We start from the raw sequence: 121,896 nt of genomic DNA on the forward strand, positions 1-121,896 counted from the left end.
CTGGGTGCCTCCGTGATCTACTTCCTGTGGAACCTGCTGCTGCTGTGGCCCCGAGTCCTGGTCGTGGCCCTGTTCTCAGCCCTCTTCCCCCGCTATGTGGCCCTGCACTTCTTGGGCCTGTGGCTGGTGCTGCTCTTCTGGGTCTGGCTTCAGGGCACGGACTTTATGCCAGATCCCTGCTCCGAGTGGCTGTACCGGGCAACGGTGGCCACCATCCTTTATTTCTCCTGGTTCAACGTGGCTGAGGGCCGCACCCGAGGCCGTGCTACCATCCACCTGGCGTTCCTCCTGAATGATAGCCTTCTGCTGGCGGTCGCCTGGGTGGCTCAGAGCACCTGGCTGCCCAGCGGGTGCCTGCTGCAGAGGCTGCTGCCCGCGGCCGGCGCCTGCTTCCTCCTGGGGCTGGCTCTGCGGCTGGCCTACTACCGCTGGCTGCACCCCAGCTGCCGCTGGGAGCCTGACCAGTTGGACGGGACCTGGGGTCTGCGCTCCCTCGAGGGGCGTCAGCTGCCTCAGAACAGGCGCATGGCCCATTTGGCTAAGAACTTTTTCCCCAAAGGTAGGGATGAGGCTGCTTTGCCGTGGAAGGGAGAGGTGAATGGTGTCCTTTGAGGCAGGCTCAGACCCCGCCAGGGGACCGAAGGCCAGATGGAATCAGTTGGTAGAATATAGAAGATAAGCTCCTGATGCTGCTATGGGCCTTGATTCGCTCAGCGAGCATTTGATGCCTGATCTGTGCCAGGCGCTGGAGACCAGAGTTGAGGAAGACAGAGGCCTGCCCTCAAGGATGAGAACAAGATGAGAAGGGCTGGGCCCTGGAGGGTCAAGGGCCCCAATTATGTATGAAACACTTCGGGAGGAAAGAAGAGACCCCTCCCCTTCCCTTCCCCCCAAACAAGTATAACCCCAAAGCATCCCAGTGTTGGTATTTTTACCTCCCTGGCTACCTCTAAAATAATTGGTGGAGCTGCTATCCCACCCTTGGTTCCCCTCTCCTGGGCTGGAAGGCCCCAGGACCTCCAGGATGTGTTCTCTGGAATTCTTCCTCCCCTGCCCCACCCCAGTCATTCAATTCATTCAGCAAATGTTTACCGAGGGCCTTTTATGTGTCAGAAGCATCATTCTAGCCTTGGCAGATCAGCTGCCATTCCAGCTTCATCCCTTACCCTCTCCAGCTACTCCAGAACAGGTTCTCAGGCTAGAAGCCAGGGATGCCTGCCTGCCTGTGAGCCCTGTCAGCCCCTCCAAGGCCTTAGTGCAGCTGGCCCGGCCTCTGGCCCCTGCTCTCAAGGGGAGACCTTTGAACCAAGTGCCTTGTGAACCCATGGTCTGGGCCATGGCTCAACCCGTTGAGTATGGTTTTGTGCTTCAGGCAGTGTTACTTTCTACCTCAGTCTGTGTGGGTGGAAGAGGTGTGTGTATCTGCGTCTCTGTAAGCGAGAGACATGTGTGTTGTCTTTGTTGAACAGTATTGTTAGATTATTATTAAAACCTCATGAAATCCTCTAGCCTAGTTGTGTCATTAAATCCACCGCCAAGTTCAAAGCTGCCTGGAAAAAAGGGGTCAGGGACTCAAAGTCCTCCTCTCAAAGTCGGTAAAGGTCCTGGGACCAGAGAAGAGGGCTGGCTTAGGCAAGACTTCTTTTTTTTTTTTTTTTTAATTAATTAATTAATTTATTTATTTTTGGCTGTGTTGAGTCTTCGTTTCTGTGCGAGGGCTTTCTCTAGTTGTGGCGAGTGGGGGCCACTCTTCATCGCGGTGCGCAGGCCTCTCACTATCGCGGCCTCTCTTGTTGTGGAGCACAGGCTCCAGACGCGCAGGCTCAGTAGTTGTGGCTCACGGGCCTAGTCGCTCCGCGGCATGTGAGATCTTCCCAGACCAGGGCTCGAACCCGTGTCCCCTGCATTGGCAGGCAGATTCTCAACCACTGCGCCACCAGGGAAGCCCCAAGGCGAGACTTCTTAACCTTGTTTTCTAAGCGTCAGGAGCTGGTGAGCCAGTGTGGTGTTGACCACTCAGGTGGGCATCAGAACCCAGATCTGGGCTAACTCTAGTGTGTGCTCTTAGCCGGCTCTGCTGCTGGGCCTGGCGGGAGTAGGTACACCTTTGGTATCAGGAAGTGAATACGCGAGCGCAGGTGAAGAAAGGTCTTTTTGCTGGGAGGTCGCTGGGAGGTCACTGGGAGCGATGCAGTGATGACAGGGGATGTGGATGTGGGCAGTGGTGTTGGGGAGGTCTGTGGTTTGGAGAAACAAGGAGCAGGGAAAGGGCACTGGAGACAGAAGGAAAGGTTCATCACCACTGGGACGGGATCCAGGAGAGTCTGTTATTCATTCATTCATCTAGTGGAGACACAGTAAACAGAATAAGTGAAAGAATATATCAGATAGTGTTAAGTGCTAAAAGAAAAATAAGGTAGGGAGCGTGCACGTGTGTTGTAGGTGGGAGTTACAATTTTATATAGAATGGCCGGGAAGGCCTCCCTGAGAAACTGATGTACGCCCTAAAGGAGGTGAGGATGGCAGCCACGCAGATGTGCTTTATTCCAGACACCAAGTCAGCAGTGACTGGATGAAGGAGGGCTTGTAGCAGTTATACTGGCCTGGAGCCAAGGCTGACACAGAGATGAAGGTTGGGAGCAGGGAGGAACTCTGGGAAGATGACGCTGGTGCTTTTTACATACACAGAATGGTAGAGGTAGAAAGGATCTCCAGGATCACTTAGTCCAATGATTTTCAGACTCTTGCATTTCATGAACCAGTATAATGGCCAACATGGTTGCCAAGTTAATTTTAATGAAAAAGGTCAGTAAAAACTACCACCATCTATTATCTTGTCTTATGAAAGGACATATAACCTCAGAAAAAGGATCATTTTTTTAATTGACTATAAACACACATTTGCACACACACAAAAGTGGAATCATTATTTTTCTCAACTCATAGGGAATATCGAGGGTTGAGACCTCAGAGAGCAGGCTTGGCCTTTATAAATCCCTGGGCTTAGTGTCCAACCTAGCCTCAAACATAGCTTCTAAGGGGTTCACTAAAACAAATACTTGCTCTCAACTATACTTCAATTAAAAAAAAAACAAAACAGGGCTTCCCTGGTGGCGCAGTGGTTGAGAACCTGCCTGCCAATGCAGGGGACGCGGGTTCGAGCCCTGGTCTGGGAAGATCCCACATGCCACGGAGCAGCTGGGCCCATGAGCCACAACTACTGAGCCTGCGCGTCTGGAGCCTGTGCTCCGCGACAAGAGGCCGTGATAGTGAGAGGCCCGCGCACCGCGACGAAGAGTGGCCCCCACTCGCCGCAACTAGAGAAAGCCCTCGCACAGAAACGAAGACCCAACACAGCCAAGAATAAATAAATAAATAAGTTAAAAAAAAAAACAAAAGAACAAAACTTGCTACATCTACTTTTCTCTACTTCTTCCTGTCATATGTGGAGAAGACTAGGCTCTGGGGAGATGCCATACATGCCCAAACAGATGACGCAGTGTAGTGTCTTAGGCTATTTCCCCTGAGAAAAATCCAAAAAGATGCTTAATTTTTTGGCCAAGCTCTCATCTGTATTCTCTAGATGAAATTGTCAAACGAGGGTAACACGTATGTAATTTAAAAAGCTGTGGAATTTAGTGGTCGTTTCATTTGTAAATAAAGTTTACAGAATCAAGAATTTTAAGAAGATGACAGTGATGTTACTTGTAAGTATAAATTTGCTTTGAAGATTTCCATTTTTTTTTTTTTAGTCAAGAAACTTGTTTTTGAAGAATAAAAAAGCTCTTGGGCTTCCCTGGTGGCGCAGTGGTTGAGAGTCTGCCTGCTGATGCAGGGGACACGGGTTCGAGCCCTGGTCTGGGAAGATCCCACATGCCGCGGAGCGACTGGGCCCGTGAGCCACAACTACTGAGCCTGCGCGTCTGGAGCCTGTGCTCCGCAACAAGAGAGGCCGCGATAGTGAGAGGCCCGCGCACCGCGATGAGGAGTGGCCCCCGCTTGCCGCAACTAGAGAAAGCCCTCGCACAGAAATGAAGATCCAGGGCTTCCCTGGTGGCGCAGTGGTTGAGAATCTGCCTGCCAATGCAGGGGACACGGGTTCGAGCCCTGGTCTGGGAAGATCCCACATGCCACGGAGCAACTGGGCCCGTGAGCCACAATTACTGAGCCTGCGCGTCTGGAGCCTGTGCTCCGCAACAAGAGAGGCCGCGATGGTGACAGGCCCGCGCACCGCGATGAAGAGTGGTCCCCACTTGCCACAACTAGAGAAAGCCCTTGCACAGAAACGAAGACTCAACACAGTCATAAATAAATAAATAAATAAATAAATAAATAAAAAAAAAAAAAAAAAGAAATGAAGATCCAACACAGCCAAAAATTAATTAATTAATTAATTAAAAAAAAAAAAAAAAGCTCTTGATTTGCTCATTTTAACCTGCCACCGGAAAGGTTCTTGAGAAACGTGCAGATGTTATACCTATTGGAGGGGGGAGATGGAGACGTTTACTCTTTGGGCTTAAAAACTAGTAACACTCTGATACCTGTACTTCTGACCGATTAACAAGTTTGCTTCAACTATATTGTGGCTCAAAATGTGCATCTTCTGATGAAAAGATTTAATGCCTCAGAATACAAGGCAACCCCCCTCTTTTCTGGGGGGAATTAATTTGGGGAAAAATACATCTTATAGTCTGACATGTATGGTACTTGGAAGCTAGAACCCAATTCTAATCTCTACTGGAATAAAAGGCAAAAGGATTCCTGACTGTTTTCCAGACCAATGAACAGTCAGACTCACATCTAAAGAAATGAAAAAAGTAGTTGATGTAACATGAAAACAAGCCAAATCAAACAGTTTGATATCAATTTGTCAGTTTTATTGCTTTTGCATTTTAAGCTCACCACAGCAAGGTGTTGATTTTTTTAATAATTAAATTTCAGCACATTTGACAGCAAATGAAATCTCTTGGTGTTCCAGTCCTAAACTTTGAAAAGTGATGTATTTTAGAAACAATTAAGAAATAAACTTTCCCTTGCAAATTATTTTAAAATATTTAGTTTATTTTCTCATTTATTTATACCAAATGGTTTGTTTGTTTGTTTCTTTTCGTGAAATTAATGACTCAGTTACTGAAAGGGTGCCATCTTTCTAATGAGCTCTTCTGATTTTTTATGAAGCCCTAGTTAGAAGCCTACTCAGCTGGGCAACTGGGCTGATCCTACTCAGAAAAGACACAGGAGCAAACCATATAGAAAATAAAAACTTTATTTTTTCAAGTTTATAAGATAGTTCCCATTACATATAACATTATGGTCAAGGACTCTACAGCCACAAATGCCCGCAGTCACATAAATATATCTAATCAGTGCCTTTTCCTGCTAAATGAGGCATCTGAAGTCCAGAGGGTCATGTTTTGAGTAGAAGTCGTCCTTAATGGGATGGCTCCCATCAGTGCATTAGGAACTAGCCAAGTAACCTTGCTTGCTAGAGCTGTCTGACTCAGAGGAGAGGAAAGGACAGAGGGCCTGCTGCTCAGAGGTGGGACAGAACTAGACTTTCTCTCGTGGTTTAAGATATTTCAAAATCTCAGAATTCAGATTTGGCCTCTACAGGGTATTTGGGGAATTCCAACTTCTGGATGAAAAAGGAAGCCAAGTTAGTGGTAAGAAACAGAAGCCTGCTTAAGAGGGGTCCTAACTGCCCCCTTCCTGCAGCAGCGAGGAGAGGAAGGCCCCAAGCTCACCAGCCCTTGGCTTAGACCACTGCTGTCCCAGGAAGAGGGAGAGCGTGGCTCTGCCGCTCGACTCCTCTCCCCCATGGTTCAGTGGCACTGACACCCATTCAAGGTAGTGAACATCTAGAAGCTCCATATACTGCAGCTGGAGTTTGCCAATCAGATTCTGCTTGGAGCCTTAACGCGAACAAGTTTGTGTAAACTGCGAACAAGCTGTGGCACAAGTCTCCTGGGACACTAGCTTTGCTCCCCCAACTTGCAGAGCAGAAGACAGGGATACCCCAAACCAAATAAAAGCCCAAGTAGGCATCTAAATCTGGAGCAGGCATCCATTCTCCTGGACACCACCAGCTGCCCCAGGGGCACCGGACAGGGTGACGCTAAGGCACAGTCAGTTTTACATTCGAAAGTAAAGCCACCTCTTAAACCCAGGACACAGCTGACAACTCCAGATTCCCTACTAGAGACGGCCTAGCTCTCACCACGAAATGTGCAGACCCATCTTACAGAACCCACGGTGCCCAGCTGGGAAAAGGACTCATCATGTGGCTTATTCCATGGGGACTCTTTCTAGTAAAGAGGGCTTCCCCCTTGACGAAAGGACCCACAGTATCCTTTCGACCTCAGCCTCCAAGAGCTTGTGGTGCTGCCTACTTATTTTCCTCTCCAGACCTCTGTGCTGGGGAAGAGGAAAACACAGGGTCCAAGAAGAGCACTGGGTTCCCTGAACAATTCATTTTGGCAAAGAGGAGCCAGGAAGCTCCATTTCCTGTCTACCCTCTAAACAACCAGAAAAGAGCAAAGGCGGCACTGCTCAGAGAGCTTCCTCACCTCTCTTAGCCAATTTCAAGTTCCTTTTGCAAAGACCTAAGCCGTGCAGTCAGAGCAGGAGGGAAAAGGCCATCGAAAAAGGAGTCCAAGTCATATTCTAGGAATAAAGAGCTTCTCCCAGTGGGCAGGGAGAGGGAAGTGTGTGTGTGCGGACCTGTGTGCACGACGTGGGTACCGCTCTGCAGCCTCATCAGCCTGAAGCACAGCACCAACAGGGTGGCCTATGTCCAGGGCAAGAAACCAACAGCTCTACTGCCAGTACGGGGAGGGCTTGGGGCCTGGAAGTACAGACCCACCCTAGAGCACTCTAAGATAAATTACCAAGCAAGGCAGAGCAGCATCTGGGCAACTATGCTGAACTCAGACCGAGAAGGTCTGCCTCAGACTTTGTATTTCCCGTCCAAAGGAAACAGGCCAAAGAGGCAGCTAAGTAATGAGCACTGACTTGAGCTCCTCTCCAAACACATCTTCTCTAAAACTGAGTCATGAAGCACTTTCTCCATCAGTTCTGAGGGAATGTGTGTATACCAGCCTTTCTCTGGGTGATCTGGCTTTGGAAGGAATCTGACCCCTTTGTGCTGCAACATCTCTGAAAATGGATATGCAGAATCTCTGAGTACAAGCATTTATAGCTGCGGTTGGTCAAGGATGCCTCCTACTAAGGACCCAGACTGCACCTCTCTGAGGTGCTTATAAAATCACCTCTCTCTGTGCAACCTGGAGGAGGCCGAACTTCTTCAGCTCTACGGAAGTTTATTCTGCCTGAGCAGATGCCCAGGCCAGTCTCGGAGGGATGGGGCATCCACACACACAGCTGGACTGAAGGCTGCGACCAGTGCCTGGGCACCCGCCGATCCTCCCAGAAGTCAGGTTGAGAGATGTTCCTGCATTTGGCCCAAGATTTGAGTTTTCAGGCATGGAGTAGGGGGTCTACCACCTCATCTAAATCAGGAAAGTGTTTCTGGCCTTCTGGTTTCCCATTTTAGAATGGGATTTGAGAAGCGGGAAGGGTATTCCATGGGAAAACTGGGTTGTGATCATGGCAATCTGTTCTTCAGTTTCAGGCTGAGATCTGGGTAAATATGTGTCCAGAACACCTTTCACAGGGCTTAAAGGATTCAAAGAAAGTCAAATCCCTTCGTAGTTTTGGCCAAAATGTGATTATGAACCTTTTCTCAGACTTGATTTGACTACTTGGGTCCAAAGCCTGGGGACTGGCCAGAGCTGCATGGGGGTGGACATGAGGTACAGAGGGCAGGAAAGGGCCAAGAGCCCAGCACGGATGACTAAAAAGGGCGAGGGCGCTGTAGAGGTGAGCATGTGTTGGGGAAGGGTGCTTCTCTGCAGGAGGAAAAGGTGGAATCTTCTTGTTTCAAGAGCCAAAGAAGTGGAAATTCCTAAGAAGCCTTAGTTCTTCTCTCCAGTTTGGAGGTAAGCCCCTTGGGACATACTCTTTGACTAAGAGTCAAGCTGAAGGCTTACAATTTACTGTCTAAGAGAAGGAGTTTCTAGGGTTGTGCCATTTGGTGAAAGGGGAGAGGGACTGGAAAGGGGACTAAGGCTTCTAGGATGGGAAACAGCAAAGTCTAAAGTTAATCAGTGTCCCAGGCCTCACAGTTCAGCCAACCAGGAGATGGAGGAGCAGGAAGGCGCCCACCCTTGAGAGCAGACCACTGGAGCAGCTGAGGAGGCGCTACTGCCACAGAGAGGTATCTCAGATATTTCAGGTGCGATTTCCCAAGGAAACTTTACACGCCCCGCTCTTGCTAGAAAGAGGGGGGGAACCTGCTTCAGAGACCAGACCCTTACCTATAAAAATAACATATACATTCACTGGGAATATGTTCTACAGCTAAGGAGATTACAAAGACTGCAAGAGATGTTATTATAAAAGTCTGCTGCATTTATCCTATCACCACAAGTTAATGGCAGTTCTCAATCTGGTCATGGACGCAGAGTGCAAGTCTGCCCCAAGAATTTCCTTTTCTTTTTCTTCATTTATTTTGAAACAAAATAAAACAAAACAAAACCCAGAAGAATTAAAAGCACTGTAGCTGCGGTGAGTCTATCGTTCTCTCAATCCAACTGTCTTCCGCTCCTACGCGAGGATGAACACGGGGCTGCAGCTCGCTCTTAGCAAAAATAAGCTTCATCTCTTGCAGCTGTTGGTTTTGATTGTGTTCTCGCCAGCATTCCATGGAGAAAGAGTTCCCAGTTGGTTCCGGTCTCTAGCTCCTTTCAGGAGTGAAAAGGAGCTCGCGGGGAAGGCTCTTCATTCCAGTTCTTAGAGAAAATCAAGCTCCAAAGCCTGGTGGAGGGACACCAGGTCTCCGTGGTTTGTGATCCTCCAGAAGGGCATGTTGTGCTGGAAGGGGGAGGAGGGAGGGGAACTGGTTAACCCAACTTCTTTTGGGAGCTTATATTTACCCACACCCCTTCCCCCACAGACCTCTCCCCAAAGTGCTTGGTAACCCTCCTTACTCCTGCCCACCTCATAAGACTGTCATACGGATCAAGTAAGTCATGTGTATAGGGACATATGTATACTACAAGACACTTACAGACGTGAGAGATTTTTATTAGGTTTCAGTGGTAACTCTGTTCTAGCTACTGTGTACGATCCTCAGGATCAAATAAAATGACCCACGTAAGAAATCAGTATTAATATAGTATTACATTTTTTTATGGATAGTCTATTTTCTATAAGGTTCAGAGCTGCAAAGCCCAAGTCTTGTCCATGACCAAGATGAAGAACATAGAGACCTAGAAAATAATAATCCCACTATATTATGTGATCAGAGTTATATCCAGAATACTGTGTGCCGTTCTGGAAGCCATATTTTAAAGAAGGGCTTTGAAAAACATGAGTGTTGGAAACCATGTTCTATAAAGCTGACGGAAATTAGCTTTACTAATCATTTTGTTCAGACTGGTTGCAAGTTACCTGGAATACTGAAAGTCCTAGAACACAGTTCTTTTGGCATGTAGCTCAGTGCTTTTTCAAGCCTGCTGCTCACACATAATATTTAAAAGGCCTTGAATATACTGAAGAGGAAGCAGACTTGTTATGTTGTGCTCAGAAGTGCCAGATTAGGACCAGGATACAAAACAGAAATTTTAGTTCAATGGAAGGAGGAACATCCTAAGAGCCTGGATGACCCCACAGTGGAACAGGATACCTGGGAAGCAGTCTCCTCACCCTTAGGTGTATTCAAGCAAGGACTAGAAAGTCTTCTGTCACAGAGGGTGCAGAAAAGATCCCTCAGAGGGAGGAGACTGAGATCTAAGGCATTTTCCAATGGGTGCACTCTGTGGCAGATGACTAGAAGCATCTGCTTAGAGACACAAAGTCTGATCATGACTTGAGTTGTTCTTCTATCTCCCCCACTCCTTTCTTCTTCAGACCAAGAAGCACTGATGCCTACATCCACTAGTGTCTTCCCCAGAGGGCAACAAGCACTTTAGAATTAAAGCTTTGGAGATAACACATTAAAAAAAAAAAAAATCCTTGAATTGCTACATAAAGTGGCAAATGAAAACATAATGAGGTAATAATGCCACTGATTACCGATCTAACAGTTCATTAACAGCTGCTGAAGGTTTGTGTTTTAACTAGATGGAGAAAATCAGGACAGATGGTTCTAGTTGGCAACCCACTGCCTTCAAGTCTAAGAAACAGAGTTGCTGGAAGAAAACTGGGGTAGAGAGGGAAGGAACTTCTGTAGGTCCATTTAGCAGATGAAGATTCTCAAAGAGGATAAGTAAATTGTCCAAAGGCACACAGCTAGTAAATGGATGAGATGTGAACTGTCTGATTTTAGACTCCATAGCCAAGACTTTTTAAATCTACTGTTTCCTGTATTAAAAAGGGATGACCTGGGGTTGGGACCTGCACAGCAAGGAGGTTAACATCAGAATAATCTTTCCAGGGCTCAGGAGCAGGAAGGACTTTCTCTAAACAACTCCCAATTCATCGCACTGGTTTTTTGAGACTCTGAAGCCTGGAAAAGTCTGAATGATTGGCCTTTAGTGGTAAAGTCTCACGCTCTTGAGAAAGCATTGACCTCTAAGACGAAGATGGAAGATGGGGCCCACGTCAGGTTTAATGATGGGCGTCCTTGTAGCAGGGCTCAAAGATTTTAAGATTTTAGAGCGGCAGGGAGGAGAGAGAAGGGGAGGATCTAACAACTTACAGGGAAAACTCTGCATGGGGAAAAAAATGACCCTCTTTCTTTCTTTTAAAAGAAAAATAACCAAAAAAAAAAAAAAAAAAGAAAAATGGGAGAGGAAGAGGAGGAAGGGAAAACACTGTAAATGCACAACAGATGACTATGATTTCTGAGTTTTACCATTTTTCTAATTGCTCAATGTATTCCCATATAGACTATTTACTTTGCCATGGTTACCTGTTTGGCTGCGATTTCTTCATCTCGTCCATCTCCAATCACTACATATGTGACTTTCTTTCCAAACCTCGACACAATTCTCTCGAAGCAGCTCTCCTTACCTGATGAGAAAAAGAAATTTCCTATTAGGACATTCCTCCCTTTCTTTTTTTCAATACCAAAGAAAAGGGCTGCTGCTAGGTTCACCTGCCTGTGCTTAGACAGAATCAGGGCAGCCCATGTGGTTTGCTTGGTGGGGAGCAGGGGTGGTAGCTAGAGATCCAACAGGCCCTCTGCCCAAAGAATGTGTGAAATTGTGCCATTCACACAACAGACTTCTAGGCACTGTGCTCTCTAGGTTCTTATTTTAACTTTCACACTGAGGGTGAAGTACCTAAGATCTTAGTGTGGGATGTTTCTATAAACACAGTATGAGAGCTGTGCACACTCCCTCCCTCTTCCACAGCTCCTGTACTTTACAGCATACAAAGCAGTTTCAAAGTGTTCCTTCACTTAATTCTCAAAATAATCAGGTGAGATGGGTCCCATCCCCTACTCTGATAGATGGAAATGAACCCAAAGGATTAGTGACTTGCCCCAGATCACAAACAAGCTAGTAGCTAGACTCTGAGCCTCTGACTCCAGAGTCTAGGCTCTGGTCATTGTGCCATGACAAAAGGACGATTTTTGAGGGGAAACCGTTAGCGTAAGAAAAAAGTGGAAGTCCCCGATTTCCGGTTAGTAATTAGGAAAAAACAGCCATTTCCTTCCAACTCTACATTTCCCAGAAACAGTCCTAGTCCTGGGCCTTATGTCTTTCAGGAGGGGAGGAGTCTCAGAGTACCAATGAATATGGCAGCAGTATCTGTCACATCTGGAATCTCCTATTATACTGTGTAACTGCAACTGAGATCCTGTATCAATGACATTAACCTTGGGAAATGGGTGATTTAAATCCACTGCAGACAGCTCTTAGAAACACGGCAATGTATCAAAATTCAAATCCTACCTGGAACCAACACCTAAACATGCACACATAATACTGCTATGGCAAAGACACTGTACTTGCATAAGTAAATAAAAAGAAAATTATTTCTCTTGCTCTTCCTTCACCATCTCTTACGCTTTATTTCCCTGCTTCTGCCACCTTCTTCAGTTAAGCAAGGCGCTAACTCTGCTTCCTTTTTATATCCTGCTCCATTAACTTTCTCATCCTATCTTCTTGCCAGATTCAGTGACTGAGCACCAGCGTTCCTGTGTGAATAAGAAAAAGGTGCCTCTTCTTCAAGGCACTTGAATGCCATCTGCTGGAAAACTGTTGTAATAAATATACAAATATAGAAATACACAAATCTAAGATGACTACATCATAACTGACAAGAATCTTTACACCCATACTCAGAAGTCCTGACTGGTACATCTAAGCAACTGCAAGTCTATGACATGCCTAGCCCAGGTGGCACCTCAAACCTGGACCAGACACTAGTCCACTTGGGGCTTCAGTCTCCCACTCTTAATACAAGGCTTGGCTTAGGTGCACTTAGGTCCCTTTCAGTGCTACCATTTTATAATAGCATTGTCACACCTTACGTTCATATCAAGCATTCAATCCATGTTTGCTAAGTAAATACATTTTAATTTCACAAATGATTAAGGGGATGGAGCGCTCTACTCTATGCCTTGAGCCCCAATTTAAACATTAAATAATTCAACTAATAATGAGTTCTTAACATGTTCTTATTAAGTGTTAAAGAGTTGTCTGTCTAATTCCATTCCAACCATTAGGTCCTTACCTAAGCCAACCTCTGCTAGACCCACAGTCTAATTTATGATTTATAGAAAAAAGTTTTAAGTCAGTAGGATTTTAGAAATTTCCCCTAAGACCCAACAAAGGGAATGTCTCATATTTAGAAGACAGGGACATAAAGATGTTTTCATTGTCCTGGCCTGCAATGATCAAGGAAGAAATACAATTAGGAATGTTTCCTCTAAAAGGATTAAGAGTGAGTTATTAACAGCTCAGGGTAAAGAAGTAGCCATATGAAAAAATAATTCCAATACAGCTGGTAAATACACTGCTTCCATTTTATACTTTCAAAACAATCCTAGAGATGAGCTTTCCTGTTCAGGAGGATAAAACCAAAGACTACGCAGCTTACCAAATGTCAAGCGATAGAAGCTGTAACTGCGAGACCAACCAAGCCTTTGGAGAAGATTAGGTTCTTGGGTTTCCTCTATCAGAAAGACTTCTGGGCTTCCCTGGTGGCACAGTGGTTAAGAATACGCCTGCCAATGCAGGGGACACGGGTTCGAGCCCTGGTCTGGGAAGATCCCACATGCCGCAGAGCAACTAAGCCCGTGCACCACAACTACTGAGCCTGTGTTCTAGAGCCCGCGTGCCACAACTACTGAGCCCACGAGCCACAACTACTGAAGCCCGCGCGCCCAGAGCCCATGCTCTGCAACAAAGAGTAGCCCTCACTCGTTGCAACTAGAGAAAGCCTGCGCGCAGCAACGAAGACCCAACGCAGCCAAAAATAAATAAATAAATAAATAAATTTTAAAAAAGACTTCGGACATTTTCAGAAATGATTTTGAGAATTCTCTTTAATTCCAGATCACAGAGTGTCCATTAAGAGAACTGCAATTCTGAAACCATTTCAGAGGAACGGAACAAACATTTCCTTTCCCTGCTCTCATCTCATAGTTCTGTAAAGGAAAGCCTCAAGCCTCTCACTGTGGTTACCATGGCGCCAGGTACCACTGTAGCTCTGCTAATTAGCTCTGGAGGAAATGAGAAAATCACCAAATAAGCACACTTACTGTCAGAAGGAATAAAATCATGTCCATTAGTTTGATGAGCCTCTGAGTGCCAGGATGCAGTATCAAGCACCACAGAAATCTACCTTTCAGGTGTGGGAAGGTTAGCGAGTGCTCTGAGTTCTTAGAAAATGCATAGTAAAGCAGGGGCAGCAGTAGCAAAATCTGAAGGGGGGTTACAGATGTATCTCCCCCATCAAAGCCCTTGTAAATGAAATAATTCAACCATACAAAAAAGAACAATAAAAAATAAATGCCTATATAGCTACCACCAACCCAGCTTTATCAAATCTTAACACTTTAGAGTTGCTTTAGATAAAAAAAATATAAAAATCAGATCGTACAGATTTATTTGAAGTTTTCTATTTACCCCTACTTGATGACATTCTTCCTCCTCCTTTCTCTTCCTGAGCGTGTATCCATAAACAATGTATGGCTATTATTGTGAACATTTTTTACCTTTATATAAATTATATACTGTACATACTATTTGTAATGTGTTTTTTGTGTTCAGCATTGTTTTTAATACTAATCCTTAGGGATATATGTAGTTTTAGTTCATTCACCTTTTTTTTTGAAAATTAATTAATTTATTTTTAGCTGCGCTGGGTCTTCGTTGCTGCACACGGGCTTTCTCTAGTTGCGGTGAGCAGGGGCTACTCTTCGGTGCGGTGCGTGGGCTTCTCACTGCGGTGGCTTCTCTTGTTGTGGAGCATGGGCTCTAGATGCGTGGGCCTCAGTAGTTGTGGTGCACGGGCTTAGCTGCTCCGTGGCATGTGGGATCTTCCCAGACCAGGGCTCGATCCCATGTCCCCTGCATTGGCAGGTGGATTCTTAACCACTGCGCCACCAGGGAAGCCCCAGTTCATTCACTTTTGCTGCTATACAGTATTCCATTGTTTGACTATTCTATTTTCTGTTCATAGACAGGTTCACGTGCTGTTTCTAATTATTTTCTACTATGAACAAGGCTGCATCAAAAAAAAAAAAATCCTTGCACATATCTCCTTGTGCAAATGAGAATAACTCAAGGGAAGGAGCTGGCATATTTCAAGCTTTGCAGGTCATATGATCTCTGTTGCAATTATTCAACTGTGCTACTGTAGTGTGAAGGCAGCTATGGAAATGATTAGGCATGGCTCTGTTTCAATAAAACTTTCTAAAAACAGGCAGTGGGCAGAATTTGGTACGTGGGTTATAGTCTGAGACCCCTGCTCTCGAGTATAAATATCTAAAAGTAGATTTGCTTGGTCATAGGGTTATGCACATCTCAAACTTTACTAAACATTGACAAACTGTTTTCCAAAAAGTTATATCCATTTTCAATCCCACTAGCAGAGTAAGTTCTCATTTCCTTGACAAAGTTTGGCACTGTCAGACTTAAATTTTTGTCAATCTAATAGACGAGAAAGGCATCACATTTTAATTTGCATTTCCTTAATTTGCAGATCCTTAATTGGTGAGGTTAAAAAACTTTTCATATATGTTTACTAACAATTTGGGTTACCTTTTCTGCAAATTGGCTGCTCCAAGGTTTGTGCCTACTTTTAAAAATTATGTTGTCTGTTGCTTATTGATCTGCAGGAGTTCTTTATAGATTCTGTACACTAATCAACAAGTAAATGTATTGCAAGTATCTTCTCCCAGTCTGTGACTTGTCTTGTCACTTTATGTCATCTTTCACTGTATATAAAATTAAAAGCGTCACGCAATCAAAATGATCATTTTTTTGTTTTTTTTTTTTAAGTACTATTTTTGGGGTCTCTTAAATGAGATCCCTCCCTACCTTAAGGTCATACAGATACTTTTCTATTTTCTCTTCTAAAAATTAATGTTTTGCTTTTCATGGTAAATTTTTTATCCACCTGGAGTTTATTTTTGCAAATAGCATAAAGAAGGAATACAGAATCTGCTTTTTTCCCCCCGTATGGATCACCCAATTATCCGAGCACCACTGACTGAAGGTAAGTTCCATGAGGACAGAGGATTTTGTCACTGCTATATTCTGAGTGCTTTGGCAATGCCTGACATTTTTTAATCTAGTAGATAACTACAGCTTATCTTCAAATGAGGACTGTCTCCTTGGCTGCAGTAGGGAAGTAGGAACTGTAGGCACAGACTAAAGGGTCTGGAGGGGTAAGGAGATAGCGGTCATAGTCCTCTTTTCCCGGACCATGTACAGCACATAAGATTAGAGTGACACATTCTGCTGCCTTCTCAGCCGAGCAAGTTGGTTTTATATAAATCTGGTGCCAATTCATTAATCAATTCAGCAAATATTTATCGAGTACTTACTATTTCATGTACTTAGAACTGAATACATTTTTAGGGGATAAAAAATATCTTCACATACACAGTCTCATTTGATTTTCAAAACCTCTCTGGTAGTTTTTCATCTTATATGAGAAAACTGAGGCTCAGGAGATACAGTAATTTCCCTAAGAGCGAATAAGTGGGGGAGTTAGGACTCTATCCTAGTCCTTAGTTGTTTGTTTTTGTTTTTCCTTTTCAAAAAAGTATGGTAAAAAAACACATAACATGAAATTTACCATCCTAACCATTTAAAAATATACGTTTCAATAATATTAAGTATACTCACACTGTTGTGCAATAGTTCTCCAGAACTTTTCATCTTACAAAACTGAAATTCTATACCCATTAAGCAATAACTCCCTATTTCCCCTCTCCCCAAGCTCCTATTAACCACCATTCTATTTTCTGTTTCTATGAATCTGACTACTCTAGGTACCTTATACATGAGTGGAAACATACAGTATTTGTCTTTTCTGTGATTGGCTTACTTCACTTAGCATAATGTCTTCAAGGTTCATACATATAGTAAGCATATGACAGGATTTCCTTCCTTTTTAAGGTTGACTAATATCCCACTGTATGTATTACCACATTTTGTTTATCTATTCATTTGATGGACAGTTGGGTTGCTTCCACCTCTTGGCTACTATGAATAATGCTGCTATGAACATAGGTGTGCAAATATTTCTTTGAGATCTGCTTTGGATTCTTTTGGATATATACCCAGAAGTGGGATTGCTGGATCATGTGATAGTTCTATTTTTAATTTTTGAGGAACCGCTATACCGTTTTTCACAGTGGCTGCACCATTTTACAATCCCACCAGAAGTGCACAAGGGTTCCAAATTCTCCACATCCGTGCCAACTCTTGTTATTTTGTTATTTTTTTTTTTTTTGATAGCAGCTATCCTAACGAGTGTGAGGGATTTAACCATTTTAAAGTATATATCTTAGTCCTTGATTTTTAATCTAGTGCTTTTTTGATTATACTACATTACAGTACACTCTCTGTGAAAGAGGAATTTGAAATGAGGCATAGTGGATTTCTAAACTAGGTATTATGTTCTTTCAAATATTATAAAAGAAAAGAGCATGATAAATTTTAAGTCCGACAGACCTGGATTCGAATCCTGTTTATGTAACTTACTAGCTGTGAAGTCTTGAGCAAACTACATAACTGATAAGCCTGAACTGCCCCATCAGTAATGTCAGGAGAAGAATGCTGTGAGGATTATAGATATATGTATATATAAAGTGTCTAACTGAGGAACTGGTAAATAATAAGCACATCCTAAGTAGCAAGTATTATTGTAAGGCTAGTTGACAAGAAACAGAATTGAAACTGTACCAATTTTGGTAGCACTGTAGATGTTTTCAATAGGAAATATTTCTCCTAGCCCATAAAGGAGAACCTTGGCCAGAGCTGGAACCAGTTGGGTTGTAGTGATCAAAACATTCACACAATTCTTTCTGGAAGGGAGAAAGAGGGAAAAGAAAAGAAAAAGGTGAAATCAAACCAATCTGCGAACAAGAATTCAAATGGCTCTTCTCTGTAGGACCTACTTGTGAAAAATTAACCTCAAAGTGCCTGGCATGGTATCTGTTCAGTGCCAGTGTTCACTTTTTGCTCTAATTATCTCAGGTTTATTTATTTTCCCAATTAAAGGACAGAGATTTTTGTGGTGGACACAGAGCAGCAACTTGATTCTTGCCTCACTTCCTTCTGACCATTCTAGCTCACTGCATTGTTAGCAAACCCCACCGACCCACGGCATTGATAACACACTCCAGAAAACACAATGAGGCTTTCAGTTACAGTGCCATTTCATCTGATTGAGACATGACTGAAGTCCTCTCTGCTCATCACACAATGGCAACATAAATTTCAGAATACATATTATTTTCACAAGTCCTTTACCTTCACAGATATCCACCCCTTGGTGTCAGTTTTACTGTTTAGTAGGCTGTGAATCTGGAATTCTTGCTTTGAGGGAGGGACAAATAAGGGTATGTATTTATTTCCCATTCTAAGCTTCAAGCTCAAATCTCCTTAATCTGCTTAATGTACCCTTTTTCTTTTCTTTTTTCAAGTTATTTATTTTTGGTTGTGTTGGGTCTTCGTTGCCATGCGCGGGCTTTCTCTAGTTGCAGCGAGTGGGGGCCACTCTTCCTTGCGTGCGCGGGCTTCTCATTGTGGTGGCTTCTCTTGTTGCGGAGCACAGGCTCTAGGCGCACAGGCTTCAGCAGTTGTGGCTCGCGGGCTCCAGAGCGCAGGCTCAGTAGTTGTGGTGCAAGGGCTTAGTTGCTCTGCGGCATGTGGGATCTTCCCGGACCAGGGTTGGAACCCGTGTCCCCTGCACTGGCAGGCGGATTCTTAACCACTGTGCCACCAGGGAAGACCCTGTACTCTTTTTCTTTTGAATCCCAACTTCCTGAGTAGGTTTTGCTACATTTCTCTGGCGCTTCCTACACTTAGAATATTTGTGATATAGCTCCTACATGTATTCTTTGATGTCACCAGGCCCACCCACGTCCTGGGCTGGAGATTCTGGGTTACTGAGTATAATTTAGTGAGCAAAAAGTAAGAGAAAAGAAAAAAGCTTTCAAAACTCTTCGGTGTGCTTTTAGAGTAAAATGACCTTGCCTCCCACCTAACCGAATACTTCTCTGCACCATGTGAACTCTTCTCAGCCCTGTCCCACAGTCTGTTTTAGGGAATGGACTAGGGTGGGAGAAAGCGTCTCTCTGAGAGGATGAAAACGAAAGAGTTATTTCCATACCTGGACTGGATGAGAAGCAAGGACTTCAGTGCAGTTCCCAACCAGGAATCTGTTAGAACTTCAATTTCTGCTCTTAGTCTCTGCAGCGCTTCCTTTCTCTGGGGACTGAGGAGCCCTTTGGGAATAAAAGTAGACACATTCATCATTTGACAACATCCTTGCTGGCATAGAGAAAGCGACTTCTAAATTCAATTTGGAAACAGTGTGAGTTACTGAAATATTCTTCTGAGCTAACACATCTCTCTCCTTGATAAAACCCTAGCCTACTCAAAATGCCTTTTTTACTTTCTTCACCAGAATATTTTGCTGGGGGAGGTGGGAGGTGCATAATTACAACAACAAAATCAGCTGATAGAAACACTGTGATCAGGTTCTGGCAGAGGCTCTTTCTTTCATCACCAACTGGTAACATAATTTGCAGACCAGTGGACCATACTTTGAGTAGCACTGCTTTAGATGTGACATCAAGAACCAAAGGGGGAAAAATTACAGATGGAGAGTCCACAGCATTTCCAATCTCTTTCTAAAGAAACTGAGGCCCACGGAGGAAAGGCGGCTGCCTGAGAATACACAGCAAGTTAGTGGCTTTTGGTCTCAGAAATCTTCCCACTATCATACACTGCTCCCACAGTGACTGCTCTCACCCCCTTCAGAACACATCAACCTGAGATCCCAGGCTGAATCACCAGCTTTCTGAATGTCATTTATTTGTACTGTACTTCTGAAACAACTCCAGCTGATAAGAGACTAAAACATTTCTTTAAGATCAGATGATTAAGCACAAAACAAAAAACAATTCATCTGATGGGAGCACGTTACCTGACACTTGAGTTACAATATTCAAATAATAAACCTGGCTCTGAATTTTCTGTAGTGAAGGTAAAAAGAGAAATTCTGCATTCTATTACCAACACTCCATAAAAACAGAAGTCATCTCTATGAGTAGAACTGTGTATAATTTGTCTTCAGTCTGATGGTTTTTCACAATGCAAGCCTAGAATTAGATGACTCTCAAAATTTCTGATAAAACAAAACAAAAACCAAACAAGTATCTGTACGTCATGTATGACATATACATAAGCACGCATATGTCATATATTTAACTAATATCATGTGGCACTTTTGTTAATTCATATTTTACAAAATACAGGTGGATATTACTTTTACTATGTTCCCCAGGGTGGGCTCAGGGGATTCTCACAGAGGGTTATATATCACTTTCTTCAGGAAACCAGATCCAGACACTCACTGGGCAGAGAAAGGACCAGAGACTTAGGTTGTATATGAAAACGAACAAAAGAAAGGCTAATGTCTGCGAGAGAGAAAGAGCAAAAAGACTTGGTTACCAGAATAAAAAGTACTGGCTCTGAATCATGAAGAAAAAAAAGCAGTAAAGAAAGGAATCTGAAAAAAGTAAATAAATTAGATTCCCAAAAGCCCAGATGCCTATGATTTTTTCTGGTATGGGAGCACTGTAACAGGAATGCACCAAACTGATCTCTGAAGCCCTGTTCTCACTTTCTGCCCCACGCGGCAGTAGCGGTACGGCAGGGGGGGGCTCCCTTGACCTGACGTAATATACTTCTGGGCAGTCTATGGAATCCCTGAAACTTCAGACGGAGGTGTTTGAGGGCGATGGTTCACAGTTTTCAATATTTTCTCACAAGGGTATATCACTAAAAAAGGAATTGCATGAATGTAAAGTGCAGTGGACCAAGAGTTCGGGATTCCAGTTGTGGTATGGTCACTAATTTGTTATGTGACCCGACCTTGTTACCCTCATGATGGACCATCAATTTTCTCAAGTGCAAAATGAAGGATTTAGATTAGTTCCCTAATGTCTCTTCTAATTTGAACAATCTATGGCTAATTAATTAATTCCAAATAATAGAATTTTAGGCATAATGGCACCTGACATTTGAGATCTATCTGGGCAGAAAGAATTTCCAAGGTCCTTCAAATCACAATGCACGGATACTGCCAACCTATCATCCTGGACCTAGTTTTCCATCCACTATAAACCTGGTTGCTAGTTCTACCTGACTTGTCCCGATGGCTATGTAAATCTGTTCAAAAATATGGCAACCTATTAAATATTACTGATAGTAGTTGTGACCCCAGAAAAAAACACATGCCATCAAACATAATCTATGGAACACATTTCCTTTAAAAAAGGCATCTATCTAAAAAGAACAAGAGAACTTTGCGAAGTTATACCAAGAGAAGTCCATGAGAAATGCTGAGCTTCCTCCCCAGAGGGTTTCCATCAAACCTGTTTTTTTTAAATACAGAGTTAAAATGTTACTGTGGCACAAATTCATAAGTCAGGGAGCCCTAAGCAAACCCTGGAAAAAAAAACAGGAAGTCAGAACAAAACAGAAAATTAGCTGGTTGTATGCCACACTTACCAGCCACATTGCTTTTATGCTTATCATAGATTTCTCTCACTTTTCGGTATCGGAAAGCCAGTTTCCTCATCCAGTCCACACCTCCCTGGACGCCCACAGAGGAACCATGGCTGCCACTACCTCCTGAGCCACTGAAACCATCTGTTGAGAAACTGTAGTTGCTGTAGAGAGAGAGGATGATGAAAATTAAAATCTATACTGCATGGAGTTTTTGGTTGAATGCCACCTGGGATTGATTTTCTGTCCTATTCCTGGCATCTGACAGCCAGGCTTTGAGAATCTTCTTTCTTAATCTCTGTATGTCAGAGTCTATCTTTTCATCAGTCCTCCATCTCACCCCTATTACTTCTATCAAAGAAAGGATGGAAAGGGAGAGCAAGAGAGGCAAGACTAATTCAATCACCAGCATCCCCTAGAGGCTGGCTTCAGACAGACCATTTTTCATTAATGACAGAAAATACCTTACAGTGAAAAAAACCCAGAATACAAAACTTTTGTGTACACACACACACACACACAATGATTGCAACTATGTAAAAAGGAGAAACGTGAAAAAATAATGGAAGGAACTAACCCCAAGTTCTAATAATAGTTAGAAAATGGGAATGTTTTCCTTCAGTGATTTGTTGGCTAGTTTAGTAAGTTCATGGGTCACTGTATTGGCTATAAAATATGTCCACAAATTCTTTAATACTCCTCTCTTCTAACTTTGCTCCCTGTAGGTATGGACAGTATTTGAACATAAACAGAACGTGGTGGAAGTGATGGTGTTGGACTTTAGAGACCAGGCTTCTCTTACAGCACCTGCTCTAAAAGAAGTCAGCTGTCACAGGAGAACACTCAAGCTGCCCCATGAAGAGGCCCATAGTGAGGACTGAGGCCTCCTCCTATCAGCCACACATGGAAGCAGGTCCTCCAGCTCCAGCCAAGCCTTCAGATGATTTTAGCTTCAGCTATCTTGACTTCAATCTCAGAGACCCTGATTCAGAACTACCCAGCTAAGTCACTTTCAAGTTCCTGACCTGAAGAAACTATGAGATGATAAATGGTTAACTGTTTTAAGCTACTAAATTTTGAGGTAATTTGTTACACAGCAATAGACAACTATTATATAGTTAAACAGGTTGGGAGGGATTAATACTTCCTAAGTCAAGATTTCCAAATGACTGACAGAATTAGAGACAACTTGGTTCAATCAGAAGTCAAAATAGAGTTCAGCGTGAGATTCTATATTTAAGAAAATAAAGCTGCCAAGACATAAGATAGGTAATTACTAGTTAGCCATATGTATAAGAGAAAAAAAAAAAAATACTAGGGTTGAGTGGATTGTAAACTGCTTCAGACCAGGCTTTTTCCTGAGGTGAGTAAAATCTCTTAAGACTGGTGCCGGGCTTCCCTGGTGGCGCAATGGTTGAGAGTCCGCCTGCCAATGCAGGGGACACGGGTTCGAGCCCTGGTCTGGGAAGATCCCACATGCCTCGGAGCAACTGGGCCCGTGAGCCACAACTACTGAGCCTGCGCGTCTGGAGCCTGTGCTCCACAGCGGGGGGGGCCGCGATGGTGAGAGGCCCGCGCACTGCGATGAAGAGTGGCCCCCGCTCGCCGCAACTGGAGAAAGCCCTCGCACAGAAACGAAGACCCAACAAAGCCATAAATAAATAAATAAAATTTAAAAAAAAAAAAAAAAAAAAAAAGACTGGTGCCCTCCAAGGCTGTGCAAGACACAGCATACACGACTGGATCTGCTCCAGAAGTGAAACCTTTCTATCCTTCTCGGCACCACAGGGTTACATCCTTACTAAGTGATGTGTCCAGTTCTGCTCTAGATTTGAGAATTCACAGAGGAAACAATTTTAGGGTAGACACATGGAAAAACTTTTGCCTATGAAAAGGGATAAACATTAAAACAAATTAACATGAAAAGATGTGACAACTTTTTTTCTAAAGGTCTTTAAATGTAAGGTAGATAAATTTTTGGATTATTCTTAGCTAAGACTACTGAGCTAGAAGACAGTAGCCAAGAGAGAAAGGAGGAGACCGAGCAAGCATTTTGCCACTGAGACCTCCTTGGTTTAGTGTTCACTGTGATATTAATGTTTAAGATTGTCTTCCATAGGGTCACTCCTGACACCATCAGACCCCCCACAATTAATTTCCTTGGTGAAATCCCTGATGTTTATTTGTATCTAAAACCAATCAATCTGGAAGCACACTTTTCCCGACTGAAAATCTGGCCAAAGAGAAACTAGTATATCCTTTACTTTGGAATGCTTTTTTCTCATTCCATCATGCTACCCATTCATCAAGGTCATACTTAAATTCTACTGTGCTGAGAAGGCCACTCCAATGTTGGCACCACCTGCTCCCCACCCCCATCAGAATTACTTTCTATTCTGTGTTCCATCACATTTTCTATTGTCACCTTCTCACACTACATGCCATCGTTAACTATGTTTGTTTCTATCTCCTCTAATAGATTGTGAGCTCTTTTAGGGCTGTGTCTTATTCATCTTTGTTTTCCTCTGAACCTAGACAGTGTCTTGTGCATAACAGGTGTACTGATGTTTAAGACATCATTGTTTTTATCACCTCAAGTCTTGGCCATTGTCATCAGAAGCCACATCTTCCACATGCACCTGGTCACACTCCTGTTAAAAGACAAAACCACACATTATTTCAGCCCAGGGAGTAGAAGTGCTATTACCACCACAATATATTGTAAAAATACCACAAACAATGGCAAGGTGATGAAATACCTTATGGTCTCTTATGTGTGGAGGATCACTCTCACCCCCCTTGCTGTTCAACTTCTTTTAAGGCCTAATTTACATTCCTCAGTCTTCATGAAATCTTCCTTAACCATCCCAACCCTCAGTTATGCTCTTATCTCAACAGTTCATTTTTCCAACAGTCCATGGGTATAAACACAAGCTCCCTTACACTGTCAGGTGTGCCTATGTCCTACACTAGACTGTAAGTCCTATTACCTTGTAGGCCTCTTATGGCACGACCATGCCTTACATCTCCTTTGTACCCCTCTAGTCTAGCCCAGTGCCCTTATATAGCATGTACTCAATACATTTTTGCAGATGAAACAGATGCTGGTAGAGTGCGTGTGGTATCAAAACTGAGAATGACTGAAACAGAAATTTGTAAATTCAAACTTAGGAATTAGAAGAGGTCATCTAAGTCAACCTCCTCATATTCTAAAAGTGAGGTAAAACAATTTGCCCAAGGTCATAAACCTAGTGAGTGGTAGAAAGAAACCAGAAGGAGCCTGGGTCTTCTAATCTGAATCCAAGGTTCTTTCCTCTAAGCCCACACTACTACTGACATAAAACGCCACCCACTGCCTAACTGACAGATTCAGTCCTCTGACACCACCTAGGGTGGTGCCGTGATGTCCACCTGCATCAGAATCCTCTGGGGAAGATTTTTAAAAATGCATATTTTTGAACAGAATTTCTGTGAGTGAAGTCCTAGAATCTTCATTTTTAACAAGCTCCCCAGGTGATTCTTATGCCCCCTAAAGTTGAGAACCACTGACCTGGGGGGCAGGAACACATTCAGGTCAAATTCTTCACAGAACTTTCAGTCCTGAGTGAGGACTATGTCTAGAAAATCATTACAAATACAATTTGGCAACAATTACTGGCACATAGTAGGTTTTCAATAAATGTTTGCTGAATAAAACTATAATGTCCCAACTTATCAACATGTGAAGTTGAGGGAAGATTAAAGCACTGTGGAGCTTACACAAAAGTGTTGGAGTTTAGAGCCCTATTAATTTAATTTGTTGGAGAATTGTCTGTTGAGTAGAACTAGATTGTATTTTAAAAGAAAGAGGATTACTTCATGTTCATTTTACTTTAAAATTTTATTTACCTTAAAATTTTCACTATTTAAAAAACTAGGTAATATATGTAGTACACAGTTCAAAATTCAAAAGGATATTAAGTGACAAGTCTGCTCCTTCCCACCTCTGTGTCCCAGCAATACATTCCCATCCTGAGATAGAACAACTGTTACTAGTTTGTTGTGTATGGTAACTGCTTAACTGAGGCCCAGAATGGGGAGATAACTTTCCTAACTTGGTACTCGCAGTCTGGTCTCCTGATTCCCAGTCCTGTGCTCTTTCCACTACACGATGTTCACCTCAAAGATGAACTCAAATGTCAAAACCAAAAAAATTAACCAAGAAGCTCTCGGTGTTTCCTGGTTTCCCTCCACCTAACTATAAAATGATCTGACATCAAGGCTAACCTATACATGGACAAGCACGTATAAAATACAACGAGTTAGAGTAGCCATCTACAGATCTGACAAATCAAGAGGCTATCTTTTAAGAAGGTAAAACTGAAAAACATTCAAGAGTACAAATAATCAAAGCCACCTTCTATATGTTATTTAATATAGCTGAATAAATTGGAATGTTGGTTTATATATCAGTGTTTTGCCTGATGGGGTGGCACTGCCCCTAGAGCTAGATCACTTCCAAATAAGCTAACAAAAATCAAGTTTTTGAGCCAATAAAACTGAAGCCCAGAACTAAGACTGTGGTGACCCAGCCAAGGCACTATTCCTTCAAGACTATGTACACCCAAGTTCCGAGCTGCCCTCTCCATACCTACCCTGTCTAACCACATTTCCTCTAAATACAAAAAGCACAGGCTCAATAAATAGTTATTGAACAAAGTGTTTCACTGAAGTGCAGAAACAATTTAAAATGCTTACCTCTAAGTCATTGAAAAATAGATGCGTGTCAGCCACTTCAAAAATCATTTCTTCCATTGTTAAACCTGAGCCAATCACTACTGTTGGGTCCTGAAAGACAATAAGAGAATAATTTGCTTGACTTGGCACTCACAGCATTGGTTCTTATCTTTAAAGGGTTCAAAATAGTTTGGGTCAAGGCCAAAACAACACTGGCCCACAACAGTGCTTCTCACTATTACTGATGCAATTTCATTCACAGTTATAAGAATCTGGGATTGTGCAAAGTTAAACATTTCAGGACTTTAGGACTTTAGTTTCTAGAAAACTTAACCCATTTAAAAAAAAAAAAACAACACTTAATTTTTGGAGAAATTCCATTTCAGAAGAAATTCTAACTATCGCTGAAATATTGCTCTTATAACACCCATTATCGTACCCCCCCCACCTCACACACACAGTACAACACCAGAAGTCAGTAATCTGACAATCTCAACAACCAGGAAATCAGTAAAGAAATATTTGCAGGAAAACCAATGCACGTAGCTTTAAAATGAACTATCAGACCTTCCCTTAAAGGCAGTATGCTCTTATTTTATATACTCTCATTACCAGTCTTGTTATATAGTATATGAGCTTATGTCAGCTTGCCAGTCTAGATACTAAAAGCCTATGGGAAAGTACTTCTAACAGAAACACTGGTGACAATAAGAAATAATTAGGAGCAGTAAAAGTAGGAAAGCAAAGGAGGCTGATATTTTTATAAAATTAATTCACAGAAACGAAAAAATAGGAGCCTGGAGGTAATTTAGTACAGAAATATACAGCCACTACCTCAAAACAGCTCAGCCCTCTATCAAAACTGATGTTAATACTGATGACTGAAGTTAAATCCTGCTTGGTATGTTTCATTTAAGAAGGTATATAATCTATTTTATTTTATTTTAAGGTTTTTTTAAAAGATTAATTAATTAATTTAGACTGTGCCGGGTCTTAGTTGTGGCATGAGGGCTTCTTAGTTGCGGCATGCGGACTCTTCAGTTGCGGCAGGCGTGCAGGATCTAGTTCCCCAACCAGGGATTGAACCCGGGCCCCCTGCATTGGGAGTGTGGAGTCTTACCCACTGGACCACCAGGGAAGTTCCTAAGAGGGTATATAATCTATTTTAGAAAGATATTTTATATTTTAAATGTACAGATCTGGTATATTCTCAGCTAAATGGTATGCTCAGTTTGGGCTGTTATATGTGACATAGGGATAACAGACTAGTCTTTGGAGTAGATAATCCTGAGACTCCACTCTGTTTTGAGCCTCAGTCCCATACTTAGTCTTTGCAAAATACCGCTCTCCAACAACTTCAGCTTTTAGCACTGGTCCCAGGTCTAGTCTCTACCTTTATCATCAGCTCTGCCTGACCATGTAGTCTGCCTGGTATAAGCCATTGGGTGAAGTTTTATGTGAAAGGTGAAAGGTCAACAGGGTAAGATGGAGATAACAGAGACAGTGATTTTGGTTACCTGCACACATAGTCAGGAGAGGGACAGTTACAACAAAGGAAGAAAGACTCAAATTACCTTTCCATACTTCTGGGCATAGGATCCAGTAAGAAGGGAGTGGAAGATGATGATGGTTTCATCTAAGTCCCACAGAAATACCCGCTGAGTGAGGAAAATATTTTAAAAAATGAGTGAGCATCTTTTTTAATCGTAATGGAATGAGACAAGAAATCAATAACAGAAGGAAAACTGGAAAATTCACACATCTGTGAAAATTAAACAATACTATCTTAAGCAATCAATGGATAAAAAAGAAATAAGTGAAATTAGAAAATACCTTGAGATGAATGAAAACCAAAAACAACATACCAAAATTTATGGGATGCTGTGAAAACAATGCTAAGAAGGAAATTTATAGCTCCAAATGTGTACCTTAAAAAAGATCTCAATCAAAAACCAAACTGCACAATTTAAGTTGCCAGAAAAAGCCAGCAGAAGGAAGGAAATAATAAAGGTTAGAAGAGATAGATAAAGCAGAGGGTAGGAAAAAAATAGAGAAAATCAACAAAACCAAAAGTCGGTTCTTTGAAGAGATCTACAAAATTGACAACTTTTAGCTAGACTGGCTAAGAAAAAAGAGAGAAGACATAAATTACTAAAATCAGAAATAAAAGTGGGACATTATTACCAATTTTACAGAAATAAAAAGGATTATAAGAAAATACTATGAAGAGTTATACACCAACAAATAATCTAGATGAAATGAACAAATTCCTAGAAATTCACAATGTGCCAAAACTGACTCAAAAAGAAATAGAAAATCTGAACAGATCTTTAACTGGAGGAGGTTGAATCAATAATAAAAAACATCCCAAGAAAGAAAAGCCCAGGACCAGATGGCTTCACTGCTGAATTCTACCAAACACTTAAAGAAGAATTAACACCAATCCTTAAGATCTTCCAAAAAAATTGAAGAGGAGGGAACACTTCCTAACTCACTCTATGAAGCCAGCATTACCCTGATACTGAAGACAAAGACACTGCAGGAAAACTGCAGACCAATTCTCATATGAACAGTGATGCAAAAACCTCAATAAAATAGTGGCAAACAATATTCAGCAGCATATTTAAAGAATTATAAATCATGACCAAGTGGGATTTGTTCCCAGAATGCAAGAATGGTTCAACATAGAAAAATCAATGTAATATACTGCATTAACAGAATAGAGGAAAAAACCCACATGGTCATCTCAATTGATGCAGAAAAAGCATTTGACAAAATTCAACACGCTTTCATGATAAAAACACTCAATAAACTAGCAACTTCCTCACCATGATAAAGGACGTATATGAAAAACCTACAGCTAATATCATACTCAATGGTGGAAAATTGAAAGCATTATCCCTGAGATTAGGAATAAGAGAAGTATGCCTGTTTTCACCACTTCTATTCAACATGGTACTGGAAATTCTAGCCAGAATAAACTGGCAAGGAAAGGGGAAAAAAGGTACCCAAACTGGAAAGGAAGAAGTAAAATTACCTCTGTTCGCAGATGACATGATCTTATACATAGAAAACCCTTAAGCCACAAAAAATTGTTGAGAGCTAATAAATGAATTCAGAAATCAGCTGTATTTCTATAAGCTTGCAATGAATAATTCTAAGAGGATTTTAAAACACAACAGCATCAAAAATAATAAAATATTTAGGAATGAATTTAACACTTCAGGACTTGTACACTAAAAACTATAAAACATCACTGAAGGAAATCAAAGAGGACACACCTAAATAAATGTAAAGACATTCCATGTTCATGAATAGAAGACTTAATATTGTTAAGATGACAATACTACCCAATGGGAATCTACAAATACAATGCAATCCCTATTAAAATCCCAACAGTGTTTTTTAAAGAAACAGAAAAACTCATCCTAAAATTTGTATGAAATCTCAAGGGACCCTGAAGAGCCAAAATAATCTTGAAAAAGAACAAAGTTGGAAGACTCACACTTCCTGATTTCAAAACTTACTACAAAGCCACAGTAATCAAAACAGTGTGGTACTAGCATAAGGATAGATATACAGACCAATGGAATAGATGAGAGAGCCCAGAAATAAATGCTTATATATATATGTGTGGTCAATTGATTTTTTTTTTTTTTTGCCAAGGATACCAAGACCATTCAATGGGGAAAGGAAACTGTTTCCAAAACAAGGTCCTGGGAAAACTGAATATCCATGTGCAAAAGAATGAAATTAGATCCCTACCTCACACTATGTACAAAAATTAACTCAATATGGATCAAAGACCTAAATTTAAGAGCTGAAACAATAAAATGCTTAGAAGAAAACACAGGTGAATATCTTCATAATCTTGTTTCCTTAAATATAACACCAAAAGCACAAGCAATAAAAGAAAAATAGAACTTTATCCGAATTTAAAACTTTTAAGCATCAAAGGATACTATCAAGAGTGAAAAGACAACCCATAGAAAATATCTGCACATCATATATCTGATAAGAGATTAATATCTAGAATATATAAAGAATTCCTAACATTCTACAACAAAAAAACAACCCAATTTAAAAATGGGCAAAGGATTTGGACATTACTTCAAACAAAACAGACAAATGGCCAATACACACATGAAAAGATATTCAACATTATTAATCATTAAGGAAATGCAAATCAAAACCACAATGAGACACCACTTCACACCCATTAGGATGGATTATGCAAAAAATGGGAAATAACTGGAACCCTGGTACATTGCTGGTAGGAATGTAAAATGGTGTAGTCATTTGGAAAACATTTTGGTGGCGCCTCAAAAAGCTGAACACAGAACTACCATATGATCCCACAATTCTACTCCTAGGTTTATACTTTTTCAAATAATTGAAAAGAGGGACTCAAAGAGATACCTGTACAGCAGTGTTATAGCAGCATTATTCACAATAGCTCAAAGGTGAAAAAACCCCAAGCGTTCATCACAGATGAAAACAGATAAACAAAATGTGGTATATATACACAATGGAATTATTCAGCCATAAAAAGGAATGAAGTTCTGATATATGCTACAGCATGGATGAACCTTGAAAACATTATGCTAAGTGAAGTAAGCCTGACACAAAAGGATAGATTTTGTATGATTCTACTTCTATGAACTATCTAGAATAGGCAAATTTATAGTGACAGAAAGTAGAACAGAGGTTACCAGGGACTAATAGGAGGGGAGAATAGGGAATTATTGCTTAATGGGTGCAGAGTTTTTGTTTGCGATCATGAAGAACTTCTGGAAACAGATAGCAGTAACGAACAACACTGTGAATGTACTTAAAATTGCACAATTAAAAAATGGTAAATTTTATATTATATATACCTTACCACAATTTAAAAAATGAGTGAGTACTCCATTTTTTCCAAGAAATATATCAGGTCTTTAGATTTTCTTTCTTTCTCCTCCTGCCCTCCCCACCGCCCCCAGTAACAAAAGGGAAGAGAGGTTTCAAACATAGCCTCAATTTACCTATGTCTTCTGAACACCTGTCAATGGACTCATTTTTAAATATGGCTTTTCCCTCTTATTAAATGATCACATTATAGAAAAATTGAAGAAAGAAAACAAAAGGATTAATATCAAAACTCCATTATTATTAGAATTTTGTACAAATTTCTAGTCTTTTAATAATGAAGCCAAATGTATGCCCATAATAAATTCCTATAGTGTTTAAACTACAGAATAAGTGAGAGCCAATTTCATTAATAAGTTACCAGATCTGGCTGCATGTTTCACAGAAACTTGGCCTAAAGCACTTTAGTTCTCTCATTTTACTTTGAGATTTTTAAATGGAGAACAGTATATTACTTGTGACACCCTCTGCTTTTTGAATATGATGCATTATTCTTTCTGTTCTCCTCTGGAATACAGAAAACAGTTTGTTCTTTCCCTTAAAAAGTGACCTGGCTATCTAAATTCAAAAAAGCTTTTTCAATGCTCTTGGTGAAAAGGATCTGAAAGTGATATGGTAAGATATGGGCATAGAGTAATGTGTTTTTACATTTCTCTTTTCACTTGGCCAATTCATTTTCTCTTGCTCAGGAATTATAGGGTATACAACACAGAACCACATAATCTCATGAGTTTCAGATATATATTTGATAAATTTAAGAAATGAGAAAAAAAAAAAGGTTGCAGCTCAAATGAGTTTCTTCCCATACTTCTAATTCACTGTCCTGGGAAGAGCTGGCATCAGCTTTCCTCTTGCCTCGGTTCTTGCCAGTCATGTTTTTCCTGGACTGGTCATCAGCATCTTTACTTGGTGTAGTCTGGGTCAAAGATGGGCTTGTAGAAGGGTCTCCTAGAAAGGAAAAGTGAGACACCGGTATTGCCAGTGTAGTCACAGGCTATAAGAACCAGAGAAGAATGGTCAGCAGGTTCTCTGCCCTTAAGAATCATGTTGCAGGGATAAAGGCTGGAAAACCAAACTTTACTTAAGCAATTTGGAAATGTAGACCAAACATCATGAAGAGAGTTATAACTAGAATTTATATGCCTCCCAATGGAAGAACACATCTATAAAGTCATTTTGCCAAAAAAAAAAAAAATTAAACCTGAACCTGATTAAGCTTCTAGATCAGGGTTTCTCAACTTGGCACAATTGACCTTTTTGGACCAGATAATTTTTGTTGTGAAGGGACGTCCTGTGCATTGTAGGATGTTTGGTTAAGCAGCATTCTTGGCCTCTACCCACTAGATGCCAGTAGCACCCCCTTCCCAGTGTGACAACCAAAAATGTGTCCATACATTGCCAAATATCCCTGGGTGTGGGGGCATGGGAGTGGAGGCAGCGGGCACAGAACCACCTCTAGCTGAGAAACCACTGCTCTAGATCCATTTACCGCTTTAAATAAAATACAGAAGGCAGTGGGCTGTGGTAAACTACCCTCTAACGTTATAATTGGCGAAATTTAGACTGAGAAATGGTATGGGACAAACAGTCTATTGACTGTCTCTTCAACAAATAAATTACAATCGGAAATAAAAAGAGATGGGGGAATTTATAGGTTAAAACAAAATATCCACCAATCACAATGTATGGACCTTACTTGGATCTTATTTTAAACAAACTGTAAAAAGAAAAACAAAACTCCTAACATTTATGAGAAAACTAGAAATATGAATACCCTTTGGTATTTTATTTTATTAAGGAATTATTGTTGAATATTTTAGATGGGATAATGGCACTGTGGTTATGTTATCAAGCATTATAAATAAATATGATACCTGGAATTTGAGGAGGGAATTGGATGAAGTATAGTTGAAACAAGATTGCCTATGAGTTGTTAATTGTTGAAGTTGGATGACAGATATATAAGGGTTCATTATACCATTCTGACAACTTCTGCCACTGTTTGAAACTCTCCATTATTAAAAAGTTAAAATTGTTATGAAGAACAAAGATATTTAGAGAAATGAATTCAAAACTAAGGCATCAACACATGTAATGATTTCAAAGTTATGTAGGTTTGAAGCAGCAACCATTTGTATGTCCATTTATTTAGAAGACCAGTAGAGGCAAGATGCACAGAAAACTGCATTAGTTGATGTAGACCACTGTTTTTAAAAATGCATCAGTGTTAACGATAAACAGTCCTTCCCCAAGTTACATGACATGACAGCGAACCACCAAATTTTCATTAAAAATAGGGATAAAAAGTATGTGCATATGTTTACTGAATGTGTGCATAAAGTCTTTATGTCAGGATTTTTTAATCTGGACATCATAATTCATTGATCCATTTCAAAGCTAGAGGTTTACATTTGTAGGTTAAATTTTATGTATTTCATGGGGAAAAAGAACCATACCTTTCTTCAGAATCTTAAAGGGATCCATGACACAGAAAAAGTTAAGAACTACTGTTGTGAGGCCTAACCAGAAGTCAATTATGCACAGACTAAAACTGCAGTCCTCCAGCTTTTATAAAATGTGCTAAGATTCTGAAGTTCTCTGTGACAAGCATATTATAGCTACAGGGAGGGTGGAGTGGGAGTCATAAATAAAGTCTTTTCATTCTTGGTACTTTTCTGTTCACAACATCAGGTATTATATTCAGTCTGCCAACGACTCATCGTTGTCTGGCTACAGTGTTTAAATACTCCTCACCTGAGAAGGAAGGCCAATAGCATGGTAACAGTGACTTAGACCAGAACAAAATAATCTTCACCATCACCTGTTGGATGAAATGCCCTTAAGCCAAATGCAGAGCTTACCAGAGGAAAGTCTCTGTGCTGCAGGAGCAGGTACCATGACGCTAGGCTTCTCTGTCTGGTATGTGGCTGCTGCTAAGGTGGTACTCTCAGCATCACTGTTAGTCTGGCCTGTGACTCCAAAGCTGGAGCTGGGGTAGCAAGCCTGGTACTGACTTTGACCAAGGATAGTATAGGTGGGATAGTCCTGTAGGTCAAAGGGAATAAGGGAGGAAAATAAGCCTCTTAGCAAGAGCATAACACTAATTTCAACACAAGAGACTTTCATGTCCCTCTTTTTCATAATTATTTCCCTAAAACATTAACCCGACTTCTTATTTACCTAACCTATATAGTCTTCCACCTAAACCAATGATTTTCGAAATGCATTCTGTGGAAACCTAAGAGTCAAGAGGACACGCCTCAGGGACTGTCTTTGGGATGAGGTTAAGGCTGAGAGCAAAGTGTCCCATGCACTGTACACACAATGTCCCTTTTCTACTAAACCAGCCTTTTTTTTTCTACTTTATGTACAGAATTTCTGCAAAAATTTCTGCACAGAATATTTGAAGGAAAGAGACTACTCTTTAAGAAGTTTATAAAACACTGCATTAGATGATAGTGCTTTTAAGGACAGATGAGCTTAAACAAAAAAGCGAATATCCTACATTAAAGTTTCCCAGTTTAAAAACTGAGTATCTCTCTCTCTTTAAAATTATTTATTTATTTATTTATTTGGCTGTACAGGGTCTTAGTTGTGGCATGTGGGATCTAGTTCCCTGACCAGGAATCGAACCTGGGCCCCCTGCATTGGGAGCATGGAGTCTTAACCACTGGATCACCAGGGCAGTCCCCTCTCTTTTTTTAAATAATCAAGTTTTCTTTAAAAATAAAGTTTCTTTAAAATATTTGAAGGGAACTTTTGGTAGTTTCACAGGCACATACATGACAAAACTTATCAAATCATAAAATTTAAATCTGTGCAATTTACTGTATGTCAATTACACCTTAAAAAAGCTGTAAAAAATGGGTATGATGCACAGCTCAAATACACACCTTAAAAAAATTCCACTGATAATTGATATTGGTGACAAGTAGGAAGAAGCTAACTGATCAGACCAATTATTCATAAAGAACACTGAGCATCTACCATAAGCTAAATACAATTCACGGTGTGAGCGTGTGTGTGTGTGTATGTGTTGGTACATGGGAGCTAAAAACCTAGCAGGATAGGGCTTCCCTGGTGGTGCAGTGGTTGAGAATCTGCCTGCCAATGCAGGGGACACGGGTTCGAGCCCTGGTCTGGGAAGATCCCACACGCCGCGGAGCAACTAGGCCCGTGAGCCACAATTGCTGAGCCTGCACGTCTGGAGCCTGTGCTCCGCAACTAGAGAGGCCGCGATAGTGAGAGGCCCGCGCACCGTGATGAAGAGTGGCCCCCGCTTGCCGCAACTAGAGAAAGCCCTCGCACAGAAACGAAGACCCAACACAGCCATAAATAAATAAATAAATAAATACATTAATTAATTAATTTAAAAAAAAACAGTCTAGCAGGATAGAAGACCAAAAAACATTTCCAACAAATTAGCAATAAATTGTATGTCAAATGAGTAAAATACAGAGGAAGACAACTATCACTGCAGACTGTGACAGAGAGCTTTCTGAGACAAAGAAGCAGAGGGGATAGGAAAATGAACAGGCCCTGGAAAGGTTTTATTAAGGGGCCAGAGATGTTGAGTCTGGATGAAACAAAGGATCTCTGTAGGCCTGAATGACTGGTTAAGGATAGGATTGGATTCTTTAGGCAGTGGTGTATAGTTTGTGTGGGAGCAGGAAATGGGGATCATCAAATTCAAATAAACAAAAATATGAAAAGATTCTGAGCAGGTGAGTGACAGGATAAAATGTAGCATTTAAAGAAAATTAATCAGACAGTGTTTTAGAAAATGTACAGGCATGGTGAAAAATTAAAGATGAGATGAATAGTTAACTCAAGATTAAAGAGGAAAAAACTAAACCATGGGAAATGACAGCAAAAATGAAAAAGCAGGCACTTCCCTGGCAGTCCAGTGGTTAAGACTCCATGCTTCCACTGTAGGGGGCACAGGTTAGATCCCTGGTCAGGGAACTAAGATTCTATATGCCATGTGGCTCAGCCAAAAAATAAAAAAGAAAAAGAAAAAGCAGGAAAGAATTCCAGAAATGGCTGGATTAGGGCTGGGTAAGGAAAAAAAAAATCGAAGATGACTGGTCTGGTTTTAGGCCTAGGTATATTAAAAAATAGTGTAACTGACAAGAATTGAGAGGCCATAGGAAAAAGTGGTATTACTTTTTGGAGGACAAGGAAACGGAAGAAAGGGTGGAATGAAAGGCTGGTTTTAGATATGGTCAACTTAGGGAAATAATAGGATATTAAAAAAAAAAAAGCTCATCAATCAGCAGGAAGCCTGTAGATATCATGAGGTCAGGACTAGAATCTTCATTTTGGAAGAAGTAAATGGACATTGTGAATGTGGTTAAACATTCCTGGGGATGAAATAATAAACATGTGGAAAATTAAACAGAGACTGTCCATGACAGAAGACAGGATATGCAAAGGGAGAGAGAAGTTACCCTGAAGAATTCCAGGTACACAGCAGGAACTCAATAAATACTTGTGGACTAAAAGAATGAACAAATGCAAAAACAGTCAAAACATAAAAAGTGAACCAGAATAGCAATGTTAACTGTGCCTTTAATGTGAGTACTAGGCATTTTTCTGAACTCTCAGAACAAATAACTGAACAAAATAGAAAAATAAATCCCTACCCTCAGGGAGCTTACATTCTTGTGGCACCAGGGTAAGAGACAGACACACACACAGTAGATAAAGGAGCAGATATAATCATATCATTCATAGTCTTAGCAATGGAATGAGCGAAACTGGGTAGTAGCCTGAGAAACCATCCAGGGTCTCAGTCCTGAGGGCATCCAGAAAAAGGTCTCTTCACAGTCCATACTGGCTGTTTCTTAGATTGGCAAACTGATAATGGAAAGAAGAGAGGAAGAGCTAGCTAGATGAACCATATCAACAGGAGGAACCAAAGCAGCACCGTACCTGGTTTGAGATGCTGGAAACTGCTGCTGCTGGAATATTGGCAATAGTAGATGAAGTGGATATCAGGCTGGCATTTGTGCTTGAAGCTATAAGATGGAAAGTGTTTAAAGATATTATGTAAAAGCCTAAATGAAACTGAAAATATATTCTGTCCTAAGGAAACAGATTACAAGGAGATAAAAAACATTGGCAAAGGAAATAAATACTATATACTGGTTTTGCTCTTTTGCATGCCATACCTTAATTTAGACTTGATTAGAAATAAAACAGTTCACACATTTTTGTTTCAACTTGAGTCTTCAACTATTCCTACTAAAGTCCTAGAAGGATGTAACACAATGCACTGGTTCATACTAATGATACCAGTGAAATCAGAACCTAAACCAAATCACTCCAGTCCATCTTCTCTGGCAGCTGAAAAATAACTCACCTGCAGTGTGACCTACTGACACCAGTAGAAACAACAAGAACTCTGGTAAATCCACGTGTTAAGTCCTACACTGTGATATTTACTGTCACTTGCCCCAAATTATGCCTTTCCTGGTGCAACACAATTACTCTGAGAAATTGATGTAGTTCTCCAAATTCTAAAGTGCTTGGAGTTGCTTCAACAAACACCATGTTCTGGCATTTAACGATCTCACCCATGAGCCTGGAAAAATTCGGAAAATATTCAATATTATTCTGGCCAGGGAAAAATTTATTTCATAAGCTACTTAGGCTGCCTGTCTCAGGACAAGAAATTTGGGTTTTTTCACACCCTTCTATCACAGATTCCACCAGGGTTTTAATAAAATCCTCAGTGACTGGTATTTGTCACAGTGACATTTTTCAGGTGGACAATGTAGGTGAAACTGTGAGGTACTGCTCTTGAACTCCTCTCTTTTGCTCATCATAAGCATACTTATACATGGTTTCTACCGCAGTCACACACACCATAAAGGCTCACCATCAGGTAGACCACACTATCTGACTACCTATCCCATTGGCGACAAAGTCCTCTAGAGGGAAAGTTATTAGGAAAACCTCCATTAAGAATAGTGCAAATGGGCTTCCCTGGTGCCACAGTGGTTAAGGAATCCACCTGCCAATGTGGGGGACACGGGTTCGAGCCCTGGTCCAGGAAGATCCCACGTGCCGCAGAGCACCTAAGCCCACGTGCCACAACTACTGAGCATGTGCTCTAGAGCCTGCGAGCCACAACTACTGAAGCCTGTGCACCTAGAGCCCGTGCTCTGCAACAAGAGAAGCCACCGCAATGAGAAGCCTGTGCACCACAACGAAGAGTAGCCCCCGCTCACAACTAGAGAAAAGCCCGCGCACAGCAACGAAGACCCAACGCAGCCAAAAATAAATAAATTAATTAATAAATTAAAAAAAAAAAAGAATAGTGCAGGTGAACAAATGCAGCAGAAACTTGAGAGGACTGGTCAAAATCAGGGAATTTTTATCCCTTTCCCCAAGGGTACTCTGCTTAGAAGAAAGTCTAGAAGAGATTGAGGTAAATTAGATATAAGGAACAGCTACTGCTAGCTTTCAGAAGAACTTGGGACAAAGAAGAGTTAGAGTAATTTGTCCACAGTCATGGGGTTAAAGGTAGATAGTCAAAATGACAACTGTGATCTCCCAATTCTTCATCCAGTGCCCTTTCTTTCCTCAGAGTCAGTGGCTGAGCTAGGGATCAGATTTCATCACTATCCAGGGAGATTTTCTTTTCTACAGTACTCCTTCCCCCAGGTAAACTAAAGGATTCTTGTCTACTTTCTTAAACCCAACACCTAAATGAAACAGATTTTATAATTTATAGATGATATTTTCTTCCCATCAATATTTTTTCCCCTAAGGGGGAAGTCCTAAGAAATCATTGTATATAAGCTAAATGACTCTACAAGTAGTTTTTAATTATTCTTGTGGGAAAAGAATTTTGAGTACATTCCAGATTCTATTACCAGTACATTATGCTAGGCAGGCCTGCTGGCTAAACACAGGTGATTTAATGTGGGAAAGAAAATGAAGTATTTAATCTCTTAAGTTTATCTCTCCCAGCAAACTCCCATTTCTAGATCAAATTTTCTATAGCCCTAATCCTAGCGTATATTCCTCTTTTCCTCCCATTTACCTTTAATTCTGTTCTACCTTCTTAATGATTTATAAACGGTTAGAGGTACAACTCATTCACATCTGATATCTGCACACATGGGGAAAAAGGTGCTCTGACTGACAAGGTAGTTTTATAAATTTAACAATTTTCAGGTCACTTACAGAATTGGGCTGCAGGTAAAAAGGTAGACCTTACAAACAACTGGCCACATATTCTTAATTATCCCTGACAGGAAGTTTAATGACTTGATTAGCTAGTTGTTGATACCAAGTTTTTAACAAGTACAGTACTAAAAATCACAAATTCCTCTCAGCAATAGTGGCTTCTATTACAGGAAATGTTGGTCTGCTAACCTAGAAAGTTTATAGGGCTCAATAACAGTTCTTTCTCCAACTCAATCAAATAATTTCTAATATGTGTTATTCATTCATTCATTTGTTCATCAAACCAGGGTCTACTATGTGCCCAGAAACGGTTCCAGCCACTGAGGAGTAGAGTAGTGAACAAGACAAAGTCCCTGCTCTCATGGCGTTTAAATTCTAGTGATAAAAGTTAGATGATAATTAAATAAATAGTATTTATTTAGGCTCTTGTAACCAGCATTGAACCCAAGCTAAACTCACTTTAAAATATACACAATCACTACATGCCGTACCCCCTGCACAACGATGACTAAATAGCCAGGCACCTCAAAAAAAAAAGCACTGATCATCCTACATAAATATACACCTAGGTCTCAACAACAACAAATTAAACTGAAGATTTAAAAAACAAAAGCAGCAGCAATAAAATATGCAACAAAAATAAATTTAGAGGATAAAATAAAACTCAAGTGGTAACTCCTATTGATACATATATTTAAAGACTATTAGCTCTCCAAATGCCAACGGCATGGCCAATTGTTTTTGGATAGTTCCCACTCCTGTTTTGCAACAGAGCTGTGAAATCATAGAAAGACAAAGCTTCTGAGAACCATGCCCCATTAGAGATCCACCTGAAACAGTCAGGATACAGAGATAGCTTTAATCAGAAGACTGTGGTTATAGAACTGTGAGAGGCACAGTTGAATTAAGTGACATTGCCCCAAAGCTGGAGGGTAAACCCAAGGGTTAACGGCACATAGAAGTTGGTGCAAGATTTAGTTTCTACCCACCTCTCTAATTTTATGAATGTTTCTCTACCACCCATGCTCACCCAGCTTTCGAGTTACTCAAAACAAGAGAGACTCTTTCTCACTCAAGGACCTTTGCAATGTTGCTCTCCCTGCCTGAACTGTTCTCCCTGGTCTGTCCCTCTTGCCCTCCAGCATGATCATTCCTTCTCAGCATGTCTACTTCCAGAGAGACTCTCTCTGGACTCCTCTATTAGAACTAATTCCTGGGCTTCCCTGGTGGCGCAGTGGTTGAGAATCTGCCTGCCAATGCAGGGGACACGGGTTCGAGCCCTGGTCTGGGAAGATCCCACATGCTGCGGAGCAACTAAGCCCGTGAGCCACAATTACTGAGCCTGCGCGTCTGGAGCCTGTGCTCCGCAACAAGAGAGGCCGCGATAGTGAGAGGCCCGCGCACCGCGATGAAGAGTAGCCCCCGCTTGCCACAACTGGAGAAAGCCCTCGCACAGAAACGAAGACCCAACACAGCTATAAATTTAAAAAATAAATAAATAAATAAATTACTTTAAAAAAAAAAAAAAAAAAAAAAAGAACTAATTCCTTTCTTGTTTTCCCAGTCACAACAACCAATTCTTTTTTCCTCTCAGAGCACTTTTCAAAACCTATTTATTTATTTACTTGTTTGTTTTCTGCCTCCCCTCCTAGTCTGTAAGCTCCGTGAAGGCAGAATCTTACTACCTTATTCATCACCTCCAACATCCAGCAAAGCACCCGGCCTACAATAGGTAAAGCTCAATAAATACTCGTGGGATTCATGAATAGTATGTCAAGGTTATCAAAAACAAGCAAAATGTGAAAAACTGCAGTCAAGAGAATCCTAAGGAGCCATGACAATCAAATGAAATGTGGTATCCTGGATGGGATCCTGGAACAGAAAAAGGACATCAGGTAAAAACTAAGGAAATCTAAATAAACCTAGGATTTAATTAATAATAATGTACCAATATTGGTTCATTAATCATAACAAATGTTCCATTCTAATGTGAGATGTTAATAATAGGGGAAACTGTGTGCAGGGTAGGGGGATATATAACTCTCTGTATCATCTGCTCAATTTTTCTACAAATCTACAAAACTACAATAAAAAATAAAGTCTATTAAAATACAAAACAAATCTCCTAGTCAACGAAAGACTCTTGTGTGTTACCAACACTATCAGAGCCCAAAGACATTCACTGAAATTCAAGGTTGGGTTAAAATTAATTCTGAAATTTCTGAAATTAATTTTGCTACTTGAATTTTAATTATTTAAATCATCTCAATTGAAGAAAATAACCAGAGATTGGGCCACACAGTCACAGACACTCTAGGAAAAGGTTGATATAAAGAAGTCAGATCTATTTATTCAAAGGGTTTTCATGAGCATTGAAGTATAAACTAAAGAAAAGGTTTTGATCAGAGCTGATCAAGCCAGAAGTGGAATTTGCTGTAATTTCCCTAACTTCCCCTGGGAAGATGGGCTATTGTCAATTGTTGAAAGCTTCTGGAGGGGATGAGGGGACATTGCTGTTTTGACCACTTTAAAAAAAAAAATCAATACAATGCTCCTTGTTTTTATTCCGTGGAATGACTGGGTAGTTACACAGGGGGGAAGATGAAGCCCTGGAGAGCTGACATTAATTATCTGTGCTAAAGGAAATGAAAAGTGGGGGTGAGGAGAGTGATACTGATAGAGGAGAATCCAGGTGATTCAAATGTGCCAGTAATACCCATATTTCCTTTTAGCCAATTGTTACCACTTGCTTTCTACCAACTTTTTCTCAGAATAAATGGCAAAAATTGATAACTTGATGGTTAATTTCTGCCTTAATTTCTACCCTTTGCCAAAGTTCTAATGGCAATATAATGGGCCAATAGGTTAACCAGAAAAGGGAAGGGAAATGAATTTAAGTACTTGCAAGTATAGGTTCTCAATTATGGGAGGTGATATTGATACCATGACTTCTACATTGAAAATCATAAACATTACACCCATGTGCTGGGGTCAGGCTGCCCAGCTTACATCCTTGACTTATTTACTGTGTGTCTTATGTGCCAAATCTGTAAAATGAGATTAATGACAGTACTTCCCTCATAGGTGTGTTGTGATTACATGAGTAACACCTATCTCTGCTAAAATAATGCTAAGCACATAATATGCACTTAACAAATACCAACAGTGATCATTATTAGCACAATGGAGGAAATTGGGTTAATTGATCTAAAGGGAAAAAATGTACTAAAAGGTAAGAAATTAGGATAGTGGCAAATGAGGTTGAAAGCATAGCTTCATGACTTTTTTAAAGCAATGGCTCTTAAAAGACCCCCAAAAGGTGGTTCCTCTTGTTTTACAAAGAGGGAGAAGTAAGCACAGCTATCAGGTTCCTCAAATTCAAGGTACAAGTACAGACGAGTGGTGGTTCTACACCTTGGGAGAGGATTATTAATATAACGGAAGAGAACTCCTTGTTTTCCTTTCATGACCTAGGTGTAGTCATCAGAGATATATCAGTTTAGGAGGGACTTGGCTACTAGATTTGCCTGTAGTTGGACCCCAAAGCCTACCAAAGTAGAGGAACACTTCATAAAAATGAAAGGGGGTAGAGGAGAAGACAAAGTCATGCTCTTGAGTTTTTTCCTCCTGGTTTGTTCCCATTTTAGAAAGAAAGAAGTGGGGGGGGGGGGACAAACATAAAAAGAAGGGAAAATAATTAAGAGGAGACTCCGTAAACAATAAGAGATAAAGGTAGCTCAGAGCAAGGTCTTAGGAATGTAGTAACCAGTTGTTCCCAACAGACTAAGAAAAAGTAGTCCTCAATCATTTTATTGAAAACAGTTAATACTGAAAATCAAAATATTTTGTTTAATATAATCTACATCAAAACAGTTTTTCATCATCAAAGTTTATATTTTAAGAATACCTAGGACTGGTTTTATAAGGAATAATATTTAAAAGCTGGGAGAAATCAGGAGAAAGGAGGCAGATGAGAAGCCAAGTAGATGGACATTAATTTCCAATTTGGAGCAATGACAAATTCCCTGCATTGGACTTGGAAGGGTAAGGAATTAACTTCACAGTGCCTTTTGAGTTACTTTGTCTTCATTCCAAATAGTCCTGTCATAATTCTAACCTTTTAGAGGAAGAACTCAGGAAGGCAGAGATGTTTAGAGTTCAAGCTTTAATGCTATGCTTTCCATCACAAAATAGAAACAACACTGAATTTTTTGAACAAGAGAAAAGCTCACCAAGAAGTAGTAAATGGGGGTGGAGGTATAACAAAAACCACAGCAGAAAAGCAGCACACATCTCACAAAGCAGCACTCAATCTCACTTTCCATTCTATTTGGACTTCACATAAAAGAAGTCAGCAAAGCTCTAACCCATGGAGTCTTCTGCTCATTTACAGGACAAAATGCCACTGAGAACAGACTAGAACAAAATTAGACAGGTTTTCTGGACACCAACGTGCAAAAGAGGAGTCTTCAATTCTATTAAGCAGTTCACAGTCAAAGGCTTAAACTACTTATGAACCACACTCCTAGGTTCTAGGTTTGTCTAACACAAAAAGCATGCACAAATGCAAATATCCTATATTACCCAGTATGTTTGGAGATACAGGTAGATTAAAAACAAAAAACAATAATAATTAAAAAAAAAAAAACAAAAAAACAAAACACACACAACCATGCCTGTTTACCTTGAATGGGATAAGAATAATGTGCTGGGCTTGGCTGGCTTGTGGTTAACCCTGTAGTGCAGGTAAGAACACTGTGTTGACTTGGAGATGGAGTCTGAGTTAAACCACTTTCAGGTTTCATACCTGGCCACAATGCACCTGAATCAGATAAATTGGACCAATTACAAACAAAACACTGGAACTGAGGAGCATGGTTATGCTTTCAAATATCAGCCAGTAGGTTTAAAATCAAAATCTTAAAACAAAAATAAATTTGCTTGTAAGAGAAAATTATTGAATCTCCCACTCGTAATATACCACAAGCAAATACAATTTCAAAGAATTGGGAAATGGGGCCATAGAAACAAAAATCTTGTCAAAAACCCAATAGTGATATGTATGTATGTAAGTTCACTTCAATGGTTGGGGAAAATTGATCAGCAAAGGGCTACTGACACCCTAGCATTGTTGTAGAGTGCCTGACATTCCTGTAGAGTGATAAATCATTTATCTGCATTGTCTAGGTAGGAGACATTCCACATACGTTTAAAATTCACTTACCCATTAAACAAGCACCAGATTTTTCTAAAATGTATGTATACTTCTCTGCCTTCTTAAGCTGGTTATTTTATTACCTTTATTTCTTCTGATTAGGAAAGACATACCTGCTTACTTTTATAAATTAAAAAACATTAACAGAAATAAAATTTCTAATTTTTAGAAATAATAAAGTCATATATAATCCCACCATCCAGACTTAACTGCTATTCACAGTTTGCATAAGAGTCACTCAGATTTCTTCTGTTTACTAATCTCTTTTTTCTTCTTTTTAATAAAAATGGCATGTTACATGCTGTTCATAATTTGCTTTTCCACATAATACCTGAGACATATCTTTCCCTGTTAGAACATATAAGACATCATAGCTATTCACTTTTATTTTTATCACAATGCTCCTAAGTGACAATCTTTCTAAAAAGTATTTATATCCTTTCCTGCCTTCTTAGCAGGGAGGAAATAGTGACCATACCTTTTCTCAGATCTATACTGTGCTGTGCTATGTACATTACAGAAACATCCCCAGAGGCTACTGCAATATGTGAAGACATTTGCTTAGTACTAAGTAGAACTCAATTATAGTTCTATGATTTGAAGGCTCTTGTATCACTTTGTCTTTTCTCTGTGATCTGTCACTTCTTGACAATCTCCTGTTTCTGGCCGTATCTCCTTTTTCATTTGCAGTAAACTAGGAAACCATTAAAAAAGCTTGCTTCTACACGAGGGCCTAAGGATATCCTTTATGAGTGAAGAGTTTTTGTCATAAAAATTTTTTTTTTTTGGCCGCGCTGTGCAGCATGCAGGATCTTGGTTCCCCAACCGGGGATCGAACCCATGCCCCCTGCATTGGGAGCATGGAGTCTTAACCACTGGAATGCCAGGAAAGACCCCAAGTTTTTGTCATAATTTTGGCTATGCAAAAGTCTATTAAAAACCTCACTGTAGGGAGGAGATATGGGGATATATGTATAGGTATAGCTGATACACTTTGTTATAAAGCAGAAACTAACCCACCATTGTAAAGCAATTATACTCCAATAAAGATGTTAAAAAACAAAACGAAACAAAAAAAACCTCACTGTGCTCTGAATAGTTATAGCTACTGGATCAATATAGTTGAAGCTGATAATTAGGCCCAAGAAGATGCATCAAATACATTCCAGGTAAGAAATCAATACCAAGGTCAGCGACAGATTCAAATTCAATATTACCTCACTTCATATACTCTTAATCTGATAAGAAATTTATAAATATATAATGCTTTGAGAATAAGGACCTCTGCTTCACCAGGGCACTCACATATCTTAGTGTAACTCAGATCTGTAAAATTTGTTGATAAGTAAATGTAAGAATAGTAAAAGGAGATGTGAAAATCTTAAAAGGTTCACAGTGGAACATGGTAATTGCCTTGTCTCAAACTCTTTTTTTTTTTCATTGAAGTATAGTTAATTTACAATGTTGTGTTAGTTTCTGCTGTAGAGCAAAGTGATTTAGCTACACACACACACACACACACTTTTTCAGATTCTTTTCCATTATAGATTATTACAAGATATTTAGTATAGTTTCCTGTGCTATACAGTAGGTCCTTGTTATTCACCTATTTTATATACAGTAGTGTGTATGTGTTAATCCCAAACTCCTAATCTATCAAACTAAAGCATTAAAAAAACAAGACATATTCTTTTCTCTACTAAACACATGAAATAACATATTTGAGGAGATTAAGGAATGCCGACATCTCCAGCACGAATTAGGAGGGTTGCCCTCCACCCCCTTCCACCCCTTGGTTCATGATGATTTTCAGTCTTGCCCAGGTAAGCCACAGCTTAATTCCTTGTTATGGCTGACATTTAACAATAAAAAATATTTGAGAATGTAGTTTTTTTAAAACATTTATGATGTGAAATTTGAATATTAGTGCTAAGATTCTTGGTGGTTGACTATCACACTTTTTAGAAACATAGAAACAACTTGCCTTTTCAATGTCACAATAACTTTCAGATTTATTGTAAGCAATGTGTTTTTTCTCTAAATAGGTTCTGAACCTGAGGTGCTGGGTTTGGAAACATGTTTATTATTACACTGTCCTAAAATACTATCTTACTAATAAGAATAGTATTAACTGAGAGAGTTTTGCTAGTCTCATTATTCAGTATGTATCTTTAAAGTTTCAAAATGTAAAACTTCTATAAACTGGTCCATCTTATAAGGTCAGAAATTAGTGCAAAATGTCCAAGACAAGTAGAGAAAATAATAGATAGTTTTGAATGTTTTTGGGCAGAAACATGAAGTAGCTATTGAATATTATTTTATGAAGAACAGAGGAATAAAAGACAATATGGACACTGCCTCCAGTATCACTGTAGCCCTGCTCTTTAAGTGTGTGTGTATCTATCTATCTTCCTTTAAAAGCACTCTTTCCAGAATTCCAAGTAACAAGTAGCATGAACAAATGGTGTGAATGTAGAGCACTAATGCCAGCAGCAAAGAAGAAATGAAATCCTGGCTTCCTGCCTCCTGGTCCACTGTTCTTTGCCTACAAGTAGACTTTCTCAAGTCATTTTAAGCACCAAGAGCCTGATGTAGAGCAGCAGCTGATCTAAAAATGGCAAAGGAAGTCTGCCTCTGAGTGCTGTTCTCCTGCTGCCCCACAGTGGGGTCTTATCACAAACTCTACCCAAGTTTCTCAGCACAAATACTTCCCCCCTATTGGTTAGTCACTAACCAAACTAATCTGAGCAGTCCACTTTGCAGTAATATATATCAGAGTAGTGGAAATTTAGAGAAGATTAGTTTGGTTAAGAATTGAAGTACATATAAATGCTAAAAAAACCACATGAAAGAATATCTTGTTGATTTAATACCTCACTGGGATGAGCTCTTATAAATACTAAGTAATTTAATCTGAGTACTTTTGTTAACTATAAGTAGATGTATATTATGGAAAATATAGAAAGTGAAAAGAAAAAAATTGCATAGTCTCATCACACACACAAAAAATACAGACAATTCTCATTTTTGCATGGGACTGTGTTAACTGAAACCTGTACACATTGGAACTGTGTCCTCACTTTGCGTGGTTCCTTGGTAACTGAGATCAAATCTGTACTGCCTGTACTGTTAACATTCAGTTTTTCTTCCAAATTATTCTTTATGTACATATTTTTAAAAACTACTAACTTGGTATATTATATTGTATTTTCAGTTTAATATACTGCTTTTTTCAATTAATAATAAACTTTTTTCAAGACACTAAATATTCTTTAAGAATATGATTTATAATGGCTACACAGTTTTCCATTCTACGGATACACTGCAATTTAACATATACCTTTCAATTCAATATGTCTGTTGTTTCCAATCTTTTGCTATTATAAATAATGCTGTGATGAATATCTTGGTAGTAAATTTTTGTGGTTATCTCTAATTAATTCCCTAGGATAAATCCCTAAAAGTAAAATTACTGAGGGATATGGCATGAACATCCTTAAGACTTTTTTTTTTTTTTTTTTAAACATCTTTATTGAAGTATAATTGCCTTACAATAGTGTGTTAGCTTCTGCTTTATAACAAAGTGAATCAGTTATACATATACAATATGTTCCCATTTCTCTTCCCTCTTGCATCTCCCTCCCTCCCACCCTCCCCATCCCACCCCTCTAGGTGGTCACAAAGCACCGAGCTGATCTCCCTGTGCTATGCGGCTGCTTCCCACTAGCTATCTATTTTACATTTGGTAGTGTATATATGTCCATGACACTCTCTTACCCTGTCACATCTCACCCCACCCCCTCCCCATATCCTCAAGTCCATTCTCTAGTACTGTCAAATCTCCATCTCATATTAAAGTTCTTTTAAAAGAAGGTAGAACAATGGCAGTTAAGCCAATCTTTTATGAGCCCCTAAAAATGAACGAGTACCCTTTCTCTCACACGTATTCATGCAGATTACTGGAAGTTAAACCTCAAATCCTCATTCTACCATCTCACCAGATTTCTATATAGCTCTGAAAAGATATGACCACCATTCCTTTACTTTTAAAGATTAGTCATAATATGGGCTTCTTAGATTTCCTCTAGTCTTTTCTCACTTCTTTAAAAGGAGGAAACTTTTAAATTTCAAACTCAACTCTGAGATTAACTTTTTCATACAGACCTAAATTTATGAGCACTTCTGGAATTAAACAGACCAGGGTGCACTTCTAATTCTAGGCATTTACTAACTGTATGACCTCAGGTTAGTCACTTAATCCTTCTAAGCCTGTTTCCTCATCTATAAAAAGGGATAATGCTGCCACTTACTTTTTAGGGTGGTCCTGAGGGTTACATAAGAAAGTATTGTAAAGTGTGAAGCACTCATTCTCAGCATACTGCTTGCGTAGTAAGCACTCAATATTATTACAATATATTATTAATACTGTATAAATATATAACATACAATCGTATTACAATAAGATTTTCTAAAGCTCTGTTTACATCTGAAATAAAATAACAGACTAGCTAATCTAGTTTTAGTGCTAACAGGCAACACTAAGATAATAAAATTACCAAAATCTTCACAAGAAAAAAAGAAATGGAGTCTTGTTTTAACTGAAGTGTAGTTGATTTACAATACTGTGTTAATTTCAGGTGTATAGTATAGTGATACAGTTTTTTTGTTTTTTGCAAATTATATTCCATTATAGGTTATTACAAGATATTGGGTATAATTCCCTGTGCTATACAGGAAGAAATGGAGTATTTTACATCTGACTGATATAAAAGAAAAGAAGCCATGCGTTAAAGCATAAGAAAATGTCTTTCAAAAATACAGTCACTTTAAAAAGCATTATACACACACACACACACACACAAAGTATTATAAACATTTCCTTAAAATTTCCTTTATAAAATTTGAGAATATGCCATACCTATCATTCAAAGGCAAATTAAGCTAATGAACAGTTCTCTCTGAATTACTGATAAGAAAAACTTATTAAACAAGTTTCCCTCACCCCCAATTATTAAACAGAAGTAGATTAATAAAAGAGCCTGTTATAATCAATATTTCTTTATAAAATAAACACTGTTTCCTTCAAGTTTTTAACAGGGATCTACCTATTTTACAGATTTTTCTTTCTTTCTTTAAAATGAGGGAAATGCTGTTGTTATAAAAGATACCATAATATCTAGGACCTATATGCACATGGCATTGTGCTAGGTTTTCCAAAATCTGAGTTCAGAGATATAATAGGAGTTTTATTTAACACTGAACAGCAGAAATAATCAACTGTTCAACAACGTCATAAAGGGCTTTTGGCTTTCTAATAAAGAATTTAAATCAAAACAGAGAGTAAAATAAAATGTGAAATACTTTATACTTGCTGGCCTATTGTTAGCCAGCTGTTGATAAATTAGCTTTAATATATGCAAAAAGAAATAAACACAAACATATTCACAGAGTCCTGCTTCCGAAAGGACTGCTGAGTCTTGTCTGGTTAAATATATCAGAAACATAAAATTTTACTATATACCGACAGGCACTGAGGCATGGGTGTACAAACAGGAAAACAAGAGCATTTCTGTTTCTCTTCTCTCATGAAGTTATCAACTACCACTATCATTAAACATAACCCCCAATTTTTGTTTCTAGTAGTTATCAGGAGCTAAGGAATGCTAACAAGCCTCAAGATAAGAAAGCTGTCAGTATCATAAAAGAGTAGCCAAATAGGCCAGGAAAAGTAGGAATCTCAAAACCCAAAGCAAGCAACACCCAGAATCTGTGGCAATCTGAAAGATTTCTCTAATTCCTAGCTAGTTTCAATAAAGGCTACACAGTTATAATTTTATTAACATATTGAATATTTTTTTAAAAACACAGTATTCTCTTAATTTTCTGACACCAGTTCTAGGAAAGCAGGGAAGGGGCAATAAACCACACTGACAATATCTATCAATTAACACACACACAGAAAAAGCACAGATATTAAGTGCCCAAAGAACCTCAAACTGACTTCTAGTAAATCATTCTAATTTATAGTTCATGTACAAGATACCTAAAACCAAAGAACAAAACTCTCTATGCACATGATGAGGTTGTACAAAATTGGGGATTTCCCCCTCTAAGACGACTTTCTCGTTCAGCAGAGCAACAACTGATCAGTTTGGGGCAGCAGGGAAGGAGAGGGAGAAATTGACAAAACAGAGCGGGGTTGGGGGGGGCAGAAAACTATAAGGTATATTCCATCTGGATATGTAGATTACTTGGTTTTAGCAAGAAATTAGCCACCTCAAAATATATTTGTCATGGCATCATGTTTTGTATGAAGTAAGTCAAATCAACAGTAGTAATTCCTCAAAGAGTTTCCAAACACTTGAAGATTCCAAGCTTTACAGTCAAGACTTAGTATCCTGGAAATAGCTACATTATGGCAGATAAACAACTGAGTATTGAGAAGTTATGATTTTATATGACATGCATCAAATATACTGCTGGGAAGTTGCATACCCAACTTCTATCACACCTGTGCCTGAGCAGGTGCTCTGCCAAGAACAACGTGGCATCTCTCAGCTTCCTGATCAGCCGTGCTCGCTTTTGGGGGAAAGACGGAAATTTCTGGGGGATAAAATCAACATTCTTAGCAACTGCTCACAATAGAATGCCTTACCGAAAGGAGGTAGTCCATATGTTTGGGTTGCCTGAGGGTAGACAGCATAGGGTTGAGACTGCTGCAGTGGCTGATACTGAGTCTGCCCAGGGTAAGCAGTTTCCGAAACAGGAACTGAGAGGATATGTGCATAAGGTCTAGAAAAGTTCAAGAAAACAAAAACTTTCATGTGAGAAAAGTAGGGGAAATAGCTAATACCACTAACAGCAAAGAATCAGCAATGAGGAGACTAACCTGCCACGTAAAATGTCTCTTACTATGGTCAGAAAGTAGAATTATTTTTTACTTTCCAGGTTCTACTGTCACCTACCTAACAAACAATTTTACAGAAAATTTAACAGTCTCAAATATCTTCCTCCCAAGGTCCAGTTACTATGCCTCAAACATTTGTGGTGTGCCACATGCAAGGCCCTATGTGAGATACAAGTATGGACTAAACTCGTTTACGCCCTTATGTCTAAATATAGAATAAAACCCTAAAATGACAGAAAACTGGACAGAACAGGATTGGCAACTGGCTCCATTCTCCACCTAGCCCTCTGGGCCAAACTAAAGTTCTGAGAGGGAAAGTGGGACTTAGAGAAGAGGGTGAGGCTGGCAGAGAAAAGGTAAGCAACCGTATTAGGAAACAGGGAGTACAGGTGTGGCCCAATATCCCCAGATCGAGCCTATAAAATAGAAGTCACATAACTAATAAAATCCAGGAAGTTCTAGAAAGGACACAGAATTGCCCCGCTGATATTTAAGCCAGAGTACACTGCCACTAGTTGGTGACAACCACATCAGGTTTAGCTAGAGATTTGAACTTAACAGTAAAACTTCTGGGATTTTAAACTAGCTAGATGACCTGGTCATTTTATCCATGGAATAAGATGGTGCCACATTTTATGCACTGAATTTTTAGATACCAGTTATTTTATTTGATAAGTTATGCTGTACTTATAAGCAAGAAAGTGTCATATGTACCATATAGATCATAACAATAAAATAATGGGGGAAAGGGGTGTTTCAGAAAGGAAAAGATTTTTTCCCCCCAGTTTTGGGGAAGAAGAAAATGAAGGAAGCCTATAAAGAAATGGTCTGTGAGCTGAGCAGATAGCATGTGCAGAAATGGGAGAGAAAGGGTGTTTTAGGAAAAGAGAAAAACTCTGGCAAAGGTACAGAGGAAGGGCTTCAGCCTGCAAGGAGCACATATTATATTAAGGGAAAGTATAGGAAGACAGACAGCAAAGACCTTGAATATGAGGCTAAAAGTGTTCAACTGGGAGTCACTGAAATTGTTGAGCAAAGAATGACAAGATCAGAGCTGTTCTTTAATAAAGATTAGTTTGACATTTCTTTGTAAAATGGATTGCGGAGGGTGCTTGAAATAGAGGCGGTTAAAAAATGTAATGCTATTTTAGTTAAGTGGTAAGGGGGTCTGCATTAAGATAGAAGGCATAGGGACTCCCCTGGTGGCGCAGTGGTTAAGAGTCCACCTGCCAACGCAGGGGACACAGGTTCGAGCCCTGGTCCGGGAGGATCCCATGTGCGGCGGAGCGGCTGGGCCCCTGCGCCATAACTGCTGAGCCTGCGCTCTGGAGCCCGAGAGCCACAACTGCTGAGGCCCGCCCACCTGGAGCCCATGCTCCGCAACGGAGAGGCCGCCGAAGTGAGAAGCCCGTGCACCACGGCGAGGGGTGGCCCCCGCTCGCGGCAGCTGGAGGGGGCCCGCACGCAGCAACGAAGACCCAACACAGCCAAAAATAAATAAATAAAATAAATTAAAAAAAAATAAAAAAGGAAAAAGATAGAAGGCAGAGATAATAAGGTGTCCTGAGTACAGCAGGTATACAAATATTTTTTGAACGAATGAATGAATTTGGAATATGCAATATTCACATCTCGGTAGAGCCTAAAAGACTGAATTTGAAAATTTCTATTCTTCTTAGCCAGATCTGAGACCAGGAAATAGCTCAGGTTGTAGCTGTTAATCAAATCACGTGAGAATGATTTAAAATCTTAGTGACTTCGAATGGATTAATCCCCAGATATGATAAAGATCATAATATCATTTTTTATATAGTGTCTTTATAGCTCAAATTATTTTCTTATCTTCTTCATAATGATCTCAGAGAATAGTTTCAGTCATTTCACAGAAGAAGAAAACCACATGAAAATGACTGGCCCAAGAATGCTATTAGTGTTAATACCAGGTTAGAATTTGGAGAACTCATTGAGTTGACGTTTCAATTAGCTCATTTTTTTAACTGACGCAAAATTCAAAAGGAAAAAGTTTTCTTTTTATAACATACCCATACATATCACTCACCTCTGTTACCAAAGGTGAGTGTTCTTTACGTACCCTGCCTATGTAAGCACATCAGAATTTATCCCAGTTTAATAAAGCACACTTGTATGTATCTATGTATGTAGGCTCACTCTATCAATGCACAACTGCTGGCTCGAATATACACACTGTTCTGCACCTACTCATCTTGGAGATGATTAACTTAGTGGACCTTAAATGCTGATCTTACCTCATGAGGCCCAAAATATTGCCTCTTAATGACTTCAACCCACTAAACCTGTTTAATCTCAAGCCTAGTTCTACTCTTGAGGACACTCCTAAAACAATAAACTGAACATAGATTAGGCTGAGAAGTCCCAGTCCGAGGCTGGCTTCAGCTTTTTAAATTGATCTCTCTATTAAAGTAGAGCAAAGAGAGAATGATCAGAGGTCAATCAGTAATATGTTTTCATCACTAATGGTATTTTGCATTTTTCAGTGCCTATTCATTTTGAGCAAGCTCCTGGGTAACAGTGATCTATTCCAGACAATCATTAACTTTTTAAAAGGATGTTACATAGACTATATTTAGAGGGAATGAAAAAACTGGAGTAGGGAAGAACAAGAAAGGTGAAAATAAGTTAAATGTCAACTTAATAACTTAAATATCAAGTTAAATTTTGCAATGAATCTAGAGAAAAAGCATACAGATTTTTGAAATAATTATTCAACTTACTTTGCAGAATACATTTGTGAGGTATAATCATTGGATGAGCGAGGGATGTAATCGGTGCATGTCATAACTGAAAGAAAGATATCACCAGGAAAAAGTTAGAACAGTTTAAAAATGAAATGGGGAAATTTTATGTCTCACTGTATAGTCTTTCAAACTAAATAACAGACTACAACTTGGGCATCAGAAATTTAGAAAGACTATGCAGTAGGAAATACCTCACTCTTCTAATAATGGGTTTAGAGACTTTTAGAGACAGTAAAAGAAGCTAGAATGCAAGGGGTATGGTAAAGTGCTCGAAAGTCAGTACCAACTGACCTCTGCCTTCACCCATCACTGATCTACAACCATAGATGAAGCAACTTCCTAAGCTCTCAGCTGTGCTCATAGGCAAACTTAAAATGCAAGATCTATGTCTAGGAAACCACATTATACTTCTTCAGCTTATTCATTCTCTGGGTGCTAACCCTATTCTGAATAAAAGGTCATAAGAATGACTTGCAGGACGACAGATTTGGAGCAAGAACCCAATTTTATTAGAAAACTGTAGCTACTGCTGTATATAATCAACAGCAGAAAGATGTAAGTATGCTTCTGTATTACTATTTTTTCAGCTTTGTAGTAAAGGCTTTACGTTTGGCAAAGCAGAGACACACCTGAGGAACTGATGTAATACTCTGATAAACCATCAAGTAAAGAGACTTTCACAGCTAGTGTCCTCTTCACCTCCATGACTTCATCCAGAATAGATACCGTCATGAGGCTTGACCCTAATGATTTCATCTGGGATAAATACTGTAAATATTCAACTCAAGTTTGACAGATAGCAGAATCCTATTCATTAGCACTATTTCAGTCCATATTGTAGACAGAGTAACATCACACAGAGCTTGTACCAGACTCCTGAACTGTTCAAGAACTTCCTTAAACAACTATAAAGGAGGTTGCTCTATTGTGATTAGGGACTAAGGGTGAACCAACTAACTTTATGTCTAGCTGGGTTCCCTGAGTGTCTGACCCAAAAAGGGAACCCTGATCAAGATCAGATGCAGGGCCAATTCATGCCCAACAGTACGATAAATCATCACCAGTGAGTTTATCATGAATCTTGTCCACTGCCGTTGTTCAAAGTCTTTGAAAATACTTAATGGCAATTTGCAGATTATGTTAATCCATAATCACTTTGACAAAAATGAAGGGGATCTCAATTAGATCTAAAGTTCTTAGCATTCATCGCATAGAATGGAAGTTCATTTGAATTCTACATAATGGTTCCTTCTCTGCTGACAAGTACATTCAAAAACCCAAATCCTTCTCCTCCTCTGATTTAATTTAATTCTAGAAGAGGTCCACAAAACATCCTGGGAGATCTAGGCCAATTTTTACTTCTCTAGAGAATGAATGAGCCTTGATCTTTGCAGCACTTGGGAACTATGAAAGGCTTATAAAGAGTCAGGGCAAGGGACTTCCCTGGTGGTCCAGTGGTGAAGAATCCACCTTCCAATGCAGGGGACGAGGGTTCGATCCCTAGTTGGGGAACTAAGATCCCACATGCCATGGGCAACTAAGTCCGCGCGCCACAACTACTGAGCTTGTGCGCCTCAACAAGAGAGCCCGCATGCCGCAAACTACAGAGCCCATGCGCCACAACTAGAGAGAAGCCCGCGCACCGCAACGAAGAGCCCACGTGCCGCAATGAAAGATCCCGCATGCCTCAAGGAAGATCCCGTGTACCATAACTAAGACCCACTGCAGCCAAAATAAAGAAAGAAAATAAATAATTAAAAAACAAAAGAGTCAAGGCATAATCTGCTTAAAATCTGTAACTTCTCTGTCCCCTTGCCAAGCTGTGGGACAGCTGCCTTCCTACTAAATTGCAAAAGTATTAAGATCATTATTTTATGTGCGCTAAATACCCAAGTTTTCTGTTCCCTTGTGACAAAAAATTACATGTGAGGTGGGATAATCAAGTTTCAATGACCTATGTCAGCTACACAACAAAGCCAGACCCCAGAATAAAATTACACAAAATGGAAATAGAACCCAAATTTCTTTAGCTTTGTGTAAATAAATTTGGATGTGTTTAACTTTGTACTGGTTAAAAAAAAAAAAAGCAGTGGAGATGAAGCAAAACCTTGAAATATATCCTGAAGGTAAAACACTAACATGACATCCTGATGAATTTGTATGTAAGGAATGAGGAAAACGGGAATACAGGATAGTTTCTAGGTTTTCAGCTTGAGTAATTAGAGGGATAGTGAAACCACTTCCAAAGATGGGGAAGTTCGGGAAGAGGACAGATTTGGTGAAGGCTAAGGGAATAAAAAGCTTTCACACATTTTAAGTATGACTTTCCTTTTAAATACCTAAGTGGAGATGTCAAGTAGGCAGCTGGATTCACAAATGAAATTAGGGGAGAAGTCAGACTGGAAATACAAATTTGGAATTCGTTAAGAATGTATAAAACATTTAAAGTAATGCAGTAATGGATGAGAGGATGCAGAAAGAGCAAAGATGGTAGACTAGAACCAAACCCTGAGGCCCACCAACATTCAGAGTTCAGATAGTAGAAGAAAGGCCAGCAAAGGAGAAAGGTGGGAGAAAAAATAGTGGGAGGCAGGATACAAGGAGAGAAATGTCACTAGAACTAGCACTTTCAGTTACTGAAAGTATCTAATGACCTTGACAAAAGCAATTTCATTGGAAGAGTGGTGACAGAAGCTAAATTTGAGAGGGTTGAAGGGTGAATGGGAGGTGAGAAAGCAAGTGAGGGCAACTCTTTCCAGAGGTTCCAATGGGTCATGGAACAAAGAGAAGGTCTATATCTAGCAGGGGATGTGGACCCAAAGGACGGTTTTTTAAGATGGTAGATACTGAATCATGTCTCTTTACTGACAGGATGGATTAAGAAGAGAAGAACATGACGATGCAGGAATGGTATTAGGATAACCAAAGTACCAAAGTCCTTGGGGGAGGTGAGAACAAATAGGGTATGAAGCACAAATAAAAGGTTTTACCTTTGACAGGAGCAAGAATACTATTCCAATTCTGACAAGAATGAAGCAAGATAACATGGGTACAAACACAAGTAGCTTTGAAGATTTGGTGCTGGTAGGATAATAAGGGAGCTTCCTGTCACAGAGAGCTTCTATTTGAGAAGGAGTCACCAGTTAAGCATGAAGAAAGGTGAATGAGTATAGGTGCTTCGAGAGGAAAGAAGTGGTGTGAAATATTAAAAGGTAAAACTCATGAGTAAAATGTAGTAGGGTGCCCACTTGAGGCCCTGTGAGTAAATAGTCAGCTAGGTGTATAATTCATCCAATAATGTTCAGCTATTTGAATGCACTTATAGAGAAGGTGGAGAGTTGGATTAAATTATGACTGGGGTTTAGCAAGAAGAGCACAAGAGGCCAAATTATTGAAGGTATTTGTAAGGGAGTAATTATAATAAAGAACCATAGAATCTATGCTGAGTAAAAAGGGACAGGAAAACAAGAAGGACATTATGGGTATTGGATAGGTCATCTACATGGATGTTGAAATTACCAAGAGTCTGGATGGAGAAGAAAAAGAAGATCTAGTCTTTAAAGAGCAAAATGACTAGGAGTTCAGTCTGAGGTAAAAAGAAATGTGGGGGAGGGACATAAATATAGACTTCAAAGGAACTAGAGTTTTTGAGAAAAAAAGAGAAATGGTTTTCAAGAAGCAAGAAGACAACTTACCTCCGGGCCCTGAAGTATATAAGGAACAGGCCTTTTTCTTGGGGATGAGTGAGATATTAAAAAAATTAGAGTAGACACTTTTCATTGATTAGAGCAGTTTCCCATATGTATCAGAATTAGCTATCTTCTTGAAAATGCAGATTCCCATCCACATCAGGTCTACTGAATGATAATCACTGAAGATGAGTCTAGAATTCTACATTACAAACAAGCACTCCAGATGACTCTTAGGTATGCTGAAAGTTTGAGAACCACTGGAACAGCATCTTTGAGGAAATAATATATACAACTCAAGACATACCATTTTTTTTTAAAATAGGCACACCATTTTTTAACACATGGGAATTATATAAGGTTAAGCATAATCATCTTAAGATATATCCCCCAAACAAGTATCTTTTCAAAAAGTGTCTTACACAAATTTATCCTTTTAAAGTGTGTGGGAAAATATGGAAGGGCACAGCTATTGGGTTGGCCAAAAAGTTCGTTCGGGGTTTTTCCGTAAGATCTTATTTAATTTAATTTCAAGGAGGACTATTTGCCCTATGGAGCATACCACCACGATATGTCAGAGAAAGCTCATGTTTCCACAGGAAAAAAAAAAGAACATTCTACAAATTTTTGTCTAATGCATGAATATAACTGTTCTACAAGAGAATAAGGGTTGGTAAGTGGATCCCTGAGATGGATCTCCCTCAGGGCCCAGTATCAATCTTGGGCCCTCGGGGCTTACTTTTCTTTTTTTGGCCTAGATGGACAGGTAGAATTATTTGGTTATTAGGAAGGTAGAAAAATATCAAGCCCTCTGGAGAACAGTCAGAGGTTGGCCCACAAACTTTTCTGATTTTCAGTAAGGCACTATTTATTACCTTTAGAACATCCAACCTCGAAACAAAAACACAATCACCAATCCCTGGGGAGTGAATTCCATGTTATTTTGTTCCTTAGCTGGTATGTCAATAAGGCTTATCGGAGAGCACAAGGATGAACACACAAACAAGGCAATGAAAGGATTCTGGATATTCTGAGACAAACAAGGCAATCAGTGAAAACGAATTATAAAAGAATAGCATCACCTGGTCACAGGAACACCTCTTCCATGGTGCACAGAATATGGTACTTACTTTCCTCCGACATGGTAAGGTTTGAAGCAAGGCTTGAAGTTTCAGGTTTCTGATCATTGACTTCAGAGTTGCTTACTTGACTGGGAAAACCAAAATGAATACATTAGCCCCTGACTGACCTGCTGCATTGCTAAAGGTGATTAAATCAAACCCTTTCTTCCTAGGTAAGTAAGAGGCAAGGTAAGTCTACTTTATGAAATACTTATTCTTGGTTTTTAGCGGCTACCTAAAGAGCTAGGGCCAGGGCTAGTACCTTCAGCATTCTACTGTTCTTCATCATCACTTCAATCTTTATATCACTCGGAAATTCCACCTAAGCCACAGGCAAGTCGGATTTTCTCTGAAGACCACATGGTAAAAGAAAAATTCCACAACACCAAAAACTGCTGTCACTTTATTTCCAAAGTACCAAAGGGAAGTAGGAAGATGCTTGATTTCAGACAATGGTCCTCATAATCACTTGACAAGTTTTTTCAAATCATACACGCTTGCTTCCAAGAAGGGGTTCTGAACCTTAAAATGGTGCATTCCACTGTATTTCCTTTCCCCCAATTAAAAATAAACAAGTTTTTATTTGTTATCATTCCCAAAACTTAGCAACATCTTTTTAAAAAAACTTGTAAGACAAATTAAGAGAAATTGTAAAAGATAAGTCATGTAAACTGGGAGGACAAGTCATTATGTTAGACACTTTAATGTTGGGAAGATACTCACTGAAATTCTGAATTGGAGATTATACTTTCATCCCTCACAACGTCCTCCCTCTTCCTTCTACCTTACTTTCCACTCTCCACATATTCCCTCAACTACCAGTATAGCACAGTGCTTAAGAGTGTGGATTCTAGAACCAGATTGCTTGAGTTCATATTCCACTTTGCCAAAACTAGCTTTATGACTTTAAGCAAGTCACTGAATTTGTGCTCCAGTTTTTCAACTGTCAATGAGGGATAATTATAGAAGCTACCTTTTAGGGTTGTTATAGAAATTAATGAGTTAATATATGAAAAGTACTTAGAACAGAGAGTAGAACAGAGTAAGTACAATATAACTGTAGCTAGTATTATTACAATACAACTTCTCCCCAGCCCAGGTATTCTTCCCACATTCATGTTCCCTAGCAAGAAATCTGCTTTGCTGTTCTACACTCCAGGGAGACATGGAGGACCCTGTCCCAGACACTACACATATCTGGAAAGAGTAGTTTTAAAAAGAAAAAAATTTTTTAAAGAAACGTTATTTATAAAAAAAAATACACAGCACCAAAATTCTTAAAGCTCTCCTTATCTTTTCTGAATGGACCTCTAATATTCAAGCATAATATCAATAAAGTTTTTTTTTCCGGGTATATTCTCAAGGTTCAAACAATTTTCCCTAAGATGTAATTACTTTTTAAAGGTAAATCCCCAGATGAAGTTTATTTTAATCTATTTACTCAACTGTCTGTATTTCTGGAATAGCGCTTAATATACTAACCAAGATATTACTATGGGAATTGAGGGTAAGGGTAAGAAATCATACTGAATAGTTACATCATTGTTTCCCAAAATGGCTTATTTCTTATAATTACCTGAATGGTAAAAATACAGACTTTTGAGCCCCATCTTATGCCTAATTAAATAGGATTCCAAGGAGAAAGGTATAAACCCAGACAAGAACTTCACATTTCTGACTACAATGACTGGTCTTCTATGTGTACCTGAATAAGTCTGGGGTTCACTGTTATACCCACTGTTGAAAGACTATTTCTAGATCCTGTATCTTAGAAGGTATATTTGTATGGTCTGGCATACAATGGACCAATTCCTAAAATCCTATGGTCCTGAAATCTTATAGCAAAATCCCCTACTTATTCAACTTAGTATCTAAAGATTAAATAGAAACAACAGCACCAAGACAGTGAATTAACTCCAGCACTTTGTTAAATATTTAAAGTTATTATATCTAGAAAAATTATTACTGTCTCAAAATATAATTATTTTCAGTTATATAAACATAAATTTTACTTAACAATGTGTGTATGATATTAAAAAAAATTCTCCAAAATAAAATTTCCCTCCTCCAAAAAAGAGCAAAAACACCCAAACTCCAAAAGTAAGCGCCACAAATATTTCATTCTCATTCAATAGAACTCTTGTCAACAATTAACACAACCAACTAAAGAATGGATAAACAAAGTGTGGAATACAGTGAAGTATTATTCAGTCTTAAAAAGGAAGGAAATTCTCACACATGCTACAACATGGATAAACCATGAAGACATTACGCTAAATGAAATAAGCAAGTCACAGAAAGACAAATAACTCATGATTGCACTAATAAGAGGTACTTAGAGTACTCAAAATCACAGAGACAAAAAGCAGAATGATGGTTGCCAGGAGCTGGGAAAAGGGGAAAATGGAGAGTTATTGAAGTCTTTTTTGGGGGAAGGGTCAATGCTTGATAATGAAAATATGACAGATCATTTAATTGGAAGTGTATAACACACAGGGCTAGTGTGACAATAGAATAAATAAGCTAGAATGATAGTGTGTGTGGTGGTATAAGAGTAGGATTCTTAAAATTAAGATGTTAGAGGTGATGCAGTTACCGGTTCATATGGTTGGTAGACAAACAACAGAAGGTAAGAACTGTGGACAACTTAAAATCATGGTGTTGTGGAAGCCAGAACATGACATGCAAAGATGCTGCCTCTTTTCTACAAGGGGAGCCGAGCTAATGACTAAGGTGTCCCATATCCCTTTGGTAATTAATGATTAACCCCTTGGATTTTCCTTATTTCTGTCTTCCCTATTATGTATACTGTACACCTGACTCAAGAATATTCACCATTGTGTCTCTTCCACATATCACAGGATCTGAGAGATACCATGAGATTGGTATATATTGTTGAATAAATAATGAATAAATGAAAAAAATCAGCACCTATGTGTTTCAAGGACAAACTTTTAGAGGAAAATTTTCACCTTGAACCAAATAATTTCAAAACGTAAAGACTGATGCTAAAAACCAAAAACAGGGTAGTCAACCCAAATCACGCCCATATACTAATCAGCATGTAAAAACAATTATAAGTAGGTCATTAAAAAGAAATTCAACTCTGTATACCTTAAAGTTTGCTCTCCTGATTCCTGCATCTTGGCTTTTTTCACCTGTAAAAAAATTATACAAAAGCATCAATGTCTTGATCTGTTTTTAAAATCATCTAGCTACTCAAGTGGCAGCCTAATATTAACTAATAAATTACAGGGTAACTGTTTCCTTTTGTTTCCCTTAGATTTATTTTATTAATCCCTATTATATTTTAGAGTTAGAGATGTACTTGTTTTTCACATGAGGCTCTCTCTTTTTTTTTTTTTTTTTTTTTTTTCTCTCTTTTTTTAAATGAAAAAAGTGTTTGTCAGATTCAAGGTAAAATAAAAGGTTTACCAGGATTTTTACTCAACACAGAATGTTTACCAGGATAAGGTATCCAAACTTGGATACAAACTGGTTAGTTTAAAATTTTACCAGACACACAGTTTTATTCTCACACATTAAGTATGGCAATCTCACTATCATCTAATCATTTATTTAACAGAAATATCTTTATATTCAAATTACTTACATGCCAAAAATAAAAATAAATTCTAATCAGGTTACCAGTAATCTAAAAAATATTCTTCACACTATTCTGTTTTTTCCCCATATTTTCACCTTCTCTAATTCCTTCTAAGGTAAAAGCATTTTCATTGAAACAGTTTAAGAATCCATAAATGAAAGATCAATGGTTAACACTACTAAGTTTTCCCTGTTTTTTTATATGACAAAGAATCTGATTTTAGAGTTTTCTGATTAGAATTACTAGTTATAGTAGAAGTATGCTTAGTGTGCTTAGCCATACAAATTATGAAAACTTAAAGTATTTCAAGCTGACAAAGAGTACTGCCAACCACTACAAAGAGTAAGAACTCACAGAGGCAGAAACTTTGCTAAACAATTTTAAATAAACATATCCGGTGGGAATATAGTTATTTAATATGATTAAATTTAACAATTCAGACAAGGTAAATAATAAATACAAGTTAAATACAAGGCCCATACAATTTCTAATGGACAGCCACTCCTCATGAGAAAACATGACAAAATAAATAAAACCAAATACTCTTGGTTATTTGCTTATGGCATATCAACTCATTATATAATGCTGCCTTAATTTTCATAGGTACCAATAAAGATAAAGAAAAAAGAGGCATTAAAAAAGAACCCTCTAGGGACTTCCCTGGTGGTACAGTGGTTAAGAATCCGCCTGCCAATGCAGGGGACATGGGTTTGAGCTCTGGTCCGGGAAGATCCCACATGCTGCAGAGCAACTAAGCCTGCGAGCCGCCACTACTGAGCCCGCGAGCCACAACTACTGAGGTCTGTGCACCACAACTACTGAAGCCCACGTGCCTAGAGCCCGTGCTCCACAACAAGAGAAGCCACCACAACAAGAAGCCTGCGCACCGCAATGAAGAGTAGCCCCGGCTCTCTGCAACTAGAGAAAGCCTGAGCACACCAACGAAGACCCAACACAGCTAAAAATAAATAAATAAAATAATTTTTTTTAAAACCCTCTAAATTTAGAAACAAAATTACAGAAGCATATGAAGAAAAAAGAAAAAAACAAAGAACTTTGAGGTAGATAAACCCTTACTAAGCATGATATTAAATTCAAAAGCCATAAAGGAGAAAATAGATTGATTTTACAAAAATTCAAAACTTCTGTATGATAAAAGATACCAAAACCAACCAGGAGGTCAAGGAATTCCAGGATGGTATACATACTGTGACAAGAGAATTTAATTGTATTACAAATGTATGACATAACCTCACTGAAAGGCATAGGAGAAAAATGCGTTGACGGAATAACGCTGGAAAACACGTTTTGACTGGAAACTGCAAGGCTAAAGATAAGAAAAATTCAATTTTCTAGCTTATCTACTGCCATAATTTCACAAATGACAAAATACAGGCTCTTGCTATAATATAAATGTGCTGTCCCTCCCACCTGAAGATGACAGTATTTACATAAGGTCAGATAATAACGTAATTTTCCAATAGTGGTGATGAATCTACGCTTAGCTCACCCAAAGACCCTCTTTGCGATCAAAGAAATGGATTTAAAACATTCTATGGTCTCCTAACAGTAATCCATATAAAAAAAATAAAATAAAATTAAAAAAAGAGACCTCCTTTTCCCTTTCCACCATGTGAGGTCACAGCAAAAAGATGGCAGTCTATGAACCAGGTAGCAGGTCCTCACCATACACCAAATCTGCTGGCGCCTTGATTTTGGACTTCCCAGCCCCCAGAACTGTGAGAAATCAATTTCTATTGTTTATGAACCACCAATTCTATAGCATTTTGTTACAGTAGCCAGAATAGACTAAGACACAGATTGATGGCATTTTCCAGACCCCCTTACTGTCAGGTTGGAGCTATCTACGTAAGCCACTTCTACAACTACCCCTTAAAAACATCTCATGTGATTCTTCAATCCTCTCTTCCATTTCTTTGGCAACCATGGAGGTTACAGTTAAAGATAATAGCATCACAAGATGAAAGAAGCCTTCATGGAAGACTGGCCCAGGAAAGCTGTCAATCCACATGAGACTAATGTGAGAGAAAAATACACTGCAGATTCATTCTCCAACGTTAAATGCCTATAGTGAGAATTCTAGTTCATATTCATGCTATCATTCATTCAACTGACTGTTCTCTACCAAGCCCTCCTGAAAGGGAATATGACGATAAACAAAATACAGTCCGTGACCTCAAGGAAGTTACAGTCTGGTTGAAAAGAAACAGATAATTTCTAAAACAGTAAAACAGGGACTTCCCTGGTGGCACAGTGGTTAAGAATCCGCCTATCAATGCAGGGGACACGGGTTCGAGCCCTGGTCCAGGAAGATCCCACATGCTGTGGAGCAACTAAGCCCGTGAGCCACAACTACTGAGCCCGCGTGCCGCAACTACTGAAGCCCGTGCGCCTAGAGCCCGTGCTCTACAACAAGAGCAGCCACCGCACGCAAGGAAGAGTAGCCCCTGCTCGCCACAACTAGAGAAAGCCCACACGCAGCAACGAAGACCAAACGCAGCCAAAAATAAATAAAATTTTAAAAAAGTAATAAATAAAACAGTGAAATAATGATTCTGATAGAAGTTCAAGGTTCTATGGAACACAAAGAAGGAGCACCAAAGCCAGTCTTTTTACTGGGGGGAGTCTAGAGAATTAGAACTCATTACAAATAACTTAGGTACCTGCTTATAAATGTGGAAATAAAATATTTTAAATTGATATGGTATCCTTTATAGTTTGAAGATTACTCTCCTTTATCGATAAGACAAAAAGAAATTAGGGGTTGAGTGTAGTCGTTCTCTCTTTGCTACTTATTATCCTTTTATTCTCCAAGCCAAAACCACAAATTTTAGGGTCCTTTTCATTGCTCTCAATCAAGAATATTTCCCAAGCTTCACTGCTTTTCCATGTTTTAGCCTAGAGTACACTGTGGTTGTAATCATGTACCACCTCTTTTGTCTACAGTATTACTAATTTCTTTTTAATATTTAAATACAAAAGGCACATATGCTCATATTTTTAGAAACCCAAACCATACAGATATGTATAAAATAAAATACAAAAGACCTTATTCTGCCCCCAAACCTCCATGATTTCAGTATTAAGTTTCTTGTATATTCTTCTAAAAATTTTTCCTATGTATATATGTCCTTTTAAAACTTGAGCTCAAAGAGCACCCTGATAGCTATAAAGGAGTTTTTTAAGTGCTTCCAGTTTGCCAGGAACAGTGTTAATTTATACCTCCTATCCTAAAACCAAGTTTGGTTAGTGCCCCCTTTCACTCTACAAAAGAGTTCTAGTTTGGACAATAATATAAGCCGCTTCAGAGTAGCTGAGAAAGATGAAGACTAGGGTAAAAAGATGGAGTGATTTCAAAGTAAGTGATGAGCATAGAGAGAACCATTTCTGACTGCAGAGGACTGAGGACTGACTGGCAACAGGGGAAAGTGAAAGAGAACCTGAGGCTAGGATTTATGTTGTACTGTGAACAATGACTGGAACAATCTCGAGATAGAGCTAGCAAGTAATACAGAAACAAGAAAGGGATAACTCAATAAGGAAGAGACAATGTGATTAAAATAACTCCAACAGTAATGCTCATCAGCAGCATCTCTCTTTATACACAAGTAAACAGCAGGGTTAAAAATCTTGGCTTTATTCAAGATATGGAAACAACCTAAATGTCCATCGACAGATGAACGGATAAAGAAGGTATGGGGTGTGGGTGTGTGTGTGTTTGTGCGTGTGTGTATAATGGAATACTACTCAGCCATAAAAAAAGAATGAAATAATGCCATGTGCAGCAACATGGATGGATGCAGAGATACCACACTAAGTGAAGTAAGTTGGAAAAGAAAGACAAATGCCATATGATGTCACTTATATGTGGAATCTAAAACACGATGCAACTGAACTTATCTATGAAACAGAAACAGACTCAGACGTAGAGAACAGACTTGTGGCTGCCAATGGGGAGGGGAGTTGGGGAGGGATGGATTGGGAGTCTGGGATCAGCAGATGCAAACTATTATATATACGTATAACTGAATCACTTTGCTGTATACCAGAAACTAACATAACGTTGTATATACCTCAATAAAATAATTTTTTTTTTAAATCATGGCTTTATCATCATCAACTTGGGACAGGACCATTCTTTCCACTCAAGTTTTAGATTTCTACTACAGCCTGTGAAAATTAGCTTTACTCAACATCTGACAATTACTCTTCTTATTCTAATTATTTTTAACAGTTAATAAATGCTCTATGTTTTCTTAGATTCTACATTTGTCTGTTCGGCACCCACTAATCACAGGGCCAAACTAAGAGCCAAAGTTGCTTACATCGCCCCTGCAATCTAGAGCCTATATTCTGAACCATACTCTGAACTATATTCCCCTGCTGTAAATCAACCCAGCGCCAGATACCTAGTGATAGCTTCTATACCCCAAAACCCTCTGGAATTATTCAAACTAGCCAATCCTAAATAAACAATTACCCTATGTTACATTGCTTCACACCTTGCCTGTGGAAACCTCAATTAAGGCTGTAGCCTATGCATTCTCTTAGAATTCCCCTATGCATCTCTGCCTCCTGAATGACACTGGTGCTTACCCCCGTGACCCTGTATGGTCTGCTACGTCTCTCATCTCTAAGAGAACTGTAACATGAAACTTTTTAAAAAAATAAATTTATTTATTTATTTGGCTGCGTTGCATCTTCGTCGTTGCGCACGGGCTTTCTCTAGTTGCGGAAAGCAGGGGCTACTCTTCGTTGCAGTGCGCGGGCTTCTTATTGTGGTGGCTTCTCTTGTAGCGGAGCACAGGCTCTAGGCTCCCAGGTTTCAGGAGTTGTAGCACACAGACTCAGTAGTTGTGGCACACGGGCTTAGTTGCTCCGTGGCACGTGAGAGCTTCCCGGACCAGGGCTCGAACCCGTGTCCCCTGCATTGGCAGGCGGATTCTTAACCACTGTGCCACCAGGGAAGTCCAAACTTTTTTTTTTCTTCTTCTTTTTTTTCAATGGCACTGACCTCTTCATGTAGTCACTCAATCACCTTTACAAATTAAGACCCAGGTACAAATCAATTTAAAAAAAAAAAAAAGATGCCCCATGACAATCACCATTTATAGTCAGCAGAAAATGTGTGGGTTTAAAAAAAAAATTTTTTTTAGTATTTAAAAGAAAATTTTTTTTTTAATTTTTTGGCCACATCACGTGGCTTGTGGGATCTCCGTTCCCAACCAGGGATTGAACCCAGGCCCCTGGCAATGGAAGCACAGAGTCCTAACCACTGGACCACCAGGGAATTCCCAGAAAATTTGTTTTTAAAGCACTTTAATTTCTTACCTCTCTCTGAAGTAACAATCAGATTTTGCACATCATATTATAGATACTGAACAGAACAGCAAGCAAATGAAGCAGAGAGGAAAAAATGACTCACCAGCAGGTCAGCTTCACAATTCTCATTACCTTAAATAGGTAAGGAGTGACTAACAACAATACTCATTTCAACAGTATGTCAACACTTACATAAGTCTTTTGAAACTATGACTAGACCTTTGTCTTACTATATTAAAAACTCAATGACAGATCTTCTTTGGTACATTTAGCGTCTCTAATTCAGCTATTTGTTCTTATAGTGTATATCTTAGATACACCGCTCAGGATGATTTTTAACCCTACCATTTCCCTGATTATTAATGTTCCACCAGGGATATGGGATGACATTTTAAATGTTTCAAAAGGTCCTTTTACCAACTGCTTATGTCTTCCTAGTTTTATACTTAAGTGAGGGGCTAAAAGACTAATAGCAAAAGAATCACCAGTATGCACGTCTCAACATAAAGTGAAATATTAAAAATATATCACTGATGTAAAGAATACATCTAGAACATGAAAAACATACCCTATTATCTGCTTTCAAAATTCAAAGTTTTTTAGGTTGGATTTTCATAGGGAGGTAAACATGTACCACTCTATATTCTCTCAATATAAAATGCAAGAGGCTCATTCAGGAGAGCAAATTGAATAGCAAACTGAATCAGTATTTATCTAATTTCAGAAAAAGAAGGTCAAGCCAAAAGGAAAAGATTCTTTAACACAAAAGTATCTTAAGAGAATGATTACTATTACCTTCCTTTTCTAAACGCTAAGGGTCAAAAAACACTTAGGAAAAAACAAAAAAGAAGCCATGGCAAGGCAATAAATCTGTATCACTTGGGGACATTTAAAATGATTTTATTTATTTATTTATGTAAAATATTTAAAAGAAATTAAGAATTCAACCTATTCTCGAGGGTCTTATCTATTTTTAAGAATTAGCTAGTGGTCAAATTATACTTTCTTCAACTACTACTACTACTTTTAAAAAAATTAAGTCAGGGAAATTTAGGTAATGATAAAACTAGATTTTCTGGCAGAAATGGTATATACTGTTTGGTAAATAGATGTCCTCTTTTATTTTCTAAAAACTGTTAAGAGTAGCCATTGCTTTTTTTAAATGACATTTCTAAAGACAATATTTATTTTGTAATGCTGAATTTTCTAAGCAAGTCCTTGGCATTAAGTTAGCAAAATATGAATTTAGGAACACAGAACATTGTTTTCTTAGAAGGAAAGTATTAAGGAGTCCTTTCCTTAATTTTATTTCTGATTTAGAATCTGTAGTACAACTGAATACTATTTAAAATCTCTTAAGATTAGCTTTTCTACAATCAACTTTAAATTGTTAAAGGAAATACTTACTGGTTGCTCTGGTAAATCTTGCTCTTCTTCCATGAGGACCAATATTTCTTTATTACGCTTATGTGACTGGACTGCAAGTGTCTCTCAGCAGTCTTCACAGTCTGTTTAAAAAAGAGGGGGGATTCAAAGCTTTATGTACTCTTAAAGCATTATCATTGAGGCCATCAGAGAATAATTTTTAAAATATTTTGCTACCTCAGTCTTTCTACGTGAGCTCCAATCTCAAAATCTCAAATCTGCACGTGGCTTTTCAAAATGGACATGCTGCACCAAGTCAGGATAGGTTTACACAATGACTTTTATAATTCCTTGCAAAAGCCAACACGTGGAGCCACTTCTGCTGTACTTAAAACATGGTTACTATAGTGCCCAATGCATTAAACACTTTATAACAGCCATGTGCAATTAACTAAAACACAACTTTTTTTAGAATTAGGGTTACATTAAAAAATGACAAAAACTAGCTTAGCCAGTCAAGAAGTTATGATAACATCTAACCTGCTTTAATGGGGAACATTTACATAACTGTTAACACACACAATCACTTTAAATAGGGCAAATTGAAATATCAAATAAATACTTTCGCAACCAACTATCTGTATATATGTAATCAGCCTAAAGGAAAACTCAACTCTTCCGGATCTATTTTAATAATGCAAATAAATAAGTAAAGTGAAACACTGAATTTTAGAATTAAGGAAAATAATCATGTAGAGCTAGGACCCAATTTATCCTGAAATAACGAGCTCCACTACATGTATTGCCTAGTCAATTATTTAAGCAAAATCTTTACCTTCTCAGACCCTGCTCTTCCTGTCCTGGTTTTCAAACTAAAAAAGAAAAACAGGACTCTAAGCCCCACATTTACTGGTAAGAACACCTTATTGTGCCCTGCTGCCCAGTGAGACAGAAAGATGTTAGAAAACTAAATAATTATAAAAACTATAAACTCCATTCCTATTTAACAAAAATGAAAGTAGCACTTCTCCAAAACAGATGTGATTGTTTATACCTTTAATTAAGGTCACACCTGTTTTCACTTATTTTCCCAACCACTGTAACCAACTTAACAGACAAAGCTAAAGCAAGTATACAATCTTATTGCAGAAGTAATGAATAAAAAGGGAAATGAAAAACTTCACTTGTACCAATTTACCACCACTCCACTAATACTGCTCTATTCTGGTGTAATACAACACACTTTATTTTAGAGTCACACTCTAGAATGGGAAAAGGAGAGAAAACACGTGTAAGGGACACAATCAGACGCAAAACTGTCCAACTCTGACACAGCTTTCCTCCCTGCCCTGATCTAGAATGTCAAAAGAAAAAAAAGTTTAAAGGTCAGAAGAACTTGATGCCCAATGCACTCACGTGTAACTCATACACAGAGCCTCAAAAGCTAAGTTTTCATACTACATGACGTAGATAACTAGTGCTGCAGAATTACAGCAGGCAATAACTAAAGCTCACAGGAGCTATCTTCCCTGCATTTGTTTTGCTCTACTCAGAAGAGCACAACCAATGTGACGTGAAACTGATTCACAATTGTGAAAGATGAACTGTTTTTATGTTTTACCAGCTTATATCTGTTTTACTTTTAAGATGAAATGTCTTGTCTTTATGGGATTTTAACAGTGTCAATGTACATAATGTATTTAATACATATATGATTTCATCCCCAAAATAAGAGCAAACTAGGGTCAAATCATTAGAGAAATGTAATGCCTTTAATACCTCATTTGTTAAATTTTTGTGTGACCAGATCTCATCTAAACAAAAAGTGATAATATCCCATGTTTTACTCAATTGAAAGCCATAACTGTAATGACTGCAATCTCTAATTAGTAGATTCTCAGCGAAGGAGAAGGAAGGGATATTCTTTCTCAAGGAGGAAGGCTTATAAATCTACCCCTAAACAAGAGGAAGGTAAGAAAAATTGTGTTAAAAAAAAAAAGAAAAAAAAGGTACTCAACAACATGTCCTTTAATTTAATTTTTGTTTTAAACACAGAAATGAATTTATTTTAAAAATATGAACAATGTTAAAGGAGAACATAGATTTTTTTATAGATCAAAAGGGGTCATGGGTTTTAAAAGGTACAAAACACTACTCTTAATAGTGGGGAAATAAATTCTCAAGCCATATAAAACAAAATGTTAAAATCTTGAATTTTGTTTTTTAGGAATATGGTAATATTACAGTGATTTTATAACAGAAAGGGAACAGCTTTCTATTTTTCTTGAGATAAATTCTATAAGTTGAAAGAAAACCTTCTTTAAGGGAAAAGATTGGAAGACATTCTTTTCTACCTCTCCTATTTCTTCTTTGAAAATAAGCACCTTTTGTTGCTTCCATCTTAAAAATCACCTTTATCTTCTTCATTTATCAATTTAGGGAAATAAAAGGGTCATAGATAATTTCTACATTTGGAAAAAAAACCTTAAAAAAAAATCAAGTAATTAATCAATGACCACCAATAATTTTGATAATTTTAAAACAAAAAAAGCAACCTACAAAGGATGCACATGATTTATTACAGAATTTCTGGGATTCTACTGGCAACATGTGATATATGTGAAGTTTGTAAACATACATTGTGGTACACTTGTATATAAAATATATTAATAATAACTATAAATTATGTAATTCCATCACAACATGCATCTAAAATACTACTTCCCATCAATATAGTATTCTTCCTTCCTTCCAATATCTTGTAATGTCAAACACCTGAAATATACTAGATAAAAGAACGCAAGTATTTATCATGCTTCTAGCATTTACCAACGTGATAATAGAACTTTTAATATTAAGATCGTACACCATTTTCCACAAGTGGTACATGCTTACAATTGAAAGTCACATTTACTAAGCACCAGATGAAAGTGTTGTATAACACAGACAAGGTGCTCCAGTACTGGATAATAAAAAAAAGTGCAGAATTACCATACAAACCTTAGTTTTCTCACTTCTGTGTACTGGTTCTAGAGTTTAATTGTGTATTTTGATATTTTCTTACCATTAATATAACCTGACACTGAGATTGGCTCAAGATGGTGGAATAGAAGGACATGCACGTACTCCCTCTTGCGAGAGCACCACAATCACAACTAACTGCTGAACAATCATCAACAGGAAGACACTGGAACTCACCAGAAAAGATACCCCACATCCAAAGATAAAGGAGAAGCTGTAATGAGACCTCAGGAGGGGCGCAATCACAATAAAATCAAATCCCATAACTGCTGGGTGGGTGACTCATAGACTGGAGGACACTTATACCACAGAAGTCCACCCACTGGAGTGAAGGTTCTGAGCCCCACGTCAGGCTTCCCAACCTGGGGGTCTGGCACCAGGAGGAGGAATTCCCACAGAATCAGACTTTGAAGGCTAGCGGGATCTCATTGCAAAATTTCGACAGAACTGGGAGAAACAGAGACTCCATTCTTGGAGGGCACACACAAAGTAGTGTGTGTATCAGGACCCAGGGGAAGGAGCAGTGACCCCATAGGAGACTAAACCAGACCTACCTGCTAGTGTTGTAGGGTCTCCTGCAGAGGCGGGGGGTGGCTGTGGCTCACCGCGGGGACAAGGAAACTGGCAGCAGAAGTTCTGGGAAGTACTCCTTGGTGTGAGCCCTCCCGAGTCCGCCATTAGCCCCAGCAAAGGGCCTACAGGCTCCAGTGCTGGGTCGGCTCAGGCCAAATAACCAACAGGGAGGGAACTCAGCCCAACCCAACAGCAAACAAGCAGATTAAAGTTTTACTGAGCTCTGCCCACCAGAGCAACACCCAGCTCTACCCATCACCAGTCTCTCACATCAGGAAACTTGCAAAAGCCTCTTAGATAGCCTCATCCACCAGAGGGCAGACAGCAGAAGCAAGAAGAACTACAATCCTGCAGCCTGTGGAACGAAAACTACACTCACAGAAAGATAGACAAGATGAAAAGGCAGAGGACCATGTACCAGATGAAGGAACAAGATAAAACCCCAGAAAAACAACTAAATGAAGTGGAGATAGGCAACCTTACAGAAAAAGAATTCAGAATAATGATAGTAAAGATGATCCAGGACCTCAGGAAAAGAATGGAGGCAAAGATCGAGAAGACGCAAGAAATGTTTAACAAAGACCTAGAAGAATTAAAGAACAAACAAACAGAGATGAACAATACAATAATTGAAATGAAAAATACACTAGAAGGAATCAATAGCAGAATAATTGAGGCAGAAGAACGGATAAGTGACCTGGAAGACAGAATGGTGGAATTCACTGCTGTGGAACAGAATAAAGAAAAAAGAATGAAAAGAAATGAAGACAGCCTAAGAGACCCCTGGGACAACATTAAATGCAACAACATTTGCATTATAGGGGTCCCAGAAGGAGAAGAGAGGGAGAAAGGACCCGAGAAAATATTTGAAGAGATTATAGTCAAAAACTTCTCTAACATGGGAAAGGAAATAGCCACCCAAGTCCAGGAAGCACAGAGAGTCCCACGCAGGATAAACCCAAGGAGAAACACGCCAAGACACATAGTAATCAAATTGGCAAAAATTAAAGACAAAGAAAAATTATTGAAAGCAATAAGGGAAAAATGACAAATAACATGCAAGGGAACTCCCATAAGGTTAACAGCTGATTTCTCAGAGGAAACTCTACAAGCCAGAAGGGAGTGGCATGACATATTAAAGTGATGAAAGGGAAGAACCTACAACCAAGATTACTCTACCCAGCAAGGATCTCATTCAGATTCGATGGAGAAATCAAAAGCTTTACAGACAAGCAAAAGCTAAGAGAATTCAGCACCACCAAACCAGCTCTACAGCAAATGCTAAAGGAACTTCTCTAAGTGGGAAACACAAGAGAAGAAAAGGACCTACAAAAAACAGACCCAAAACAATTAAGAAAATGGTACTAGGAACATACATATCAATAATTACCTTAAATGTGAATGGATTAAATGCTCCAACCAAAAGACACAGGCTTGCTGAATGGATACAAAAACAAGACCCATATATACACTGTCTACAAGAGACCCACTTCAGACCTCGGGACACATATAGACCAAAAGTGAGGGGATGGAAAAAGATATTCCATGCACATGGAAATCAAAAGAAAGCTGGAGTAGCAATACTCATATCAGATAAAATAGACTTTAAAATAAAGAATGTTACAAGAGACAAGGAAGGACACTACATAATGATCAAGGGATCAATCCAAGAAGAAGATATAACAATTATAAATATATATGTACCCAACATCAGAGCACCTCAATACATAAGGCAACTGCTAACAGCTATAAAAGAGGAAATCGGGCTTCCCTGGTGGCGCAGTGGTTGAGAATCTGCCTGCTAATGCAGGGGACACGGGTTCGAGCCCTGGTCTGGGAGGATCCCACATGCTGCGGAGCAACTAGGCCCGTGAGCCACAGTTACTGAGCCTGCGCGTCTGGAGCCTGTGCTCTGCAACAAGAGAGGCCGCGATGGTGAGAGGCCCGCGCACCGCGATGAAGAGTGGCCCCCGCTCGCCACAACTAGAGAAAGCCCTGGCACACAAACGAAGACCCAACACAGCCATAAACAAACAAATAAATAAATAAATAAAATTTAAAAAAAAAAAAAAAGAGGAAATCGACAGTAACACAATAATAGTGGGGAACGTTAACACCTCACTTACACCAATGGACAGATCATCCAAAATGAAAATAAATAAGGAAACAGAAGCTTTAAATGACACAATAGACCAGATAGATTTAATTGACATTTATAGGACATTCCATCCAAAAACAGCAGATTACACTTTCTTCTCAAGTGCACACGGAATATCCTCCAGGATAGATCACATCTTGGGTCACAAATCAAGCCACAGTAAATTTAAGAAAATTGAAATCATATCAAGAATCTTTTCTGACCATAACACTATGAGATTAGATATCAATTACAGGGAAAAAAAGGTAAAAAACACAAACACATGGAGGCTAAACGATACATTACTAAATAACCAAGAGATCACTGAAGAAATCAAAGAGGAAATTAAAAAATATCTAGAGACAAATGACAATGAAAACACAATGATCCAAAACCAATGGGATGCAGCAAAAGCAGTTCTAAGAGGGAAGTTTATAGCAATACAATCCTTCCTCAAGAAACAACAAACATCTCAAATAAACAACTTAACCTTACACCTAATGGAACTAGAGAAAGAAGAACAAACAAAACCCAAAGTTAGCAGAAGGAAAGAAATCATAAAGATCAGAGCAGAAATAAATGAAATAGAAACAAAAAAAAACAATAGCAAAAATCAATAAAACTAAAAGCTGGTTCTTTGAGAAGATACACAAAATTGATAAACCATTAGCCAGACTCATCAAGAAAAAGAGGGAGAGGACTCAAATCAATAAAATTAGAAATGAAAAAGGAGAAGTTACAACAGACACCGCAGAAATACAAAGCATCCTAAGAGACTACTACAAGCAACTCTATGCCAATACAATGGACAACCTGGAAGAAATGCACAAATTCTTAGAAAGGTATAACCTTCCAAGACTGAACCAGGAAGAAATAGAAAATATGAACAGACTGATCACAAGTAATGAAATTGAAACTGTGATTAAAAATCTTCCAACAAGCAAATGTCCAGGACCAGAGGGCTTCACAGATGAATACTATCAAACATTTAGAGATGAGCTAGCACCGAACTTTCTCAAACTCTTCCAAAAAACTGCAGAGGAAGGAACACTCCCAAACTCATTCTGTGAGGCCAATACATCATCCTGATACCAAAACCAGACAAAGATACTATAAAAAAAGAAAATTACAGACCAATATCACTGATGAATATAGATGCAAAAATCCTCAACAAAATAGTAGCAAACAGTCCAAGAACACAGTAAAAGGATCATACACCATGATCAAGTGGGATTTATCCCAGGGATGCAAGGATCCTTCAATATACTCAAATCAATCAATGTGATACACCATATTAACAAATTAAGGAATAAAAACCATATGATCATCTCAACAGATGCAGAAAAAGCTTTTGACAAAATTCAACACGCATTTATGATAGAAACTCTCCAGAAAGTGGGCATAGAGGGAACCTACCTCAACATAATAAAGGCCATATACAACAAACCCACAGCAAACATCATTCTCAATGGTGAAAAACTGAAAGCATTTCCTCTAAGATCAGGAACAAGACAAGGATGTCCACTCTCGCTACTATTATTCAACATAGCTTTGGAAGTCCTAGCCATGGCCCTCAGAGAAGAAAAAGAAATAAAAGGAATAGGAATTATAAAAGAAGTAGTAAAACTGTCACTGTTTGCAGATGACATGATACTATACATAAAGAATCCTAAAGATGCCACCAGAAAACTACTAGAGCTCGTCAGTGAATTTGGTAAAGTAGCAGGATACAAAATTAATGCACAGAAATCTCTTGCATTCCTATACACTAACAATGAAAGATCAGAAAGAGAAATCAAGGTAACAATCCCATTCACCACTGCAACAAAAAGAATAAAATACTTAAGAATAAACCTACCTAAGGAGGTAAAAGACCTGTACTCAGAAAACTGTAAGACACTGATGAAAGAAATCAAGGATGACAGAAACAAGATGGAGAGATATACCGTGTTCTTGGATTGGAAGAATCAATATTGTGAAAATGACTGTATTACCCAAAGCAATCTACAGATTCAATGCAATCCCTATCAAACTACCAATGGCATTTTTTACAGAACTAGAACAAAAAGATCTTAAAATTTGTATGGAGACACAAAAGACCCCAAATAGCGAAAGCAATCTTGAGGGGAAAAAATGGAGCTGGAGGAATCAGACTCCCTGAATTCAGAGTACACTACAAAGCTACAGTAATCAAGACAATATGGTACTGGCACAAAAACAGAAATATAGATCAATGGAACAGGATAGAAAGCCCAGAGATAAACCCACACACCTATGGTCAACTAATCTATGACAAAGGAGGCAAGGATATACAATGGAGACAAGACAGTCTCTTCAATAAGTGGTGTTGGGAAAACCACTGGGACAACTACATGTAAAAGAATGAAATTAGAACACTCCCTAACACCATACACAAAAATAAACTCAAAATGGATTCGAGACCTAAATGTAAGACCGGACACTATAAAACTCTTAGAGGAAAACATAGGAAGAACACTCTTTGACATAAATCACAGCAAGATCTTTTTTGATCCACCTCCTAGAGTAATGGAAATAAAAACAAAAATAAACAAATGGGACCTAATGAAATTTAAAAGCTTTTGCACAGCAACAGAAACTATAAACAGGATGAAAAGACAACCCTCAGAATGGGAGAAAATATTTGCAAATGAATCAACGGACAAAGGGTTAATCTCCAAAATTTACAAGCAGCTCATGCAGCTCAGTATCAAAAAAACAAACAACCCAATCCAAAAATGGGCAGAAGATCTAAATAGACATTTCTCCAAAGAAGTTATACAGATTGCCAACAAACACATGAAAGGATGCTCAACATCACTAATCATTAGAGAAATGCAAATCAAAACTACAATGAGGTATCACCTCACACCGGTCAGAATGGCCATCACCAAAAAATCTACAAACAATAAATGCTGGAGAGGGTGTGGAGAAAAGGGAACCCTCTTGCACTCTTGGTGGGAATGTAAATTGATACAGCCACTATGGAGAACAGTATGGAGGTTCCTTAAAAAACTAAAAATAGAATTACCATATGACCCAGCAATCCCACTACTGGGCATATACCCAGAGAAAACCATAATTCAAAAAGAGTTATGCACCACAATGTTCACTGCAGCACTATTTACAATAGCCAGGACATGGAAGCAACCTAAGTGTCCATCGACAGATGAATAGATAAAGAAGATGTGGTACATATATACAATGGAACATTACTCAGACATAAAAAGGAACGAAATTGGGTCATTTGTAAAGACGTGGATGGATCTAGAGACTGTCATACAGAGTGAAGTAAGTCAGAAAGAGAAAAACAAATATCATATCTTAACGCATATATGTAGAATCTAGAAAAATGGTACAGATGAACCGGTTTGCAAGGCAGAAATAGAGACACAGATGTAGAGAACAAACATATGGACACCAAGGGGGAAAGCGGGGTGGGGTGAGGGGGGCAGTGGTGGTGGGATGAATTAGGAGATTGGGATTGACATATATACACTAATATGTATAAAATAGATAACTAATAAGAAGAACCTGCTGTATAAAATAAAATAAAATTCAAAAATATATATATATAACCCGACATTATTCTACATTCAATGAGCTTCATCTTTTGAAATATCCAATAATATAATGGCTTGACATCGAAGTGGAAAGTGGATACTTAATGTAGTGTAAATGAATATAATTTTAACTTAGTCAAGTAGCCAATGAAATAACATAACATACTCTGAGTTAACTTTTTTGTTTTAAGCACCTTCAAGGCATTTGGATAGTAATGTTTTTTCATAATTTTCTAGTTTCAATTCTTACTGTTGGCTTCTAAATACAGCTGTTTTACCACCTTTTTTGGAGAGAGTTTATCAGTATCCACATGCCTTCACGGGCAGAAATCTGGGAAAACCTGTAACTGAGAACAGAAATAGTATTTCCTAAGACTTCACATTTCCCTACCTGCAAATACTAACAATGAAAAAATAGGAATTTTGATTTGTTTGAAAAGGTCACATAATTTTAAACATTGTGATTGTACACGCTCATAAAGCAGGATTCTTTTGTAATATGACAGTCTTAATTTTTATTTTTAATACTTAAAAATTAGAAGGGAAATAACTAGCAACAAATATTTTATTTCAAAATTCTCATTAGATTCCTACCTCAAAATTTCTGTTTTGTACCAACTTCAACATACTATTTACCCTGTAATTATAAATGGCCACAAGCAAGAACTTAGATTACTTCAATATGTTATTATAGCTCTTAAGTATAGGAAGGGGAAATACATATATACTGTGTATATACATATTTATATTTTAAAACACAGACTAAGGTCAAATTGTTTTCAGTGAAAACAAAGTATTCATCACTCTTAATTAGAACATCACGAGAAGTGTCAAAATAGAGCAGAACAGTCTCATTATAGGTCCTAGAAGGGGAATTTGCATATGGCAAAGTGTGCACAGAGATATTCAGGGGTTAACTGAATATCTTTTATACAGCTGTAAGTAGAAAACAGGTAACTCATAAATTTGACCATTGACTACACTATATTTTAGAAGTCTATTTACTACCCCTTCCAAAGCCTTATATATATTGTTAGAGCACACCACAGAAAAGGCTACAGAAGTTTCCCTGGGGAAAATGAACAGCATGTTTCCCAAAATTAAATATATCTCAACAATAGTTATAAACAAAAGTAGCCTGAAGAAGGTATCAAAAAACTGGTATATCATCACTTATGATTTTTATTAATATGTGGATTCCTTTAGGATATAAAAGTAGGCAATTAGCAAATATTTACCATGGTGTCCTCAAATATAATTATATGTATGCCTTGAAGAATAAAAACAAAGAGCAAAATACCCTCTTCTAGGTGGCTTGAAGAAAACTACTTCAAGTATTATTATTCAACAATAACTGATCTCTTCTAAAGAGGATCTATTAATTAATTCAGAAACAAGTGTCCTAACACCCAAAGTACCAAACATAAAGCCTAAAGATATCTCTTCAAAATAAATTCTATTTTATAAAGTAGGAGGCCTCATAAAGCATAATCGGAAAAGATGTCAGGAAAATGGTTTCAAAAACATAAGAAAACATTTCTATGGTCTCTTGCAGAACAGTACTTAGCAGTCTCAGTGGGGATGATACTAAATACGAATTTGGGCTTCACAATCTATAGAACACTTACAGTAGGTTTCAAACAAGAAGTAAACAAAGGTTTATTCCAATGCCTACAAATTTCTTACTGAAAATAAGGCAAAAATAATAATGAACATCTTGGAGGAGAATAACAGAGGCAATTAAGGAAGATCTGCCCTACACCAGTCTTTAAAATCAATTACAGTGGGGAGGATAAGAGACCTATCATTTACTGAGCATATAAAATGCATCAAGTATTTTTACATTCGTTGCCTTACTTAATTTTATCTCCACAACCATTTTAAAACACAACTGGTACCATCCTCATACTATGGACAGGGCAAATGGGATTCAGAGATTTAAACAATCTGCCTGAGAATAATAGCAATCATGTTTTCAGACTAAAGTAGAAATATATCAAATAAAGACAATAGAGGAGAGTGCTGATGGCTGTGCAACATTGTGACTGTACTTAATGCTACTGAATGGTATACCAAAAAATGGTTAAAACTGTTAATTCTGTTATGTATACTTACCACAATAAAAAACAAACAAACTACAAAAAGACCCCTGAGACTAGAAAGACCAAAATAATGACCCAATCCAAAAAGTGTTCATAAGTAGAGAAAATCATTATTTAAAAAAATATTGTCAGGGGAATTCCCTGGCGGCGCAGTGGTTAAGAATCCACCTGCCAATGGAGGGGACACGGGTTGGATCCCTGGTCTGGGAAGATCCCACATGCCGCGAAGCAACTAAACCCATGTGCCACGACTACTGAGCCCATGCACCACAACTACTGAAGCCTGCAAGCCCTAGAGCCCACACGCCGCAACTACTGAAGCCCGTGCACCTAGAGCCTGTGCTCTGCAACAAAAGAAGCCACTGCAATGAGAAGCCCACGCACTGCAACAAAGAGTAGCCCCCACTCGCCGCAACTAGAGAAAGCTCGCGCACAGCAATGAAGACCCAACGCAGCCAAAAATAAATAAAATTTTTAAAAAATTGTCAGAAAAACTGAATATCAATGTGGAGAAAAACATATCCACACCATACACTATGAGTAATTCTAAATATATGAAAAACCAATAAGCTTTCAAATGATTTTGGAGAAAACAGAAGAGCATATTTATTGCCTCTGTGGGAAAGAGATAAAATTTTGGGCAATGAAGGAAAGCACAAGCAACAAATTGACAGATCTGGTTATGTAAGACATACTTTCATGCAGTGAAAAAATAACAAATCCAAGATTAAAAGGATATAACAAATGGAAGCAATGCCTGAACTAATGACAGATAAAGCTTAATGTCTACAATATAAACCCAACCAGGGCTTCCTTGGTGGTGCAGTGGTTAAGAATCTGTCTGCCAATGCAGGGGACACAGGTTCGAGCCCTGGTCCAGGAAGATCCCACATGCCGCGGAGCAACTAAGCCCATGAGCCACAACTACTGAGCCCGTGTGCTGCAACTACCGAAGCCCATGAGCCTAGAGCCCATGCTCCGCAACAAGAGAAGCCACTGCAATGAAAAGCCCACACACCACAATGAAGGGTAGCCCCCGCTCGCCGCAACTAGAGAAAACCTGCGTGCAACAACGAAGACCCAACACAGCCAAAAATAAATGAATAAAATAAAAATAAATTTTAAAAATAAAAAATAAAAGAAATAAACCCAACCAGTTCAACATTTACTGCTCATCTGTTACGCGGCAAATGATGACTAACATGCACATCCATCAAAGGATACAAACAGTTTAAGTAACAACCAAGATCAAATCAGCACTCTGGAAAAAAGATTCTCACTACTAACTGAATAAATTTTAATATTTTTAAGATACCACTTCACACTTATTAAATTACCAAAAATAAATCTAAACAATAAAACCTAAAGTTATGTGGGCCATAAGAAGAAAAGAAATATTCAGGCACTGCTGTAAAATTGTATGTATCTTCAGACTGTTCTCTGGTTAGAGTATAAAAGAGGTCATAAAATTGCCCATGGCCTGAATAATTTTTCTTGGATTTTCCCCTCAAAATTAAATAGAGGGGTAAAAAGCTAACTCTATTTTAAAAATTGAGTAAGTTTCTTGTTCACAGTAATGAAAAATTAGAAACAACCAACATGTGGAGAATGATTTATCTAAGCTGTAATTCTACATTCTATATTAAATGAAACTGCAACCTATTTCAACACCAGCTCATTTAAAAGATGAAAAAAAAGTAAGATTTTACATTAATTATAGAATAATAATAATACCTTAAATAGTTTAATAAAAATCAAAAGCAGGGCTTCCCTGTTGGTGCAGCGGTTAAGAATCTGCCTTCCAATGCAGGGGACACGGGTTCGAGCCCTGGTCCAGGAAGATCCCACATACCGCGGAGCAACTAGGCCCGTGCACCACAACTACTGAGCCTGAGCTGTAGAGCCCACGAGCCACAACTACTGAACCCGCATGCCTAGCGCCCGTGCTCCGCAACAAGAGAAGCCACCACAATGAGAAGCCCGCACACCACAACAGAGTAGGCCCCGCTCGCCACAACTAGAGAAAGCCCACGCGCAGCAATTAAGACCCAACGCAGCCAAAAATATAGATAGATAGATAGAGAAACAGATAGATAGAATTGAGCACACGACCCTCCCTTTTAAAATTACATCCCTAATATTAACTTAAGCTATTTATTCCTTTTCTTTCATTAAATCTCTAACTATTCTGTTACATCAGTTTCACCTCAAGGTCATACTCTTAAAAGTTTTAAAATGTTTTAAATTTATAAACTCAAAACTTCTTTTTCACTGTTGTTAACTGGTACTTTAAGGACTGTCTAAAAATCCTAAGAAGATTCTTTTTTTAAGCTACTTTTTAATTTCGTGTACAATCTAGCAAAAATAACAATTTGACTTCTCTTTATAGCCATAAGTCTTTAATTTACAAGACACAAACTTCGATCTATTGTTAATGAAACAGGTAATTTTAATTATACAGGATATAAAAATAAATTATTTTACCATTTCTAGTCAGAGATGAGTATCATGGTTTTGGAAAAACAAAAGATCTCCTAACCTACCAAAACCTCAAAGTTATTAGTGAAAGAGCTCCCTGCTTCATTATTACTTAATAATTAAGAATTCTTCAAAACTACTTCTCTGACCCCTACTGTGTTCTGTAAATCTGGCAGTTAACAATTCTGTCAAAACTACTAATTTTCCTTTGGTCCTAAGATTCCTGTGGAATCTTGATCGTAAATTCCACAATGGCAGAGACCACCTTCTTTTTAGTATCTGAGAGCACATAGCAGGCAATCAATAAATATTTGTTCACCAAGTACAATTTCTAGGCTCTTGATTCCTCTAAATATCTACTTAAAACCAGTTCATTAAGAACCTTCAATATATTTAGAGGCACAAAAAATTCAGATCTTCACTTTTCTCATTTCTCACCAGGAATGCCTAAGTCTTTAATTCTTTACAAGGTTTATTAACTGATTTGAAGAACATCATTTTGAAGTCTGTGTTAAGTGAAAAGTTCCCTTCAAATAAAAGAAAGGACTGATATGCTTTAAATCAAATCTTAATATAACATACATAACAAGGGATCACAACACACGCACTACTTACTTAGAGGTGAGGAGTTAGGAGACCTTAAGCTTCTGTCCCTTAATAGGCTGAGAAAGGAAGGAGGGAAGGAAGGAAGGAAAAGAGAGAGGGAGGGAGGGAGGGTGGGGAGAGAGAGAGATCAAGTATGAAATCACCTTCCCCAAACACAAATATACACAGCTATCATGAAACATTTCTGGCCAAAGATGGGTCCACATCTTAATCCCCAGAACCCATAAATGTTACCTTATTTGGAATAAAGAGTCTTTGCAGATGTATTTAAGGATTCTGAGATGAGGAGATTATCCCGGATTATCTGGGTAGGCCATAAATGCCATCTTAAGAGAAAGGCAGAGAGAAATTTAACACCCACACACATACACTGAGGAGAAGGCAATATAAATATGGAGGCAGAGACTGGAGTGATATGGCCAAAGAATGCCAGCAGCCACTAGAAGCTGGAATAGGCAAGGAACGGATTCTACCCCTAGAGCCTATGGAGGGAGTGCAACCCTGCCAACACCATGATTTCAGACCTCCGGCCTCCAGAACTATGAGAGGATAAATTTCTGTTGTTTTAAGCCTCCAAATTTGTGGCAATTTATTATGGCACCCACAGGAAACTAATACTATTTGTAAAGAAGTTTATTTTGTTTTTCATTCGTTTTTTCTATTACCTCTCAGCTTGGGTTTGTTGGCCATCTGGCCACTGAATGAAACACATAAGCTGAAAACAAAGGTAGGAAATGAAGAAAAGTATGTAAATAAGACAACAAAACATGATTATACATACAGCTGCAAAAATGCTTCCACACATTAAGAATAAAAAGCTTTCCAAATAATTGGACAGTTTGCCTAACAGAACTGTCACATTACAAAATTAGCATTTTCCTGCTTTCACTCTGGGTCAAATCCTGAATTTATAGTTGAAGAAATTTCCAGGTAACATAGTAAAACTGGTGGTCCCAGGTATTTCATGGATCTTGAGACACCTTAGTGATCCATCTAATGCCTTGAGAACAAACAAGTATTGTATCTGTAAGATAGTATTTAAAATCAGCATACAATCACTGTACTGAACTATTTGATGTGTTCTGCTTGGGGAAAAAAAAATACTGCTAGAGCTAAACCTGAAAGATATACAAGTCCTCCTTTCCAGTTGGTCTTCAATAACATTCTTAGGCACACTATGCCTCAAGATTGAAGCTCATATTTTTCTATTTTGATTGACTGAAGTTCCTATTTTGTATTTCTTTCATGAAGTCATTTTGTGATATCTATAGAGTAGTATGATTCTTCATAAAAGCATTTACTAAACATTTAACTTAAAATTTTGTAACACTGTGCTAAGCACTGTATTAAGAACATTAATAAACAGATTATAGAATGATACTGGATAATCAGAAATTTCTGTCATTAGAAAAACATGACTTTTCTAACTAAGCAAATACCTCTTTTTGGAGCGGGCATATACTTCTTTCTTTGGAGCTTCCTTTTTTGTTTTTCTTGAATACAGCCCTAGAATTCTTTCTCAACATAGAATATTCATAGACTATCTGAAACCAGAAGAAAAACACTAAAATAAAATAGAGGGTAGAATATGCCAGGTGTTTAAGACATATTCTGAAAGAAATCATAATTAGTGTGTTTTGGCTGCTTTCAAAAATTTATGTCAGTGTTGAAAATGCCATTTAACTAAACACTAAAATGTATATATCAGACAGAGTAAAAATATAGAGGCTTCATTAATTTAACCAATAAAAGCTGTTAATGCTAACTTAAAGCAACAAAGTAAACAAGAAGAGTAAATTTTAGGAACTTACTCTTTTTCTTGATAAAGACTCTTAATTGAAACAAATTTCCCATAGGCTATTATTTTCTGGTTGGTCTAAAATGAAGGGATCAAATCTACAGAGGCCAGCAATCTCAAACTCTGGAATCTCCTCTGAATGCAACTCAAAAAGGACGATACACAAACTTAATCACTAAATGAAAAGTATACGCTTTCCAAACGAACTTCAGGGTAATGTTATCAAAGTTTAAAAAAAAATGATATTTTAATTTAAATTGCATTAAACACATAAATTAATTTAGGGGGAAATGATGAGTTTACAATATTGTGTTCTCCTATCGAATAGCACAGTATGTATTTCCAGTTACTTAATCTTTTTCTTAAAATGTTTCTTAGCAGATCCTCTACGTTTCTTTATGTTGGCATTTTATCTTTTTGTTTGTTATATTTTTCATTTCTAAAGAAGTTGTTTTTTATATATAGGATAGTTGTTGATATTGGTACATTAATTTTGTAAACTCCCACGTTACCAAAGTCTCTTATTGTTTCTAACAATGAGAATAGTTAAGATGGTTGATTCTTGAGTTTCACGTATATATTTTCCCCAGCTGCATAAAAATAGCTCCTCTTTCCCCAATATTAACTTCTTTATTTCTTCTTCTAACCTAATGATATTGGCTTACACCTCCACTATAATATTAAGTAACAGTGCTAATTGTTGGGCATCCTTTTCTTGTTCCTCACATTAATAAAAATACATCTAGCATACCACTACTAAGCATGACATTGGTCAAGTGCTTTTTTGGCATCCAAAAAAATGAACATCTGGTTTTTCTCTCGACTATTAATATAGCATATTACTAGATCTCCTAATATTGAACCACATATGCATTTGGTTCAGAGATGAAACTTTGGCATTGTAGAATATTATTTTAATGTACTGTTGAATCTGTTTTCTAGTACTGAATTTATGATGTTCAATAACTGCCTCTAATTGTTTTAAATGAACACCCTAAGAGGGGAAAGGCTATTTGTACAGGGTGAGCTCCAGTCAGGTCAAGTATAGTCTTGAGAATGAGGTCTTTCAAGGAACCACCAGACAGGTCAAATAATGACAATTTTCTGGGAACAGGGCTGTGAAGGAGCTCCAATCTTGTTCTGCCCCTTCCAGTGGCTTCCAGGTTGCTAGTTTTCACCATGACTGGGGGCTGTTGGTTTCCAAGGCTACTATGGAGCTGGAGAGAGAAGAATGGGAACAATGCAAGATAAAATGCTATACAAAGTTCACTGTTTTTGCTGAGATTCAGCCATTTTTCTTGAATAAATGTTCAGATTGCTGCAAGCCTGTAGTTAATTTTCAGAGTCCTGAAAGAGTTGATTCTATTTTTGCCAGTATTCTCACTGCTTTTATGAAGGAGAATTTTCAGAGGTTCTTACTCTGCCATTATTGTTGACATCCTTTGCATTTCAATTCAGCTCAATCTTTGTACTTATTAATTTGCTATTCACACTATCTGATTCTTAAAATTTCAATATTTACATTTATTTCCTTTTTCATTTCCTCTGAAATTACTAATGATGTTTATCTTTAAAATCTCCTTCAGTTTATACTATTCACTCTATTTTCTTTAGTGTTGGAAGCATTTCGTACCTCTCTTTCATAGAATTAATTTTTCTTAAATGGCCGATAAGTCTAGGTTAGTAGTTCATATTTGTAGTTAGGGATTTCTTTTCTTTTCTTTTTTAAAATAAATTTACTTATTTATTTATTTTTGGCTGCGTTGGTTCTTCATTGCTGCGTGCAGGCTCTCTCTAGTGGCGGCGAGTGGGGGCTACTCTTCATTGCAGTGTGCAGGGTTCTCATTGCGGTGGCTTCTCTTGTTGCAAAGCATGGGCTCAAGGCATGCAGCCTTCAGTAGCTGTAGCATGTGGGTTTCAGTAGTTGTGGCACACGGGCTCTAGAGCGCAGGCTCAGTAGTTGTGGTGCACAGGCTTAGTTGCTCTACAGCATGTGGGATCTTCCTGGACCAGGGCTCGAACCCATGTCCCCTGCATTGGCAGGCAGATTCTTAACCACTGCGCCACCAGGGAAGCCCCAGGAATTTCAACTAAACAGTGCATCCTCAGAGTGGGTGAGAATCTTTGTTCATATATTATTATATGCAGGTTCTAGTTATATACATCCACTTCTAGTAACTATGGAAGAGGGATGAAATATGCAGTTAGGCGGTGTCTGCAGGTCACTTGCTTTCTGGATATGAATTCCTTCCTCTTCTGAACATCACATAAATTACTAGGGATATATCTAGTATCCCATGCCAGGACTCTAACTTTAGAGAGTAGCTATCATAGCTTTATCTGGGGGAGAAACACTTTGTTAGTTAGCTACTCACTTTGCTTTTTGCTTCTGCTGCTTTTGGGTGGAAGTCTATAGTTGCTTCATGCTGTGCTTGCTTCTTTCTCTAACCTCAAAATTCATTCATTCACTTACAAAATATTTATTGAGTGTCTACTACGTGCCAGGCACTAGTTTAGATACTGGGAATTCAGTGATGAACACGAAGTCCCCAGCCTCAAGGAACTTATATTCCAACAGGAAGATAAACAAATATATAAGGTAATATAATTTCACAAAGTAATAATACTTTTCTTTTTAGATCTTTTTTCTTGATGTGGACCACTTTTAAAGTCTTTTATTGAGTTTGCTGCAATATTGTTTCTGTTTTATGTTTTGGTTTTTTGGCTGCAAGGCACGTGGGATCTTAGCTCCCTGACCAGGGATCGAACCTACACTCCCTGAATTGGAAGGCAAAGTCTTAACCACTGAACCACCAGGGAAGTCCCCAAAGTAATAATACTTTGGAAAATAAAACAAAGGAAGGAGTCCCTCTCATCAGGAAGTTCGCACAAGACTCTCAGATAGCCTCATCCACAAGAGGGCAGACAGCAGAAGCAAGAAGAACTACAATTCTGCAGCCTGTGGAAGGAAAACCACATTCACAGAAAGACAGACAAAATGAAAAGGCAGAGGACCATGTACTGGATGAAGGAACAAGATAAAACCTCAAAAAAACAACTAAATAAAGTGCAGATAGGCAACCTTCCAGAATAAGAATTCAGAATAATGACAGTGAATATGATCCAGGACCTCGGAAAAAGAATGGAGGCAAAGATCGAGAAGAGGCAAGAAACGTTTAACAAAGACCTAGAAGAATTAAAGAACAAACACCTAGAAGGATTAAAGAACAAACAGAGACAAACAATATAATAACTGAAATGAAAAATACACTAGAAGGAATCAATAGCAGAATAACTGAGGCAGAAGAACGGATAAGTGACCTGGAGGACAGAATGGTGGAATTCACTGCAGCAGAACAAAATAAAGAAAAAAGAATGAAAAGAAATGAAGACAGCCTAAGAGACCTCTGGCACAACATTAAACGCAACAACATTCGCACTATAGGGGTCCCAGAAGGAGAAGAGAGGGAGAAAGGACCCGAGATAATATTTGAAGAGATTACATTAGAAAACTTCCCTAACATGGGAAAGGAAATAGCCACCCAAGTGCAGGAAGCGCAGAGAGTCCCATGCAGGATAAACCCAAGGAGAAACACGCCGATGCACAGAGTAATCAAATTAACAAAAATTAAAGACAAAAAAAATTATTGAAAGCAGCAAGGGAAAAATTACAAATAACATACAAAGGAACTCCAATAAGGTTAACAGCTGATTTCTCAGCAGAAACTCTACAAGCCAGAAGGGAGTGGCAGGATATATTTAAAGTGATGAAAGGGAGGAACCTACAACCAAGATTACTCTGCCCAGCAAGGATCTCATTCAGATTCGACAGAGAAATCAAAAGCTTTACAGACAAGCAAAAGCTAAGAAAATTCAGCAGCACCAAACCAACTCTACAACAAATGCTAAAGGAACTTCTCTAAGTGGGAAACACAAGAAAAGAAAAGGACCTACAAAAACAAACCCAAAACAATTAAGAAAATGGTACTAGGAACATACATATCAATAATTACCTTAAAAGTGATTGGATTAGGGGCTTCCCTGGTGGGACAGTGGTTGAGAATCCACCTGCCAGTGCAGGGGACACAGGTTCGATCCCTCGTCCAGGCAGATCCCACATGCCGCGGAGCAACTAAGACCGTGCGCCACAACTACTGAGCCTGCGCTCTAGAGCCCACGAGCCAAAACTACTGAGCCCGCGTGCCACAACTACTGAAGCCCGCGTGCCTAGAGCCCATGTTCCACAACAAGAGAAGCCACCACAATGAGAAGCCCGCGCACCGCAACAAAGAGTAGCCCCCGCTCGCCGCAACTAGAGAAAGCCCGCACACAGCAACGAAGACCCAACGCAGCCAAAAGTTAAAAAAAAAAAAAAAAAAAAGTGAATGGATTAAATGCTCCAACCAAAAGACACAGGCTTGCTGAATGGATACAAAAACAAGACCCATCTATACGTTGTCTACAAGAGACCCACTTCAGACCTAGGGACACATACAGACTGAAAGTGAGGGAATGGAAAAAGATACTCCATGCAAATGGAAATCAAAAGAAAGCTGGAGTAGCAATACTCATATCACATAAAATAGACTTTAAAATAAAGAATGTTACAAGAGACAAGGAAGGACACTACATAATGATCAAGGGATCAATCCAAGAATAAGATATGACAATTATAAATACATATGCACCCAACACAGGAGCACCTCAACTCATAAGGCAACTGCTAACAGCTATAAAAGAGGAAATCAACAGTAACACAATAATAGTGGGGGACTTTAACACCTCACTTACACCAATGGACAGATCATCCAGACAGAAAATTAATAAGGAAACACAAGCTTTAAATGACACAATAAACCAGATAGGTATAACTGACATCTATAGGACCTTCCATCCGAAAACAGCAGATTACACTTTCTTCTCAAGTGCACATAGAACATTCTCCAGGATAGATCACATCTTGCATCACAAATCAAGCCTCGGTAAATTTAAGAAAACTGAAATCATATCAAGCAACTTTTCCGACCACAACGCTCTGAGATTAGAAATCAATTATAGGGGAAAAAACGTAAAAAACACAAACACATGGAAGCTAAACCATACGTTATTAAATAACCAAGAGATCACTGAAGAAATCAAAGAGGAAATCAAAAAATACCTAGAGACAAATTACAACGAAAACACGACAATCCATAACCTATGGGATGCAGCAAAAGCAGTTCTAAAGGGGAAGTTTATAGCAATACAAGCCTACATCAAGAAACAAGAAAAATCTCAAACAATCTAACTCTACACCTAATGGAACTAGAGAAAGAAGAACAAACAAAACCCAAAGTTAGCAGAAGGCAAGAAATCATAAAGATCAGAGCAGAAATAAATGAAATAGAAACAAAGAAAACAATAGCAAAGATCAATAAACCTAAAAGCTGGATTTTAGAGAAGATAAACAAAATTGATAAACCTTTAGCCAGACTCATCAAGAAAAAGAGAGAGAGGACTCAAATCAATAAAATTAGAAATGAAAAAGGAGAAGTTATAATGGACACCACAGAAATACAAAGCATCATAAGAGACTACTACAAGCAACTCTGTGCCAATAAAATGGAAAACCTGGAAGAAATGCACAAATTCTTAGAAAGGTGTAACCTTGCAAGACTGAACCAGGAAGAAACAGAAAATGTGATCAGACCAATCACAAGTAATGAAATTGACAATGTGATTTAAAATATTCCAACAAACAAAAGTCGAGGACCAGATGGCTTCACAGGTGAATTCTATCAAACATTTAGAGAAGAGCTAATACCCATCCTTCTCAAACTCTTCCAAAAAATTGCAGAGGAAGGAACACTCCCAAACTCATTCTATGAGGCCACCATCACCCTGATACCAAAACCAGACAAAGATACTACAAAAAAAGAAAATTACAGACCAATATCACTGATGAATATAGAGGCAAAATTCCTCAACAAAATACTAGCAAACAGAGTCCAACAACACATTAAAAGGATCATACACCGTGATCAAGTGGGATTTGCCCCAGGGATGCAAGCATTCTTCAATATACGCAAATTAATCAATGTGATACACCACATTAACAAATTGAAGAATAAAAACCATATGATCATCTCAACAGATGTAGGAAAAGCATTTGACAAAATTCAACACCCATTTATGATTAAAACTCTCCAGAAAGTGGGCATAGAGGGAACCTACCTCAACATAATAAAGGTTATATACAACAAACACACAGCACACATCATTCTCAATGGTGAAACACTGAAAGTATTTCCTCTAAAATCAGGAACAAGACAAGGATGTCCACTCTCACCACTATTATTCAACATAGTTTTGGAAGTCCTAGCCAAGGCAATCGGAGAAGAAAAAGAAAAAAAAGGAATAGAAATTATAAAAGAAGTAGTAAAACTGTCACTGTTTGTAGATGACATGATACTATGCATAGAGAATCCTAAAGATGCCACCAGAAAACTACTAGAGGTAATCAATGAATTTGGTAAAGTTGCAGGATACAAAATTAATGCACAGAAATCTCTTGCATTCCTATACATTAATGATGAAAAATCTGAAAGAGAAATTAAGGAAACACTCCCATTTACCACTGCAGCAAAAAGAATAAAATACCTAGGAATAAACCTACCTAGGGAGACAAAAGACCTGTATGCAGAAAACTACAAGACACTGATGAAAGAAATTAAAGATGATACACACAGATGGAGAAATATACCATGTTCTTGGATTGGAAGAATCAATATTGTGAAAATGACTATACTACCCAAAGCAATCTACAGATTCAATGCAATCCCTAACAAATTACCAATGGCATTTTTTACAGAACTAGAACAAAAAATCTTAAAATCTGTATGGAGACACAAAAGACCCCGAACAGCCAAAGCAGTCTTGAGCGAAAAAAACGGAGCTGGAGGAATCAGAATCCCTGACTTCAGACTATACTACAAAGCTACAGTAATCAAGACAATGTGGTACTGGCACAAAAACAGAAATACAGATAAATGGAACAGGATAGATAGTCCAGAGATAAACCCATGCACCTATGGTCGACTAATCTATGACAAAGGAGTCAAAGATATACAATGGAGAAAAGACAGTCTCTTCAGTAAGTGGTGCTGGGAATACTGGACAGCTACATGTAAAAGAATGAAATTAGAACACTCCCTAACACCATACACAAAAATAAACTCAAAATGGATTAAGACCTAAATGTAACACCGGACACTATAAAACTCTTAGAGGAAAACATAGGTAGAACACTATGACATAAATCACAGGAAGATCCTTCTGGACCCACCTCCTAGAGGAATGGAAATAAAAACAAAAATAAACAAATGGGACTTAATGAAACTTCAAAGCTTTTGCACAGCAAAGGAAACCATCAACAAGACGAAAAGACAGCCCTCAGAATGGGAGAAAATATTTGCAAGTTAAGGAACTGACAAAGGATTAATCTCCAAAATTTACAAGCAGCTCATGCAGCTCAGTATAAAAAAAAAAACCACCCAATCCAAAAATGGGCAGAAGACCTAAATAGACATTTCTCCAAAGAAGACATACAGATGGCCAAGAAGCACATGAAAAGCTGCTTAACATCACTAATTATTAGAGAAATGCAAATCAAAACTACAGTGAGGTATCACCTCACACCAGTTAGAATGGGCAAATCTACAAACAACAAATGCTGGAGAGGGTCTGGAGAAAAGGGAACCCTCTTGCACTGTTGGTGGGAATGTAAATTGATACAGCCACTATGGAGAACAGTATGGAGGTTCCTTCAAAAACTAAAAATAGAATTACCATATGACCCAGCAATCCTACTACTGGGCATATACCCAGAGAAAACCATAATTCAAAAAGACACATACACCCCAATGTTCACTGCAGCACTATTTACAATAGCTCGGTCATGGAAGCAACCTAAATGCCCATCAACAGACAAATGGATAAAGAAGATGTGGTACATATATACAATGGAATATTACTCAACCATAAAAAGGAATGAAATTCGGTCATTTGTAGAGATGTGGATGGATCTACAGACTGTCATACAGAGTCAATTAGGTCAGAAAGAAAAAACAAATATCGTATATTAACGCATATATGTGGAACCTAGAAAAATGGTACAGATGAACCAGTTTGCAGGGCAGAAATAGAGACAGAGATGTAGAGAACAAACACATGGACACCAACGGGGGAAAGTGGTGGCGTGGTGGTGGTGGGATGAATTGGGAGATTGGGATTGACAAATATACACTAATATGTATAAAATAGATAACTAATAAGAACCTGCTGTATAAAAAAATAAAATAAAATTCAAAAAGTAAATAAAATTGGTTGTGGTGATGGTTTCACAACTCTGTGAATGTAGTCAAAACCAATGAATTATATACTTTAAATAGGTATGTGAATTATATCTCAATAAAGCTGCTACCAAAAATATAATAAATAAATAAATAAATAAATAAAACGAAGGAGTAGAGCATGAGTACAGGGGAGCTATTTCAGATTTGGTGATAATTTCTCTGAGGTGGTAACAATATTTCAGCAAAGATGTGAATAATCAAAAGTAGAAAACTGTACAAAGATGTAAAAGAGGGCCTTCAGAAGGAAACAAGTGTAAAGAAACTAAAAGGAAAACATCCTGATATGTTTGAGAAATAGCAAAAAGGCTGATGTTAATAAGTGAATAAGTGGTAGGAAATGAGTCCTGAGAAGCAGGCAAGGGCCAGATCACACACAGCCTTGTAACACGTGATAAGCAGTTTGGGGAGGTAATGGGTGCTTCAAGCAAGAGAATGACATGATTTGATTTATATATACTAAATGCCACGGGGAGAAGAGACTATAAGGAAAGCCCTCCCCAGGCAGATTGTTCCATATGTTCGGAAAGCATTTTTCTGGGCTTTATCCAGGGGACAAACACCAGAAGCTCAAAATAGAGCAAGGGGCAGGAAACTGATGAATGCTCCAGGCACTCTTCCATTCTCCATATTCATTTACTTGCAGTCTGGTATATTTCTGAAACTTCTACATATACTTTCCGATGTGATTTCTTCTCCTAGTTTCTCTATCAATCCAATCTCACTGTTTCCTATCTTTCAGAAATTCACTGAAGTCTATCAGCTGATGGCAATCTTTCTCAAGTACTACCTTTAAAAAAACTTACCTAACTTATCTACTAACACATTCACTCAGAGTCCTCTGTACTCAAGAGTCCTGCTAAGTAGACACAAATATCCAGCAGACCTGCACGCAACTGACCTCTTTTAAGGCTCCCTTTAAAGTAACCCTAAGAGAGCCTTTTAGCTCTCGCAATTCAGGCATCAGCACAAATCACATTTCTGTGGCCAAAAAAACAGCAAACAACCACACCTTCTCTGCTGAACTTCCTGTGGACCGACAAAAGCCATCACCATGTTGGTTAACTCCCTCCATAAATAAACAGCCCAGCCAACTGACTGTGGTAAAGTTGGTGAATTCTTCTGGCTACTTTATTTGGGAGGCATGACTAACACATCATGGTACTGTCAGCTGTAGGAATATTTATAGTAACTTTACACTAAACAGAATACTATCAGAACTTACTGGGAAAGAATTTTTTAAAAAATACATTTAGGCTGTACCAAATTCTTGACAGGAAAAAAAATTTTATCAGGAATAGATTCTCCGAAAAGAACTGTTTTTACAATTTCTAACCTTACTTCTTGGAAAATCATCCTTTGAAGTTGTCTGTAAAATTATCCTTAATAAAAATTAACACAGGGCTTCCCTGGTGGCGCAGTGGTTAAGAATCTGCCTGCCAATGCAGGGGACATGGGTTCGAGCCCTGGTCCGGGAAGATCCCACATGCCGTGGAGCAACTAAGCCTGTGTGCCACAACTACTGAGCCTGCGCTCTAGAGCCCGCAAGCCACAACTACTGAGCTCACGTGCCACAACTACTGAAGCCCGCGTGCCTAGAGCCCGTGGTCCACAACAAGAGAAGCCACCGCAATGAGAAGCCCGCGCGCCGCAACGAAGAGTAGCCCCCACTCGCTGCAACTAGAGAAAGCCCACGCACAGCAACGAAGACCCAACGCAGCCAAAAATAAATAATAAAATAAATTTTTAAAAAAATTTAACACAAACTTTTCCCCACAAGCTTCCAATAAAATTGGGAGATAGCGTTCCACAGGAAAAATTCCAAAACCACAGTATAAAGTATTGAGAAGGAATGAGTTCATCTGAATTAGAGTGTCAAAATGACCTTAATAATAATCCAACAGTTCTACTACATTCCTTCCAACCCTCTTTGGACCTCTCTTCAGTTTTTAATAACGTGTCAGTCACAAAGCATAAGAGTTTCTCTAATGCATGGAGATCCAGACTCCACAGAACTGTCAGCCTCCAAAACTTTATCTCCACCCTCCTTTAATCTAAAGTTAACATTTCTAAGAGAATCACATTTTTTTCTATAGGCGCTGTGGCCTGACACATGGTATACTCCAACATGAATGTTCTATAAATGTGTCTATACTACCCATTTTCTAAAGTCAAAATTCTATATAGCATTCTATATATCTATCCATCACATGTATCTATCAATCCACTCTCCAGTATTTGAACAAAACTTACTACACGCTATATTACCAGAACTGAGTCTTTTGAAATGCATGTCTTTAGCTGTCAGAACTATAAAATCTAGGTACAGATCTTTTATTAATATTTTACTTCGAATTTATTTATTCCTTCAACAATCCATCAGCCAAAACACCATCACACATAATTTCAGTGTTGTCATTCAGTACACAGAGTAAAGAACAGTGAAGTAAGTTTTAACACTTGCTATTTTACCCTTTTCAACATAATTCATCTCTGTAAGAGGCAGGCTTGGCAAGCTTGAAGCATGAACTCTGGAGTCTGACTCTTAGGTTCAAATCCCAGTTCTGGCACTGATGAGTGGTGTGGGAGCTTAGACAAGTTATTTAACTTTTCTGAGCCTCATTTACTTCATCTGTAAAATGGGAAAAATAATAATTAGTGTTTTTCTCATAAGCTTGTCATAGGTTTAAATGAGTTAATATCTATAAAGCTCTTAGAATAGTGTCTGGCACATAGTTAGGATGATATAACTGTTAAAGAAAAATAAAATAAAGAAATATCTTAGACATAAGCTAAACAGACTCAGGACAGAAATGTGGTCTTGAGTGAAAGTCAATTCATTAACTAGTTCCTCTTAGTTTTTCAAAGGGCAAAATATTAAAATTATTAAAGGTAAGGTCCAGGGACTTCCTTGGAGGTCCAGTGGTTAAGACTTCACCTTCCAATGCAGGGGGTGCAGGTTCAATCCCTGGTGGGGGAGCTAAGATCCCACATGCCTCACGGCCAAAGGCCAAAAAAACAAAACAGATGCAATACTGTAACAAATTCAGTAAAGCCTTTAAAAATGATCCACATCAAAAAAAAAATCTTTAAAAAAAAGCAAAACAAAACCCAACAACAACAAAAAAGGTAAGGTCCAAATAACAAGAGATTCCTGTGAGAGATTAAACAAGTTGGGCCTGTAGCTGATACTCTTTGTCCCTGGCTTTGATTCCAACACTCTGCACAAGAACTTCCTTCCAAGTCCTCAAGGAAAGCTGTTTTCAAGCTCCTGGGCAATAAAACATTGAATATCAATCATGTCCTGTTACTTAGCAAATATGAACTCATCATGGTCACAAATACTTTCAGGAGATCCAACTGTGAGTTGTGAGTTATTAATAGCTAACATTTATGTAATGTTTTTTATGGGTCAGGCACTGTTCTAAGTACTTTACGTATATTAACTCTTTTAATCCTCTCAATAAGTCTATAATATATGTACTATTTACTATTATCACCATTTTACAGATGAGAAAACTGAAGCGTAGAGAGTAACTCAACCAAGGTCATATACCTAATAACTCACCAACCTGGAATTCAAGCCCAGGCAGCCTAACTTCAAAGCCTGAGGTTTTAAACCATAGCTTCGTGCCTCAGTACAGAACATCACAGACAGGACTAATGATTTTAAAAAGCTGACCAAGTTAAAAATGTATGCTGGGACTTCCCTGGTGACACAGTAGTTAAGAATCCGCCTGCCAATGCAGGGGACACCGGTTCGAGCCCTGGTCTGGGAAGATCCCACATGCTGTGGAGCAACTAAGCCCGTGCGCCACAACTACTGAGCCTGTGCTCTAGAGCCTGCGAGCCACAACTACTGAGCCTGCGTGCCTAGAGCCCATGCTCCGCAACAAGAGAAGCCACCGCAACAAGAAGCCCACGCACCGCGACGAAGAGTAGCCCCCGCGCACCACAACTAGAGAAAGCCTGTGCACAGCAACGAGGACCCAATGCAGCCAAAAATAAATAAATTTATTTATTTATTTATTTTTAAAAAATGTATGCTATGTCATGCTACAGTCACCAATAGCCAGAACTCACAAGCCAGGTAATGAGAAGATACTAAGAAAGCCAGTTTTCTTCTTTATTCTTCCTCATTCTCGTTCTTCTCCCAGGCCTCCCAAATAAATATGAGTTAATACAAGAGAAATGCTTTAAATAGTGCCTGGCACATAGTAAGTGCTCATTACGTGTTAAAAGGAGGTAGTGGTAAAAACAGTAGTGTATGCCTGCTGACCCTGCCTCACTCTAATAGCTGTGATATGCTAGGAACTGTTGATATCTCTACCATCTTTCCCCCTTTATGATTACAGGAAATGAATCAGGATAATAAATAAATACAGTCCACTGTAACAAATCCTAATGACTCTTCAACTGTGTTACTTTCACCTGACTATATACACAGGAGCAAACTGCTTCACTCCTTGGCTCTCTTTTCTTGGTTTACAAAGACTGGAATGGGGCCAGAAAAAAGCAGAATAAAGCAGCTTTGTAACCTTTTGACTAGTTGCCAAGAGCAGAAGCAAGGTTTGTGAAAGGAACTTAATCAAACTAAACTTTGACTGTTAGATGGAAACTAGAAAAGGATTCTAATGATAAAAGCTCTACACATGACCAAGCGTTGTCAACCTCACGATTCTGTATCACTGCAGTTTTTTAAATGATGTGCCTAGACACAGAGTAAAGGACAGAGGTGACAGTAACAAGAATTGGGGCAACAGGGTCTCCCTCTCTCAACTGTTCTGCACAATTATTTAGGTTAAAAGATTAAGAAAATCAAGATACATTTCAGTGAAAAAAAAACTAACAAACCCACACATCTCCAATTCCCAAAAAACAATATTGGAAAAAATCTAGCAGTCACTAGAATTTTTCAGACTGCAGGTTCAACACATTAGTGGGTTATCATATCCATTTAGTGGATACCAACAGTTTGTTCTGAATGAAATGCAATTAAACAAAATAGAACAGAAAACATTACAATGCATCACCAATAGTAAAAATAAATATTGTTTCATGAAACATCTGTTTCAATTTTAAATATTAATATGTACATATATGTGTATAAGTACTGGATAACAATGAAAAATGCATCTTATAGTGGGTTGTGATCAAAAAAGTTTGAATGCCATTTTACCCAAAGATTTTAAGAAACTGACCTGGGACTTCCCTGGTGGTCCAGTGGTTAAGACTCCGTGCTCCCAATGCAGGGGGGCCGGGTTTGACCCCTGGTCAGGGAGCTAGATTCCGCATGCCACAACTAAAGATCCCGCACACTGCAACTAAGACCCCGTGCAGCCAAAATAAATAATTTAAAAAAATAAAAAATAAAAAAACTGACCAGTCAAAAAGGAGGAAAATATCCACTTCAAGCTACGTATGAAAGAACACTCAAAGTTTTAGTGATTCTCTAAATTACAGTTTTTTAAAGGCAAGCCTCTGAAAATGAACAAAAAAGGAAAAAGGAACCATCTGGGTAAGAATCAATAGTTTACCATAGTTATTCCAAATAAACAACAATTTCACCAAATGAGAGGTACCAACACTAAATAAATATTACTAACAGGAGATAAACAGAAATGAGATAAAGCAAAGATTTTCAGTTCATCTAGCTATTAAATACCACACCAATATGACAGATGGTGCATAAGCAAAAGCTCTAGTACTCACTCTCAAGAACACTTATTTTTTAATGTTATCTAATCACTGCTTCCTAACCTATAGCAAAGTTAAGAATTGATGAAAAGGAAAAACAGATTTGAAAAACTCAGTGAAGTAATAACACACTGATTACTAGGGTATGTTTTTTAATAAGATATGTATGTACTATTTTGTATCCTAAAATGTTCTCTAAATTCTGAAATATTTCAAGAAAAAATCATACACACGTACTTTGGATTATGCTGTCAGTAAAGAGAGTGAGATTATCATATTAATATAATCAATCTAGTAGGAAAAAATTAACATCGTTGTGCTAAATTAAAATGCCCTCTTATTTTGAAAAAAGGAGGAACAACAGGTGAATCTGACCTAAATCTTTTTCAACTACTATGGAAACTAAAGAATAAGTTCAATTCCACCTAAGAGCTAATCATTCTAATTTATTCCCATAGTAACAGTGCTGATAGCAACAAACTACCAATTTTCCTAAATTCAGTAATTGCTACATTATTAAATTTCAGGTGAAAGGAAACTATTGAAATTTTAGAAAATAAACTGATTATCAAACCCACATATAAAAGAGAGTTGCTTTTGAAATAAAAATCAAAAGTTTAAATAAAAGTAAAGAACATTCTAAATACCAGTAAGTAAATCATCATAGCAAAGCTTACACTTTTCACCTCAATAACAATACTTTTCTGACAAAGAGAAAAAAAAAAATCAAGACAAAAGCTACTATTAAAAATCAGTGCACTTAATTAACATGTCTGAATTAATAAAGGGAGGTTAATAGCATATAAGAATGAAAATAAGTAGTATCCCTAACCAAGTGTCACTTCTGACCAGAAACAACGGTAGTTTTTTTGTTAACCAGATTCCATGATTCTCAATTGTATTCAAAAATACTCAGAAAAATAACTTCTCATCACATGTAAGTCCCAGGCTCTTCCATTAAGCTGCACCTCAACTGATATAAAATCATCTCCTTCCCTTAGAGATGCAACAAAATTTTTAAATCTGGAAATAATAAAAGCACAAAAGAGTAATAGTAATATGACTAACAATATTCTAAATGATTATTTGCATTTTTATTTTAAAAGGAATTGTTTTATGAAAGCACACCTCCTCTTTTCTAAAGTAAAAATAAAAAGACTAATTTAAATATATTACTCTAAACATGGTAGTCCTAAAGAAATGGATGCACTTAATTTTGTACAAATTTCCAAATCTCGAAATGAGACTAGAGGTAAGTCAGAAATTTCAGCTTTAGTCTTCTGTTTTATATTTCAAAGTTGTTAAATTCATATTGGGGACAGTAAGATTTCAGAGTTCAAGACTATTTACATAAATTTATTTAATATTCTGCAAATCAGAGAAAGGGAAAAAATTAATGTCAAGGGGTAAACATTTTAGTAACATAGAATGCATTTTATTAAACAAACTGCCTTTTCTCCAAATAACTCAAAAGTAATTAACTTCCATATGATACTTTTTTTAAGAGGGAAGGATATGGATATTACTTGCTTCCTTAATATGTGGTTTTTGCCATCTAAGAAACCTAGCTAGTAAAGGGTTCGCAATTTGCCTTAAGCCAGCATTTACAAAAGGACCAGGTAAAACCCCTCTCTAAAGTTCCCAACCAAATGCAGCATTCTTCTGTGTTTCAGAGAAATTGGATTTTTTAACTGTTTTAACCTATGAAGGAAGAAATCATTAAACTAGTAGAACTTTGTACAAAAAGGTCACGAACTCTGGAGCTAGAAAAACTAAGTTCAAATCCACCTCTCCTGCCAACTAGCTGTGTTACTTTGGGCAAATTGTGTAACTTCTGTGCCTTGGTTTTCTTATTTGTAAATGGAGATAAATATAGTACTTACTTCATAGTGTTTTAAGGATTAAAGCGTTAATACTATATGTAAGCCACTTGGTAATTCCTGGCACAGAGTAAGTGCTACACAAAATGTGCTTTTTAAAAAAAATTACTGCTTTACCACTACAGATTTTTACAGTTCAGTTGTGAAAAAGTTTCCCAAATGAAAATTACTTAATTTTATGTATAAAGAACATGACTTTACTTATATTAATTAAGCTGTGATACAGATTAATGCAAGAACCTTAAATTCAAATAATGAAAAGAAATCACTGAGTGTTTTGAAAATAGAAAATCATAAAATCTAGTTAAAAAAATCATATGCCGTTGTACTGATAAGAATTGACACCTTCTTAGGATTAAAGCTTATTTTCATTCTAATATGTTAAGTCTTCTTTTTCCCTACACCCTGGTGATGCAGGTTATGTTTAGTCTTACAGTTTAATTCAGATATATACAAATAAAGTCAAATTCAGAATCTAAGTGTAAATGTCAGCCTTGTATAATGTCACCTAGTTCATATGAACTGTCTATATATGTAATATAACTGTACGTAGTAGGTATCCATAAAAAATTTGCTGAAAGGAATGTATTACAAAGATTATTACTATCTCCTAACTACTATAAAACTATTTGTTTTTATTTCCTAGGGAATAAAAACAAATCTAACTAGTACAAATATTAACCAAGCTAATAAGTTAAAGTGCATCCAACACAATCTGTAGCAAGATCTTTAAGATATTAAGCACTGACCGCCTTGGGCTAATCTGTTAATTAACTTACAATAAGTCAGCACTATCTACAGTTCCTCTTCTGGTTTAAAATACTACTACATATTTAAAAGGGGAAAACAGCAAAGATAAATTTTATGAAGCCCATATTTCAAATATCCTTTTTAATATACTACAAATAAGAGAAAATACCCTAATTATTTCTACATTTAATAATTAGATACCCTAGGACTTAGGTTAATGGGATCAAATAAAAATATCAAGATGATCATGTTGCTGCTGTTTGCTGTGTTCTCTGCCAATAAAACATATCAATAAGGCAGTTTTTGCTTAAGCCATATATTCTGTACAAGAACATGCACCTGTATTTTTAAGTTAATCCGCAGATAGAAAGTCCACATATTTTTCCACTTTACTATAAATATTACAATTCGGCCCCTTGGTATAAACCAATTAAATAATGTATGGGAAAAAAAAAAACCTATTCTTAATATCCTTAAATACATTTGGAACTATTTCTGTGTTGAACTATATTCTATGTTGAACAATTCTGAACTATTCTTCCTCCATTTAAATCACATAGAAGTTAAAATATCCTGCTATTATATGCAGAACACAAAAATCTTTTAGACAACTACCAAAAAAGAAGTTCTATGAGCCTTTTGTCTGTAAACAAAACAAAGAGAATGAAGTCATGGAGTGGCTTAGGCAGATCACAGAAACCATCATATCGCAAGGTACAAATGACCAGGACACTGTAAAAATTTTAAATTTTTAAAACTCCATTTTCCTTAAAACATATCCTAGGGTTCAAGGATAAAAATTAAAACATGTAAAACAAAGTACAGTACCAAGTAAAATGACAAAAAATAACAATCAAAAATAATCAAACAAAATCAAACAAAAAAACCCTGCAGGCATAAAACTAATATGCATAAATGTATTTTAAATTGAGCCATCAAGGTTACAAACTAAGACTTTGCCAAACTAAAGCAGAAATTTTTATAGAAAACCGACAGTCATTCCTCTCCTGAGCTTTAAAAACACATACATTATGTTGTCTCTAGTGATATTTTTTTCCTTTGGCAGCTAAGCGAGAGGTGTAGGCTTTTCAGTAATTAGAAAGTCTATCACTGTTCTGTACAAAGAACAGGACCATGAATACAACTGCTCCAATGAGACCACAGGATGTTCGTTTCATGTAAGAGCTTTTATGCAGAATTTGTATCATAATAGGCCAAAGAGATTTTAGAAGAAAAGAGAGAGAGTAAGAGACTCCTTAAGACTTTTCAACTTCTACTTCTGTACAACAGTTCCTTTCTGGAGTCCCTCTTTGAAGGCAAAATGACTTCAGCCTTGAATTTTAAATTCTGCATCATAGATTTCTTAACCTAAAACGTTCATTCCTATGACATAAATTTATTGACATGCACCACTAAATACATTGTGCTCTCCAGCCTACAGCTTTGAAAGAACTAAAACCCATTTCTCTAAACACATGAACAGGACTTATTTGCGAAAAATGACCTTGGGGAAAACACCACCAATTTAAACCCTGATTTCCGTATTTTGTAAAATAAAGGGATAAGTTTGAATTCTTATGGTTCCCTCCAGCTGTGAACTATAGAAATCAATCTAGATTTAAACAGACATGCTGAAGAAGTAAGAAGTTCAGAAATGAAAAAGGTTGAAAGAGGGCCTTGCATCAATCCAAATATAGGTATATGTATGTACAAAAAAAAAAGAGTCCACCAGCCTGGAGGTAAGAAAACATAGAGTGTCAGCCCATATTCATTGGGGTTAGTTTTTAAAGATTGGGAAATGACGAGGCCAGGATGAACAGAAGCTAGAGTTTCCAAGGTAGGTGCTGGAGAGGAAGTACTAGTAAGGAGCTTTCAAAAGGGCTTCCTCAGCAGTGAAATAAGTCCTGAAAGCCAACCAGAAGGGTCCTTCTCTGTGGCTTCTAGGACTAATACGGTCAAGCTCCAAAGTCCTTTGCTAAAAATAGCTGAAGGGATCAGCCCAATTTTGGAATACGCCAAGGTCTATGCTATGCTTGCATATGTATATGTCTCATATAATGAGGGAGACTTTTCTATAACTTATTAGTCAAAAGAAAAGCAGATGCTAAAAGCTGTATTTATTCTGTTCACTGAAGTACTAAATTTTAGAGCACAATTTACATGAGAACAGAAACTGATCACACACAAACATTTGTAATCAAATGCTAGACATACACCATAAATATTGGAAAGACAAAAATAAAAATTATCCAACTCTGTGTCTCAAAATATACCTCAGATAACAAATTTTGGAAAACAGGACACTAACCGTTATTAAAACTAATCCCTTCATTTTAGAGATGACTAAAAGCCTACAGAGACATTTAAGAAGTTTATGAGAAACTGAAGTCTCAAAATGAGAAAAAGATGGTTTTAAGACGGTGAAAACAGTAAAGAAAAAAAGAGAAGAATATGCTAAGTAATAAAGTAATGTAATGTCTGGTCTATGAAGAAACAAGAAGAAAAACAGAAAACTTGTCAATACAGTAACAATGAAGAAACAATGTATAAGAAGCAAAGATAAAGATACACATGCACACTGAGTTCAACTAAAGAAAATGTACTTCGAAATTACTATAATGAACTCTTTAGCAGAAATTTTTTCAGTAACAGTACACTAAAATTTTTGGCAATAAGCTTAAAAATCTGGGGCTAATAATCTCCCAAGAAACTCTGTCCTCCGTCATAGCAACTGTCCTATAAAGTAAAGCCCGTGCAGAAAACAGAGCTGATCATCCCAGAACATCCTCATGTTTGCCTCAGCTGTGCATATCCATTCTCACGGGATAGAGAACAAGGAAATGACAGAACGTCCTCATGACCTGTCGATTAACAAGATGACACAAGCCCAATCTGCCAGCAATTCCGAGTGCCTGCCACCTGTTAGCTTGCTCTAGCGAAAGCCCCCCAAACTGTGCACCAGCGAAGAACTGGGAACGCCTTTGTTCTTCCCTAACCATGGAAGCTACCAGAGTTCAGTCTAACCCAGCGCCTTAAGGAAAACTTCCCCCAGGCCGGGTAAATCTGCCCAGATCCGGGCTTGGGCAAAGGCCTCCTCTAGCAAAGAAAAGGAGGGAGAACCCAGGCGAAGCACAAATGTCACCTACTCGTCCCGGGAGGGGTAGGGGTCAAGGATGAAGAAAGTTGGAGAACCAGGACCTAGGACCCCAGAGAGAGACAGGCTCAGTTTCGCAGTGGAGCAGGGTGAGCACAACGAGGAGGTGGGCCGTCCTGCTGGGTGAAAACACAGCAAGATTCCAGGATCAACGGTCGGGGAAGAGAGGTGCTAAAGTGAGAGTAGGGGCAAAACCGAGGGGCAGTGGCTTAGGGAAGCGCTGAGGCGAAAAGGCAAGAAACCAGGGCTTTTAAAAGGCGGATGAGGCGGAGGAAAAATAGCAAGGCGAGATGTGAGCGGCGACAAAACAGGCTCAGCTGAGGAGAAAGAGGCGAGGCCGGCGTTGGGGGAAAGGAATGAAATGAGCTCAGGAAGCATTGCAGGGACAAGGGACAGGCAAAGAGAACCCCCACCCACAGGGACCGGGACACAACTCTTGACCCGTCCCTCTACAGGCTGTACTCGACCGGCCGCACTCAGACCCTGTCGGCAGCGGAGACTCACCCAAAGGCTGCAGAGGCCCCACAGAAGGACATGGGGACCGATCCAAACACACAGGAGAACCAAGCGGCTGCAGGAAACGGCGGCGTTAGTGTGACCCGGATGCGCATCCCTAGAAACCGGAAGTTGGCGGCCAGGGTCATCACACAATCCACACCTCGTTCCAACAGAAGACTTTGGGCGCATGTGTCAGGCCTCACGGGGAGGGGCGGGGAAGCGCCTAGACCCCGCCCACTCGGCCGCCCCGGGAGCCCCGCCCCTGATTACGGCCCGCCCGGCCCCTCGGTGGTGCTTGGGCCGGGTAGGTTGGTTCATGCGGCGCCTAGGTACCACTGAGGCCCAAGCAGCCCCGGTAAAAAAAAAAATACTCAGCACTCATGTTTCAAGAAGGTGTTTTAAGTTGCGTGTAATTCCTTTATCTCTAAAGCGAAAGTGAAATGTTGGACGTATTTGTTAGATTTAGAAAAACTGTGGGAGGAAGAATCTCTAGGAAATTCTAGAAGGCACTTGGAGGGGAGGCTAGCCCAAGGTGATGGTTTTATTCCGGTATTAGTTTATTCCTAATATTGTACTGAGCTTCCAGTTAACTTCTATTTCGTGCACAATATTTTATGTAATAATTTTATCAGAAACAAGGGTTTTAAATGCTTCGTTAACGTTATATTACTACCCCAATATGGAAAAGGAGCAGGATTGAATTAACAGGAGCAGGGCCTGAAGTTTGTTCAATTCGGGGGCTCTCTTTAAGGAAACCCACAATTACAAATACAATATTAGGTCTAAAAATGAATCTTCAATGTTAGCAAAGAAATCACAAATCACAAGTTTTTAAAATTTCATAAATAACACAAAATCCAGAAAAAATAAACACTATTAGTTGATACACCTCTAAAGTACGTTTTTTGCTACATTTTTTGGCTGTATCTTCTTTGATCACCTTTTCCTATGACAATTTACTAAGTAATATCATTTACCGGGATCCTTGACTCCTCTCTCTGACACCATACATCTAAATCATCAGTAAATTCTGCAGGATCTACCTTTAAAATCTGTCCAGATTACGACTATTTACTGCCTCTGTTGGTATAAGCCACAGTTAATGTGTGGCCGTTTGCTGTTTTTATACACTTGCCCTTCCAGGGTCTATTAACACAGCAGTGGGCTCCTGTTAAAACCTTAATCAGATCAGGTCCCTCCTCCAGTGGATTCCTATTTCAAAGTGAAAACCAGAATCCTGCATAAGCCTAGAGGACCCTCAAGACTTGACACCCCCCAGTACAAATAACCTCATCTCCTACTCTTTCCATTATCCCTCTTTTCAAGGCACATTGGCCTCTTTGCTATTCTTCTAACCTGCACATAGACTCAGGGTATTTGTACTTGCTGATCCCTCTGCCCAGAATGCTCTTCCTCCAGATAACTGCATCTTTCACCCTATCACTTCCTTTACATCCTGGTTCAAATGTCACCCTTTCAATGAGAACTTTCCGAACACTATATTTAAAATTAAAGTGTTACCCACAAAAATAAACTCAAAATGGATTAAAGACCTAAATGTAAGGCCAGACACTATAAAACTCTTAGAGGAAAACATAGCAGAACACTCTATGACATAAATCACAGCAAGATCCTTTTTGACCCACCTCCTAGAGAAATGGAAATAAAAACAAAAATAAACAAGTGGGACCTAATGAAACTTAAAAGCTTTTGCACAGCAGAGGAAAACATAAACAAGATGAAAAGACAACCCTCAGAATGGGAGAAAATATTTGCAAATGAAACAACTGACAAAGGATTAATCTCCAAAATTTACAAGCAGCTCATGCAGCTCAATATCAAAAAAACAAACAACCCAATCCAAAAATGGGCAGAAGATCTAAATAGACATTTCTCCAAAGAAGTTATACAGATTGCCAACAAACACATGAAAGGATGCTCAACATCACTAATCATTAGAGAAATGCAAATCAAAACTACAATGAGGTATCACCTCACACCGGTCAGAATGGCCATCACCAAAAAATCTACAAACAATAAATGCTGGAGAAGGTGTGGAGAAAAGGGAACCCTCTTGCACTGTTGGTGGGAGTGTAAATTGATACAGCCACTATGGAGAACAGTATGGAGCTTCCTTAAAAAACTAAAAATAGAACTACCATATGACCCAGCAATCCCGCTACTGGACATATACCCTGAGAAAACCATAATTCAAGAAGAGTCATGCACCACAATGTTCATTGCAGCACTATTTACAATAGCCAGGACATGGAAGCAACCTAAGTGTCCATCAACAGATGAATGGATAAAGAAGATGTGGCACATATATACAATGGAATATTACTCAGCCATAAAAAGAAACGAAATTGAGTTATTTGTAGTGAGGTGGATGGGCCTTGAGTCTGTCCTACAGAGTGAAGTAAGTCAGAAAGAGAAAAACAAATACCATATGCTAACACATATATATGGAATCTTAAAAAAAAAAAAAAGTTCTGAAGAACCTAGGGGCAGGACAGGAATAAAGATGCAGACGTAGAGAATGGACTTGAGGACACGGGGAGGGGGAAAGGTAAGCTGGGACGAAGTGAGAGAGTGGCATGGACATATATACACCACCAAATGTAAAATAGATAGCTAGTGGGAAGCAGCCACATAGCACAGGGAGATCAGCTCAGTGCTTTGTGACCACCTAGAAGGGTGGGATAGGGAGGGTGGGAGGGAGACGCAAGAGGGAGGAGATATGGGGATATATGTATAAGTATAGCTGATTCACTTTGTTACACAGCAGAAACTAACACACCATTGTAAAGCAATTATACTCCAATAAAGATGTTTAAAAAAAAAATTAAAGTATTACCATCCTCCCTGCACTTCCTAGCCCAGTTCCCTCACTTAATTTTTCTACAATAACATTTTTCCCGTCCAACGATTTGCTAGTGAATTTGGTTTAACATCTCGCCCCCACCCCCACCACCCTCCCCTTCCTCCCCCCACCAGAATGTGAGGTCCATGAGGGCACGCATGTTTGTCTGTTTTGTTCACAGATGTATTTCAGTACCAGAACAGAACCTTGCATGTGGAGGGCACCCAATAAATGTTTGTTGACTAAAAGGATCAATTGCTCATTTACTTTGCTTTTGCTCATCCAAAACCATGCAAGCTGAGCCACCAACTCCACCAGGGGGAGTCCATGAGTAACCAATGTGGTATCCCCAGAAAAGTTATTCCTAAAGCATATACATACACATAATTCTAAAACACACCTACAAGAAAGCACACAAATACCTCCCCAGAGCAAAGAATGCTGGACCTACTATCAATAAAAACCCTCTAATGTCTTCACAGTACCTTCAGAATAAAATCCAAGCTCTTTACTATGGTCTACAAGGCCCTTCTTGGCCTGCCCTTCCTAACTCTCTGATGTCGTTTCCAGCCTCCCTTACCCTCACGTACAGCCATCCTGTTCTTCTTTGTGCTTCTTGTACAAACCAAACTTTCTTGCCTCAGGGTCTAAGCAAATACCCTTTCTGCTCTCTTGAACACTCTTCTCCAAACCTTCCAATGAATTGTTCCTTCTGCTACTTTCAGTTAAATTTCAGTTCTGAAGGCTTCACGCAGGCCCCCCATGACCCCCATCTCCCGTCTAAAGTAGCTCTTCCATCCCCTTCGCATACCTTATCTTTTCTCCATGGTCCCTATCACTATCTGAAATTACCTTGTTTATTTATCATCTGTCACTAGAAAGTAAGCTCCATGGGGGTCTATATCTCTCTTGTTCACTGCTGAATTCTCAGCACTAGAAGAGTGACTGGCATATAGTAGGTGCTCAATAAACAAAACAAGTAATTACTAAAATTTACTGAAGCTTTACTATGTGTTACTTACCATACACAGTAAATATATAAATGCTCATATTTCTCTTTTAATCCTCCGAACAATCTTGGGAAGTATTATGATTATCTCCATTTTAGAGATGAGGAAACTGAGGCAGGGATAAGTTAAGCAACTTGCTCAAGGCCACACAACTGGCAAGAAGCAAACCCATGACTTGAATCCAGGTCTGCAAGACTACAGAGCCCATGATTCCTCTCAAACTACAGGAAGAGCAAGTATGGATTCATTTATTTACTAGTTTCTTTTCTCTGACTTCAGACAATTGTGCTTGCTGTCATGGTCAGCAAGAGTGGAAATGTTTGTTGGGGTTTTTTTCCTGCCCTACTGCACTACTCCTGGGGACAGATATCAAGAAATATGCTACGGACTTCCCTGGTGGTGCAGTGGCTAAGAATCCGCCTGCCAATGCAAGGCACACGTGTTCGAGCCCTGGTCCGGGAACATCCCACGGAGCAACTAAGCCCGTGCACCACAACTACTGAGCCTGCGCTCTAGAGCCAGTGTGCCACAACTACTGAGCCCGTGTGCCACAACTACTGAAGCCCACACGCCTAGATCCCACGCTCTGCGACAAGAGAAGCCACCACAATGAGAAGCCCGTGCACCGCAATGAAGAGTAGCCCCCGCTCACCGCAACTAGAGAAAGCCCGCGCCCAGCGATGAAGACCCAAGGCAGCAAAAAAATAAATAAATAAATAAATTTATTTTTTTAAAAAAAGAAATATGCTAAAAATATGGTTTTGCTCAAGCTGAGTTGTAACTATTTAGATATTTGCTATATTATTTCTGTAGATTTGAAATATTTCATTCAAATTTTAACACAAAAGAAAGGCTATTCAAATAGTCCAAAAGTATTATGGCCATGTCTTTCTAAACAAAAGCCAAAATGTAAATCAAAACACAAGCCTAATTACACTAAAACTATCTAAAAATAAGTTTTCTAAATTATATATTTCCATTAAAAAGACATAATGAATTAGTGTTTTGTAATAGTTATCAACTTAAACCCTCCTGATTGATCTGAGAGGCTAATGGTCTAGCTTTTGTTTCTGTTGACTTCTCTATGGTACTTAAGGCAATATCTTATTATGTACATGATAGTTGAGACTCTAAAAGCAATCGATAGTTGATGGGATTGTAAAATGGTGCAACTGCTATGGAAAACAGTATGGCAGTTGCTCAAAAAATTCAAAATCAAACTACCATATGAGGGCTTCCCTGGTGGCGCAGTGGTTGAGAATCTGCCTGCCAATGCAGGGCACACGGGTTCGAGCCCTGGTCTGGGAAGATCCCACATGCCGCGGAGCAACTAGGCCCGTGAGCCACAACTCCTGAGCCTGTGCGTCTGGAGCCTGTGCTCCGCAACAACAGAGGCCATGATACTGAGAGGCCTGCGAATCGTGATGAAGAGTGGCCCCCGCTTGCCCCAACTAGAGAAAGCCTTCGCACAGAAACGAAGACCCAACACAGCCAAAAAAATAAATAAATAAATAAATAATAAATAAATTAAAAAAAAAAAAAAAAAAACTACCATATGATCCAGCAATCCCACTTCTGAATATATAGCCAAAAGAATTGAAAGCACAGTCTCAAAGTGATATTTGCACACCCATGTTTATAGCAGCACTATTCACGATAGCCAAAAGGTAGAAGCAACCCAAATATCCATTGACACGTAAATGGATAAATAAAATATGGTATATACATACTTTATTTTTTAAATATACTTTAGAATACAATGCAGCCTTAAAAACAAAGGAAATACTGTCACATGATACAATATGGATGAACCTTGAGGCCATTATGCTAAGTAAGATAAGCTAGTCACAAAAGGACAAATACTGTATGATTCTACTTATCTGAGGTCTTTAAAGTAGTAATTCATATATATATATATATATATATACACACCAGTGGCTGGGGAATTCCCTGGTGGTCCAATGGGTAAGACTCTGAGCTCCCAGTGCAGGGGGGCCAGGTTCAATCGCTGGTTGGGGAAATAGATCCTGCACGCATGCTGCAACTAAGAGCCGGTGCAGCCAAAATAAATAAAAATAAACATTAAAAAAATATATATATACCAGTGGCTGGAGGGAGAGAACAAAGGGGAATTGTGTAATGGGTAGAGACTTTCAATTCTGCAAGATAAAAAGACTTAGGAGACCTGTTTCACAAAAATGTCAATATACTTAACACTACTGTTAAGTGTACACTGAACTGTACACTTCAAAATGGTTAAGGTGGTAAATTTTATGATATGTTTTTACCACAATAATTAATTAGTTTTTAAAAAGAAATCTATAGCAATCTAGTCATTGATATAATAAAGATGTGGGTCACTTTATGCCTACTCGGCCCTGCATGGACATTATCATAGTCTTTTTCACAGTTTTGTCAAAATTTACACCAGTAAGAAGCCTTGGGAGTGGAATAAGTTCACATTTTCAAGATGTGCAGTAACCATTGCTGTCTTCTTTTTTTTTGAATTTTATTTTATTTATTTTTTTATACAGCAGGTTCTTATTAGTCATCCATTTTATACATATCAGTGTATATATGTCAATCCCAATCTCCCAATTCATCACACCACCACACCCCCCACCACTTTTTCCCCTTGGTGTCCATATGTTTGTTCTCTACATCTGTGTCTCAATTTCTGCCCTGCAAACTGGTTCATCTGTACCATTTTTTCAGATTCCACATATATGCATTAACATAAAATATTTGTTTTTCTTTTTCTGACTTACTTCACTCTGTATGACAGTCTCTAGGTCCATCAACGTCTCTACAAATGACCCAATTTCGTTCCTTTTTATGGCTGAGTAATATTCCACTGTATATATGTACCACAACTTCTTTATCCATTCATCTGTCGATGGGCATTTAGGTTGCGTCCATGACCTGGCTAATGTAAATAGTGCTGCAATGAACACTGCGGTGTATGTGTCTTTTTGAATTATGGTTTTCTCTGGGTATATGCCCAGTAGTGGGATTGCTGGGTCATATGGTAATTCTATTTTTAGTTTTTGAAGGAACCTCCATACTGTTCTCCATAGTGGCTGTATCAATTTACATTCCCACCAACAGTGCAAGAGGGTTCTCTTTTCTACACACCCTGTCCAGCATTTGTCGTTTGTAGATTTTCTGATGATGCCCATTCTAACTGGTGTGAGGTGATACCTCATTGTAGTTTTGATTTGCTTTTCTCTAATACTTAGTGACGTTGAGCAGCTTTTCATGTGCTTCTTGGCCGTCTTTGGAGAAATGTCTATTTAGGTCTTCTGCCCATTTTTGCATTGGGTTGTTTGTTTTTTTAATATTGATCTGCATGAGCTGTTTATATATTTTGGAGATTAATCCTTTGTCCTTTGATTCATTTGCAAATATTTTCTCCCATTCTGAGGGTTGTCTTTTCGTCTTGTTAGTAGTTTCCTTTGCTGTGCAAAAGCTTTTAAGTTTCATTAGGTCCCATTTGTTTATTTTTGTTTTTATTTCCGTTACTCTAGGAGGTGGATCAAAAAAGATCTTGCTGTGATTTATGTCAAAGAATGTTCTTCCTGTGTTTTCCTCTAAGAATTTTATAGTGTCCGGTCTTATATTTAGGTCTCTAATCCATTTTGAGTTTATTTTTGTGTATGGTGTTAGGGAGTGTTCTAATTTCATTCTTTTACATGTAGCTGTCCAGTTTTCCCAGCACCACTTATTGAAGAGACTGTCTTGTCTCCATTGTATATCCTTGCCTCTTTGCCATAGATTAGTTGACCATAGGTGTGTGATTTATCTCTGGGCTTTCTATCCTGTTCCATTGATCTATATTTCTGTTTTTGTGCCAGTACCACATTGTCTTGATTACTGTAGCTTTGTAGTATAGTCTGAAGTCAGGGAGTCTGATTCCTCCAGCTCTGTTTTTTTCACTGAAGGCTGCTTTGGCTGTTCGGGGTCTTTTGTGTCTCCATACAGATTTTAAGATTTTTTGTTCTAGTTCTGTAAAAAATGCCATTGGTAATTTGATAGGGATTGCATTGAATCTGTAGATTGCTTTGGGTAGTATAGTCATTTTCACAATATTGATTCTTCCAATCCAAGAACATGGTATATTTCTCCATCTGTGTGTATCATCTTTAATTTCTTTCATCAGTGTCTTGTAGTTTTCTGCATACAGGTCTTTTGTCTCCCTAGGTAGGTTTATTCCTAGGTATTTTATTCTTTTTGCTGCAGTGGTAAATGGGAGTGTTTCCTTAATTTCTCTTTCAGATTTTTCATCATTAGTGTATAGGAATGCAAGAGATTTCTGTGCATTAATTTTGTATCTTGCAACTTTACCAAATTCATTGATGAGTTCTAGTACTTTTCTGGCGGCATCTTTAGGATTCTCTATGTATAGTATCATGTCATCTACAAACAGTGACAGTTTTACTACTTCTTTTCCAGTTTGGATTCCTTTTATTTCTTTTTCTTCTCTGATTGCCGTGGCTAGGACTTCCAAAACTATGTTGAATAATAGTGGTGAGAGTGGACATCATTGTCTTGTTCCTGATCTTAGAGGAAATGCTTTCAGTTTTTCACCATTGGGAATGATGTTTGCTGTGGGTTTGTCGTATATGGCCTTTATTATGTTGAGGTAGGTTCCCTCTATGCCCACTTTCTGGAGAGTTTTTATCATTAATGGGTGTTGAATTTTGTCAAAAGATTTTTCTGCATCTATTGAGACGATCATATGGTTTTTATTCTTCAATCTGTTAATGTGGTGTATCACATTGATTGATTTGTGTATATTGAAGAATGCTTGCATCCCTGGAACAAATCCCACTTGGTCATGGTGTACGATCCTTTTAATGTGTTGTTGGACTCTGTTTGCTAGTATTTTCTTGAGGATTTTTGCCTCTATATTCATCAGTGATATTGGTCTGTAACTTTCTTTTTTTTGTAGTATCTTTGTCTGGTTTTGGTATCAGGGTGATGGTGGCCTCATAGAATGAGTTTGGGAGCGTTCCTTCCTCTGCAATTTTTTGGAAGAGTTTGAGAAGGATAGGTGTTAGCTCTTCTCTAAATGTTTGATAGAATTCACCTGTAAAGCCATCTGGTCCTGTACTTTTCTTTGTTGGAAGATTTTTAATCACAGTTTCAATTTCATTACTTGTGATTGGGCTGTTCATATTTTCTATTTCTTTCTGGTTCAGTCTTGGAAGGTTATACCTTTCTAAGAATTTGTCCATTTCTTCCAGGTTGTCCATTTTATTGGCATAGAGTTGCTTGTAGTAGTCTCTTAGAATGCTTTGTATTTCTGCGGTGTCTGTTGTAACTTCTCCTTTTTCATTTCCAATTTTATTGATTTGAGTCCTCTCCCTCTTTTTCTTGATGAGTCTGGCTAATGGTTTATCAATTTTATCTTCTCAAAGAACCAGCCTTTAGTTTTATTGATCTTTGCTATTGTTTTCTTTGTTTCTATTTCATTTATTTCTGCTCTGATCTTTATAATTTCTTTCCTTCTACTAACTTTGAGTTTTGTTTGTTCTTCTTTCTCTACTTCCTATAGGTGTAAGGTTAGCTTGTTTATTTGAGATGTTTGTTTTTTCTTGAGGTAGGATTGTATTGCTATAAACTTCCCTCTTAGAACTGCTTTTGCTGCATCCCATTGGTTTTGGATCATTGTGTTTTCATTGTCATTTGTCTCTAGATATTTTTTTATTTCCTCTTTGATTTCTTCAGTGATCTCTTGGTTATTTAGTAACGTATCATTTAGCCTCCATGTGTTTGTGTTTTTTACGTTTTTTTCCCTGTAATTGATTTCTAATCTCATAGTGTTATGGTCAGAAAAGATTCTTGATATGATTTCAATTTTTTAAAATTTACTGTGGCTTGATTTGTGACCCAGGATGTGATCTATCCTGGAGAATGTTCTGTGCGCACTTGAGAAGAAAGTGTAATCTGCTGGTTTTGGATGGAATGTCCTATAAATGTCAATTAAATCTATCTGGTCTATTGTGTCATTTAAAGCTTCTGTTTCCTTATTAATTTTCATTTTGGATGATCTGTCCATTGGTGTAAGTGAGGTGTTAACGTTCCCCACTATTATTGTGTTACTGTCGATTTCCTCTTTTATAGCTGTTAGCAGTTGCTTTATGTATTGAGGTGCTCCGATGTTGGGTGCATATATATTTATAATTGTTATATCTTCTTCTTGGATTGATCCTTTGATCATTATGTAGTGTCCTTCCTTGTGTCTTGTAACATTCTTTTTTTTTTTAATTAATTTATTTATTTTTATATTTATTTTTGGCTGTGTTGGGTCTTCGTTTCTGTGCGAGGGCTTTCCCTAGTTGCGGCAAGCAGGGGCCACTCTTCATCGCAGTGCGCGGGCCTCTTCACTATCGCAGCCTCTCTTGTTGCGGAGCACAAGCTCCAGACGCGCAGGCTCAGTAGTTGTGGCTCACGGGCTTAGTTGCTCCGCGGCATGTGGGATCTTCCCAGACCAGGGCTCGAACCCGTGTCCCCTGCATTGGCAGGCAGATTCTCAACCACTGTGCCACCAGGGAAGCCCTAACATTCTTTATTTTAAAGTCTATTTTATGTGATTTGAGTATTGCTACTCCAGCTTTCTTTTGATTTCCATTTGCATGGAATATCTTTTTCTATCCCCTCACTTTCAGTCTGTATGTGTCCCTAGGTCTGAAGTGGGTCTCTTGTGGACAGCGTATATATGGGTCTTGTTTTTGTATCCATTCAGCAAGCCTGTGTCTTTTGGTTGGAGCATTTAATCCATTCACATTTAAGATAATTATCGATATGTATGTTCCTATTACCATTTTCTTAATTGTTTTGGGTTTGTTTTTGTAGGTCCTTTTCTTCTCTTGTGTTTCGCACTTAGAGAAGTTCCTTTAGCATTTGTTGTAGAGCTGGTTTGGTGGTGCTGCATTCTCTTAGCTTTTGCTTGTCTGTAAAGCTTTTGATTTCTCCATCGAATCTGAATGAGATCCTTGCTGGGTAGAGTAATCTTGGTTGTAGGTTCTTCCCTTTCGTCACTTTAATATGTCATGCCACTCCCTTCTGGCTTGTAGAGTTTCCTCTGAGAAATCAGCTGTTAACCTTATGGGAGTTCCCTTGCATGTTATTTGTCATTTTTCCCTTATTGCTTTCAATAATTTTTCTTTGTCTTTAATTTTGTCAATTTGATTACTATGTGTCTCGGCGTGTTTCTCCTTGGGTTTATCCTGCGTAGGACTCTCTGTGCTTCCTGGACTTGGGTGGCTATTTCCTTTCCCATGTTAGGGAAGTTTTCGACTATAATCTCTTCAAATATTTTCTCTGGTCCTTTCTCCCTCTCTTCTCCTTCTGGGACCCCTATAATGCAAATGTTGTTGCATTTAATGTTGTCCCAGAGGTCTCTTAGGCTGTCTTCATTTCTTTTCATTCTTTTTTCTTTATTCTGTTCCATAGCAGTGAATTCCACCATTCTGTCTTCCAGGTCACTTATTCGTTCTTCTGCCTCAATTATTCTGCTATTGATTCCTTCTAGTGTATTTTTCATTTCAATTATTGTATTGTTCATCTCTGTTTGTTTGTTCTTTAATTCTTCTAGGTCTTTGTTAAACATTTCTTGCATCTTCTCGATCTTTGCCTCCATTCTTTTCCCGAGGTCCTGGATCATCTTCACTATCATTATTCTGAATTCTTTTTCTGTAAGGTTGCCTATCTCCACTTCATTTAGTTGTTTTTCTGGGGTTTTATCTTGTTCCTTCATCTTGTACATAGCCCTCTGCCTTTTCATCTTGTCTGTCTTTCTGTGAATGTGGTTTTTGTTCCACAGGCTGCAGGATTGTAGTTCTTCCTTCTGCTGTCTTTCCTCTGGTGGTTGAGGCTATCTCAGAGGCTTATGCAGGTTTCCTGATGGGAGGGACTGGTGGTGGGTAGAGCTGACCGTTGCTCTGGTGGGCAGAGCTCAGTAAAACTTAATCTGCTTGTCTGCTGATGGGTGGGGCTGGGTTCCCTCCCTGTTGGTTGTTTGGCCTGAGGCGACCCAACACTGGAGCCAACCTGGGCTCTCTGTGGGGCTCATGTCAGACTCTGGGAGGGCTCACGCCAAGAAGTACTTCCCAGAAGTTCTGCTGCCAGTGTCCTTGTCCTCACGGTGAGACACAGCCACCCCCCGCCTCTGCAGGAAACCCTCCAACACTAGCAGATAGGTCTGGTTCAGTCTTCTATGGGGTCACTGCTCCTTCCTCTGGGTCCTGATGCACACACTACTTTGTGTGTGCCCTCCAAGAGTGGAGTCTGTGTTTCCCCCAGTCCTGTCGATGTTCTGCGATCAAATCCTGCTAGCCTTCAAAGTCTGATTCTCTAGGAATTCCTCCTCCCGTTGCCAGACCCCCAGGTTGGGAAGCCTGACGTGGGGCTCAGAACCTTCACTCCAGTGGGTAGACTTCTGTGGTATAAGTGTTCTCCAGTTATGAGTCACCCACCCAGCAGTTATGGGATTTGATTTTATTGCTATTGCGCCCCTCCTACTGTCTCATTGTGGCTTCTCCTTTATCTTTGGATGTGGGGTATCTTTTTTGGTGAGTTCCAGTGTCTTCCTGTTGATGATTGTTCAGCAGTTAGTTGTGATTCTGGTGCTCTCGCAAGAGGGAGTAACAGCACGTCCTTCTACTCTGCAATCTCGAGCCAAATCCCATTGCAGTCTGTCTATTTATTTATTTATGGCTGTGTTCGGTCTTCATTACTGTGCACGGGCTTTCTCTAGTTGCGGTAAGCGGGGGCTACTCTTTGTTGTGGTCGCGGGCTTCTCATTGTCGTGGCTTCTCTTGTTGTGGAGCACGGGCTCTAGGAGCAAGGCTTCAGTAGTGTGGCACGTGGGCTCAGTAGTTGTGGCTTGTGGGCTCTAGAGCACAGGCTCAGTAGTTGTGGTACACCGGCTTAGTTGCTCCACGGCATGTGGGAATCTTCCCGGACCAGGGCTCGAACCCGTGTTTTAGTACACCTCACCAGACAGGATTAAAATTATAACCCTGGAAATCTACATGAGATATAAATGGAACATTTTCTGCATCCTTACCACAGGCAGCTTTGTATTCATTAATATCACACTTGAAGTGTATTCTGGTTATCTATTGCTATGTAACAAACTATTCCAAAACTCAGTGGTTTAAAACAGTCACTGTATAATATCTCACAAGTTTTGAGTCAGGAATTTGGGCAGGCCTGATTTGGATGATTCCTTTCTTCCATCTGGAATCAATCAGAGTTCGTTGGTAATGTTCTAACTGGCAGCTAGGCTGATCTGGAGGGTCCAACACAGCCTTACTCACATGCTTGGCACTTGATGGGAATGCCCGAAAGGCTGGGTTTAGCTGTGTAGTCTCAGAGCCTCTCCATGTGGTCTGTACATCAGGGTAGTTGAACTTTTTACATGGCAGAGACAGGTCCTGGAAGCTGCCATTCTTTTAAGGCCAGCCTGGAAACTGACACAGCATCACTTCCATCCACTGGTCAAAACAATCATAAAGCTCATCTAGATTCCAGGAAGGCAACGTAGACCCCGGACATTGTCAGAGTAACTTGGACCTCTTGCCACTATTGTTATCTTTCTGATGTTCACCCAAATAGCTCCTGAGGAAACATTCATTTTGATGTGTATCTACCCGTTTATTTAGCAACTACTTTGTAATATTTTAGGTTCTGAGGACACAGCAGAAAACAAATCAGACAAAAACCTCTGCCTGCATGGAGCTCACATTCCAGTCAATCCATAGTCAGAAATCTAGTGAGTTGACTAGGTTCATTTGGGGTTAAACATCTATTCCCACTTCCTTCTAGTGAGCCTTCTTATATTGCAGAAGTGGGAAGGTTAAAGATGGCATTTCTCAGGCTCCCTTACAGCTAGGATTCTGGATGAAAGCTAGGTATTGCCAATTAGATGCACTTGGGTAAGATTTACAAGGTGGAAATGAGGAAGAGACCATTTTCCTGCATTTTGGCCATTCCTACTGGCCAATAGGGTCATCACTGGAGACATGGGGTTTTCCTGCAGCAGTCTTTCCATTTCCAGTCTCCAGCTCCATGAGTTGGGAAGGCAGTTGTAGCAACAGTGGCCTCCGAAGGAGAGCTACCCAGTCCTAGCTTTCTGACCCCTGAATCTTAATTGTAGAGAAGTATGACTATGTTCTTGAAATTAGTCATTCTTGAGTTGACCTCTGATTCTCTCTCCTCCAGATTTTCAATGATTTACAATGATTTTGTAAGCATTCAATTTCCTGAAATTAATTGCTTTCTGCTTTAAACACCTAGAAAGATTTCTGTTGCCTGTGCTGAAAACTGACTGAGAAGGTATGATATTAAAATTAAAATACTCAGTTCCCACTATCTCTGCCTTCTAGGTAGACCCTCTATATTTACCTGATGACTACATTAGAATCCCTCACATGGAAATCTGAGCATCTGATGTTCTTGCCTTTAACTCCTCCCAGACAGCTCTGCAGCTTTCCAGGCACAGGGTGAACCTGACCAGGTCCCTGGTAGAGAGAAAGCCAAGTGTTAGACCAGAGAGCAAGTCCCGGGAATCACGTGAAGTTTGGGAAGTGCAATCGCAGCAGCCAAGGGACCCAAGGTACCATCTCAGCATTAGCTCTTGAGAGATAGGACAGCCTAGTTCCTCCCCTGCTCCATGGCAGTGTGCTTTAAAGCTCTGAAATGGGAATAAGAATACTAGTCCTAATTCACAGAGCTTTGTAAACTATACAGTACTACACAAATATAAGAGGCTACGTAGTATCTGGACTGGTTGTTCTTAAAGTATGGAGGTCTCTGAGCCACTATCAGGGAGTAAGTGAAATTAAAAATAATATTAATGCAGCATTTTTTTTTTTTTTACCCTTATTCTCTCAAAAAGTGTGGTGTTTTCCAGAGACTCTGTGATGCCATCCTTGCTCTGATGGCTAACTGGAATACGTGCTGGTGTATTCTTTATTTTTTTAATTTCTGTTTTAATTTCTAAAAGAGAAAATATTAATAGTTATAACCCATATAAACAAAAGTTCTTTGGGGGTTCTAAATAATTTTTAGGAGTGTTAAGGGATCCTGAAATAAAAACATTTGAGAACCGCTCACTTAGGCCCTTGTGTATACCCATTCTCGTACTATCTGTAATGGCCCCCACTCTAACCATTTCTGGTTGCCTGATTCCCACTCATAACCCTGCCATGTCCAGCACTCTTCTACTAGGATGCCTTTCTATTTTGATTAACATACTTGAGACGGTATCTTCTCGCACAGATGTCTAGTAGCATTTGTCTTGGCACAGCCTTGGGACGCCATTTAACTGTGACTTGTCTTCACGGGCAACACTAAACCCACAGCCCAGCCCCTTGCTTTACTGGTGCTGGGTCATCCTTTCTGGCTGGACTCATCTGGGATACCTGGTTTCTGCCCCTGCTTTCACCCTATTTAATATTAATCTCACCCACTTTGGCCCCCTGTTCCTACTTGTTGTTCCCCTCCTGTTCAAGTGGCCACCTGCTGTGGGGATCATTGCCAGCTGCCCACAACTAAACTGAGCCATCCCCACCCCTTAGCCCTGTCCAGTTGGATAGCTTGAGCTGGGTCAAACTGAAGCCTCTTGGAAGTTTCCTGCCAACCACAAAATGGATTAATATTTGCTTTTAATTATGGCTATAACTTCCACCAAGAATGTTGTTATCTGTGTATTTGTACTCTGTAATTAGATTTAAAATAAAAACATAAACTGTTAGCACTGAATATTTCTTGTGGGTAGGATTAAAGAGACTTAATTTCTATGTTGTATGTATCTGTAAAGTTTGCTTTTTTTTTTTTTTACTGTAGTGAGAATATATAGAGGTTAAGAACAAGGGCTCTGGAAAGAGATTGTGTCTGATCTCCCAGAACTCCCTGGCTATCCCACCGTTGTGTGACACTGGGCAGGTCAAGTACTTTCTCAGTGCCTCATTTTTCTCACCTTTAAAATGGAGATTTTAAAAACCGCTTATCGAAGAAGGAGGAGGAGGGGGAGAGGGAAGGAGAGAAGAAGAAAGCCCTTATAGGGTTGTATGAGCATTAAATATATGTAAAGTGCTTAGAATTATGTCAGATATCTATCTATATAAGTGATTAAAAATCAAAATAGAATGGAGAAATAGAAGGAATATTATGAAGCTTTCATGAGTTTAGAGATACAGAAAAACATTATAATAAACCATAAAGGTCTGATC

General features: G+C 38.7%; 2 protein-coding genes across 11 annotated transcripts in view; one reads left to right on the forward strand and one right to left on the reverse strand.

Moving 5' to 3' along the window:
• The window catches only part of XKR8 (XK related 8), a 6,956-nt gene extending 5,448 nt beyond the window's left edge, over positions 1–1,508 (forward strand). The window contains exon 3 of the mRNA XM_059916663.1: positions 1–1,508. This exon is cut by the window's left edge and continues 98 nt beyond it. Within this exon, the coding sequence (XP_059772646.1) occupies positions 1–612 (612 nt within the window). The 3' untranslated portion in view covers positions 613–1,508.
• A 3,742-nt stretch (positions 1,509–5,250) lies between these two features.
• EYA3 (EYA transcriptional coactivator and phosphatase 3) lies at positions 5,251–105,891 on the reverse strand. Of its 10 annotated transcripts, none has more exons than XM_059916579.1 (19): positions 105,788–105,891; positions 83,624–83,670; positions 69,159–69,259; positions 61,916–61,959; positions 58,811–58,890; positions 53,968–54,034; positions 50,963–51,099; positions 43,777–43,914; positions 36,828–36,913; positions 33,755–33,938; positions 31,702–31,841; positions 27,560–27,643; positions 26,007–26,096; positions 23,862–23,920; positions 21,273–21,433; positions 18,865–18,979; positions 17,433–17,554; positions 10,973–11,073; positions 5,251–8,931 (listed from the first exon to the last, which is right to left on the reverse strand). In XM_059916579.1, exons 3-19 carry the CDS (start codon positions 69,189–69,191, stop codon positions 8,851–8,853), a joined length of 1,722 nt encoding a protein of 573 aa, XP_059772562.1. In that variant the 5' UTR covers positions 69,192–69,259; positions 83,624–83,670; positions 105,788–105,891; the 3' UTR covers positions 5,251–8,850. The 10 variants fall into 10 exon arrangements, with proteins under 10 accessions (XP_059772562.1, XP_059772571.1, XP_059772581.1 ...); XM_059916588.1 differs by lacking the exon at positions 83,624–83,670 and adding an exon at positions 96,275–96,434; XM_059916598.1 differs by lacking the exon at positions 105,788–105,891 and adding an exon at positions 83,849–83,865.
• Between the last annotated feature and the right edge of the window lie 16,005 nt (positions 105,892–121,896).

Source organism: Balaenoptera ricei, chromosome 1, assembly GCF_028023285.1.
Source record: "Balaenoptera ricei isolate mBalRic1 chromosome 1, mBalRic1.hap2, whole genome shotgun sequence".
Classification (NCBI taxonomy): Eukaryota; Metazoa; Chordata; class Mammalia; order Artiodactyla; family Balaenopteridae; genus Balaenoptera; species Balaenoptera ricei.

Excerpts from the sequence above, each read along its gene's own strand:
- EYA3 (XM_059916570.1), bottom strand. The coding sequence starts at position 69,191 with ATGGAAGAAGAGCAAGATTTACCAGAGCAACCA. Across the intron at positions 18,980-21,272 it reads GCATAAAAGCAATGTGGCTG|GGCTCCTCAGTCCCCAGAGA; the intron begins GTAAGTGTGGCA and ends TTATTCCCAAAG. Across the intron at positions 11,074-17,432 it reads CTACAGTGCTACCAAAATTG|GTAAGGAGAGCTGCTTCGAG; the intron begins GTACAGTTTCAA and ends TTTTCTCATCAG.